The sequence below is a fragment of the Dysidea avara genome, chromosome 2 (genome assembly GCF_963678975.1).
Source record: "Dysidea avara chromosome 2, odDysAvar1.4, whole genome shotgun sequence".
NCBI lineage: Eukaryota > Metazoa > Porifera > Demospongiae > Dictyoceratida > Dysideidae > Dysidea > Dysidea avara.
Window position 1 is genome coordinate 28,095,527 of NC_089273.1, and position 144,179 is coordinate 28,239,705.

Here is a 144,179-nt window from a genome sequence, read left to right on the forward strand (position 1 = left end):
TTCTCATCCTTGGCCAACTCTCCAGCTGCAGTGCCACCCCAGCACAAGAAGCAGAAGAGGAAATATAAGCAGGCTGAGTAGTATGGTGGGGTCTATTCTACAGAACGGAATGGAATGATAGACTAAACTATGGAACGGAATGCTTTCTCAAATTGAAGCTTGCAGCTTTCCATTGCTTACAAGTTATCGGTGGCACTTCCAGCAGGTAATCAAACGTACCCCAAGAAAGATAAAATGAATTAAGGATCGATTGTGGGTTCTTAATGAAGTACTAATTGTGGGAATAGCTGACTCAATGTGTTCATCTTCAGATGTATCAAGTAGGTAACTTAATGCATGACTTGTTTTTACTAGTATGTGAGTTGATTTTGCATACTTTGACTTTAGAATGTACAATCTGGGGCTCAGCCTTTCTAATCGGCATAAATCAGTATGTAGCTACACTACAAAAGAAACAAGTATGGGGACAAGCTGAATCAACTCTGTCTAAGCAGAATCTAAATGAATTTTGTGCATTGTGTGAGGAGTAAACATTCAGATACCTCAAGGAGACTATATTGTGTGAACATCAATGATTCATTAACAGAACAGTGGACTAATGCCAGATATCTCAGCCTGAGTATTGAGTTGAATCCAGGATGGGGTCTATTTTACAGAATGGAATGCTTTCTGAATCAAAACTTGCAACTTGGCTAGCCACTATCATTGCTGAAATTGCAATTTATCAGTGGAATCTCCAGGTAAATGGAATAGGATAATGACTAAAATATTAATAGCTGTCTCATGCAGTGATTGTTCTACTACCTGATATATCAAGCAGGTCTCTTCAATTCATTTATTACATGACCAAGGCAAGTTTTGTTACTACAATACAGTAGCTGATTGGATGTCAGTTGTTTCTGCTGATCTTGACAAGATAAATAGTTTAGAAGACCACTCAATTTCTTCAGTTTCAGAGCATAATATCCACAGAGAAATTAACTAGAAAGCTACCTCTTTTATGGCAATCATAAATGATCAGTGGGATTAGTTGATCGAGTATATTATGCTAAAATACATTTATGTCATATTTCACCACCAACTATACACTTGGCGGTAGCTATATGTTTGTAGGATCTGTAAACTGTAGACTTTACATGGTTCCCAACTTGAAAGTTACCGTTACATCTGGCTTTCAAGTGCGGAAGTGGCTCACGTGAACTTAATTAAGGTTGGTAATAATAATTAAGCGATCTGGGCAAGAGTTAACTGAACGTGTACATCCAGCTACAGTAGAGACATCTTTCTGATTGTGTCTCACTCGTGTCTCTGTTGTCTATTCGTCAGTTGGTGAGTTGGATTGTTTGTCATGTTAAGTCCTAAAGTTAAAATAAAACTGTGCTATAATACTGTATTAAATTTATAACTGATTGACTGGAAATAATGCTATTGTTCTTTAGGTAATGATGTGATTACCCCGTTTCGCTTTAGATGCCGGCCGCGGCGTGGGCAGTCTTTAGGTTTTTTTATTACTATTATTGTTTCCCACTGAGTACAGGTTCTGCCTTTCGCTGTGTACGCTCAGTCTAGCTCAAGTAGCTAGCTAGTTAGCTAAAACGTACGTACTTTATCTGGACAACGAAGAAGCAGCAAGCAACGATATCTGTACCTACTCTAGTATGGCGCTGCCCGCACCTTCAGAAAAAAATTAAGAGTCTGGTGAAATACTGATAGCTATACTAAGAGCTCGATACTAAATCATTTCTACCCTCAGATTCGGCGATAGCCAATTAATGCGTTCCAATGACATTCACACACAAATCGCCTTGGAAACGAAATGCTTTGTTCGACAAACATCTGGCGTTACCAGCAATTACGTACGCTGTCTTTGAAAATGATAATTGTGGCATCTGTTTTTCACATTACTTTTGCGAAGGGGCGAGACTAACCTGTACCCTACACTGGCACTGAGTGTAGGTGGCCTTAGCTATCAACTTTTATAGACCTTGTGCATTCCAAGACATGGTCTAACAAAACCTGGGGAAAATGCTATGGCTTCAAGTTTCATGATAGTTTACGAGAAAAGTAAGGGCAAAAGTATCGAGCGTTCTATTGCAAAAGCCAAGGGGTAGCTAACATCTTGGGACTCTCGTACACCTATCTGAGAAATCCAATTATAAATACATATAAATACATGAAATATTTATTGAAATAATACAGAAATACGTTTTGAAATACTTAAATATTGGGACTCTTGTACACCGTGTTGGGTTTTTGCGTGGGCGCTGGCTACCCCTTGGCAAAAGCCTCCCTAGGCGGAATATCCCACCATGCAGTAAATATGTTATACATTTTTACCCAGTAGCTTACTTTATGCCAGTGCTACTCTATCTTTTAGCACAATTCCTTCGAACTAATATTTAAAAAAAATTGTAGGCATAGAATGTGTATGTTTTTCACTCTCAAAAAATGGCGGATGCATTATTTTGATGATGTAATAAAGTGCCACGCCTTGGCGTGCACATGGTCTATACACGATAGCTACGTAGCTACCAATACAATCAAGTGCCAAACTGGTAAGGCAGATAAAAACAACATTCCCCCACTTATCTGGCCTCCCTGGTTTGATCAATGAGTGTGGCACTTGGGTGGCCTACGGATCAAAGTCAGGCTAGGGGTGCATTTTTTCAAACTCCTTCTAGGTGTTTATCTCATTTCACTTTAGTCAATGATTTTTGCTTAGGTTCCTTTGGCTCGTGGTAAGCACCAAGTACCGGATCTGCCTCCAGTGTTCACCCTTCAGTGCCAAAATGGTAGCTAAAGCAGATAAAAACAAATGAACAAAATATCAAACATTCATTTCTGGTGAAGTGACTACTTTAGCTAACATTGCTACAAACCACTCACATGCAGCCTATTGTACCTTTACACATGGGATGATAGGTAGATGGATGTTCATCATGAGAGATGACATTAGGGCGAGGATGGTATCCATAACACAGATGAAGTATGCTGATATTTCTAAATGAAGCACTGTAGCTATAGCATCAGCTGGATTGATATACTTGTATACTGATGCATCAGGTTATATTTTATTGTGTGCGCTGTGTAAAGCAACTAACCTGTCTATAGTGACTAACCTGTCTACACAGTCTGTACGTCTACACTGTCTAACCTGTCTATGACTGACCTGTCTACACTGTCTATAGCAGCCAAACTTTCTACACTGTCTAACCTGTTGATAGTGTCTATACTGTCTAGCTACTAACCTGTCTTTTGTGTCTAACCTGTCTTTTGTGTCTAACCTGTCTTTTGTGTCTAACCTGTCTTTTGTGTCTAACCTGTCTACACTGTCTAACCTGTCTAGAGTGCCAAACCTGTTTACACCGTTTATAGCAAAACTGTCTACACTGTCTAACCTGACTATAGCTACTAACCTGTCTACACTGTCTAACTTGTCGCTAACCTATCTACACTGTATAACCTGTCTATAGCGACTAACCTGTCTACAGCATCTAACCTGTCTACACTGTCTAACCTGTCTATAGTGTCTAGCCTGTATGTATTGTGTAACCTGTCTAACCTACACATTATAGACAGTGTAGACAGGTTATGTAGACACTATAGATGGGTTATACAGTGTAGACAGGTTAGAGAGTGTAGACAGGTTAGAGAGTGTAGACAGGTTAGTTGCTAATTGCTATAGGCAGGTTAGACAGTGTAGACAGGTTAGTCACTAAGACAGGTTAGACACAAAGACAGTGTAGACATGTTAAACAGGTTAGTTGTTATAGACACGTTAGACAATCTAGACAAATTAGGCACTATAGATGGGTTAGACAGTATAGAGAGGTCAGACATGTTAGAGAGTGTAGACAGGTTATTTGCTAATCGTTACAGCCAGGTTAGACAACGTAGGCGGGTTAGACACTATAGACAGGTTAGTCGCTATAGACAGTGTAGACAGGTTAGACAATATAGACCGGTTAGACCCTATAGACTGGTTAGACTCTATATACAGGTTAGACCCTATAGACAGGTTAGACCCTATAGACATTGTACACAGGTTACAGATTAGTTGCTATAGACATGTTAGACAGGTTAGACACAGTAGACAGTATAGACAGGTTAGACAGTGTAGACAGAGTAGACACTACAGAAAGGTTTGTCATTATAGACAGGTTAGAAAGTACAGCCAGGTTAGACACTAAGAGAGGTTAGACGGTGTAGACAGGTTAGAAACTGTAGACAAGTTAGTCACTATAGACAGGTTACACGGGTTAAACACTATAGACAGGTTAGACAGCATAGATAGGATAGTCGCTATAGACAGTTTAGTTGCGCTAGTCAGAGTTGTTCCTGGTGAAGTATTTAGAGTGTGTAGTATACTAGTGAAAACCTGTTTCCGTGTAATGGATAACATAATTTCCCTAATGGCTAGTCATCAAGAGAACCATTCCTGATGCTGGTCCTTTGTTCCAACCACTTTAAGATACCATCCATCTAAAGTTGATTCCTTCATTGACAGGCAATAGTGCCTGTTCTGCTCTGGTTCTTTCCTTACCCCGTCATCTAGGTGGCCTTGGCATAGTAAACTCTGTACATATAGCAGATTTCCAGTTTATTGCTTCTACCAAGAATATACCAATCTCTAATCTCTCATTAGAGGTTCATCAAGACCATTGCTGTGCTTCTAAGGCATGAGCATTAGATATTCAATTTATTCTTTCTGCCCAATTCAGCGGGTGATGGATTTGAACAGGGAACCAGATGCTTCTTCATGGTTAACAGCACTATGTTTAGCTGAGCAGGGGTTCTATCTCTCTAAACAAGAATTTTGGGATGCTCTCCATTGGTGATGTGACTGGAAGCTTGTGCTCTTGCCATCACCCCCAGGAACAGTTGGCATATGCTGGACAACTAAGAGACAAATGGTTGGACTTAGTAGTTTCTGCACCCATGAAAGCGGCCCACCTCTTGAGAGATGTTGGCAGATTGAAGCGAGATGGACCTGCTACCACGGATGCAAACTATCGCCGAGCGCAACAGAGAGAAGGACAGTGTTGCCTCATCCAGGCCAGAGTACAGCTGTGAGCAGTGAACCCTCGGTGGGACAATAGGTCTATAGAATACTATGGCTTCTTTCCTAGTGGTTGTATAGACAAGGGATTAAAAGAAGCCTGCTCTACCTCTCTAATGCGATCTCCATATTCCCTGTAGTTTGTGGTGCCGGTGAACCTGGGTTGAATGCGGGTTATTCAACCCGAGTTGATCCACTTTTGGGTGTCCATTTGAAAATGTGTAAGTCAAGTACGCAGTAGTAGCAACAACATTGCTGCTCTGGTATGAACTTAATTAATACACTGATGTGATCGCAATAAGTCAAGTACACAGTGGTACACAGCAATATTGTTGCTCTGGTGTGAACTTAATATACTGTGGTTAAATGTATAAGGTTTCTAAATGAAAGTGTTAACATGAATAGATTGGATACTTATTAACACATATTAACATGTTGGTTACCCTTGCAGAGACTGAGTCAGAAGATCAATGGCAAAGTGAGCCTATATACAAGAAGCAGGTTTGCTTGAAAGCGGATGTTAACATTGCAATATGCATTTAAAAATAGGTCTTATACGTGAAGAAAGACATAGGAAGGAAAGAAAGTTAAGTAGTTTTTATCCACAAAAAGTACTTACATTTTGCTCTATATAGCAGTGTGGAAAAGATAACAATAAGAAGATGATGATGACCAAAATGGCATATTTCAGTTAGTATAAAAGCAATTTTGGTGGGTCCTTTTGACTTCATATTTTCCAGTTCTTCCAAATTAACTTATAAGGCTTCTTTTGTGATTCCTAAGGTAGTGTTTAGGTGTGTGTTTTATTAAGATTTTGGCAAAAAAACATAGGCAATCTCTATTATGAACCACTACCGTGGTTCATGATACTGTGACTGCTTATTAGAGTGATTGACTGTTCTATTAGAGTATCTCGATCTGAATGTCTTGTGCCTTTGCAAATCAATGCAAAGATGTTTTTAACTGTTTAAATACACTCGGTTAGTTTCTGGAAACCTGAGAAACTCCCCTGGAGCTCCCTCTGATAAAGGACCAAATTTTTGCAAACTATAGTTGCTGTAGTTGCCAGTATTAACATTCATTTCTTGGCCTCACCAAATATTCCTCCTTTAGTCATCAGTTACTTTTAGTTTCATGGACACATCTTTTTTGTACAACAAGCTTTTTTTTACATAGGGATATTATTGTATCATAAAACTAGGCATGTGGCACACAATCTATTATGATACACTCTAAAACAACAAGATAACTGAAATTTAGACATTAAAGTTAAATGGTCTTTATAAAGCAGAGATCTTTGTTAGGAAGTGGTCTTTATAAAGAGGTGACCACCAGACAATTTTATCAAATTATTGTTCTATTCCTCCAGACACTCAATGAATAGCTATCTTGTGAATGTATAGCCATCACATGAATGAAAATATATTTTGTCATAGGAATTTTATGGAGTTATACAGTTAAAATTCATTGGAGTAACTAACATGGGTACTTCACAACAAATCACACCATGATTTCATTACCAATTCATTAACAAACCTAATATTTCACAGATACATATGTTCATGGCAAATTCATGATAAGATATAGTCTATAAGTTACTAGTGTATGAAATATAAGTGAATATTTTTATATTATATTCAACCCCAGATGCCTAGTGGTACAACGTTACACACGAAACTGTGTGGTCATAGATAACTGATATAATATATTATCTATGCTGTAGTGTACACCTTTCCATGTCTTTGAAGGCATAACTGTAAAACATGGTATCGTATTGAATGTGAGACAATTTTAATGGTTTGTGTCACGCGTTGGTACTGTTCAACATCTTCACCAGAGCTTTCCAGTAATAGCTAATCAGGTGCGCAGTCACTTAGTTTGTATAGCTACCAGTTTTAGGGATTTCTAAGAATCCTCCTGACATCTGTTGTAATTATGTTGAAGATATGTGATTCTAGAGTGGCTCAGTATAGCAATTACAGATCTTGGCATCATGTGGATGAATCTACAGCTTCTGAAATATGTGCCAATGACTGTCTTGTGATAACAGAGCATAGCAACCATGATGGCAAAGCAACCAATGTATATGACATGACAATTACTGAGGGAACAGTTAGGAATGCGAATGGAACTTGTGTTATTAGTGTAGTTGTTACGTATGCCTTAAATAGTAGTTAAATCCTTGCAATGAGTGCTATACGGAAAATATAGCATGAGAGAGACAAACGCAGCACAAGGCAAAGCCAAGTGTTGTACATTGTATTTTGACACACCTGATCTTATATTTAACATGGTGTACAAGTGTACGTAAATGGTGCTTTAACTGGTTTAAGGTGGCAATCAATTGGCTAAAGTGCCGTAGGTAAAGCACATGCCCTCCATATAATAATGAATGGAAACAATTCTTCACGTGTAGCTCAACAAGTCGGCTTGAAAGGTAAGTGAACAAAAAAAGTGGTTGTCTTGTGCACTAAGAAACACAGTTAGTTATGGCAGCTAATTTAAATAATACTTCTATAATGGGTACTATGTCTCGAAGGCAAAAGTAAATGAAGCAACGAGTTATTACAGCTAGCAGGAATGCTATAGATGCGAGGTGGAGCAAAAACGAAGTGTTGCACAAGCGGAGCTTCAGGTGAGAATTCTTCCTTGCCTATCATACTAGAATTTCTTTTAAATAATGTATTTTAAAAATAATAATTTAATTTCTTACATACACTTTAAATATATTTCAAAATATTCATTCTTGTAGTGACAAGTGCCACCCCAACCGAAGACCACAGTTCACACAGCCATTATGCACCAACTAGCTCTAAACATAACATTGCCAAAAGCACAATTTCAGAGGTGCTGTAGGTCAACCACCAGTTTCTACTTCAAGTACATCACACCTGGCTGGTAATAGAATTATCAACCTGAAAAAGTTACATGATGCCATTCATACCATCACACAACACACCCTCTCCTATCAATCTCCAGTTGAACTCATCAGAGAGGTATATAGGAGAGGGCTTGGTAGTACATTGCTCGCCAGGTGCAACAAGTGTAACAAGGAAATCGTGTTCAAGACCTGCAACAAAGTAGAGTTACAAACACCAGAAGGGACTATCAAATCTACTTACGAAGCTAATGCAGCTGTTGTGATGGGACAGCTGTCCGTAGGTGGTGGTTATAGTAACCTTGAGAATGTTATGTGTACCATTGGAGTTCCTTCAATATCCAAGCCAACATTCATTGACATTGAGAGGCTCTTGGGGTCAGCTTTTGAGGACTACTTGAATGAACTCATGTTGAAAGCTGGAAGAGAGGAGAGAGAATTAGCAGTACAAAACAATCAATACCACCATGACGTACCAGCTATTACTGTAATAGTTGATGGAGGATGGTCCAAAAAGTCCCATGGGTATTCCTACAATGTGAATTCTGGAGTAGAAGTCATATTTGGTGCTGCTTCCAAAAAGCTTCTGTAAATAGGTGCAAAAAACAAGTATTGTGCAGTATGCTCTACAGCACACAAGAATCATACCGAACCACCTGATCACAAATGCTTTAAAAACTTATCAGGATCATCTACATCTATGGAATCAGATATTATTGCCACAGGATTTAAACAATCTGAGAGCATGCATGGTCTTTGATATACAGAAGTAATTGGAAATGGAGACAGTTCCGTTCTTCACACCATACAAACAACAGTTAAGTCATATGACAAAGATGTTGAGAAGGTGGAGTGTGCAAATCACACTGTTAAGTGTTTTTGGAGCCGACTAGAGCAGCTAGCAAAGAATTTTCCATTTTACCGTGGCGAGGTCGTCTAACCAAATCTGTCATAACTCCAAAACCAACAACATCACAAAGCTACAAAATGATCTTCAAGCAGATCCAAAGCACTATAATTCAGGATACCACAAAGATTGTGGTGTTCAGAGACTGCAAAAGAAACACCAGTCAGAGTTCATCTGCATGACTTGCCACCTAACCTTCTCTTTGAGATAGATCGAGCTGGTGACTGTCTGGTAAACAAAGCAGCTCAGATCACCAGCAACAGCACAACCAACTTGAGTGAATGTTAAATGTCGATCAGAGCCAAGGTGGATGGTGGAAAGTAAGTTAATAGGATTTAGACAGGATCATTCCAACATCGTTGCATGACAGCAAGATTGTCTATGATTAGGTCCAGGATGGATTGAGACCACTTGGAAATATCTGTTTGGATCCTGCTCAAATATCACTGAGACATTTTCAAATCGTCGTAAACATGAATGTGACACTCAGAGAATATCTTCACATGCATACAAGAAAGCCAGAATTGAAAAGTGACACCATCTCACACCAGCCATTACTGATAAAGATTATGGGCCAGAAACAATCACTCCAACCAACTCCAGTCAAGACGAGCTGTGGCGTATCTGCAATGAATACCTAATATCTTTAAAAGTCACAGTGGAACAGGCTGCTGAACTAAACTGTGGACCAAGATCCATCCCTCAACAGTCTATGGCAGCAACTCAGAAGACCACTCCTGACTGCATCTGTGTTTGGCACTGTAATAAAACATTGTAAAAACTTTGAAAAATTAGTACAAACCATCTTGTACAAACCACCACCAGGTACAATTCCAGCACTAGAATGGGGATGACCACATGAGGACACTGCAAAGCAGTGGTACATAATTCACATGACCAAACAGTTTGGTCCATCATACCAAGTCAGTAGAACTGGTATCCATATAAGTACAACGTATCCATGGTTGGCTGCTTCACCTGATGGTGTTGTTGAAGATCCTACCCAGGCTGAAGGAAGGTGATTTGGTTTATTAGAAATAAAATGTCCATATCTGGGAGAACAATCACACCCGAAGTCGCATGCCAGGAAGTTAACCAGTGGTCTTTAACAGATGGTCAAGCTGTGCTAAAGAAAACACACAACTACTATTACCAAGTGCAAGGCCAATTAGAAATTACACGGTTACCCTGGTGTGACTTTCTTATCTGGACACCACATGGAACATCTTTACAGCGAAGTAAACGTTATGAAAAACTCTGGACAACAGGGTATCCCAAGCTAAGATCCTTCTACAGGGAATATCTACTTCCAGAGATAGCTGATCTGGTGTTTAGTAGTTGCCAACCAATTCGACGGCTTGAGTCACCTCGAACAGTGTAATAATATGTATAATCAACATAAATTATATTTTTGTATACAACCTTAACCACAACTATTCATTATATTATTACTGTGTAAAACCATACTTATATATACTGTAACTCGTACCTGATTTATTGGCAAGCATCACATAAACCTTTTGTTTAGAATAGTTTCCAGATACATTGATGCAAGTCATGAGATGCATTGTCAGATAAATTTTCTTATTAATGCTAGCTAAAGACCTGTACAGAATTAGCATGTATACTTCCAGTTGCAGCGAGACACAACTAACACATTTCAGTGGTGTATTGCCTATAATAATAACAGTGAAGTTCACCAACATTGTTCAGCGGCTCCAGCCTCAGTAACAGAGACAACAAATAGAAGAACCGGAATTAACCATCCTTTATCTCATGATCAAAGGTAAGGGTTGTTCACAAAGTAAATCAGGCCATTAAATGATACACCATTTTCAAGTCATAAACATCATAGTTAATCATCGAACACAAGGTTGTGAATTTACGTAATAGAAACATGTGTGTTGGTGACAAAATATACTATGTAATTCCGCGCAATGCATTCTTGAAACTTCTTTGATTTTCCAATCAACTTTGTTGCCAAAGCAATTGTCAAAATTGGTTATAAAGTTTTACTGTAAAAGATTTAAGGTATGTAAATGTGCACGCGTATCGTCGTAGTGATCTGAACTTGTTAGTGTAGTGATCTTCAGTCCAAGTTTCCAAGCTCTCCTTTCAATTCCACCTTTAGCTGATTCACAATCAAACTCTGAATACGCAGAAACATACACACTATGAAATGTAAGTCAGTACTAGAATATGGATCCCGTAATAGTTGGTGTGATGGAATAAAGTTGCACCATTCATCCTACTATAAAGTCATTCTTGAACCTTTGCCGTTTATGATGTGCTATAACAAAAATGAAGAACAGCCCATTTTCTTAATGCTTATTTCAGTAGCAAAACTAAATTTGATAATAACATGGAAATCACAGGATATTTTAAATTTAATTAATTAAGTGGGCAGACACTTGACTGCCACCTTAATGTATGAATCCAAAGTTGCAAACAAAAAGAAGTTGTAACTGTTGATGCAGTTTATCACAACCTAGAACACCATAATGGCAGTTAGGAAACTAGACTTGTGATTAGCAGAACCTTAATTTGTAGCCATTAATGCCGACCACAATTTGTGATCCACCAGATCCAGAATTCACTTAGTAGCGAGACAAGAGAATGAGGAGAACAACTGAAGATAGCTAGCTATGGTGTAAGTGAGTAATGGACAGTTTGTACAGCTATCTAATCATTGTTCACAAGTGTGGCCATCCATGCGACAAAGTTGAAGTCATCAATATGAAGAGGTCACTGAATCTAACCAAGAATTACAATAATGGACAGTTTAGTGAACAATTTAAGACTAAATGGTATAATTATTGTAGTGGAATTACAAATATTTGTGTGTGTAGCCATTATTTATTGTTACTTGCTACTGTAATTTTGTTGGCAGTTTTGTTAGTGGGGATAATTGTGGTTGTTCCAGTGTCTCTGTGGGTCATGTATTTGGTTGTGACACATTAACACAAAGCGTGCTATATTCACAAAAGAAAAAAGAGCAGACTTTGATTGAAAATTAAGTGCGTTTTAACACACTATGGAATGTGCTGTAAGTACACTTCCCTTTTTAACTTAGATGGTATACATTAAACAATGTCACTGTGGTAATGTTACAACAACAGTGCGGGCAGCATTGTATAGAACAGTTCATTGTTATTATTATTACCAATTTTAATAAAGTTTAAGTTATTAAATGCAGTTAATGTTGTGAAGCGTAGGCTGTGCAAGTACCCAAAATATTAGTATGCAACAGTGCGCTCTAATAAGAACAATGCATGCACAACATAGTGAGCAGAACACGTTGGCAGTAATTCATATCTGTTGTAAGAAATCTTCCCACCCTGTCCCTACCCACTGAACTGCTCACAAACTTCATGATATGCAGGTGTTCTATGTTAATTGGCATGGTATGCCAGCAGACAACAATTCTAGTCAGCATTCCATTGTCAATAGTAATACTTATGTACATCTGTAGTGTAAGCAGTGGAGCAAGTAGACACATAATGTTGTTGTACTCTGTACTATACTGTGCCTGCATTCAATTACTCAGAAACATTTACATGAAAGGCTATTTGCTATTATATGTATTTTGTTGTGAGTTCTTCAGCTGCAGGTCTGACTGGATTCCTTCACTGTGCCAGCTGCTACCACAAGTAGAGATTGCTATTGAGGGATACTCGCAGTTTATATCTTTGTCAGGAGAGATGCTCTTTTATCCTGCCTGCAGTCACCTACAGGCCCTCCAGTTCAGAGTGCCATCAGGAAATCGGGTTGCTAACAGCTGCTTGCCTCTCTCATCCAGATCAGTATCAGGAGATGCTCCCCCATCCAAATTGCTAAATAGAGATGCTCTCCCAACCAGATCACTAGCTGAAGACTCTCCCATCCAGATCAGTATCAGGAGACGCTCTCCCATTCAAATTGCTAACTAGAGATGCTCTCCCAACCACATTGCTAGCCGGAGACGCTCTCCCATCCAGATCACTACACCTATATCAGGAGACACTCTCCCATCTACCAGAAGATACTCTTTGTCATGAGCACTATCAAACATGACCCAGCTATAGAGTACCAACTAGCTAACCACGACTACAGTGCTACTATCAAGTGTTCATGCTATTTCACACAGTGCCACTCTCAACAGTGGATATTGACAACTCTGAGAACAACGGTCATGCCCTGGCCATTGTATTACCTGCACACAGATGTTGATACTGTCACAATCTGGCTAAAGCCATGTGACACAAATTAGTAGTGACCTGCTGGTCAACACATCACCTACTGCTGCTATAAGCAGTTCGTCCATTCTCCTTAGAGGAGTCTGAGACAGCGAGGGGCCTCACTTAGGATATCTGCCTTATCCACAAGGTTATCCTGTTTGCCTCTATTGCAAAGAGTTTAGGACAGAGACGCTTCTCTGCTCTAAACTCTTTCATTACCCAAGCATCAATAAACCAAAAGTACTTCCTACTTTGGCCCCGCTGGAATTACATAACCTTGCCTAGGCCATATTATACCATGGTAGATGAGGCCCCTAGCACTTACCAAACCCCCTCCTCAATCAATGGATTGCTGGAGGTGAAGAATGAAGATCCGAGGAACAGAGCACGTAAGTAGGTGAGTGGTAGCGTAACTCTGAAGAAAGACTACACAATAGGCCTGCAACCTGTACAAAGCACAGTAGTTATCCCAAAAAAGTGCAAAAAACAATACCATAAATTTGCTAGCTACAAAGTAAAGATACAAAAACAAAAAAATTAACAAAAAAAAAAAAACGAAACAAAAATATGATAAAAAATCAATGAGTAAGATGCGGCAGTTAAACAGATATACTGTTTACACCATATTCCAGGCACATAGCCTTTTTTGCATTTAATTACCGGACTATAATAACAGACATGATCTAAATTAGGTCAAGGGCGTATAATGTGGTATTTTTCATGAAAATTAATCTTGCTTATTTCTCTAACTAAAATCATCACACTATCTGCTCAAACATCACTGTAGTAAGATAAACATTCTGGAATGGTAAAAATATTGCTGTAAGATAAGTTCATTGGGAATTTGGTAGCTCGACAGTTGAATGTTAGTTCAATGTCTAGCTATAATGTTAAGTAAATGACTTGTTCACTTGTTTTTCGAAACAGCATCATCATGAAACCATTTTGTTTGGGCTGCCCTACCATTAACAGTGAGAGGGATAGTGTATGGGGAATGCCAAGATACTTCAACAAAATAATTATGTTTTTTTATGACTGAATCACATGCAGAAAAACGTGTCTCACCCATGTCAATTGTAGCAGTAGATGGTGAGATTTACTTTTATAGCTTGAAGCAAACTAATGTACTACCCTCAAAGTAATGTGTAACATACAAGTTGTCACTTACTTCTTGGGTGTAATAACACATCACCATATGGCTAGAAATTGTGCCCAAAAATGTGTAAAATATGATTTCACATAAATTTTATGACCAGACCTGCAACAATAGGGCATGTGGAACAGACTATGCCCCACCAAATAACAGGCCATATCAAATGGTACGGTTGTACCATTTAAGTAGGAATCCAGGTGAAATTTTTGCGCGCCGCCAAAATTCCACTTTTAAAAATCATCCTACAGATATTTTACGAGACAAAAATCACCTTTACGGAATAGTACTAGTCCATATAGTACATAAAACAGCATTAAATACAGTACAACAAAACGCTTACAGGTGGCCGGATATAAATTTTTTAAAAATTGCCAAAACCCAAATTTTAGCCTCACTGCCTCACTCACTGACCACAGTCGCAAGCCTAGAGCCCAAACGAAGCAGCACACGGCCGCCATTTTACGCCACAATAACAAACTCACCAGTGGGATGTGCCTTTTGGGGTTCCGACGAGTGTGTTCTCTCTGTGCCTTGTCTTTTCTTTTATCTTCAATCAGGCTACTTGTCTTCTTCTTCATCCAACGAAACTATATTGAGGTGTTAATTTTCCGTATCAACACTTTGTTTAATCAGCATAATAGGCGCCACAAGGTTATTTAAGACGCTTAGACTACGCTACTGTACAGAGGAATAGATTACCGTATAGCGGGTTTTTTTTGCAGGATTGTAATTTTCGCGCAAGGAAGAAAACGCGAAAATATCAATCTCAAAAATTACTGCAGTTTATAATAAAATATCAAACAAATTATTGCTGACGTGTTAAGGCATACGCATGCTGTGTGTTGCCATAGATGGTGTCAGGTGCCAGTTCACAAAGACAAGTGACCAATGTCCATTCTAAACTATTTTGCAAGGGCTGCATACTCTTCTACTCTGATGGAGATCTTTCTGAGAGAGTTTCGAGATGAGCAATATTATCCGCTAACCGACAGGTGGAAAAGGTTTTGGAAGTGAAGAGGCGTACCAAACGGCGTGGCAAGTATAATACCTATTCCAAAGAACTGAGAGCAGAGATAGGTTGGAAAGCTAGCAGAATTGGTGTGAAATCCACAGCTGCATGATTTACCAAGCGACTGGGTAAAAAGGTGAATGAAAGTACAGTCCGAAGTATATTGAAGGCCTACAAGCAGAAAGAAGCACGCCTGACAAGAAAGCGAAAAGCGCAAAACAAACCACTTAAATTGCTTCCACCAAAGAAACGAGGAAAGCCTTTACTGTTGGGTGAGAAAATAGATATGGCAGTGCAACAGTATATTCGTAATCTTCATGAACGAGGTACTGCTGTAGCTGCATTGGTTGTACAAGCAGCTGCTGAAGGCATTCTTTTGGCTTTGGATAGTACCAGACTTGCAGAAAATGGCGGCCATGTAAAGCTGACAAACACTTGGGCAAAGTCTTTGTTGTCCAGAATGAATTTTACTAAGAGGAAAGGATCAACCAAGCAGAAAGTAACCATCAAAGATTTTGAAGTGGTGAAAAAGCAATTTTTACAAGATGTCGTGGATATTGCAACAATGGAAAATATTCCGTCTCGTTTGATTTTCAACTAGGACCAGACGGGCCTAAATCTTGTGCCATGCCCTACCTGGACTATGGAAGAGAAGGGGAAGAAGAGGGTGGAAATTGCTGGGTTAAATGACAAGCGGCAAATCACAGCCGTATTGTGTGGTAACCTAGATGGGGAGGTGTTACCTGTACAATTAATTTATGGTGGTAAAACAAAAAGGTGTCATGCTGTATACAACTTTCCAGATGATTGGAACATTACACACAGTGCTAATCACTGGTCTAATGAGAATACTATAATAGAGGATATCGAAGAGGTGATTGTCCCTTATGGTGAGTCTGTTCGTCAGGAGTTACAGGTATCACAGCAAGCAGCCATGGCCATTTTTGATAATTTCAAAGGCCAAATCACTAAGAAGGTACTAGATGAGCTAGAGCAAAACAACATTCAATCAGTACTAATCCCAGCCAACTGCACAGATTGGCTTCAGCCGATGGATCTATCTGTGAACAAATCTATCAAGGCCTTTTTAAGAAAGTAGTTCACAACATGGTATGCCAAGCAAGTCTCACAACAAGTACAGGATGGTAATGAAGCTGTACAGGCTCCTTCACAAACTCAGCAACAGAAAGAAATGCACACCTCCAAAAATACTGAGAGCAGCAGTGAAGAAAGTGATGAGACTTGGAGGAGTGATTCTTCTGATGATGATGTTTCTTGTGAAGAAAGCAAATCAAGTGACAATGAGAGAGATGACGAGGATAGTACTGGGTCTAGCAGTGATTCCAGTGATGAAGACACAAGAGCAGAGTTTGAGCCAGTAGATACATCAGCAGCTAGAATGAAATCCCTAGGAGGTAAATGGCTGGTAGATGCAATTAATTACCTGGAAAGTCACCCAGCCATTTTGACCAATGGCTTTAAGGCTGCTGGTATCACTGACGCACTAGGCATCACAGTAGATTGGACCAATGAGATAGAAAACTACACAGAGTCAGAGTCTGATGATGAGTATGAAGAGCTGCTACATGTAAACAGATGTTGTGGTACACTAAATGTATGAGATGTGTACAGTGATGAAGATGAGAACACAGATGATACGGTTACCAGTGATGATGAAGAAAGCCCTGATACTGTGATCATTTCAGATGATGAATGACTACAAACTTGTCCACTGTTTTTTTTATTACTAAACTTGTATTCACCATAAATGTCATAAAAGAAGTTTTCACAATGTCACAGCAAATAGATGATGTTGGTTGTAGCAAGCGACCTAGCAGGTTGAAATTATCAGCTGAAAATGACCATCTTTTTATAAAGTGTAATGTGACTGCTCTATTACTGTATTTCAGTGCTTACATGTAGAATATATCCGTGAAACATGTATACATGTGATTAATTCGTCGTGGTAAATTTCATTGAGGTACATACATTACACATAATATATATGGTGTCCACATCAATAACCATAATACCGTAGGTTTTTAGGTTCTTTGTTTCTTCCTTCTAGCTGCCAACATTTTGAATTTCTTTACTTCTTTATATGTACTGTGCAAGGTTAACTTGCATGGTATTTCCATTCCTCCCTGCACAAGATCTCTAGAATATCTTCGCCTCCCTGTTATTTTACAAGTAATAATGCCCCCACGCCTTATAAATAAAGAAAAAATCTTAGAGTACTTCCTTGGTAAATGTCCAACAATAGTACCACTATCCAATACGGCTACAGCATAACGGTCAGTTACATTAGTTGGTTCCCTCCTACAAGATAATACTTCTCCAATTGTTGGATTCCAAACCACAGAATATACATGGAAACCGCGCACACACGATTGGTGGCAAGTTTCATCCATCACGAGGACTGATGTAGATCACCATGGAATCCAGTAATCACGTGATCAGATGATTCAAATGCCATTATAACTACGGTGTAGGATTCGTGTAGCACTGTATAACAAGCTTGATAAATATTATAAATTCGATATAATTAATTGATACAAACAGATTGTTTATACACTTTCTCCGTATCATCCTCAGGTTTACACCTCACGTGGTACAGTTACGTGATTGGAACGCGTAGACATGTGCAGTTAGCGTCTAAAAGGCCATTATCTGTATCCTTTATAGTTCTTCAACCTATTAAAAGTAAGATACAGTAGTTAAACAACGAACAATCAAAATTTTCGAATATTGATATTTTCGCGTCGCTATGCGTTCGCGAAAATTTCAATCCGCAATAATATAAAAAGTGAAATAAAGTTACCTCGAAAGAAACCCGCTATACGGTATATTCCTTACTGATATAATCTATGATGGAGGGTACTGTACGGAGATACTGGTACTAAATAGCTTCACGATAGGTCACAAGATCATGCCCATTCTTCATTCTACGCATTATCGATCAATTGAAACCATGATGACACACCCTTTTACACTAGCTGTATTTCAGTGACCACACACCTTCAATTTGGAAGGCTGACTCGACATACTCTATAATCGATTGAAACCATGCTCCTTTTTGGCAAGTGCATATCTTGCAGGCTGCCTCGAGATACTCTAATACAGCAGTCACCCTAATAGAACAGTCACATGTTTATAGCTAACTGTATGCCTTAACAAAAAACTAAACAAACTAGTATATTAAAAATTATAAATTTAAAAATAAAATAGGAATCCAAACGATAAAAAGTAGTGAAACAAAAGAAGAACAATGGTAGCTATTACATTATAGCTCGGTGGGAAATTCCTATTTTGGCATTGAACACAAAATAATGGCTATATCATGCCAAAGTAGGGATTTCCCACCGAGCTATGCTGTAATTGTTTTTCTCTTGTTTCACTACTTTTTATCGTTTGGATTCCTACTTTATTTTTAAATTTATAATTTTTAATATACTATATGTAATAGTTATACCATGGGAAAGAGTGCTTTGCCTGATATATATGCACAAGCCCGAGGGCCGCAGGCCCAAGGGCGAGTGCGTATACACAGGCAAAGCACAAGTGCCCATGGTATAACTAATATGTTCTACTTTAGCATGTAAACTCACCTAATTGGCAAAATCTTTAGTTGCTATACCCTTCTCTTATATAGGGAACCAAGTAAGCTGTGATTGTGGGATTAAATTTTGCCAAACAAACTGTGATTGTGGGGTTCAATTTTAATACATCTAACAGTAGTTTGATTCTATTATTGCTAATATAGCAATTTTTAAGAGACTAGTGTTAATTATGTTACTTTAATTGCTACATTTACAAAAGTAAAACAACAAACTACTGCTAATGTATTAAAATTGAATCCCACAATCACAGGTTGTTTGGCAGAATTCAAACCCACAATCGCAGCTTGCTTGATTCCCTATATAATGGAATAGGATAACAGTAAAACATCAAAGAAATCTGATGATTTCTGGATATAGTGTGCACACCTATTAGGTATGCAATGTCTCAAGTGAACGAGATATACGCACTGCCTTAATGAGATATACGCACTGGTAGCAGTGCGTATATCTCGTTAACATTTTGAGTCAGTGCAATATGTGATATATATGCACTGGCTTTCCTTTGATCTGAGGTGTGAAAGTGGTACATATATATATATCAATACTGGAATTTAGAATATTTGCATTCTGTAACTTGTACTTAATTATTTAATAAGCACTGAAAACTGCTTGTTAATAGCATAATTCTATAAAACGTTACGAGTCATGATATTTGGTGCTCACATGCCCTATTTTTTTGCAGGGCCAGTTACATTTTTAGTTCAGAAAATGTTCGTAAAATTTTTTACATTGTTTTGCTAAATTATTAGCTAATTTAAGCATTTTATAAGTACATTTTCGTGAAACTGACATAACTCTCAAAAGTCGCTAAAGTTTTGTCATCCCTAAAAACATTCCGAAGGTAGTGAGTAATATGTAATGTTACATTTTTAGAGTAACAACCCTAACTTCGGACATTACGTTGAATTTCATAATACAGCACATCATGCTGTACATAGAGTGTTAATATACTCTGTAATGTTTTTATGTGTATATTTTAGCTTACTAATAATATACAACCTGCTGCTGTTTCATGATACAGATACGATACACTTCTATTTTTGCACAGCAATGGATAAGTCAAAGTATTATGGAGCTGATGTTTTTTGAAAAGTACTATCAGGCAATCATATCATCCTTGCCAATGAAAGATGTCACATTTCTGGCAGAACTACAAAGACGGTATTTGCTATTTGATCACATAAGAACTGTCCTGCAATCTTTAAGCACATCTAAAGAAATGGCATCATATTTGGTGGATAATGTCATCAAACCTGGACTAAATAACGATATTATGAACACCTTTGACAAGCTTCTTCTAGTAATGGAAGGAAGCTCTTTTGACAATGTAAGCAAACTGGGTACAGTGGTTAACAAAGAGCTAACAGCAGGTAAGAATACTTGTCAAGTTACTACACATGTCAAATTAGCATTAATTAATTATGAGTTAAATAAATTTAATTCAAATTCTCAGCTAAAATAGAATACACTGTGAAATGTACATGGATAAAACCAATAAAAGTAACTGTTACCAATAAAAATTTGATGAAGAAAGTTTCATGGAATTTTGCGAACGTGGCTAAATGGCAAATTCAATGGGTGCCCAAAAAACTTAATATTTCACAAGGTATGACAGAACTTTTATCTATTGGAATTTATGTGTATTCACATAGTACGTCGTTACTTCTTGTGCTCCATCACTGTTTGGGTCTGGCCATCTTCTTACATGCTAAAAAATTATCTAAATGTATAAGTATTATCCCATACTGTAAACTGTCAATTTCTTTAGAGCTGACACCACATTCATGATCAGTTTGTTGTGTTGAATTACCTTAATATGCATCACCCTAGATTATCACATTTTCCTTTGGTACCTAAGTATGTTTCCTATTAGCTGGTTTCCTTTCCAGCTATTTAGCTAACCAAAGCAATAGCATGAAAGAATTAATCTGTCCACAGTGGGTGGGACTAGATCTGTATAATGATGTTTCGTATATCAAGATCAATTATCAGAAAAATTGTATACACACAGTTGATAGCAATAAAACCATAGGAATTTATCATAGTGCCAATGTACACCTGTCCATCATACTGTAATTGGAAACTTTATGCCAGGTCTGAAAACACTGGACATGTATGTGTGCACATAAAAATATTAATTTTGCCTATTATTCGTCATAACTCATCGGGGGGTGTGGGAAATTTCATCTGTAGATTGTATGCTCTAATTGGAAAATTGAATTAATTTTGAGACTTTTAACTTCCATTATCAGGGAACCACAGTGGATGCATGGGACAGATCCTTAATGGTTTCTCAGCATTATCCACACATAAACAACCAAGCTGTAAAGAAATGGTGTGTCTTCATAAGCTTGGGTGAAAAATGTCGTAAAGTCAAAAGTGGAGGCTAAGAAACGATTATGTTATTGCTAAAAATAATAATTTTAAATATGGCTCTATGGAGTCTTAAAATATATTAGCATTAACATCATTGTAGCCATTTCTTGGCATCCACCTTCAATTTTGCAACTTTTTCACCCAAGGCTATGAAGCATTTGCAGCTTCGCTGTTTTTGTGTGGATTTCACTTCTTTTTGTACTTACTGTATATACAGTATGATAGTACTGTATAGTAGGGACCACAAAGGAGTAGGCGTGGCACACAAAATAACATTACCCAAAAACCAGCCTCACTTTTCCCAGACGACGATGAGGCAGTATTGGTTAGGTATAACTAAGCCCAAACAAGCTTTCAGATTGATCCAAAATGCTTTAAACAAGGTGCTACATAATTTAAAAAATTTAACAAATCTACTGAATGACTGACTGCCTGAATGACTGACTGCCTGACTGCCTGACTGACTGCCTGACTGCCTGACTGACTGCCTGACTGCCTGACTGACTGCCTGTCTGCCTGCCTCACTGATTGATTCCTTCAGACAAGCGTAACTAGATAACGGCTAAGGCTACGGGCTTGATTATTTCACTGTTTGACATCAAGAGGTGCCTTTTTGCATACCAGATTAAGTACAATGTGTTCTTCATGGAATTACCAGTGTCCTCCTTTGTGTCCCATTCATCTTTGCTAATGGCGTAAAGTGTCGATTTGGCGGTAGCATGTGATGGCTTCCCTTTGAAATGGGAATCGTCCGTATTTTTCGTAGTGGCTATTTTGATTGCAGAGGTGCTTTTTGAACAATTATTGAATCGTACTACTGTGTAACGGGTTGAACATAGCTCGTAATGGATACTTCACTTTTCAGATGTTAATCATACAGTACAATAGTAACTGTATAGTAGGGACCACAAAGGAGTAGGTGTGACCCACAAAATAATATCACCCAAAAACCAGCCTCGATTTTCCCTTACGATGATGAGGCAGTATTGGTGAGGTAAAACTAAGCCCAAACAAGCTTTCAGATCGACCTGAAACGCTTTCAACAAGTTGCTACGGAATTTAAAAAAAAATTTTATTCAACAGAATTTTCTACTGACTGACTGAGTAACTGACTGACTGACTGATACCTTCAGACAAGCATAACTCGATAACGGCTAAGACTATGGGCTTGATTTTTTCACTGTTGATGTTGCTTCTGCCTGACAGGTGCCTTTTGGCATACCGCAGTACGTGTAATGCATTCTTCATGGGCTTACCAGTGTCCTCCTTTGTGTCCCATTCATCTTTGCTGACAGAGAAAGGTGTCGATTTGGCGCGAGCACGTGATGGCTTCCCTTCAAAACGGAAATAGTCCGTATTTTTCATCGTGGCTATTTCGATTGCAGAGGTGTTTTTCAAACAGTTCTTGATTCGTACTGCTGTGTAACGGGTTGAACATAGCCTACAGTGAAGCGTAATGGATACTTCACTTTTCAGACAATGATTAATATGATTGGGGCGTGCGGCACGATTTCTTTTAGTATGCGTGGATTGTAGAGGTGCTTTTCGAACAGTTCTTGATTCGAAATGCTGTGTAACGGGTTGAACATAGCTAACAACGAAGCGTAATGGATACTTCACTTTTCAGACGATAATTGATATAGCTGGGGCGCGCAGTGCCTTTTCAGATGCGGTATGTGTGGGTTCACCAGTCATAATAAAATTATTTACAAAAAAAGTTAACAAACAAGTACACAAAAAATTGGAATTTTCAACTAGAGTATGGACCATAGCACATCGATAAAAAGTACTGAAACAAGTTGGAGTAGTCCATGATATTAAATCACTGTAAAACAATAAGAAGTCTTATATCCCTACTGTGCTCAAGAATGGTAATGCATAGTAGGGATATAACACTTCGTATTGTTTTACAGTGATTTAATATCATGGACTACTCCAACTTGTTTCAGTACTTTTTATCGATGTGTTATGGTCCCTACTCTAGTTGAAAATTCCAAATTTTTTCGTGTACTTGTTGATATAACTGGAGTGTGCAGCACCATTTCTTTCTTTTGGTATGCGTGAATTGGAGAGGTGCTTTTCAAACAGTTGCTGATTCATAATGCTGTGTAATGGGTCGAACATAGCTGACAATGAAGCATAATGGATACTTCACTTTTCAGGCAATAATTGATATAGCTGGGGCTCATGGCGCCATTTCAGATTAGTCTCATCCCCGGCCACCCACGTGCTTGATCAGCACATGGGCGGCTGGGGACGAGACTAATTTTAGATGTGGTATGCGTGGGTTCACCAATCACAATCTTTATTTACAAAAAAAGTTAATAAACAATTACACACAAAAATTTGGAATTTTCAACTAGAGTAGGGACCATAGCACATCGATAAAAAGTACTGAAACAAGCTGGAGTAGTGCACGATATTAAATCACAGTAAAACAGTAAGAAGTGTTATATCCCTACTGTGCTTTTTTATTATGGTATCTTGACCTGTTGCGTGATATAGTGTAGTTTGTTCCCATATGCCCTGTTTTTGCAGGCCCAATCACATGCAAAGCTGAAAAGCTGTCTGTCTGTCTGTCTGTGTACATTCTTTTGATGTCAGACGATTACCTCGCTACCTGATATATGTGTTGAAGCAGTTGCTGTGTCAAACAAAGTACTCATCATCAAAGAATTGCATTGCTTTAAAATAAAGCTTTTAACTGCCTTTGTTCATCATTGACATTGCAATTAGTGCAAGAATATATGGTACTGCTCAAATCTAACGTCGCACTTACTCGAGCGAGTTGATTGCGAGCAATCGAAAATTCGCTAATTAAAGGGGTGTGGCACTTGTTTTACTCGCGATATTCACCGTGCAAGATAGGGGATAAATACTCGCAAGCGAAACAAGTGCCACGCCCCTTTAATTAGCAAATTTTCGATCGCTCGCAATTGACTCGCTCGAGCAAGTGCGACGTTACATTTGAGCAGTACCATAGATAAAATTTTCCTTGAATTCTTTCTGTAAACGGCATGCAAATTGCAAGTAAACGCCTATACCAGTCAACACATACATGCTTTTATAAACAACTTCTAATGTTGGCAATATTTTTTTTCAAATTAATATTAAAACAGGGCATATGGACACAAACTACACCCTGTCAGGTCATATCTCAGTACTGGAACAGAATTATTTGTATTCTGTTACTTGCATCATATAGCCAATTAACTACAGGCTCAAAAGTGCATTGCCATAGCATGCTGGTACAAAAAATTATCAGTGATGAAAGTTTGAAAAAGTAGGCAAAAATCATGTGCCCACATGCCCTGTTTTCACAGGCCCAGTCACATATCTTGTTGGAGGTTTAATTAAGTGGTTAAGAAACATGCCATATAAATAAAAGGTTATGGGTTTGATTCCAGTTGGTGACCTTTCTCTTTTTTTGCTTTGGCAGCAATCTTTTCTACGCCAAAAGAACTCATCATTTAATGTTTTTCTCTAAATTCTTAACCTTATTTGTGTAACATTCTTTTCTGAATGTGTGCGATTTTATTTTCACTCTCTGTGTAATTACTTTGGCATCAATTTATAATGCTTTTAGAAGAAGAAACACGTACACGAGACTATCCTGTATCTATCTATACAGTAGATACTGTTTCAGCATTATAAGTTTAGAATAAGTATCCTCACCATTGTCAGTCATTTGTCACAATAATTTTATGTAGTTGTCTTAGTACTACTGCTATGGTCACAACTTAATTGCTTTCAGGTTTAAAAGGGATGTTGTGTGAATGCATTTAATGCTTATGACTTTTAGTTAGATGTGGACATGGTCCTGCACGTAGAGCAGGTACCAATGCTAGTTATAGTATATTCTGAACCAGTATGAGTGAAAAGGACCGAGATACTTACTGCAATAATATTAAGCAGTCCACATGCTGTAGAAATCTCATTTCAAAATTTCTGTGTGCACTTCTGTTCACATTTTAAACATCATTATGATAATGCAATTCAACCTTTATTTAACATTTAAATATATATATTTTTTAAATACAAGTTACAGAATGCAAATATTCTGTTGCGGTACTAGGGACGCCGATTTTTCTGGCAATATTTTTGAAAAATTATGTTGGTAAAAGCAAAGGTAAAATGCTGGAAAAAATGGGTGGAAAATTGAAAAATGGGCACCAAGGAATGGAAACTTAAGATGAAAAAGATCAAGATACTCTAATAGAACAGTCACGCATAGTGTTAGACAACATATGTTTGATCCTCTAATAGAGCAGTCACACATACCTGTAAGCTTGAGATATTGCAATTAATTTTGATTGATGGTCAGCAAAATAGAGAAAAAATTTGAGCAAATATTGAGCAAAATAAGTAGCTGGAAAGAAAAAAATAGGTGGGAAAAAAAGCTAAATAGGCTCAACCCTATCCAGTGCTGAGAGAGAGAGAGAGAGAGTGTGTGTGTGTGTGTGTGTGTGTGTGTGTGTGTGTGTGTGTGTGTGTGTGTGTGTGTGTGTGTGTGTGTGTGTGTGGGTGCGTGCGTGCGTGCGTGCGTGCGTGCGTGTGTGATATCCAGTGTTTGCAAGCACATGCAGTCACACTGTAGTGATAATGAAGTGCAGTATTACAATGTGTATAACAATGCGTATAATATGTTTATACATAATTATTAATTTTTATGATGTTTGATTTATTAAATTTATTGCAAAGCTCAATCACAGCATCCAAAACACCCATTGTTTTAGCCATTATTTATTAAAAAGGAAATTTCTTTCATTTCATGAACTGCTTCTTATTAGATTACTACACAAATATTTCTCTCTCTCTGACTTTTCCATAGTTTCTCTGTTTAAAATACGCCAACTTGTTTTTTTTAGTAGCCAATTTTTACAATTTTTGGTGGTTATAAATGCTCAATATTTTAAACAGTATTTTGCTGCATGTCCAAGCATTCAGCAACACTGGATAACACTGTCATATGTACCATGTAGATGATGAGGTATGTACTGAAAAAATCAATGCAGGTAGAGTATGCTAATTAATGGAACATATGAATGTATCAAGTTGCAAATGACGTAGCCAGACTTGTAGTGATATATATACTTGCGCATTTATTCATACCTGCATGATTTTCCATACATGTGTGAGACATATAAATGGTAATCAAATTGCATGGCTGTATTTAACTTACTAAAAGGGTACACAATCTGTAACTATATTTACATTTTTGTACTTTTCCTTGAAGAACTTGCAAAGAAACATGGCTGGAGTATAGATGCTGCCAACACTACGAGAAAATTCAGCTTTGCCACCAATTTTTATTATCCTCCTGCACCAGAAACACTTAGAGAATTTGAAAACAGGCTTATGCAAACATTACCAGTGGATGATGTAGTTTTCCTAGGCAATCTGAGTTTTAAAGAGATCATTACTGATGATGAACTTGATGCTTTACAATCAGATCCAACACCATCAGAACAAACAGCAATATTACACCAATTTCTTGATAAGATGATCAGTTGTGAAAATTTTCATCAACGTTTAGAACGTCTTCTTGTAGTAATGGAAGAGTATAGTAGTGGATATGATGATGAAATTAAAAAACTGTCCAATCAAATCAGAAAGAGGATGCATATCAGTAAGTAAGATGTTATATGTACAAGGGTGAATAAATATACTTAAATCCCAGTGTATGGGAGTGTCAAAGTGCCATGCTGGGTGATAACTACCATACAGCTAGACAGAGTGGCTCTGCTGCTGTACGATAGGTAGGTTATCACCCAGTGATAACTAATTTATCACGCTATGGTGGAGCCACTAAGATGTTCATGACATCATAATAACTGCAAATAGTATTGTTTACCAATGAAGCAAAGCACCAAATATGGTAATATTAATACAAAAACTCACCAGTACAGCGCTTAAACCTTTTAAATCTTAAAGAAAACAAGTACTTCTTTACACAGAGTTATAAGACTAGTATAAGTTACCAATGCGATCAACGAAATTAGTGTCAAGGACAGTCTTGTGATGATTTTTGCTTCCCAGCGGTCACTACAGTGAAGAACTACTTTCAAAAATATCTAGCTTAGTCGTTCTCTCTCGCTCACACCGATGGTAACCACTTGCTGGTCTTTTTATCCCTTGCACACCACTACATGTACACCAAGTTCTGACGAAGGCGAATTGTACCTGGAACTGCTGCTTCGTAAAATTGCCCTTCGCTACAGTTTATAGCCAGTATGTAGTGTCTACGAAGTTGAATCTCTATGCGATTCAAATAAAACCTTGAGCACAGCAACAGGAACTTGGTCAACTATTGCAGGAACTCAAACCAGAACTTAGTTTTCTCTCCGTAAACTCCTGTGCACTCCCGCACATTCAGATTTAAAATGGTTATATCTCGTATGCGTGAATGTATCATTGTACTCATCCTCGGCATCGCCTCAGACTCGTGCAATAACAATGATATCACCCTCATAATGGGATATGACTATAACATACGTAGTACTCCTTTTGCTAAGTATAACCACCTTGGCCCATGATTGGATGTACTAGCCTTATAAGCAGGCGACTGCATATTTACATATTTCAAGTCACTTTGGCTATTTTTAGGCATAAGTGCTGTACAAGACTGAATCATAATTATACAGTACCTTTAAAGCCCTTTGTTTACAAAATTGCACATTTACATGTAAGTTATTTCAATGTTTGTAGGGAATTCTAACATTAAGGTATTCAACTACAAGTTGATGTGTTCAGTAATAGACAAATTCCATAATAAGGCTTTTATAGCATATAGGAATAATAGGAATAACCATTGCCCCTATCAGCCTGAATCCCGATCTTTTAGGTGGTAACGTCCAAAGTAACTTCTCCAAATTTTGAAAGGATAGCATATATATGTCATAAGATATGACATTTTGAAATTTGTGGTTATCCCATACATATCTATGTGAGAGGGGTACAGTTGCTCCTTCTGGGAAATCACAAAAATGAGGTATTTCAACGTATGCAAAAACCAAAAATTCATAAGTACATATATCTCAATTTTATACAATTTGTAGATGTGAATGTCAACAATAACCTCTCCAAGTTTTAAATGGATAGTGTATATACTGTAGGTCATAAGATATGACATTCCCATAATTTGTGTGAATACCGAGAAGGGGCAACTGGTGCCCCTCTCACTGACAATGTATGGGAAAATTGCTACTTCAAAATATCATATCTCATGACTTATATGCTATCATTTTAAAGCTTGGAGAGGTGACTTAATACAATGACACCTACAAATAGTGTAATATTTAGGTTGCTAGGAGCAACAGTCGATTTTTTCATTATTATGAAATTTGTCCATTCAAATAAACCAGGGGTCCAGTTTTGTAGCTATTAAGCTACCGTGTCCCTTACTACATGAAAATTAATTAACTATGTACAAAACTGTTATTGTATAAATTATTCATTCATTTTTTGTTTTGTAGTAGCACTTGCTACCTTTATTAATTTAGTTATAATGTGTTTTAAATTCACAAAGAATAGTGCTGGATTTTGAATTTCAATATATACAATATTAATGCAAAAAAAATAATATCAAGATTTCAATTTTTCAATTTGATGTATCACAGTAATTGAATGAACACATAAAGTGTGCCAGTGGCTGATATTTCTATGTAATAGTTATACCACAGCTACAAGGGATTTGCTTACACCCAAGCCCCAATGGCTGCAGGCCCAAGGACTATAAGGGTGTACATATATACTACACCCTAAGGCGCCATGCTGTGATATATAACTAGGCAATGGCAAACTGTGGTATATAAGCAATAAGTATACCCTGCTTTGTGGCTATGCCTACCATGTGAAAGAAAACCACCAATCTATGAGTACACATGGAAAGGGAATTTGGACGTGTAAAAGAGTTGAATTTTAAAGAACACAATTCCAGCCACCATGTGGGATTCAATCAATGAAGTTGTTTATGTTTGCTGCATGATAACCAACTTCAGCCCTCCCTTAGTTAGTTAACATTATTTTTATGTGTTAAGTTTAAAATAAATTGTTGTATGTAATTTGTCTAGTGAATCATAAATTATTACATTGTAACTTTAACATGAAAATATCTTTTTCTATTATTATTAATCACAGACTGTAGAATTGTAATGGTTCTGTCCATTGTATATAATTAAAAGTAGTCTTGGGTTCACGGTGATCCATTGGCTACACTATTCATCTGTTGTCAGTACTCAATTTAGGCATTACTAGTGGAGGTGTACAGACAAACTTTCGTGCAAAGGTACAGTTCTGGTCACTTGTAGCAGTTAAAACAGCTATGTCTCTCTGCATGCCAATGGAAAGTAAGCGAAGTTCAATATCACCTCCCCAAGTTGTAGTTAGAGGAATCCCTTGATATTTTTGCAACCACTGAATGACATTTAGTCTGCTTTCTTTGTGAACATCAGGGTGCTTCTACATAATAGACTGAGCCACCTTTCTATGGCGTTGGCAAATACCTTTATCACCATCACTAACTTGGGGTATCAGCCCAGCCTGGTGAGCAATTGAATGGTACAGGCAGTTTCCGTCACCTTTTACCACATGTTGTTTGACATTCATGCGCTGCAAAGCAGCCTGTAATGAAAGTGAGTTGGTCTTGGTTGATCCTACAATTTGCACATCACCAGTTGTACTACACTTTCCTGGGTCTGATGTGGCATTCTGTGATGAAAGTTTACTGGGACAAGGTAAGAGTTTACATAGTGGCAACACAATTTTGCTAGGTGCTGGTTTATCTGTATTTATTGCATCTTGTATCATCACTTGACAAGCTTGCTTTACTGAAGGCTTGCTGATCATATGAGGTATAGCAGCTGGCTTCAAAATAAAATAGTTTAGCAATCTGTAAAGCTTTCATCATAAATGCAGCATTGCACCAAATCTGCTGAACAAAAACCTGCTTAAGGCACTGGACAACAAAATCACTCCACGTAAAGTTTCCAACATGCATCTGTGTTTGGATTTGATAAAAATAAGTATGCAAATCAGATAAGCACATCACTCCTTTCTGCTCCACTGAGCGAAATGCTGGAATATTTCTGCAAGCATCTGTTATTGTCATCTTGCCACAAACATAGGGGCATTTGACTTCTAAACAGCCTGTTTTGTGTTCATCCTGATTGGGATCAGTCACTATGCCATTTGGGCTTGTTTCAAGCCAGGATTCAAACTCATCAACGATCAAGCCACACTTGGTTGCCTGGACATTCACTCCTTGACTATGCTGGTACTGCACATAGATAACATCTCTTTCATGTTGCTTTCCGTAAGAAATTGCTGCAGTGTTAATTTGTGATGGGTAAAGGTTTTTTTCGTATAAATGCTTCACATGTGGTAGTGCTTTTTCTATGGTACACTTCTTTCATAATTGAAGCAGTGATTCATAATTTTCTTGCATTAAACCAGAGTTCTGAATCTGACTGCAATGTAGTAGCAACTTCAAGGTCTTTCCTTTGCTCTAAATTTAAAACAACATGGTTTCTGTATAGCACATTGGTGAGATGTGGCAGAACCACTGATTCTTCCTCCTCTGTGTCATTCGCACCACTCCTTGCATGGGTATAACAGTGATCATGCTTCACGTGAACCACTTTGGCTGCTAAATCATCTTGAAACTTCTTTTTTGCAGCATCCCGTGCAACTCTCTCTCTTTTTACTTGATCAAAATGAATTTCCAGTGGAGGTGGTGGTGGTTTATCATCAAAAAGTTGTAAGAAACAAGAAGACCCATATTTCATTAGGAGAGACCTTGCTTGAGTTGCCGTTTTTCTTTCAGCTAGTATCTTTGCCACTTGAACTGCATTATTAACAGATAGAATCTTACTTTGTCTAATGGCAAATATTAGAATCCTTACTTTTTTTGGGTCAATAATCCCTCTAGACAGTGGTCGACAATCTCACTTATTTATGTGATGTATCTTGAGTCACTTTTGTACTCCATATTCCTCTTTTTAAGGACAAACATCATCTATTGGCCAGGGTTCAGCGTTCCTTTTTCTTGGCTGGTTCCACACTTGTAGCTGCTCTGTACAATCTCTCTGTTCATCCTCTCCGAGACCATAGTTTGTATAGTCCTATAAACAGTACTGAGTAGCTGTCACATGTTTGCAACATCCTGAGAGATTTGCTGGGCAAGCACAGCAAGCAGTAACAACACGAGCAAAGGACTCATCAATAACAAAAGCCACATGATACGTATATCCGGTCTTTCTTCATTGATGGCAATACTGCTGCTGCAATACAAACATAACCAGAAACACTTGGCATTGGGTGGTACTTGATGTTCTGTACTTGGTCATCTTTGTAAAATCGATATGCCTTGTCCAGAGTTCTGGGAACGTAAAAATAATCATATTGCACTGCTGGTTGCTCATCGGGATTTGAATTTAATTTTGGTTTACCTTGTTCATAGTTTGTTGATTTAATTTGTGCCTGTTTGTCTGCAATTCCCTCTAAATAGCTGACTCATCTAAGCAACACATTATGATCAACTAAGAAATCATAAAAGTGCTGAAGGTAATATTCGGAACTTTGTATAATCTACTTGTCCACAAAGAATCATCTGCAGCTGGTACAGAATGAAGCAACCTTGATGGCAATGACTGAGGATCAGCAGCAGCCAGCTTTTTTCAACAGTTTTTCCCTTTTTCAGGATCCAACCAAATGCTGATCCCATCCATAGTTGATATCATACAGTACGATGGTACTGTATTATCGTACTGTATGGTAGGGACGACGAAGATGTGGGCGTGGTCTACGAAGATAAATCAAGCCAAAATCATCTTTGCAAACCCTTCACGGCCACTTGACAGTATTGGTCAGGTATAACCAAGCCCAAACATGCCTTCAGAACGACCAGAAGCATTTTCGATTAGGTGCTACGAAATTTAAACAAAAAATTATTTTCACGAATTTTCTACTGCCTGCCTGCCTGCCTGCCTGCCTGCCTGCCTGCCTGCCTGCCTGCCTGCCTGCCTGCCTGCCTGCCTGCCTGCCTGCCTGCCTGCCTGCCTGCCTGCCTGCCTGCCTGCCTGCCTGCCTGCCTGCCTGCCTGCCTGCCTGCCTGCCTGCCTGCCTGCCTGCCTGCCTGCCTGCCTGCCTGCCTGCCTGCCTGCCTGCCTGCCTGCCTGCCTGCCTGCCTGCCTGCCTGCCTGCCTGCCTGCCTGCCTGCCTGCCTGCCTGCCTGCCTGCCTGCCTGCCTGATGCGTTCAGTCAAGCGTAGCGGAAAATTGGTTACAGCTACAGCCTTACTTCTTTGGCGGAAATGCTTCGAATTTCATGGAGACGAAACTTTTAGTATTTTAAATATCCTACAATGTATACGCTATTGCTTACTGATTTTCCTTTGTTCCTTCTTTATCGTGGCCATTGATCATCAGTAGGGCTTCCATATCAATAGGGCTTCAATAATCATTGTGAATACACGTGTTATTGCACCAAACTTTTAGAATACATTTGTGATTTGATGTTTGGACCTATCGTACGTCGTTGACAAGATACACGCGTAAGACGTCTTGTTTGGTATTAGTGTGTTTGTTGTTTAGCAGCTAGGTTTAACTGCTTGCATTTCTAAACGCATTTCTTTGCGACTAACACACTCTTCGCTATTACAGTATTAACACTTCTTTATGTATCCTTGCATGTGCTTACTTTTGTCTACACAAGTCAGCAAAACCATATACATACATGATTGGAATAGTCAAATAACTATCTAAAGCTGTTAACACTAGTAAGTGTAAAATTTATATACAAAACTTCTAATTCAATGCATGAATAATAATGTATTAAGTGCATGATCTCATAGAAACCTTGCATATTATGTTTTGTCACAATTCCTTGTCAGTTGTCAGTCGCTCCAGCAGCATCGTCCTTATGTGCAACAATTACTTATTGTGTTCCACCATATTCCCACTAAAATGATCAATGTGTACTGTATAGCTAACCTATGACAGGTACAAAGAAAGCATAGCTTATTTGGTAACATCATTGTTAACAAAGTTATAGCTAACGAATGTGTAAAAGGTAGAGTAGGGCTTATCATACAGTACGATAGTAACTGCATAGTAGGGACCACAAAGGAGTAGGCGTGGTCCACAAAATAATATCACCCAAAAACCAGCCTCAATTTTCCCTTACAACGATGAAGCAGTATTGCTGAGGTAAAACTAAACCCAAACAAGCTTTCAGATCGACCAAAAATGCTTTCAACAAGTTCTTGATTAAAATGCTGTGTAACGAGTTGAACATAGCTGACAACGAAGCGTAATGGTAACTTCACTTTTAACACGATAATTGATATAGCTGGGGTACGTGGTGCCTTTTCAGATGCGGTATGCGTGGGGTCACCAGCTATAATAAAATTATTTACAAAAAAGTTAACAAACAAGTACACGAAATAATTTGGAATTTTCAACTAGAGTAGGGACGACAGTACATTGATAAAAAGTACTGAAACAAGTGCATAGGGGTAGTGAACAATACTAAAATACAGTTAAATAATAAGACGTGTTATATCCCTACTGTGCTTAAGATGCCATAATGGAAATGCACAGTAGGGATATAACACGTCTTATTATTTAACTGTATTTTAGTATTGTTCACTACCCCTATGCACTTGTTTCAGTACTTTTTATCAATGTACTGTCGTCCCTACTCTAGTTGAAAATTCCAAATTTTTTCGTGTACTTGTAGTATTGCAACCCTAGTAAAATAGAAAGAGATACATAATACAATATTTGTAAAGGAAATATTGGGAACTATGCAATGTTTTTGCCTGGAGTATATTTTCTAAAGAACTGGCCTGAGGTTGCATATGTACAGTCTAGACACTGATCCAGGAAAAAGCATTTGTTATTTGCTACTGACCTTTCAATCAGATCTGATTTCTTCCCTGAAACTGGAGCACCACAGCAAATCAGCCACCTTTTCAGCTGCTCCACAGTCAGTTGGTTTGGTGACTTTCCATTGAGTGAAGCACCAGGAATATCAGTCTCAATCAACATCAAAATATCACCATCTGGAGGTTTGTTACAATCATTTGGTGCCTTCTTGGTGGGTGGTCTATGCTTCACTTCTTCATTGCAATTCGCCATCATTGTCTTCGGCATCATCATAATCACCAACATCAACTGAGCAGCCTCTTATCTCTTGCATTGTATAGTATGTGTAAATTAATTCGCTATACCATGGTGCTGTTTTACCTGTAGAAAGACTCTTATTATCTTCCACTGCTATGGGGATATTCTCCAAATCGCTCAAATCTCCCATTGAATCAATGCACATGTCCCACTACTAAAGATGCCATTTTTATTTGTGATGTAATTTTGGATAAGGATCATTCAGAAAGATTGCATAATTCAAGGTTAATATTGCAAAACCATCCCTACATGTAAATAACTCACAGTAGTGGCCGTGTGTTTTAATTGTGGCGTGCGCTTTGTAACTTCTTGGCTGTGTGATTCACTACCATGAGTCTTGATACCACAGCTACAAGGGATTTTGCTTACACTCAAACCCCAATGGCTGCAGGCCTGCGGGCTATAAGGGTGTACATATATGCTACACCCTAAAGCGCCATGCTGTGATATATAATTAGGCCATGTGGTATATAAGCAATAATTATACCATGCTTGTGGCTAGGTCTAGTTATCGCGCCTCCATCTCGTCGTGTATTTCATTGGTCAAATGCTCCATGGAAAAAACTCTCATGACATTTTCGTTCTATCAAATGGAATTTTCAAGGAACTATTGACGATACTACTCAATTTGTTAACACTATTTATTCATCCACCCTGAAGTTTGTTCCATCATGTATTCCGAAAGGCCCACGACCAACACCATGGTGGAATTGTTTTTGTGAGGCAGCATCGCAGCACAAGGTGAGATGTTGGGAAAGTAATGATATGGTTGGATTTAGACAGGCCTCTCTTTCTGCCCATTCAATATACAATCAAGCTATCCAGGATTATAGGGATAAGATACGAAAGGAGCTTCAACGAAACTCAGCTAGTAAGCGTTGGTGGTCATTAACTAAGAGCTTGACTGGATCCCCACCTCTGTTAGCCGACCTATGGCTCCATCTGCATACCAACTTGCTGCTCATTTTTCCTCCAAACTGTCTCATCCAACTAACTCTTTACCACTTCCTACACTTGACGATTGTCATACTTCATTATTATTGCAATTTCGCATTAAAGTTTCCCATGTGAAATGTATTCTATCCTCTCTGGATACAGCCAAATCCATTGGTGATGATAACGTCAGTCCGTATGTTTTGAAATTATGTTCTTCCGCATTATGTGGACCTTTGACAGCTCTTTTTCAAAGAATATGTTACAACTCTACATTACCTACTTCATGGAAAATCAGTAGAGTAACCCCTATTTACAAGAAAGGAGCTTGCTCCGACCCTGCTAATTACTGTCCAATTGCTGTCTTGCCTACTCTGTCACGTGTTTTTGAACAGTTATTGATGACCCAGTTACAGCGCCAGATCCTCCTTCATATACCACCTGAGCAGTTCAGTTTCCTGAAAGGATCCAGTACTTCAGACGCTGGTGTCTCTTTGGCCTCCACTATTACTACTGCGATTAACCACCGAGCAGAGGTTAAACTGGTTGCTCTGGACATCAAGGGAGCTTTTGATCATGTGCGGTGGGATGGCCTATTGGAACACCTTTGGAGCATCGGCTGTCGTGGTAGAGTTTTCCACCTATTTAAGTCCTATTTATCTGATCGATACATTAGGGTTGTTACTCCAATGGATTCATCTGCTATTTCTGCAGGTGTACCGCAAGGAGCCATTTGGTCACCATTGTTGTTTAACCTCTATATTCGCCTGCTTCCAGGAATACCAAAACATTGCTTAGTAATTGGTTATGCAGATGACCATACTCTTGTTATCACCATCCCTCGTAAAGAAAATCGTGCTATTGCTGCTGCTCATCTCAATGCTGATCTAGCAGCATTACATGAATATGGCACTTGCTGGAACATTGAATTTGCTCCATCAAAGACCTTTTCATTAGTGATTTCTTTAAAATCAGACACCTCTGATCACCCTCCATTATTTAAATGCTGTTCGTATCCCTGAAGTGTCCTCAGTCAAGGTCCTTGGATTTATTTTTGATTCTTCCCTTATCTGGCAGAAATATATTGACAGTGTCATAAGTCGTGGGAAACAACGTTTGGGCCAGTTGTATCGTTGTCGATCTTTATTTGGAAGTCAGAGCATTGCCACCCTTTATAAATCCTGGATCCGCCCTGTACAGGAATATGGTTGTATTGTCTATTCCGGAGCAGCATTGACTCATCTGAATCGTTTGGATCAGTTCCAAGCTAGTGTTGAGAACATGTGTGGTTTTACATTTCAATCTCTAACTGATCACCGGAATGCTTCAATTCTGGGTCTTACTTGTCGCCTTCTGGCTGGAGAGGGTCGTGGTAATCTGCAATCCTTCTGTTCTAAGTTTAAGATTCCACTTAGATCATCTCAGAGGTAGCGTGGTTTTGATCCAGCCAGCCATCTACGTTTCCAGAACCCATGCAACTTTCATACTTCAGACCGTTTTCGTTGCAGTGGCAGGCTGCAGTTGTTGACCTATGGGATTCAATTCCACCAAATATTCTATTAGAAAGTCACACAAATGGATGGCGGACTGTTTTACAGAACATACAAAGATATATTATGACTCTATAATAACTGTGTATATAGCTATGTACTGTACTTTTCTACAGCAAGGTTTACAAAACATAAAAATTAAAAAAAACGCCTACCATATGCAACATTACACAATCCTTACCATTGTAAACAACTTTGCAATAACAAGTGCCTAAATTAACCAACGATTATTTACCTGAGCCACTGCTGAGTGTATAGCCAATGTTTCTTTGGTGAATAACTCATTAATCACAAGCAGATGGGTGTGGCATTACTAAAGGCTCTGAAACGTCTGATTTATCAATGATTTCTACCTGTATCAATCTCTAACAGGTACTGTTTCACTATAATTTCTATCTATAATCGTTTCATCTACTGGGTGTAGGTATAGCACGATTACTCAAGATATGACTAAAATATATGCACTCTCCCTTGAGTGATGTGTGCTCTCAGGAATCATTTGTATAATTCAGTCATATACCTCACAAAAGTGTTATATCAGTGAATCCCAAGCAGTGATGGTATAAGTTATATATAATGTAATGCTCCCCTGGTAGGTAAAATAACTAATGAGTGCTCACCCCAATTGCACTATAGTCAGTACACATTCACCTGAGCCCCCACGAAATATAGTATCATCAAAGAGGCGAACATGTGTTCACTCCCAATGGCTTTGTACTGGAACAAGCATGTTTTCATGTTGTAAACATGTTTGCGCACCTGAATCGTCCATACTAAATGTATGGGATATTTTTAAAACCCCATAACTCACTTGTTCTTGCCGGTATCAAAGCGCTTTTTTGATTAATGTTTCCGGCAGTTAAAGGGCTTCACAGCGCTACTAAATGTTTGGGCAGCTGGCCCATGTAACATGAGTTATTAACAAGAAACGAGGGCTCAGGTGAACGCAAACAGACTCAAGTATCTGATGATCGATGGGTGTGGCCATCAGAACATTAGTCATATGTCATTATGCTTCAACACACAATGTTAGTAAGCCTACAATTGTGGGATTGAGATTTTCAGTTTACCATTTTGTACTGTATTAAGCCTACTACATTATTGGGATAATAATTATTAAGTCAAGTACTTAGGACTATAGATTACTAAATAATTTAAATGCAGCAGTCTTAGTTCAGTCATTTTTGGTATGTTAGGTGGCTGACATGTGGTAGGTATAAATATGCATCCACACATCACCCAAACAATTATGTTAGTGATCACTCACCATAGAATGCTCTAGTCAAATTTTGCTCAACCTAGGAGGGGTAGGACATGATGTCATATCCCATATTATTATTTTTTAATATAATTGAATTCCAATGATAATTACATGATGAAAAAGCCACTTAATTCATTGAAGATGCCAATGTTAATTGCATTTACTGCTAGTGACCTGGTATGAACAATATAATTTTATGTATTTTGTGGTGGTTGAACGCAGTGAATTAGACAGAAAATAGGCTCTCACATGAATACCGTATGTGGTTGTGTCACATCCCCACATAACGCATGGTATATAAGGGTGGGATAGTGTGCATTAATTCATTCTATGCCACGTGTGTAATACAGGTTGGCTGATAGTGTGTATTGAGCGACACAATGTCTCTAGAAGAGAAGGTTGACCTGCTTATGCAAGATATCTGCCAGTCCAGGCAGGAAGTGGAGCAAAAATTTGCAGCCTCAATAGCTGAAGTGAAGCATGAGGTGAATGCCGCTCAGGAGAAAACTTCCCAAGAAGTGGCAAGAAAGATCGGCAATACCAGCTATCCATTTTGCAAGAAGGGGCACGAGCACCAATATAAATTCAACTGCGGTGTGGAGGAGGCAATTAGTTGTGCCTGCACCGAGTTGGCAAAAGTCAACTTGTCCGTTCCTGAGGAGAAGAAGCCCTGACGAAAGCAGCATCAAGCCTGGAAGAGGATATGGAACAATTGGTTACCAGGAAAAAGCATATTAAGATCGCCAATCGGTCCGATTTTGGATGGGGCACTGTTGCCCATTATCAAGAGGACTCTTTGGCGTCTGGCCCAGATGATGAGAAAGAGACAGATAAAGCTGAATCCCGTTCCAAGAAAGATGCCAAGAAAGATGTTGAAAACAGTTCCAACAAGCAGACCACCCATAAAATTCGAAACAAGTCTATTTGTGGAACGTGGCACCGTTTTCAATCCCTATTAGGAGTCATACTGTATATCTATGGTCAAACCATATCATACTGTAATTTGGAGCTGGCTGAGCACCAAAGCCATGAGCAAATTGCTTTCCCATGATATTTCCAACCCAGTATCTCGATATTTCCTGAGTATCTAAGTGCCCTCAGTATCCTAGCCTAATATATAGCTATACAAAATATAATAACTTAACAGTAAAGATTACACTGCATGCAGATAGTGTAAAACTAATTCTCTTTTAACTACTTAAGACCAGAAGCTGAATTATCTAATTGAATGACTAGCTGTATATCTTACTGACCAGCTCAGCATTTTATTGAGTAGGCACAGTTTACTAACATATATAGTATATAGCCAAAGTGTATGATTTTGTTGCCTTTTTAATAAACAAATTTGGAACTATAGCTACAATTCAAACTATTAATATTGTATAAGACAAAGCCAAGTGCTATATTAGCATCAAGGTCAAGATAAATTACAACTATATGGACACAGTGTGGAGTCTATGAAATTTGTAAACCTGAACCCCTAAATCTGTAGTGCACGAGCACTACAAAGGGGCTAGGGGGTTATAAATATTATGGACTCCATATTGTGCTCGTATAACTGATTTAGACACTATTTTACTTTTCACTCAGATTACTTACCTCGCACATGGCTGTTTCTACTGTACACTCAGCAAAAGCGGCTGGTTTTCTCATATTAACACTAGCACCATGGCAACTATACATGCTCATATGGCTAAATAAGCACCCTCATTACATCACTGCACATTAATAATGAGGACTTTCGGTTGCACTGGGTTGCTCTGACATTGCCAAGAGACTGAAGAAAGCTGCCATGCAGGCCACTCCAAAGGATGAAGGTGATTGAAAGATTCAGTGAGAATTTTGACAGTCCTGTATAACACATAAGGCAACAAAGCTTACCATAGGCAAACTTTATATAGTCTTTGTTTCTCACAAACTGGCTGGTTTGTCTAGGTCTGGGAAAATTGGTCTTATCACCCATGTCAGCTGGTTGGATTATTTACATTGAACACAAAGCTACATGAATACATTATCATGTCAAAATCACCCAGGTTTGAGTGGTCTGCTCTTTTCCCAAGCACAGTGGCAAGACATATGAGCAGTCTGGTGCATTGATACAGTTCTGGCAAACCTGGGGATAGTTGTATGTGTATGGGTGTATAGCTCATGGTGTTGAAAATAGACCTATGCTTTACATTTTAGCCTGTCAGTTTTGAACCATAAATGGCCTACGAGTGTTGTGTATTAGGCACATGTATATTGTACGCATGCGTGTACATTGGATTCAGGGCACATTTATTAGAATCGTGACATGAGGCATTGTTATGGTAGTCATCAATATACAACAGATTGGTGACGAGGATGGCTCATGGTAACATTCGCGAATTTGATCCAGCCAAAGGGTCAGTTGAAGATTTTAAGCAACGCTTTGAATTCTATTGTTTAGCAAACAATATTAAAGCTGAAGACAACACACAGATAGCTTGAAAGAAAGCCGTCTTCGTCACAATGTTAGGGCAAGTAACCTTTGCCAAACTCAGAGACTTAGCTAACTCTCGTGAAATCATAGATCTCACCCTCGCTGACATAGTGGGTGTGCTGACAGCACACTATCGCCCTCACACAACTGAGATTGCTGAACATTATAACTTTTTCAAATGCGTGCAAGACGATGGTGAGAGGGTAGCAGACTTTGTGGCAAACCTGAGGCATCTAGCAAAGACCTGTAATTTTGGGCAGTATCTGAACACATCCCTGCATGATCAGTTAGTGTGTGGACTACGTGATCATAAATGTCAATGGGATCTCTTGAGTATAAGTGACCTGACACTTGATGTAGCACTGCAGAAAGCCACAGCAGCAGAAACTGCAGACAAAGGCAGCAAACACATTCATGCAGATATGACAAGTGACCAACCTCTTAGCCAGGAGCTTCGGCAGCCCAGAGTAAGCCTTGCTATTGCTGCGTCAGATCAGGCCACCAGCCAGCCCATTGTAAGTTTCGAAATGCTTCATGTCAGAAAGTGGGACATTTGACAAGTGTCTGTAGAGGGAAGAAACCTAGGAAGGCTGACGGATCCTCAAGCAAAGCAGTTAAGGCAGTGCAAGAATAAAATGATGGGTCCAGCAGTGACAACTCAGGATGTATGCATACGATCCTACAGCTGGGAACCAAGGCTGGTAAGTTTTTGCTCACAGTTTTAATCAACTCAGTGCCCATTGAAATGGAGGTAGATTCTGGAGCGGAGTGATCTACGGTACCACTATCAACATTTAACCGCAAGTTAAAGGCTGTTTGTAAACTGAAGTCCTCCACTGTGTCCTTTTACCAGTATGACAAGTCACCTCTTACAGTTTCGAGTGAATGCCAAGCACAAGTTAAAATCAATGAGCAGGCTATCCCAGCGACGTTTGTGGTGGTTGATGTCAAGAAGCAGTTTCCCTTGCTAGGTAGGAACTGAATGTCACTGCTACACTATGATGTAGTCCAATTGATGGATCAAGCCCCACAAGTCCACCATACTTCCTCTGACAGTTCAAGTACAGCATTAGTTGAAGAATTTTCTGATGTATTCAAGGATGAACTTGGAGTTCTGAAGGGAATCGAGGTGACCATTATTGTTGAAGAGTCCACGGTTCCTCGCTTTCACAAACCATGACTGGTACCTTTTGCGCTCAAGGAGAAAGTTGAACAGCAACTACTGAAGCAGGTAGATGAAGTGGAACTTGTTCCAATAGAGAGAAGTGATTGGGACACCCCTATCATGGTTGTCCACAAAAAAGATGGTGGAATCAGAATTTGAGGAGAATTCAAAGTCTCAGTCAACCCAGTTTTGCAAGCCCAGACATGCCCCTTGCCGACCCCAGAAGAAATCTTTAGTACATTAGTGAATGGAGAGTCATACACCAAACTTGATCTGGCAAGAGCATACAAACAGATGAAGGTGAAACAGGAGTGCCAATCATTGTTGACTATTAATATGCATCGTGGACTATTCTAGTATACACGGCTCCCATTTGGCATTACAACAGCACCGTCATTGTGGCAAAGGGCTATCTCACAAGTGTTAGCTGACTTAACTGGAGTGGTCTACTACATAGATGACATATTGGTTACAGGCCGTACCAGAGATGACCACATCTCCAACATACGTGCATTTCTAGAACAGATACAAGAATATGGCATCAAATTGATGAAGTCAAAGGGTCAATTTTTTTCCACGGAGCTGGAGTTTTGGGATCACAGATTGTCCCCTGATGGTATCAAACCTACTGAAGACTGTGTCAAGAGCCTACAAGAGGCACCTGCCCCTACCAACAAACAGGAGCTGCAGTCATTCTTAGGTATGTTAACATACAATGCCAAGTTTTTACCTAATATGTCACACACCTTGTATCCCCTTTACCAACTGTTACATAAGAATGCTCCTTGGGTATGGAGGAGTAAACAACAGAAAGCTTTTGAGGCAAGTCAAATCACAGCCCTAGCACATTATGATGTTAAGAGACCCCTCAAGTTGTACTGTGATGCTTCGGCGTATGGGGTAGGAGCTTGCCTAGTACATGTAATGGACGATAATAGTCAGAAACCAATTGCTTATGCATCACGCACACTTACGAAAGCAGAAATGGCTTATGCTCAAATAGATCGTGAAGGCTTAGCCTTAGTGTTTGGTGTTCGCTGCTTTCACAAATATTTTTATGGACGTTCCTTCACATTGGTGACCAATCACTGGCCTCTCTGCAAGATATTTAGCAGTAAAGTGGGAATCCCAACTATGGCAGCTGCTAGAAAGCAGAGATGGTCTCTCATACCAAGTGCATATCAATACTCCATTGAGCATGTCAATGGGATTGCCAACCAGTGTGCTGATTGTATGTCCAGGCTACCCTTATCTGAGAAATCCAGAGACAACACAGAGAAGGTACACATTGTTATTCAGGGGAATGACTTGCCAGTCACTGCATCACAGATTGCTAAAGAATCAGAATGTGATAGTGAACAGTCCATTGTGATTAAGTCCATTCAGTATGGTCATTGGCCAGGTAATAATTTGGTTGAATTGGGGGCCATTTCACAAACGGCATCACGAATTGACATTTATAGATGGTTGCATTTTGTGGGGGTTGTGGGTTATCATTCCCAATGTTTTTCGTAAACCTTTGTTGCAAGAGCTGCACACCAGCCACTTGGGCATGAACCGTATAAAGTCTCTAGCACACAGTTATTACTGGTGGCCAGATCTAGACGCAGAAATAGAAGAGCTTGCTTGTAACTGTGTAGAGTGTAGTCTAACTAGTAGAAACCCTCTGAAAGCCCCAGCCCACCCATGGCTAGTACCACAATACCCATGGCAGAGAGTCCATGTAGATTATGTTCAATTTAAAGACCGCTTACTGTTAGTTGCTATTGATGCTTACTCTAAATGGCCAGAGGTGCATGTGGTATCCTCCACATCTGCACAACAGACAACTGATAAACTCCGCAACATGTTTGCATGTTATGGGCTCCCAACCACATTGGTTTCTGATAATGGATCACCATTTCAGTCAGCAAAGTTTCACATGTTTATGATAGCTAATGGTATTCTCCATCGTCGGGTACCTCCCTATCATCCGGCATCTAACGGCCTAGCAGAAAATATGGTGAAAACAATCATACACGCTCTGAGCAAAGTGAAGATCACTAAGGATGCCACAATTGTGACCCATATTGCTCGTTTCTTAGCTACATACCGCAATACTCATCGTGCAACCACCTCACGGACACCAGCAGAACTCCTGTTTAACCGGTCGCCAAGAACTTGCCTGTCATTAGTTCATCCATGTACCCCACACTGTGTGGGACAGTCAGTGGAACTCAAAGTAGGAGACCACCAACCTAGAGCTTTTATTGCCAATGATGAGGTAATGGTTCGTGACCTTTCGGCTAAATGCTACTGACAAATGGAGCACAGGTACAGTGTCTAGAGTCCTGGGCCCACTTAACTATGAAGTGCTGGTGGATGGCCATACTCGCCAAGCTCATATTGACCATCTATTGCCTTGTCAGGGCAGGATTGAGCAGCCCACAGTGCCTATACCTGCCACAGCACCTCCTAACCAACCTGTCACTTCACCAGAAATAGAGTCAGACAGTACAATAGTGCCACTGAGCCCCCTGGAAGTTGATAGGAGTAATGCTGCTGACACTCCCCGCCAGGAATTAGTTACCTTACAGCCCATCAGGAATCGCCACCCTCCTCAACGTCTCATTGAGGAAATGTCTTGACTTTATCTGAACTGAACTACATGCATACAATTTATTGCCCTTGATTGTAATCATTTTCTGTATTAATTATAGATTTTCCTTTTTACAGTGATTGAAATTGTGCATTGTACATTTTTTTTCTTGTAACCATGCACTCTTCCCCTTTTTAGGAGGGAGGAAGTGTTGTGTATTAGACACATGTATATTGTACGCATGCGTGTACATTGGATTCAGAGCACATTTATTAGAATCGTGACACAAGGCATTGTTATAGTAGTTGTGAGTATACAACTATAAGTGGATCCCTATGTATTCCATAATTTGAAGGGATTACTGGGGCACTATGCTCAAATTTTAGTATACATTCTGTGTAAACTGTCATTGGTACAAGCTTACTCTCTAGGAAGGTACGTATGAAACACAATGCTATATATGTATGCACGAAAATATCATATTAATATTCTTCCTGTTTGTAACACACTGGTACCACCTGATAAAATAATGCTTGTCTTGATGTACTAGTGTACACCATCTTTATATCTTTTGTAGATAAAATCGTGTATGCATCTGTTGCATCTGCACGAAACGTAGGGAATGACTATGTTGGTGAAGCAGCAAGAAAAGGTGTTCAAAAAGCTCTTTGCTGGATCAAAAAACCGTAAGTTTACTTATATTATACAAATTCTGCACTTTCTTCATGTGTATTATATAGCACAAAGAAGACTTTAGCAATTGGTTTTATTGGATATGTAAAGTTGCATGGGAAGCCTTCATATGTTCTGGTGACCAACTGTTATGTACTTGACAGTGAAGAAGTTGCTGTAGACAGTGTGATTGGATTTGATGGTAGTGATGAGCAATTGAATATAAAAGATCTTATGGTGACAAACTCATATTCATCTAGTGGAAAGAAAATGGTATGTAATTGACGTGGGACAATAGAAATGATACAATACAAAATAGTATACATTTTCAAAATTTTGTTAATATCAAGACACGCGATAGTGTGTCATACTGCCCAAGAAGCTGGTACGCCACACTGTGGGTTTTATGTATCCGCCCAAAATCAGCCAAGCTGTGAAAAAATGGTGCGGCCTTTAAAATCCTTGTGAATTTCTTGGCCACCACCTTTGATTGTGCAACTTGTTTCACCCAGGCTTTAAAGGCCACAACATTTTTCACAGCTTGGCTGTTTATATGTGGATTTCACTTCTTTTTTACTTTATAAGACCAGCTTATGGCTGACTTTCAGGTTTATTTTTACTCACATTCCTTCTTATCTATACTAACACAATGTTATCTATACTAACACAATGTTATCTATACTAACACAATGATGATTATTGAAGACAGACTTATAAATGTATCAAGACACACGGTAGTGTGTCGTACAGCCAAGAAGCTGGCACGCAACACCGTGAGAGGAAGAAAGAAAACACGATTTTCACACTTCGTAGCTCTGTGTTGCCTTTGCGAAACAAGACAATGTTTGCTGTGGACATGCCCACCAATGTCAGTACTTCACATACGTACCAAATTTGAGCGAAATCGTTTGAAGCATTCCTGAGATATGCAACTTCAAAAATTGGCTTAATTAGTTTTTTTGTATTTTTCTTCCTCTTTTTGCACACTTACAAAAACTTCCATACAGTGTGACTGCCATATCTGATTGTGGTGAAATTTGGTACACAGAAGGGAGATATAAAGGTGCACCTTGGTACCAAAGTTTGGCTGGAATATGATAAACAGTCAAGGTGTTATTAGCAATTATTCACGAAAAATAACACCAATATGTTGTCACGCCTACAGGGTAAATCTTTTATGGGAAGAAGCTGAAAATCGGTACATGAATAAGTTACCTGTTGAACCTCAAACCTTTTGCAGTTTGAAAGTAATTGAGTTAAAGACCAGGAAGATACAACAAAAAAACCAACAGTGTGTAACAATTACACGATCGAGATTGGCTAACAAATAAACGATCACTTGCCACGCCTACTAGAAAAACCGTTCTGGAGAACTATTTGAAAACTGGTGTACAGGTGGAATAATCATCTTAAAAATGCCCTTCAACGGTGTCGAAGAATCAGATTTAAAGCAACATAGTTACAGCATGAAATCCAACTCAGTGTAGCAAGTGAGAGATTGAGATACTCTATTAGAGCAGTCACCCTAATAAAGCAGTCAGCTAAGAAATAAATTACTCTATTTAAGTGTTCATCCATATCTTGTAGAGAATTAACTCAGTTATAAGCCACTCAGTATAGAACTCAACTGCAATAAAGTCATCCTGTAGAGAGATCAGCTAGAAACAAGTCACCCTGCAAAGATACGTATGCGAAGATATATTCAGCTAGAGTCAACCTGTAGAGAAATCAGCTAGAAACAAGTCATGCTGTAAAGAGATAAGATAGAAACCAGTCACTCTAAAGAGAATTCAACTATAGTTCTGTAGAGAGTTCGGCGGTAAACAAATTACCTTGTAGAGAGATCAGCTAGAAACAAGTCACCCTGTAGAGAGATCAGCTACTTGATAATTCTGTAGAGAGATCAGCTGGACACGAATCACCTTGTAGAAAGTCACCCTGTGGAAAGATCAGCTGGAAACAAAGATAGCAAGAAATAAATCACTCTGTAGAATGATCAGCTAGAAACAAGTCACCCTGCTGAGAAGTTCAGTAGAAACAAGCTGCCCTGTAGAGAGATCAGCTATAAACAAGTCACACAGTAGAGATATCAGCTAGAAGCAAATCTCTAAGTAGAGAGATCAGCTAGAAACATATTACCCTGTATAGAAATCAGCTAGAAACAAGTCACCCTGTAGAGAGATCAGCTAGCTAGAAACAAGTCACCCTGTAGCGAGATCAACTACATTTCAAGTCACCCTGTAGAAGTATCAGCTTGGAACAAATCACCCCATAGAAGGATCAGTTAGAAACAATTAAGTTACCCTGGAGAAAGATCAGCTAGAAACAAATTATGCTGTAGAGAGATCAGATGGAAACATCACGTACCCTGTAGAGAGATCTGGAAACCAGGCACCCTGTAGAGGATCAATCTGTAGAGAGTCCAACCTCATTTCAAGTCACCCTGTGGAGAATTTAGCTACAAACAAATCTCTCAGCAGTCTGAAACAAATCACCCTGTACAGTATTCAGTTAGAAACAAATCACTCTGTGCAAAAATCAGCTAGCTAGAAATAAGTTACCCTGCAAAGAGTTCAACTGTTTTTCAAGTCACCCTGTAGACAGATCAGCTAGAAACAGGAAACCCTCTAGAAATCAGCTCAAAAGAAATCACTCTGTATAGAGATCAGGTAGAAACCAGTCATGCTGTAGAGAGTTCAGTTAGAAAGAAGTCACCCGGTGGAGAAATGAGCTATATAGAAACAAGTCATCCTGTACAGGGATCAGCTAGAAACAAGTCACCCTGTAGAGAGATCAGCTACATTCTAAATCACCCTGTAGAAAGATCAGCTTGAAACAAATCACCCCGTAGAGAGATCAGTTAGAAATGTATAGAATATAATTATTTAACTGCAAACAATTCAGCCTGTATTGATTAATTAATGATTAATACACACAATTGTAATAATTACTGAATAATATTGTTAAATGTATACATGTATAGTTAAGTAAACAAATAAAATATTTCTCTGTCATGTCCATAGCTAATCCTCATTTCTATTGAAAAGAAAACAATGAGTTTAAAGTAATACCCAAAGCGGCCATAGGCTGGCTTTAGGTATGAAATTAACAGAAGAAGTGATATCTAATCAAAAACAGCCAAGCTGTAAAAAAGGGTGCAGCCCCCCAAAAAGTCATGAAAAAAGATGTGAAATCCGAGGTGGTGGCCAAGAAATGGCTGTGATGGTAGGGCTGGGCAGTATTGAAATTTTGCTACCACGATATATCATGGGGAAAATATCACGATATTACTAATTATCATGATATTGTTTCATATTTGACAGATGCTCTACTATGAAACTACACCTACCCACACAAGTGATATAACCTGCAGCAACATGAATGGATGTACAAAAATACATGTACATGGAATTAACCAATTATTGAACTATACATGGATATAATGGACATTAGCTAGACCTACAATTAAGCATGGAGAGGATGTGTCTTACACACACAAGTGCATGACATAAATTCATGAGTTTTACGGATTCCCATGCATGACTAAAAGACTGCTAACTATAGCAACAAAAGCTCATTCACCTATGCACATTTTATTAGCTATAATGCCACAGTGTGCAGCAATATTCTTTCCTCAATAAAAATCCAAAATAATAAATTCTCTTTAGTAGCTACTTCATATTCGTTACTTGACTGCTCTATTAGAGTATATAGGTGACTGCTCTATTAGAGCATCTCGATCTTTCCTGGAGCTAAACAGCAGCACTATGTTTACAGTAGTTAGTTAATACGAATATTATTGGAGAACACCATGATAATCACGATATTGTTATAATGTCGTTTCCAAGAAGTTGTGATGATACTGGTATCGTTACATCAGAATATTGTGGTTTTATGATATAACCGAGATACTGCCCACCCCTAGGTAATGGCAAAAGGTTTAAAAATGACAATTCATGTGAATTTTGTGCTGAATCCTAGTGAAACTTGGGAGATTGAGGCAATGCAGATTCACCTGAATTGTTGTTATTAATTTTTTTTGCCATTAAGCTACCATCACAGCCATTTCTTGGCCACCACCTTGGATTTCATGTCTTTTTCACCCTTACTATTTTGGAGGCTGCACCCTTTTTTACAGCTTGGCTGTTTTTGATTACATTACAGTAGCAGACAAAAAAATGGTCCCTTTCTGTTGGTGTTCCATTTCCATTGCATGCAGTAGAAGACTAAGAAAATACTGTCAGCACAGAATAAAAATGCTAGCACCAGTCTTACCGTTTTTGGAGTATTTGTGAAATTTGTGAACAGTTGTACCAGCCATTGCAAAATTATTCGAGACGATGAATAATACTGTGCACCATTGGGAAGCAAAATTGTTGCTAAGATGCTCCAAGGAGTCTAGGATGGAAGCTTGTTGGCAGTTAAACATTCGCATCAGATTTAAACAAACCAATATAATGTTAAGCAGAATAACAGAACTGTGATATCACCTACAGAAGGTTAATACAATTGTTAGCAATTAGTTTTATCATTTTTTCATCACAGGTTTGTTGCTATGAAGCTAGTTACCACATGCCAGAAAACCAGCCACTAGCTCTACTAATGTCTCCTTTTTATTTTAATGTATGATATATTTTTATGTAGATTAATTCACTTTTATCGATGGAACACTATTAATTAAGTAACCAAATTTCCTTCTGTTCAGATAAATAGGTAGTGAGCATTAATTAGGGAGAAAGTGTATGAGTGCAGGTGCTAGTATTTTTAGGAAAAGTTCACTTAATACTTGTTGCTATACACAAATATGATTTAATAAACAATAGAACAGTCACAGTCAGCTACTATTAGGAACCTCGTCTCTTGTAACAGTAAGCAGTAGTGTTCTACGTAGAGAAATACATGCAGTACACATAGCTACATTAGTGTGTTAGCATTAGTTAGTGTTCACTTATACTTTTCATTCACTCCACTTCCTCTGCAAATAAAATACGCATTCTCACCTCTCACCAATAATTAAAAATGCTAACAAAATGGAAATGTCTCACGAAAGACATAAAATGCAACAGAATGGGATTTTTTTTGTCCGCCACTGTATTGTACACTTTAGTTCAATATTTGGCTAATGTATACTCTAATAGAGTACATTTGAGGGCTTCTAATAGAACATACATAAAATGTCTAATAGAACATACACAGAATGTTATAGAACAATCTAGAACTTCCATTGGCAGATAATATATTTGGTTATATTATTGTACTACTCTAATAGAGTGCATATTTTTGAAGGACTTCTAAGTAACAGTTAGACTTCAGACCACAGGGATCTAAGTAGTTTAGTAACCCTATGGCCCTGTGTCATAGCGTCTAAATGAAGCAAACTGTGGTCTGGAGTCTAGCTTATTCAGACCCTTTATGTAGTTGTTGTACCTTAACACATTTGACAGCTGCTTTTAACATCTGCTTTTGACAGAGAAATATAGTGTTAATTAGTAGAAACAAGCCATCACTCCACCTGTAACTGTTGTTACAGGTTTTTAAAATCAGTTTTCAAGTGGCAATGCATTGCCAGTGCTACCAGTGCAGGTACACGTAACAAACATGAAAAGGGTCTAAGTAACTTAGACTTACCAGACAATAGTCTAATAGAGAAGTGGTAGATTGATGAAAATTGTAAACATTTACTGTACGCAAGAATTTTCATTTATAAAGCATAGATTAAGTGAGGTGATCAACCAAGACAACAGCAATTCAATGGTTAAGGGTGCGGGTGTTAGGTATGGAGTTCCCTGGTCCAAACTCTGGTATGTTTTTTTGGCACCTTTTTACCCCACACTGACTGCTCTATTAGATTATCCCAATCCTGCTATTTTGCACTTGTTTGGTTTTTGCTTTATAGCTTCATAACTATTGCTTTTCTAACCATCAAAAGGCACTACTATGATGATAGATGATCAGCCTATGTACACAATTTATGCCCTCACTTGGTTTACCCTGTAGCTGTGACATAAGTTTGATGTTGTCTTGAATAAACACTCATAACTCCTTGGATATTCAACAGATTCACAGCAAACTTGGTACATGAATTCATCTTTATACACTCTTCATTTGCGCCTCAGATTGAGGCGATGTTTGCATTCTATAGCAATTTTTTTGTAGTTTGCGAAATAAATCGATGTCCCTGTAGCCCCCTATGGCTTAAGAAGAAAAAATGAAGAAATTCTAAACTAAATTTAAACTAAATTTTCACCCAAAATAACAGTCTCATTTTTCTTCATGACAGCTTGGCAGTAATGGTTAGGCATAGCCAACCAAATGCCTGACTGACTAATTAACTGATGCCTCCAGCCAAGCATTACTCATGATCAGCTGTGGAAAATATGAGCTTGTTTGCTTCACTATTCAACACCCTGACATGTGTCCTTTCTCCAACTGTGGGAGCTACAGTGCATGCATGATGGACTTATTGTATATACCTTTATCCTTCTTTGTGTTCCATTACATTCTCTGCTACAACGTACATACATAGGTTTTGATTCGTGGTAATGCATTGTGACTTCAGTGCTTTAATTTTCATGAATTGCAGGTGTAAGAAACACTTTTTGTATTGTTAATACTGTATAACAGGTGGAACATATCTGAAACTAAGGTCACTCTGCATTTCAGTGATCATTAGTCATGATTTCTTCACTGGATTGATTGTAGAACTGCTTCTTGAACTGTTCTTCACTTTTAATGCTGTATAGCAGCTGGAGCATACAGTAGCTGAAAACAAGGTGAAATGACCACTTCCTATTTTAGTAATTAATAGTCGGGGTGTACATTTAGTCGTGCAATTTTATAACAGGTCTAGCACCATTCTTTCCTTTGATGCGGTATGTGATTGTTCAATATATTATTACAAAAAGTAAAATAACAATTGTAAGGAAAAATAGAAATTTTATACATCATACATACAGTACAACTAGATATTAAAAGTTTTAAAGGAGGTATAGGGATTGATATAATACATGCTACAAAAAGTAAGGAAACAAGCTCAAAATGTTACAGCTGAAATGAGAAATGATCCACGCAATAAAAAGTAAGGAAACAAGATTAGATGACTGCTTGCTAAAACACACTTAAAGGTCAACTGCAGTGGAATATTAACATTCACTTATATAACAATGCATACATAGTAGAAACAGACAACAACTTTAATTTTGTTATTAACCCTTTAAAGACCAAGAATTGTGTGCATAGTCTACCCTGAAAGCCCACACGTTTTATGATTATTGCGCATTTAGTGTTTTAAAAAAATATAATAAGTTTATAGCATTGACAAAGTCCCTACAAGTGCTCAATTGTATAACAAATTATACTAAAAGACTCGCCTGACAATAATAAACAACATTATCTAACTTACCAAAGTGTAGAACCAATGTCTTAAAAGCACTAAGGTGAGTTTCAAACACCTACACGCGATCGATTTCTTCGTGACACAATCAATAAAAACAGTCTGCCATTTAATTTTTTTTAAACCGCATCACATGATCGTGTATATCAAATTATTCGCCTCTAAATAGTGAGCACTCTGAGCTTGATTTGAAGTTAATACGATGAACACAGCCAAAGTTATGGAGCGATTTCTACAAGGTTAGTTTTATTGTTGTGTAAATATTAAATGTTTGTACTTTGTTAGGAATTTTACACGGGCTTAGTTTTGCGTGATAAGTTGGCCTTATATATCAAAAGAATCGCCTATGAATGGCGAATACAATGGCCCCTGTTTCGATCTAATAGCTTCATTTGTTGCGGAGTTATAGCTCTTTGTTTACTGTCAATAATCTTGGACGTAATATTACGGCACTGGTCTTTCGAGCAATACCTACTTTGGATGTAATATTACTGCAGCGGTCCTTTTTTTTATTAGTTTAGTTTTGTAGATATTCAATTTTAAAAATGTTTCAACGAAAGTTGCGGTTTCTTTCCGGAAGTAGCATCATGACACATCATCTATGGCAGGGGTATGCACATATCGATAGTGTGTCGTGCGGCCCAAGAAGCGGGCGGGCCACACTGTGGGTATATTGACAGGAAGAAAGAAAACGTCATTTTCACACCTTTGTATCTCGGTGATCCCTTATCCGATTGGAACCACATTTGCTACAGAGTCGCCCGCCAGCCAGGGGAGTCTACATACCATATTTGAAGGAAATAGCTCTAGCCATTTCCTAGATACGAGCTGCCAAAGTTTCAATTTTTTCTTCGTTTTTTTCTTCGTGTTTTCGCACACTTGCAAAAATTGCTATAAAATGCGAACACATGCTCCGATCGCCTTGAAAATTGGCACACAAAAAGGGAGTCCAAAGGCGAATCCTAGCATCAAATTTGGTGCAAATCCGTTGAATGGTTTGGGAGTTATGACCGATTATTCGCGTAAAACAAGATCGATTTGTTGTCACACCTACAGGGCAAACCGCTTCATGGAATGAGTTGAAAATTGCTGTGTAGATGGAGTAACCATCGTAGGAGTGCCTTTTGGTGGTTTTAAAAGAATCGAGGTAAAGACCACGGAGATATGACACAAAACCCAACCTGTGTCACAATTACGTGATCGATTATTATGAATAAGAATAGTATTAGTTTTCACACCTACTAGGCAAACCGCTTAGAGCAATGAGTTGAAAATCGGTGTATAGCTGGAATAATCTTCATAGAAAGTCCTTGCAGTAGTACAGAAGAATTGGATTACAAACCACTGAGTTATGATTTGAAAGCCAACTCCGTGTAGCAAATGCGAGATCGAGATACTCTCTAATAGAACAGTCACCCTAATAGAGCATTCAGCTAATTTATTAACTCCATTATAAAATTCTATTACATTATAAGTTATTCTGTAGGGAGTTCAGCTGCAAAAAGTTAATCTTATATACAGTTCAGCAAGGAGCAAGTCACCCTATAGAGAGTTCAGCTACAAATATATTGCTGTAGTGATTCAGAACATTACAAGTCACACTGAAGATAGTTCAGCTATAAACAAGCCATGCACCCTGTAGAAGTTCTGTTACAAACAAGTCTTCGTGCAGAGAGTTTAACAACCAAAATCCACCATGTAAAGACTTCAGCTTTGCTAGCAAGTTACTCTGTAGAGAGATCAACTAGAAACAAGAGAGAGCTCAGCTAGAAAACGTCACCTTGTAGAGAGTTCAGCTACAAACAAATCACACTGTAGAGAGATCAGATAGAAAAAGCCACCTTGTAGAGGGTTCAGCTGTGAAGTGATCACCCTAGAGAGAGTTCAGCTAGAAAAAATCACCCTGTAGAGAGTTCAGCTACAAAGAAACAATCCTGTAGAGAGATCAGCTAGAAACAAGTCACCTGTAGAGACATCAGCTACAAAGAAACCATCCTGTAGAGAGTTCAGCTACAAACAAATCACCCTGCAGAGTATTCAGCTACAAACAAATCACCTTGTAGAGTGTACAACTAGACACAAGTCACCCAGTAGAGACATCAGCTACAAGAAGTTACATTGTAGAGAGATCAGCTAGAAGAAGTTACCTTGTAGAGAGTTCAGCTACAAAGAAATCATCATGTAGAATATTCGACTGCAATCAAGTCACCCTGTAGAGAGATCAGTTACAAACAAGTCACCCTGTGGAGATATCAGCTAGATACAAGTCACCTTATAGGGATCAGCTTCAAACAAATCACCCTGTAGAAATATGTGTTGGAAACAAATCACTGTGTAGAGGGTTCAGCTAGAAACAAGGGGAGTTTCAGCTACAGTTCAGTTATGTATAAGAAGTCACCTTATTACCTGCAGTATGATTATCTTTCATTGTTACAGATACAAATATTTTTAGTCAGATAAAAAACTGTACACAACATTTCTTCCTTTGTTCCACAATTCCTGCAGAAAAGAAAGAAAAAAACAAGTTAGAATGAAGCACCAAATCCAGTTAATGGCTGGCTTTGTGGCTTGCAATACAAAAAGAAGTGATATCTAAACCAAAACAGCCAAGCTGTAAAAAAAGATTATGGCCCCCAAAATGGCCAGGATGAAAAAAGATGTGAAATCCAAGGTGGCAGCCAAGAAATGGCTGTGATGGTAGGTTAATGACAAAAATTTTAATTATGACAATTCAGGTGAATTTGGTGCCGAATCCTAGTGGAGGAGGCAACGCAAATTCACCTAAATTGTCGTAATTAAAATTTTTGCTACCATCACAGCCATTTCTTGGCTGCCACCTTGGATTTCACATCTTTTTTCATCCTGGCCATTTTGGGGGCAGCACTCTTTTTTTACAGCTTGGCTGTTTTGGTTTAGATAGCTATTACTATAAGTAATAAAATGATTATTTAGCTATCATTTCCTTTTTGTATCTGTGGATCTATACCTACTACTGTATCATGCCTACACATTGCGTTGCTGCTGATTGCAACTCTGTCAGTGGAATGGGCTATAGCCTTCATGGATTTCCTAATGATGAAGCTATTCGAAAGCAATAGGTTAGGGCAGTCAAACGGTAGCAGTTCAACTGGAAAGGCCCTTCTTCCTCCTCAGCTTTGGCTCTAAGCACTTCTCAGCTGACTGCTTTATAACAGAAGGTGTCCTCTATCATGACAAAGTTGGGATTCCATCGCTAAAGCGTCTTAAGCCAGACTCTGTTTCAACAATATTTCTGAACTCTGTGGACTACTTAAATGCCAGCAGCACCTCAAGCCTTTTTATCAGCCAAACAGCAGCAGTAAAATGATAACAACAATCAGTAAACACGAATTGTGCATACAAAGTTTAGCTATGCATAGCTAATTATATTTTTATTATACAGATAGTAAATGACATCCTATCAAGCATCCCTCAACTAAAAACAGGAGGAGTTAATGTGGACATGGACACTAGCTTGGACACATATCCTGCAGGAACAGCAACCCCACTGGTAACAAATGTACCTCTGACACCTTGTCCAACACCTAAGAAAATAATGAAAATGGAAGTGCATGTCACTGCTAGGATAAAAGCAAAAATAAAGGTATAAACACATATGCATGCAATTATCACCACAGTTAGTATAGACAAATACTATGTGGGGACATCTAAGTCTGTGGGAATCCAGTGTAATCTCTTAAATGCTCCTCCACTACAAAAGCTCTGTTCTGGGGGATCACTGTATGACTTTCGTGAAACTGAACTGATTGACACAGATCTTGAGACTCAATTTGACTTGGAGTCATCCTTTCATTGTAGCCAAGAAGAAGACAGCCAAGATGAACATACAACTAAGTAAGCCTGAAATCACAAAAAAAATGTTTATTTCATAGACATCAATCTCATAGGGAAGACACTCAACCCACCCAAGCAGAAAATGAGATCAAATACTTAGTATTTGAAGCTCACCTTTACATGCTGCAGATCATGCCAACATCACTGCACTGGTAGGATTTCCAGACAGAAAGGGACTTTGGTTTCTGTCAAACAAGAATGTTTTCACTGTGGTTTTATCTGGGCTTGGAACAGCCAACCCTTTATTAAGGATACTCCAGTAGGAAATGTTCTGCTATTGGCAGCTACTGTATATTATTCAGTGGATCTACTCCAACCAGAGTGTTCCGTTTGTTAAGCTACTTGAATGTAGCTTGTATCAGGGAACATACATTTTATGACCACCAAAATAAATACCTTGAGCCAGCTATCATAGTAATATGGAACATTGAACAGCCTACACTGTTGTCTGAGTGCAAAAGCCCTTTATCGATTGGTGGTGATGGCCGAGTTGTCAGTCCTGGGCATTCAGCTAAGTATGGCTCCTATGGAATAATTGATCTGAACACAAACAAAGTTCTTCATATTGAACTAGTACATTAGAATAGAATAATGAGAATAATGCATCTAGTTCTAGTAATTTAAAATATTTAGTGCATATCAAGACACACGATAGTGTGTCGTGCGGCCCAAGAAGCCGGTGCGCCACACTGTGAGTATATTGACAGGAAGAAAGAAAACGTCATTTTCACACTTTTGTATCTCGGTGATGGCTTATCCGATTGAAATCAAATTTGCTGCAGAGTTGCCCGCCAGCTAGGGGAGTCTACATTCCAAATTTGAAGGAAATCACTCAAGCCATTTCCGAGATATGAGCGGCCAAAGTTTCGTTTTTTTTTCTTCGTTTTTTTCTTCTTCGTCTTTTCGCACACTTGCAAAAATTGCTATAAAACGCAAACGCGTGCTCCGATCGCCATGAAATTTGGCACACAGAAAGGGAGTCCAAAGGCGCATCCTAGCATCAAATTTGGTGCAAATCCGATGAATGGTTCAGGAGTTATGACCGATTATTCGCGTAAAACAAGATCGATTTGTTGTCACGCCTACAGGGTAAACAGCTTCATGGAATGAGCTTAAAATTGCTATGTAGATGGAGTAACCATCGTAGGAGTGCCTTTTGGTAGTTTGAAAGGAATCGAGATTAAGACCACGGAGATATGACACAAAACCCAACCTGTGTCATAAATACGCGATCGATTTTTAGTAATAAAAAAGTATTCGTTTTTACGCCTACTAGGCAAACCTCTAAGAGCAATGAGCTGAAAATTGGTGTATAGCTGGAATAATCTTCATAGAAAGTCCTTGCAGTAGTATAAAAGAATTGGATTACAAACCACTGAGTTATGATTCGAAAGCCAACTCCGTGTAGCAAATGCGAGATCGAGATACTCTAATAGAACAGTCACCCTAATAGAGCATTCAGCTAATTTATTTACTCCATTATAGAATTCTATTACATTACAAGTTAATCTGTAGAGACTTCAGCTGCAAAAAGTTAATCTTATAGACAGTTCAGCAAGAAGCAAGTCACCCTGTGGAGAGCTAAGCTACAATTATATCGCTGTAGAGATTCAGAACATTACAAGTCACACTGAAGAGAGTTCAGCTATAAACAAGTCATGCACCCTGTAGAGAGTTCACCTACAATTAAATTGCTCTCTAGAGAATTCAGCTACACACAAATCACTGTGCAGAGAGTTCAGCTACAAACAAATTACCCTGTAGAGAGATCAGCTACAAACAAAACACTTTGCAGAGAGTTCAGCTACAAACAAATCAATCTTTAGAGTGATCAGCAACAAACAAATCAACTTGTAGAGAGATCAGCTAGAAACAAATCAACCTGCAGAGAGATCAGCTACAAACAAATCAGCTTGTAGAGAGATCAGTTACACACAAATCAACCTGTAGAGAGATAAGCTAGAAAAAAATCACCCTGTAGAGAGTTCAGCTAAAACAAATCAACCTGCAGAGAGATCAGCTACAAACATATCACCTTATAGACAGTTCAGCTACAAACAAGTTACCCTGTAGAGAGATCGACTACAAACAAATCAACTTGCAGAGAGATCAGCTACACACAGATCAACTTGTAGAGAGATCAGCTACAAACAAATCACCCTGTAGAGAGTTCAGCTAAAACAAATCAACCTGCAGAGAGATCAGCTACAAACAAATCACCTTATAGACAGTTCAGCTACAAACAAATTACCCTGTAGAGAGATCGACTACAAACAAATCAACTTGCAGAGAGATCAGCTACACACAAATCAACTTGTAGAGAGATCAGCTAGAAACAAATCACCTTGTAGAGAGTTCAGCTACAAACAAATCAATGTGCAGAGAGATCAACTACAAACAAATCACCCTGTAGAGAGATCATCTAGGAACTAGACACAATGTAAGGAGTTCAGCTACAAGCAAATCACCCTTTAGAGAGTTCAGCTACAAACAAATCAACCTGCAGAGAGATCAAATCACCTTATAGAGAGTTCAGCTACAAACAAATTGCCCTGTAGAGAGATCAGTTACAAACAAATCAACCTGCAGAGAGATCAGCTACACACAAATCAACTTGTAGAGAGATCAGCTACAAACAAATCACACTGTGGAGATCAGCTAGAAACTAGACACAATGTAAGAAGTTCAGCTACAAGCAAATCACCCTGTAGAGATTTCAGCTGCAAACAAATCACCCTGTAGAGAGATCAGGTAGAAACTAGACACCATGTAAAGAGTTCACCTATAGAAGAGGTCACCTTATAGAGAGTTCAGCTACAAAGAAACTGCCATGTAGAGAGTTCAGCCTCAAACAAATTACCGTGTAGAGAATTCAACATCAAGCAAATCGCCCTGTAGAGGGATCAGCTAGAAGAAGTTACCTTGTAGAGAGTTCAGCTACAAAGAAACCATCATGTAGAGAGTTCAGCTACAAAGAAAGCACCATGTAGAGAGTTTAGCTGCAAACAAATCACCTGTAGAGAGTTCAGCTAGAAACAAATCACGCTGTAGAGAGATCAGCTAGAAGAGGTCACCTTGGAGAGAGTTCAGCTACAAAGAAATCACCACCTAAAGAGTTCAGCTACAAAGAAATCACCCTGTAGAGAGTTCAGCTAGAAGAAGTCACCTTGTATAGAGAGTTCAGCTACAAAGAAACCATCATGTAGAGAGTTCAGCTACAAAGAAAGCACCATGTAGAGAGTTTAGCTGCAAACAAATCACCTGTAGAGAGTTCAGCTAGAAACAAACCACCCTGTAGAGAGATCAGTTAGAAGAGGTCACCTTGTAGAGAGTTCAGCTACAAAGAAATCACCCTGTAGGGATCAGCAAGAAGAAGTCACCTTGTAGAGAGATCAGCTACAAAGAAATCACCCTGTAGAGAGTTCAGCTAGAAGAAGTCACCTTGTAGAGAGTTCAGCAACAAAGAAACCATCATGTAGAGAGTTCAGTTACAAAGAAACCACCATGGATGTAGAGAGTTTAGTTGCAAACAAATAACCTGTAGAGAGTTCAGCTAGAAACAAATCACCCTGTAGAGAAATCAGCTAGAAGAGGTCACCTTGTAGAGAGTTCAGCTACAAAGAAACTGTTATGTAGAGAGTTCAGCTACAAAGAAAGCACCATGTAGAGAGTTTAGCTACAAACAAATCACCTGTAGAGAGTTCAGCTAGAAGAAGTCACCTTGTAGAGAGTTCAGCTACAAAGAAACCATCATGTAGAGAGTTCAGCTACAACGAAATCACCATGTAGAGAGTTTAGCTGCAAACAAATAACCTGTAGAGAGTTCAGCTAGAAACAAATAACCTGTAGAGAGTTCAGCTAGAAACAAATCACCCTGTAGAGAGATCAGCTAGAAGAGGTCACCTTGTAGAGAGTTCAGCTACAAAGAAACCGCCATGTAGAGAGTTCAGCCTCAAACAAATCACTGTGTAGAGAATTCAACTACAAACAAATCGCCCTGTAGAAGGATCAGCTAGAAGAGGTCACCTTGTAGAGAGTTCAGCTACAAAGAAACCATCATGTAGAGAGTTCAGCTACAACAAAATCACCATGTAGAGAGTTTAGCTGCAAACAAATCACCTGTAGAGAGTTCAGCTAGAATCAAAGCACCCTGTAGAGAGATCAGTTAGAAGAGGTCACCTTGTAGAGAGTTCAGCTACAAAGAAATCACCCTGTAGGGATCAGCAAGAAGAAGTCACCTTGTAGAGAGTTCAGCTACAAAGAAACCATCATGTGGAGAGTTCAGCTACAAAGAAATCACCCTGTAGAGAGTTCAGCTAGAAGAAGTCACCTTGTAGAGAGTTCAGCTACAAAGAAACCATCATGTAGAGAGTTCAGTTACAAAGAAACCACCATGGATGTAGAGAGTTTAGTTGCAAACAAATAACTGTAGAGAGTTCAGCTAGAAACAAATCACCCTGTAGAGAAATCAGCTAGAAGAGGTCACCTTGTAGAGAGTTCAGCTACAAAGAAACTGTTATGTAGAGAGTTCAGCTACAAAGAAAGCACCATGTAGAGAGTTTAGCTACAAACAAATCACCTGTAGAGAGTTCAGCTAGAAGAAGTCACCTTGTAGAGAGTTCAACTACTAAGAAACCATCATGTAGAGAGTTCAGCTACAACGAAATCACCATGTAGAGAGTTTAGCTGCAAACAAATAACCTGTAGAGAGTTCAGCTAGAAACAAATCACCCTGTAGAGAGATCAGCTAGAAGAGGTCACCTTGTAGAGAGTTCAGCTACAAAGAAACCGCCATGTAGAGAGTTCAGCCTCAAACAAATCACTGTGTAGAGAATTCAACTACAAACAAATTGCCCTGTAGAGGGATCAGCTAGAAGAAGTTACCTTGTAGAGAGTTCAGCTACAAAGAAACCGCCATGTACTGTAGAGAGTTCAGCCTCAAACAAATCACCATGTAGAGAATTCAACTACAAACAAATCGCCCTGTAGAAGGATCAGCTAGAAGAGGTCACCTTGTAGAGAGTTCAGCTACAAAGAAACCATCATGTAGAGAGTTCAGCTACAAAGAAATCACCTTGTAGAGAGTTCAGCTAGAAGAAGTCACCTTGTAAAGAGTTCAGCTACAAAGAAACCACTATGTAGAGAGTTTAACTGCAACAAATCACCAGTAGAGAGTTCAGCTAGAAACACATCACCCAGGAGAGAGATCAGCTAGAAGAGGTCATCTTATAGTGAGTTCAGCTAGAAGAGGTCACCTTGTAGAGAGTTCAGCTACAAGGAAACCATCACATAAAGAGTTCAGCTGCAAATAAATCACTTGTAGAAAGTTCAGCTACAAATAAATCCTCCTGTAGAGGGATCAGCTAGAAGAAGTCACCTTGTAGAGAGTTCAGCTACAAAGAAACCATCATGTAGAGAGTTCAGTTACAAACAAATCACCCTGTAGAGAGATCAGCTAGAAGAAGTTACCTTGTAGAAAGATCAGCTAGAAGAATTCACCTTGTAGAGTGTTCAGTTACAAAGAAACCATCATGTAGACAGTTCAGCTGCAAACAAATCACTCTGTAGAGAGTTCAGCTACAAAGAAACCGCCATGTAGAGAGTTCAGCCTCAAACAAAACACCTTGCAGAGAATTCAACCACAACAAATCACCCTGTAGAGAAGAAGTTACCTTGTAGAGAGTTCAGCTACAAAGAAACCACCATGTAGGGAGTTCAGCTACAAAGAAACCACCATGTAGAGAGTTTAGCTGCAAACAAATCACCTGTAGAGAGTTCAGCTACAAACAAATCACCCCGTAGAGAGATCAGCTGGACGAAGTCACCTTGTAGAGAGTTCAGCTACAAAGAAACCATCATGTAGAGAGTTCAGCTGCAAACAAATCACCCTGTGGAGAGTTCAGCTGCAAAAAATCGCCCTGTAGAAAGTTCAGCTAGACGAAGTCACCTTATAGAGAGTTCAGCTACAAAGAAACCATCATGTAGAGAGTTCAGCTACAAAGAAACCACAATGTAGAGAGTTTAGCTGCAAACAAATCACCCTGTAGAGAGAACAGCTAGAAGAGGTCACCTTGTAAAGAGTTCAGCTACAAAGAAACCATCCTGTATATAGTTCAGCTACATTTCAAGTCACCCAGTAGAGAGATCAGCTGCAAAAAATATCCTGTGGGGAATAATGGGCATGTAATAAATATATGTATATAATTTGTATAATTACTAATAAAATCAAAAGTAATTGAACTATTACAAATCTTCTTTAAGTTCTTTTCTTCTTCCTGTGGTAAAGAAAAAAACACATGGGTTAAAAAAGCCCCAAAGCCAGCCATAGGCCGGCTTTGCAGTATACAAATACAAAAAGAAGTGATATCTAATCAAAAACAGCCAAGCTGTAAAAAAAGGTGCGGCCCCCCCAAAAGGCCATGGTGAAAAAAGATGTGAAATCCAAGGTGGCGGCCAAGAAATGGCTGTGATGGTAGGTTAATGGTTACATTTTAATAACAACAATTCAGGTGAATTTTGTGCCACTTGGTCTTGGCACCAAATTCACTTGAATTGTCGTTATTAAAATTTAACCATTAACCTACCATCACAGCCATTTCTTGGCCGCCACCTTGGATTTCACATCTTTTTTCACCATGGCCTTTTTGGGGGGCCGCTCCTTTTTTTACAGCTTGGCTGTTTTTGATTAGATATAAATAAACTTGCTCAACTTAGAGCAATGAGGTAAGATTAAGTTACCACAAGAAGCATGAGGGTATAGTCAAAGCCTTCGCATTTTTGTCACACAAATCAGTGAATGTTGACACCTTGGTTACAGACAGACACAAAGAGATTTGTAGGTATATGCAGAAAATGCACTCTAAGATTGATCATCGCTATGATGTCTGGTATGTTGCCAAAGGTAACAGTTATATTTGGACCTGCATGCATGCAGTATGCCTGTACATATGAGCTGTTTGCATTCTCATTGTAGGAATCAAGAAAAAATTAGCACGGTTATTTAATAACAATGACTGTGAGATAGTTGGGGAATGGATCAAGAGTATCAGTAACCATATGTATTGGTGTGCTGCATTTGCTCCTGGAGGTGAAATTTTGAAGTGGTGGTTATCGCTAATGGAGCACATCTGCGATAGCCATGACAACTGCTATCATCCCAATCTAGGCGAAAGCTGAAAAAAGTGTCTTACACCAGGTGAAGGAGTTCTTGATGAAAATAAACATATAAGTGATTGTCCAACTGCAGTCAGCAAAGCAAGTGAAAAGTTGAGTGACATTATACTCAACAAACGGTTAACATCTGAAATTCAGAGATTATCGCCGACTTACCAAACCAGTAGCTTAGAAGCTTACCACAGTGTTGTGAATCACTTTGCCCCTAAGCTACTGGCATTTTCATACACAGGAATGTACTGCAGGTATGCAATACAGACCAGTCATTGTTACAAACTGCTGTGTACAATAGACTGTTACTGGCAGCACTACATTTTAATTAGAATTATGGACGTGCACAAGCAAAAACAGCACAGAGACAAAAATGCATTCGGATTGTATTTCCAAAGGCAAAACATGGAGAGTTCTCAACTAAGTCTGTACCTGTTCCTAAAACATACAGTAAGTTGTTTAGAATAACTACCAACATAAATCACTTTCTATTACAGGCTATGTAGATGTACTGATATGGAAAACATTGCACTATTGCATCACTGATGAAGACAAGCCAGCACTACCTACTCCCTTAATTGTCTAGTGCTTATGATGCATGAACACCCTAATAAAGATCACAATCCACTGTTCTTATGATATAATAAATAATATAAACCTGTATGAACACTCTAATAAAGGTCAATTCCACTGTTTTCATGATATGTGACCAGATTTTACAGAACCGAACCAAATCGCATATCAGGCAAAATCAAACTAACACCACCAGTGGATAGCTACACCATCGTACTACAAGTTTTGACCCTCAGCACTACTCAAACTACACAAGGCTGGTTTTAATAGACGTCTTTTCTGGGTGGTGTGGAGTGCCCAAATGGCGGTTTCAGGCCTTGTGAAGGACCTGGCTTGGCAAGAATCAGTGGTTTACTGGTGGACAGCCTTATAATGTTGGCCAGACGTGTTCTCTGTAGATTTTGCTACATATCAGCCACTAAGGAGCCAGCACAGCCCTGTAATCTCGTGTCTGGACTCCAATCGTGGTCTGCCTCCATTTTGAGGCCTATCTTTTGCCCTCCCCGCCACCCCCCAGCCTCCACTCCTTTGTGAGCACTCGTGATACTACTTCGCTCGTCCAACTGCTCAGATTTTCTATCTTATTTGGCGGGAAACTGTACAAGCAGCTACAAGTACTGGAAGTGGCTTGAAAGGTAACAGATTGATGCATCTTTTGTGTAAATTTCATACACGTGCTTGCTATCCTTGGAGAGTTATGCTGGCTTCAATTTTTTAAAACCGTTTATCTCGAAACTTCTAATGTGCGATTTGGATCATTTTTCCAAAATCCAGTCACATATAATAAATAAAGATAATATAAACATGTAGATGCAAGAGTTTTTCATTTTTGTGCATGCACATATATACATATACGTACCCTATATAATTATGTTAGCTATGGCGTGGATGGTGGATATTGGTGACCATTGTATTCATCAAAGAAAAATTCATCTCTAATGCTAGCAACTGCATAGGGAGGTAGAACCACATGCCGGTGCCTACCAAGGTAGTTCCGCCCCCACTCTGTTAACTGACAATAAGCCATGCAGGTAGCGATACCTTCTGCAAATAAAATATATATAATTATGTGGAATACAAAACTGCTGAGCTATAGCTTTGCTTTACCTATGTTCATCAGTTGGCACATCACTCTCCCCATAACGATGCCGGTGGCTATGAAAGGCTATGATTAGAACTATCCTACATAAACAAGCACTGTGAAATTCTGGATGCTGTGTTATACAAGTAGGAGGTGGATCACCAAGTAGCAATACAGCCAGTTCTTCAATTTCTTTACAACAAATAGATTCACGTGCAGTACTCATCGAGCGGCTATGTCCATACGTGCACCTATATAATATAGTAAGAGTAGTCTGTAGCTACCGTGATTCAGTTGCACTTAGAATGAAAGTAGACTGAACTTACCAATCAGTGTTTCCCACACAAATAACTGAAGGGCTCTCTTCATCTATAAACGAGCCACTTGGAGTCTCACTAGGTGAAAGCTCAGGTTTGAAAAGATAGGGATAAACATCACTGTACGTGAAAATGTCCAAATCAGATGAGGACAATTCGTCTTCATCAAGATCTTCACCGTTGCTGTCACTAGAATCGTCATTCATGCTGCTGGAGTCATCATTACTATTGCTAGAGTAGTACGTAGAATCACTCTGCACTGAATTGTCATTGGAATCAACGCTTAAGCTCCCCTCAACAATCCCTGCCATTAGTAGACTCTACACAGTAACACTGTTAACTTATCAACCACGGTGCCATAGATGATGCCAGGACTTAAATTGAACTTGCGGTTGCATATAGGAAGTGACGTTTTATCACCTTGTGGTTATATCTTAATGTAAACACATAATTTAGTTATTAAAAATGTTGTCATGCATACTGCATGATTATATAATGCTATTTATCTACAAAAATGTAAATGTCAATATGTGCATGACTAGGCCTGCAATAATAGGACATGTGGGCACATGATTTTTGCCTACTTTTTCAAAATTTCATTGTACATAACATTTTGCACCATTGTGCTATGGCAATGCAATTTTCAGCTCTTAGTAAGTATTTTAACTGGCTTTATGATGCAAGTCACAGAATGCAAATATTCTGTTCCAATACTGAGATATGACTTGTAGAGTGACTGGGTGTAGTTTGTGCCCACATGCCCTATTTTCGCAGGCGCAGTCACATATTGCTCTGCAGTTGCCCTTTAGATGCCTACTTTTAGCTAACATTTTGAAATGAGACCATCAAATTAGCCAAAACTAGGGATTAAAGAGTGTTTCATTTTAGCAAGTAGTCATCTAATCTTGTTTCCTTACTTATTATTGCGTGGATCATTTCTCGTTTCAGCTGTAACATATCAATCCCTATTATTTCCTTTTAACTTTTTAATTTTATTTGTAATACGTAGCTAGTTTGTTTATTTTATGCCTAGCTAGCTAGCTATATTATACTCTTTGTTTTCCACATAGTATACAGCTATCTTTTACCTTGGTACGCAATAAGAGCCTCTAAAAATAATGTTATTTTTGTCTTTTAAAACTATTACAGCAACTGTTAAAGGCTTCAGCTGCATTTCTAATGGCCTAAATGTTGATGATTTAAGAACAAAACATCACTGGAGAGTCCACCATTAAGAGTGGAACCCTCGCTTTTAGAAGTCTGGATCCCAACACCCCTCAAAGGTATTATTAGCTAGCTACCTCACAAAAAAAAACAAAAAAACACTAAACTGGTAAGACTATAAAAAAGCTACCCAGTGTTAATAAATGCTAGAGACAACTGCTTGGCTACTACACCCGTTCACCCTCATCTTACGCACATGTACTTACACTTGAGTTGTGGCATGCACCACAACTATTAAGTGCCTCAACTATTAATTGTTTTTCAAGAAGAACAAAGAAGCGAATGAATGACAAAAGTAAACAGCATGGTGCAGTGGACAGAATGTTATCGGAACAACAGATTTGTGAATTCGCTGTCATTACCTTGGCCGTCTGAATTTGAGGAGCTGTAGCACAACCACTGGTCTTACGGCAGGCAGGAAGTGAGATGAAATTCAGATGAATTTTGAAATTTTAAAACTCACTGTACATTGAAACATTTGACTTTTAGCTTTATTTAACCAAGGCACAGCATCACTACAGCAGTACCCTAATGCAATCTAGGTGGTTTTTTTGGGTAAAACTTATTGCAAGGTTGTTTTTAAAGTGCAAAATAATATGAAGCCACATGATTTCTTACCAATCTGTAATACAATATGAACTGATGTTAATTTTTTTGAATAATTATAACTACTAATTTGTTTATTGTTAGTTGCACATGGTGCAGTAACCTTGACCTTAGTGTGTGATTGTATAAATAAGTTGGAGCTGAATTTCAGCTTTCTCTTCTTCAGTTGTTAAGTTATATTGATCATTAAGCTATTACAATTGATGTTGGTTACATTTGGGGGCTTGTCCAGGGCAATCCCTACTTATTTAGTACTATCGTACTTAATAATAATAGTGTATAATTTAAGATTTGATGTAATTTAATTTAAGGTATTTTCACACACACACACACACACACACACACACACACACACACACACACACACACACACACACACACACACACACAATACCTTCATGATGCCTTGGTTTTATTGGCTAGGTTTAACCAAGTACAAAAGTGCCCTTAGTATAATCCAAAATGCTACCAATAGGTTGCTACAAATTTATTCATTTATTATTGCCTGCCTTCCAGCCCGCCCGCCTGCCTGCTCACCTACTATAGTATGTTCACGTTGAGCTGAATCCTGAAAAACAGCTAAAAATTAAAAGTGGATTTTTTCTCAATAGAGTTAACATTTCAGCCAACCAGATGATTATTGCTAACAGCAAAGGGGTCAACAATGGACACGTACGGTTTGGCTCCATTACAAGTTTGGGAAAGGCTGTAATGGATGTTGTACTTATATTCCTTCCCCTTAGGAAATGTATTGTGAACTTTTTGATTGGCCGTAAATATTATGTCAAACATTTGAACAAAAAGATTTTGAAATATTCTTAGCGGTTCAAACAGTACTACAAATGAGCTAAATTTCAAGATCGTGTGTAATTGCATCCATGAGTTATTAAATGTTTTTGAGGATTCAGCTCAATATCAACATACTATACCATACTGTAAGATAAAAGCATCCAAGCTGTGAAATAGAGTGCCAACCTCCAACAAAAAGTCAAGGTGAAAAAATTGTACAATCAAGGACCAAGAAATTTCTGCAAGACACCAATATTTTTTGCTTCCTTTTTTTCATAGATGGCTGTTTTGGTATTGGCAGTACTTGCAACCCCCCATGGCTGGTTTTTGGGAATTTACTTGTCTTTCTACAGGAATAGTAGAGTGGTGGTAAATGTTGTACTGTTCATATCTAATTTATAATTATTTATCTGTCTCCAATGCTGTTCTATTATGGTGACTACATTATTAGGAAGTGTTGTTTACAATTTTAATATATATTTGGCTTTTACATTAAAATTGATACACCTGAACCACAAAAGGCTTAAGCTGAGATGTGTAGAAGATCTATGCAACAAATTTGAAAACAGTCTTATTAGTAAGTGGTAAATGTGGCAAACATTTGATCTTGTTTTATGATTTTAAAGGTTTTTGAAGTTGAATTCATCAACTTTGCAATTGACTTTGTCCTGTTTGCAGTGGAGTTCCTAGTTTTGCAGTAGAATTCATCCTGTTTGCAATTGAATTTGTTGGTTTTGTGATTAAATTTGTTGCTTTTGCATTAGAATTTGTCATGTTTGCACAAGAATTCATTATAATTACATTGACTGCAATAAACCAGCTGCTCATCACAAGGTGGATCATTTTTGCCAAGGAGAACACCACTTGAGATACTACAGGGTAGCTGGAGCTGGTTATACACAAAGCCATTCGAGTTAATTAGCTTGTTTAATTGGCTTGTTCACAAGTGACCACACCCATTGCCAATTGTGAATCACAATTATGAATGCTGTTGAAGAAGCTGTAGCAGAAGAATTATTGCATTTTAAAGAACTGTTCACAACAGTTGTACTTCAAGAAGATCATGAAGCAGCTGCTATGTGTGACTGTCTCTGGGAAAACCAGTCTTATCGCCCACTTAAAAGTATCGAGAAACGTCGGTTTTAAATATTCAGAGTGTTGTAGCTGGCCAATGGTGGTAGCTACACATACCAAATTTTCACATGTTTCACAGCAATTTCTTACCTTCCTGATCATCCACTGAAGAAGTAGCCAACAACTAAGTTTCCTACCATTTTAGATAGTTTTTAAACCGATGTTGTCTGTATCAGGCGAGCTCCAGAGGCGGGGGCCCTGGAAAGCCGGCAATATGGTGTTCAAAAATTGAAAAGAAATGTGTTGGGATGAATTAGGCCAAGTTATGGGCCATTCAGACCTCAGAACTTGCTAAAATGAAAGGAAATTTACAGCACAGGTCATTGTGCAGCACCACTGAGCTGTACAACTACACACAGCCATCTCCTGGTTGGCCAGGGTTCCATCAAGACCCCAGACCACTTGTACGGCTCGACACTGTGCTTTAAAAAGCAGCCAGCAAAAGCAGACCACTTTACTCTGGTCGACTGTGGCAGTGAAACTTGATAGTGCATTCATTAAACTTTGTGTTTGTGAGAAAGAAATCAAACTTCCTGTCTTGGGTGATAAGAACGGTTTTCGTAGATCCAGTCACATATCTTGTTATCAGGTTTACTGCAGCTACCAATTTTGTTACAGACGAATTGTTGTGAAAAAGTGACAAATTCTAATGTAAAAGTGACGAATTCATTTGCAAAACCTATGAATTCAATTGCAAAATGGATGACTTCTACTTCTCTCTCTCTTAGACAAACTCTTAGACTACTTCAAATGGGATGAAGCCAATTGCAAAGATGATGAATTCAATTGCAAAATTATGTAGGTTACATGTTTGTTACCAATGATTAGTTTTCACATCATAACTCTATAGCTAGCTGTTACACTCCAATTTGTTTCAAACCACAAAAGCTTGGAGCTATGATGGTTAACATATTCACATACCAATTTCCAACCTACAGTATTCACACATCACATATGTGATTTACCCTGTATGTAGGCATGACAACAAATCAGTTCTTCTCTTACATGAATAATCATTATTACTATGATACACGACAATTTATTGCTATCAATCCAAAATTGGTACTGCAATTCATTTTTAAACCCTCCTACGTGTACAAAATTTCAAGGCAATTGGACAATGCATTTGCTTTTTGAATTATTTGTAGTAGTTTTTGTAAACTAGAAAAAAACTAAAAAGAATGAGATCATGAGAGTTCATATCTTTGAAATGCTGGAAAGATTAGGGTCAATGTTTATGTGTTGACTATTGAAGATAGAGGGAATTTCCACAGCAAAATAATCTTGCATGACTGTAGAATGGAGTTACATATACGTTGAATTCATGTTATTATTCTTCATGTTAATAATATCTAATCAAAAACAGCCAAGCTGTAAAAAAAGGTGCGGCCCCCAGAAAGGCCATGGTGAAAAAAGATGTGAAATCCAAGGTGGCGACCAAGAAATGGCTGTGATGGTAGGTTAATGGTTAAAATTTAATAACGACATTTCAAGTGAATTTGGTGCCAAGACCAAGTGGCACTAAATTCATCTGAATTGTCGTTATTAAAATTTAACCATTAACCTACCATCATAGCCATTTCTTGGCCGCCACCTTGGATTTCACATCTTTTTTCACCATGGCCTTTCTGGGGGCCACACCTTTTTTTACAGCTTGGCTGTTTTTAATTAGATATCACTTCTTTTTGTTTTTGATTATACTGCAAAGCCAGCCTATGCCTGGCTTTGGGGCTTTTTTAACCCATGTGTTTTTTTTTCTTTACCACAGGAAGAAGAGAAGAACTTAAAGAAGATTTTTAATACTTCAATTATTTTTGATTTTATTAGTAATTATACAAATTATATACATATATTTATTACATGCCCATTATTCCCCACAGGATATTTTTTTGCAGCTGATCTCTCTACTGGGTGACTTGAAATGTAGCTGAACTATATACAGGATGGTTTCTTTTTGTAGCTGAACTCTCTACAAGGTGACCTCTTCTAGCTGGTCTCTCTACAGGGTGATTTGTTTCTAGCTGAACTCTCTACAGGTGACTTGTTTGTAGCTAAACTCTCTACATGGTGGTTTCTTTGTACCTGAACTCTCTACATGAAGGTTTCTCTGTAGCTGAACTCTCTATAAGGTGACTTTGTCTAGCTGAACTCTCTACAGGGCGATTTTTTTGTAGCTGAACTCTCTGCAGGGTGATTTGTTTGCAGTTGAACTCTCTACATGATGGTTTCTTTGTAGCTGAACTCTCTATAAGGTGACTTTGTCTAGCTGAACTCGCTACAGGGTGAATTTTTTGTAGCTGAACTCTCTACAGGGTGATTTGTTTGCAGTTGAACTCTCTACATGATGGTTTCTTTGTAGCTGAACTCTCTACAAGGTGACTTCTTCCAGCTGATCTCTCTACTGGGTGATTTGTTTCTAACTGAACTCTATACAGGTGATTTGTTTGCAGCTAAACTCTCTACATGGTGGTTTCTTTGTAGCTGAACTCTCTACATGATGGTTTCTTTGTAGCTGAACTCTCTACAAGGTAACTTCTTCTCTACAGGGTGATTTGTTTGTAGCATTCTCTCTCTACAAGTTGATTTGTGTGTAGCTGATCTTTCCACAGGTTGATTTTTTAGCCGATCTCACTACAGGGTAATTTGTTTGTAGCTGAACTCTCTATAAGGTGATTTGTTTGTAGCTGATCTCTCTGCAGGTTGATTTGTTTTAGCTGAACTCTCTACAGGGTGATTTGCTTGTAGCTGAACTCCTTACATTGTGTCTAGTTTCTAGCTGATGTCTCTACAGGGTGATTTTTTTGTAGCTGAACTCTCTACAGGGTGATTTGTTTCTAGCTTATCTCTCTACAGGTTGATTTGTTTGTAGCTGATGTCTCTTCAGGGTGCTTTATTTGTAGCTGATCTCTCTACAGGGTAATTTGTTTACAGCTGACCTCTCTTCAGGGTGATTTGTTTCTAGCTGATCGCTCTACAGGGTGATTTTCTTGTAGCTGAACTCCTTACGTTGTGTCTAGTTTCTATCTGATCTCTCTACAGGGTGATTTGTTCGTAGCTGATCTCTCTACAAGTTGATTTGTGTGTAGCTGATCTCTCTGCAGGTTGATGTGTTTGCGATCTCTCTACAGGGTAATTTGTTTGTAGCTGAACTCTCTGTAAGGTGATTTGTTTGTAGCTGAACTCCTTACATTGTGTCTAGTTTCTAGCTGATGTCTCTACATGGTGATTTTTTTGTAGCTGAACTCTCTACAGGGTGATTTGTTTCTAGCTTATCTCTCTACAGGTTGATTTGTTTGTAGCTGATGTCTCTTCAGGGTGATTTGTTTGTAGCTGATGTCTCTACAGGGTAATTTGTTTATAGCTGACCTCTCTACAAGTTGATTTGTGTGTAGCTGATCTCTCTGCAAGTTGATGTGTTTGTAGCCGATCTCTCTACAGGGTAATTTGTTTGTAGCTGAACTCTCTATAAGGTGATTTGTTTGTAGCTGATCTCTCTGCAGGTTGATTTGTTTTAGCTGAACTTTCTACAGGGTGATTGCTTGTAGCTGAACTCCTTGCATTGTGTCTAGTTTCTAGCTGATATCTCTACAGGGTGATTTGCTTGTAGCTGAACTCTCTACAGGCTGATTTGTTTCTAGCTTATCTCTCTACAGGTTGATTTGTGTGTAACTGATCTCTCTACAAGCTGATTTGTTTGTAGCTGATCTCTCTACAGGGTGATTTGTTTCTAGCTGATCTCTCTACAAGTTGATTTGTGTGTAGCTGATCTCTCTGTAAGTTGATTTGTTTGTAGTCGATCTCTCTACAGGGTAATTTGTTTGTAGCTGACCTCTCTACAAGTTGATTTGTGTGTAGCTGATCTCTCTGCAAGTTGATGTGTTTGTAGCCGATCTCTCTACAGGGTAATTTGTTTGTAGCTGAACTCTCTATAAGGTGATTTGTTTGTAGCTGATCTCTCTGCAGGTTGATTTGTTTTAGCTGAACTTTCTACAGGGTGATTGCTTGTAGCTGAACTCCTTGCATTGTGTCTAGTTTCTAGCTGATATCTCTACAGGGTGATTTGCTTGTAGCTGAACTCTCTACAGGGTGATTTGTTTCTAGCTTATCTCTCTACAGGTTGATTTGTGTGTAACTGATCTCTCTACAAGCTGATTTGTTTGTAGCTGATCTCTCTGCAGGTTGAATTGTTTCTAGCTGATCTCTCTACAAGTTGATTTGTTTATTGCTGATTGCTCTAAAGGTTGATTTGTTTGTAACTGAACTCTCTGCAAAGTGTTTTGTTTGTAGTTGATCTCTCTACAATGTGATTTTTTGTAACTGACCTCTCTTCAGAGTGATTTGTTTCTAGCTGATCTCTCTACAGGGTGATTTTTTTGTAGCTGACCTCTCTTCAGGGTGATTTGTTTCTAGCTGATCTCTCTACAGGTTGATTTGTTTGTAGCTGAACTCTCTACAGGGTGATTTGCTTGTAGCTGAATTCCTTACATTGTGTCTAGTTTCTAGCTGATCTCTCTACAGGGTGATTTGTTTGTAGCTGATCTCTCTACAAGTTGATTTGTGTGTAGCTGATCTCTCTGCAGGTTGATGTGGTTGTAGCCGATCTCTCTACAGGGTAATTTGTTTGTAGCTGAACTCTCTATAAGGTGATTTGTTTGTAGCTGATCTCTCTGCAGGTTGATTTGTTATAGCTGAACTCTCTACAGGGTGATTTCTTGTAGCTGAACTCCTTACATTGTGTCTAGTTTCTAGCTGATGTCTCTACAGGGTGATGTTTTGTAGCTGAACTCTCTACAGGGTTATTTGTTTCTAGCTTATCTCTCTACACGTTGATTTGTGTGTAACTGATCTCTCTACAAGCTGATTTGTTTGTAGCTGATCTCTCTGCAGGTTGATTTGTTTCTAGCTGATCTCTCTACAAGTTGATTTGTTTGTTGCTGAACTCTCTGCAAAGTGTTTTGTTTGTAGCTGATCTCTCTACAGGGTAATTTGTTTGTAGCTGAACTCTCTCCACAGTGACTTGTGTGTAGCTGAATTCTCTAGAGAGAGGCTTAATTGTAGCTGAATTCTCTACATGGTGCATGACTTGTTTATAGCTGAGCTCTCTTCGGTGTGACTGTAATGTTCTGAATCTCTACAGTGATATATTTGTAGCTTAACTCTCCACAGCGTGACTTGTTTCTTGCTGAACTGTCTATAAGATTAACTGTTTGCAGCTGAACTCCCTACAGAATAACTTGTAATGTAATAGAATTCTATAATGGAGTAAATAAATTAGCTGAATGCTCTATTAGGGTGACTGTTCTATTGTTCTATTAGAGTATCTCGATCTCGCATTTGCTACACGGAGTTGGCTTTCGAATCATAACTCAGTGGTTTGTAATCCAATTCTTCTATACTACTGCAAGGACTTTCTATGAAGATTATTCCAGCTATACACCGATTTTCAACTCATTGCTCTAAGCGGTTTGCCTAGTAGGCGTAAAAACTAATACTTTTTATTCATAAAAACTGATCGCGTAATTGTGACACAGGTTGGGTTTTGTGTCATATCTCCGTGGTCTTTATCTCGATTCCTTTCAAACCACAAAACAGCACTCCTACAATGGTTACTCCATCTGCATATCCCCTCATTCCTCCAAGGGGTTTACCCTGTAGGCATGACAGACCTTCGACCTTATTTTATGCAAATAATTGGTCATAGCTCCGTGAATGTTCATCGGATTGCTACCAAAGTTGGTGAGGAGATTTGCCATAATGAGCCCTTTAAAGTTACGGAATAGTTTAAAATGCGTGGGCGGAACAAATTACAAAACCTGCTTTAAACCAAGCAGGGATAAATAATTTCAACAACTGTGTTGTGTTAGCAATACAACTAATTGTGCTTGTTTGTTTTTACTACAGAACAACAACTGTTCTTGGGTGTGTGGTCCACAATAGAGCGATGTTTTATAAAAACGCGCCGCCAAAAACCAGACTAACAGATTGCTGAATCCTTATAATTTCAACACAAGTGACTAAACAACTAAAATATCTAGGTCCTGTGGAAGCGATTTTTTAAAGTTACTGATAGTATAGACGTTTTATTGAACTTTTAGTAGTTTTTTCGAGTGAAACAAGCTCTTTGAAGGCTTGTATCTGAGTCACTGGGAAGAAACACGCCAAAAACGCTTCCACAGGACCTAATAAATTTAATATACAGTATCACTATACCCCAGAAATGCCAATAGAGCCTACAGCTTTTGCTGTATTTGGCGGCGGAAAAACATGGTAGTGACAGCCGGAGCTGAGCAATGTACGGGCTGGCTTACTTGTGTTACTACAACAAATTGTAGTGTTCCACCTGTCTCAAACTATACTGTAGCTACATAAAAACATTAAATATAAAGGGCTTCACCTTCATTTAAAACTTTTCACGCTGCTTAGATTGGTTTCATGGGCTTCTCAAAAAGTATCGATAGGCATTCGAGATTTTGAATGATTGCCCGTGACTATACCGTAACTTTAAGTGTGTCGAACTTCAGCCTGATTCGAGCACGCATTCGTGTTTTAAGGCGGATTTTGTGAAGTGTGCAAAATGAAGATGAAGAAGAAAAAAACAAAGAAATTAAAATGAAACTTTGTTCACTCGTATTTTGAAAATGGCTGGAGTGGTTTTCTTCAAATTTGACATGTTGACTCCCCTAACTGGTTGGCACTTCTGTAGCAAATTTGGTTCCAATCGGATTAGGGATCACAGAGCTACATAGGTGTGAAAATTGTGTTTTCTTTCTCCCTATTAATATACTCCCGGTGTGGCGTGCCGGCTTCTTGGTCCACACAACACACTACTGTGTGTCTTGATCTAAACCAAAACAGCCAAGCTGTAATAAAAAGAGTGTGGCCCTCAAAAAGGCCTGGGTGAAAAAAGATGTGAAATCAAAGGCCAAGAAATGACTGTGATGGTAAGTTAATGGCAAAAAAATTAATTACAACAATTCAGGTGAATTTTCATTGCCTCCTTCAAGTTTCAGCACCAAATTCACCTAATTTTTTTTTTTATTCTGCCATTAACCTACCATCAACCTACCATCACTGCCATTTCTTGGCCACCACCTTTGATTGCACATCTTTTGTCACCCTGGCCTTTTTGGGGGCCACACTCTTTTTTTACAGCTTGGCTGTTATAGTTTAGATATCACTTCTTTTTGTATTGCAAGCCACAAAGTTGGCCATAAACTGGCTTTGATGTTCCCTTTTCACTTGTATTTTTTTCTTAACTGCAGGAATTGTGGAACAAAAGAAGCAATTGTGCATATGGCTTTTTGTCTTATTAAATATTTGTATATTTAACAGAATGATTATCACATACTGTAGGTACGTAATAAGGTGACTTCTTACATAACTGAACTATAGCTGAAACTCTCATTGTTTGTATGATAGATGAACTCTTTTCAGGGTGATTTGTTTCTAGCTGAACTCTCTACATGGTGATTGGTTTCCTGCACATATTTCTACAGGGTGATTTGTTTGTAGCTAATTCTCTATAGGGTAAATTTTTTCTAGTTGATATCTCTACAGGGTGTCTTGCTTCCAGTTGATCTTTCTACCAGGTGATTTGGTTTGTAGCTGATCTCTCTACAGGGTGACTTGTTTCTAGCTGAACTTTCTACTGGGTGACTTGTTCCTAACTGATCTCCGTAGATGGTGATTTATTTCCAGCACATATACTGGGTGATTTGTTTGTAGCTGATCTCTATCAATGCCCCCCATCATCTAGTGGTGTTTTTTTAACTTCCGTCACAAGCTTATCAGTAACTGATGCGCATCCCAAATTACTTATTGTTGCTACTACATGAGTGCACGCAACATTCAACTCATTTGTGAATCATGATAATAATACAGTGATTTCTTGTGTTACAAACAATGAATAAAATGATGCACTAAAAAGGGTATGCCTGAATTCCCAGGGGTTTCCCCCTATAGACACTATGCCTTGACCAAACGAAAATATTAGACACACAATTCTATATTTAGCCTACACTACTCACGTGATGGTGCATTTTTCGAACATAAAAAGACAACTGACTTGCTCAAAGTGACTTAGAAAGAGTCCAACTCAGAAGTGACAAGTGATATATATATATATGAAGACGCTACAAACCTGCTGCGTACGAGGTGGTAAAGAGTTAGACCTTTATTTTCCCGAGTTAATCACACTGGATCTTAGTACAGTGCAGTGACAAGCCAGTTTACTTTGTCAGTCAGTCAGACGATCTGCCACAAGCTTACAAATTCTACTAACGGGAGCTGTAGAGCTGGGATTTCATGCCAATACATGGCGTTTGAATTTTGTGTGCTGAAGTGAATGAGCTAGTCATACTATGCCAGTGTGCTAGGACTGCTGCACAGACTGTGGCTGACATAAGTAACTGTGACACATTATATTTGTACTAAAATATTCACAATATAGTTCTACTGGGTTGTGGGTGAATTTGTTGGAGTACAGTTGTGGCATGTGCGATGGTGCTCAATGAAAATACTTCCATTGATAAGTGTTAACTAGATGCCAGACTCAATCATGATACACATATGGATCCTGAAATGTATCCGTGAAAGCTATACATTATATAGGATGGGATTATGGGCCTGATATTGTGCTCTGTAAATAGATTCAACTGACACCTGAGCCTGCAGGACATTACCCTTGAGCAATTGTCTACCTGCATATTAGCAAGCATGTCTGTCCTTTTATTGTTGCAGGCTCTAGTGCTTCCTAAAAATCACACATCAGTTAGTTTTCCTCTGCATTTTGGGGATAACCCACCCAACAAAGATGGGTTAATAACCCGTCAGTTATATCCCCAAAATGTCTTGGAGCACCCATCTAAGCCCATAATTAACCCACATAAGCACATAATAATCCATTATTATGAGCATTTATGCAGAGAAGCAATAGTACCAGTGTTGATTAGAAGGTGTTAATATTCTTGATATATTAGGCAACTAAACATTGGGTGGCCCTGCAGATGCTATTCACTGATGGTCAGGATTTAGCTCTTCTAATGAATTAATGGACCATGGCACACAAGGAGTGACCATAACCGTTGGCAGCATAGATGAGGCCCCATGCCATATCACAGTATGTACTCTCAAACAAAGAGTGGCAGCCAACTTACCAGCTCACAAGTTTGCAGGGCACAGTTTAAGGAGGCCAGGGGTACCAGAACTGCCACAGCAGTTGCAGGCATGCAAGATTCTATACCATCTAAATTCTACTGAAGTTGTTGGCAGAGCCCAGGTTATCTGCCAGACATCAAGTGACAGCCTCATCAGCTAACTCAGATCTTCTGTTGTTTCAAAGTGCTTGTTGGGTGCCACACTCAACCTCCTCAGTGAGGGACAGATGTGGTAGTCACGGACTTCACCATCTCAATGAAAGACTTCTCAAATACTCCTGACTTGGTTGTATGTACATTCAACAGTGTCACAAATTTTCCACACTAATCTAAGACTCATAAACTAGGCAGATGCTACCATAATTTCTCCTTTTAGTGACACTCAAAGTATCACGGCTTACGTATGTATGTATACTGTTAAGAGTAAAACTATAATTGTGAATACTCAAGTAGCTATTGTCACAAGAATGGCTAGGGAGGGTATTGTTGAATCTAATGCTGGAACTTTGTTTTATGCTGTCGCAGCACATGGTATGGTGATTAGACATGTGTGTGGCATGTTTGTAGAGTAGTGCACCTTCTCCTGTTATGTCTATAGACATGTGTACCATTTCCTATTTTGTTTCTAGAATTAATAGTACTTTTAATTTGACATGATAATCTCCATAGTAGTGTACCAATGGCACATTTTACCTACATAGACAAGAACTCCGATTGGTCCATGTAAATGTAGCACCAGATACTTTCAACTGCAGGGAGGACGGATATGGAGAAGTCCTTACTGTGATTGGTGATCTCCTTTGTGTGCAGTCAGAGCTGTTCCAGAGTAGTGGTGAGTTGCCTTATTCCATGGGTATACAGGAGATGATTTGAAATGCAATTCCTATAGTGGGGACTTCAGACTCATTAGTGGAACATGCCTTAGCCAGTGTCTTATCTTGTCTGTCAAAATAGATGAAAGGTATAAGGCCGGAATTGTGGTCTATAAACCAATAGCCTCACCAAATGCTTCACATAAACAAAGTAGCATTTGCTACCTGCACTCACCGCTTGAAGTGACTTCCAGTATTTTGGGATGGCTACTGCCACCATTGATGAATTGTTTCTTTATGGTGATACAGATAGTGATAGGTCTGCCCCTAACCAGCAATAAGTACTCCCTATATTTGGATTAGCTGTTTCTGGTTATGCTACATTAAACTGGTGACTATGTATATATTGTAGCCCAGGTCCAGGTTTACAGAAAGGAACCCACAATTAGGTCACACCTAAAAAGGTAGAGATGTGGGCTCCTTGGTATGGAAGTCTTACCCTTGGGGTCCATATCTTATGCATAAAAAGAAAATGATTAGCCTAGTCATGGACCCTGAGGGAAGACCCCATTATGGACCTGTTTGGATTTCTATTGCACAAGTGCAGATAGAGCAGTGTGTTTTGTGATGAGATTCAATGTTCCAGTAGCCACAAAGGAAAATTTATTTATGGAGACAAGCTAATTTTGATGACATCAGAAATGATTTTGAACAATTTCCTCCTCCTTTGTGTCTAACAATACCACTGATACTGACATTGAAAGTCGTTGGTCATCTTTCAAAGAGAAATTTAATTTAGTTTTAATGACTAAAATACCTTTCTAACTTACCTCTACTAAACTTCACCAGCCCTGGATAAACAAATCCATAAACCAGCTAACTCGCCATAAACAACGTCTCTACAATAAAGCTCGCCATTCTGGTTCCACAACTCACTGGAATACATACAAAGAGTTCAAACGATACACACAGCAACAGTGTAAAAATGCCTATGAAAGTTACATTCGGATTATTGTTTCAATAGAGCCTGGTAACAACCGTAAATTCTTTTGGTCTTTTATCAAGAGCAAGAGACTAGATCATTGTGGTGTTGGCACACTAAAAAGTGGAGACCAAGTATACAGTGATAATACTTTTAAAAGCCGCCTGTTGAATGCCTATTTTGCTTCTGTCTTCACTAAAGATACTTTCAAAACAGTACCAAATTTACCTGATAGTCCTTACCCAACTATTTCTAACATTTCTGTTACTTTTAATGGACTTGCAAACTTATTGAAGAATATTAAAGAGTACAAAGCACATGGCCCTGACAAAATTCCTAATCGCTTTCTTAAGGAATGCGTAACTGAGATTGCTCCTTCCTTAGTGCTACTGTTTCAGGTATCCATCAAGCAGAGTAAGGTTCCCTCTGAATAGAAGCATGCACTAGTTTTACCTATTTTTAAGAAGGTAACAAGTCTTTACCATCAAATTACAGGCCTGTCTCCCTAGTATGTGTTTGTTGTAAAATTTTAGATCATATTATCTACTCTGAGATAATGGAACATCTAAACTCACATAACATTTTATGACATGCGCAACACGGTTTCCACCAGAATCACTCTTGTGAATCCCAGTTACTACTTACTGTTAATGACTTTACAAAGGGACTTGATGATGGGAAGCAAATTGATGCAATAGCCCTAGATTTCTCAAAGGCATTCAATACGGTGTCTCACAAACATCTATTTACCAAGCTAGGCTATTATGGTATTCGAGGGTCAACACTAAGTTGGATCCAAGATTTTCTTACAAACAGATTACAGCAAGTCATCTTGGATGGATATTCTAGTGTCTCACAGGCTGTAACATCGGGTGTACCCATGGGACGGTTCTTGGCCCACTATTGTTTTTATGTTTTGTGAATGACATTCCTGGAATTGTCTCCAGTACACTACGCCTATATGCTGATGACGTCTTAATATACAGTGTAGTTAACTCCACAGAAGATTGTGATGGACTCCAACATGACTTGAGTACATTATACAAATGGGCTGCAACTTGGAAAATGACATTCAACGTCACAAAATGTTACTATGTAAGATTTACAAACAAACGACACATCACTAAACACCTTTACCACCATGAACTTGAGGAACATGATGTTATGAAGTATCTTGGAGTTCTCATTGATAACAAGCTTACTTGGCCTGCACACACTGACTACACAGTTAATAAAGTTAATGGAACCCTGAGTTTCTTAGTTTGTAATTTTAAACATTGTTCACTTGACATTAAACTCAAATGCCATTTATCTTTAGTTTGCCAAATCCTTGAGTATGCATCTATCGTATGGTCACCTTACCAAACAACCCTCGTCAACAGGATTGAGTCAGTTCAACGTCGTTCGGCCCACTTTATTTTGAATAACTATGAAAGATTCAGTAGTGTAACAACCATGCTAAGACAACTTAATCTGCCATCTCTTGCTGTAAGAATAATTTGCAATCGTATTATTATGATGTTTCAGATATTCAAGAATGCAGTACATATCCCAGTTGTACCACCTATTCTCACTTTTAACACATTAGGTACTAGAGGACACAGTTTGAAGTTTTATCAGTTACCAACAAGAGTTAACTCCTATACCAACTCCTTCTTTCCTGATACCATCAAACTCCGGAATAACCTTCCCAATCAATTGTGAACACTGACAGTATTGAGAACTTTAAATCCACAATAATATTTATCAACACTATCTATGTAATTAACTTTTATCACTATACTTTTGTACTATATAGGTTCTGCAGTGTAACTACTGCAATAAATTCATGTGCAGTCCCTTTGCTACGTTATTCTGCTGGTTTGGTTCAGTGGACTCAAGCTGAGCTATATAAGGTAGATGTTACAACAAGGAAACTCATGTCTCTGCATCATGCTTTTAATGTGAATAGTGATGTAGACAGGCTATATGTCCGAAGGTCTCGAGGTGGTAGGGGGTTGATGTCTGTTGCTGATTTTATACACAGGGAATGTAATAGCCTGGGGCATTATCTAGCTCAGTCATCAGAGTCTTTTCTACAGCTTATTTCTAACCAGAGATGGTTTTCAAGGGAAGATACTAAGGTTTGTAAGTCTCTCATTGAAGACAAACATTTGGCTGCATGGATGGAGAAGGCTTTGCATGGCCACTTGTGTAAAGATGTTTTCCCTTAGTTGATCTTAAGTGGCAGTGGCATTGCATTAACCATGCAAAGTTTACTAAGGAAACAGAAGGGTTTATTTTTGCAGCACAAGAGCAAGCATTAACTACAAATGTAATGAAGAGAAAGATATTCCATCTAGATACTTCTCCTCTATGTAGGCTGTGTGGATCAACTGATGAAACTATTAACCATCTTATCAGCTCATGTCCCTTCATAGCTCAGACAGCATACATAAAGCATCATGATCAAGTTGCCAAGTTCATCCACTGGAAGTTAGCTCAGTGTTATGGCTTTGAGGTGGTTTGTCAGTGGTGGCTTTATAAACCTGTTTGTCTTATGACTAATGCTGCTGGTACTTTGATGTGGGATTTTACAATCGTTACTGATGATCCAGGGACTCACAATCACCCGGACATTACAGTGATTGATAAAACTTCAGAGACTGTTAAGTTTGTTGATATTGTCATCCCTGGTGATTGTCATCTTAGGAACAAGATTGTTGAAAAGAAGGAAAAATATACTGATCTGAGTATTAGAGTCCAGATGATGTGGAAATCACCTACTTTAGTTATACCAGTGGTTATATTATAGGGGCACTTGGCTCTGTTCCAAGTGATCTTGAAGAGACTTTACTCCTAATAGGTTTAGACAAGTGGATCTTACCTGTGTTGCAAAAGGCTGTATTGTTGGGTACTTGTCAAATATTAAGACATTATTTAACTCATTCCGCCATTAAGTGACTCACACATGTTGTGTTCATGTTGTGTTCATGTTGTAGTAGTAGGTTTTTGTTTTTCCTTGCCCATCTACCTGGTTGGTATTGGGATTATGTATCACATTGCCACTGTATCTGTGTTATTAATTAAATAATAATAATAATAACCTTTCTTTGTAGCCATGTGTGGTCACAACCAAAAACGGAGTCGCAGTGTGAGCAGTCCAGTTGTTTACCTTTTCCCACCCATGCTGAAATAAATAACATCAATAAATCAGTCAGGGCAATTATAAGTTGTCAAAGGAAAACAAAATTACCACAAACAAGGCTAGCCTTTAAGTCCTATTTGCTCCTCTTTGATGTGAGGAGAAATGGTGGCAGCTCCCTTGCACAACTGATAGTTGTGAGAAAATGAGTATGGTTAATCCAGTCCTGATGTGAAATCGCTTCCCTGGTTTGATGCTTTGTGAAGAAGGATTGCCCTGTTTTGGCCAGATGAAAGAGGCTGTTGTGAAAAAGTAGCAGTCACACAGAAAGTTAGAGCTTTGATGTGAGAACTTGAAAACCTTCATCCATGTGAAAATGTTGGACATCTGTTTGCTAAGCCACTGGGTCTTGATTGTTTCCCCTTACAGGAAGATAGCTGGTATTCTGGTGGTCTAGCTGTCCCACGGTCCAAGAGTGGAGTTGACTCAGATGTAGACCTATTTGTGGCTGTTCCCTGGGATTTGTTGGTAGAGACCTAGGGAATTCCTTTGACAGAAAGACCTCTAGTTGCTGATGTAGATGTGTCATCATCACTGGGGGTGGTCATTGAGTACTTGGAAGGTGATAGCAGGGATCATTTGCTAAAGGGAAGCTAGCTGCTTCTCCATTATTAAGACAGGCTCCCTGACAATGGTTGCATTGACAGCCAAACTGCTGCACAACAATAGCATTGGCAGCCAACCATTACATGGAATCATAGACAAAAGCATTGGCAGCCAACCACTGCATGGAACCGTAGACAAAAGCATTGGCAGCCGCAGCCACTGCATGGAACAGTGCATCACTTTAATGCATGGCGCCATCTGTGCCATGCAGTTGATGGGCGTAAAGGGCTATGAATAGTGGCAATACATCCTGCCAGCCAGCTGGAAGTTCCTAACGATAGTTTGCAGCACGTGAGGTTGAGCGATATACTGTAGTACTGTTGATCCAGTGGACTGAAGGCGAGATGAATCCGCAGACTAATGAACTAATCTCAGGATTTCCGGTAGCTACGTGGCTCCACTACTAGTGGTGGGGTTGTTTACTTTCAACTTCTGGTGATGGAGGTTAGACTGTGGAGTAGCTACCACGGGGAAGGGTGGAGGCGCAGGAGCGCCTACTGAGCTGCTACTGGAGGTGCTGACTCTTCTGAAGAGGAAGACGACGACGAATTTATGACGCTAAACTGAAACACTCGACTCCAGAAAAGATAACAACAACTTGCTAACCGTTTATAACCTGCTGTTAAACTTGTAATAACTGGTAATGAAGTAGTTATGTAGCTAGTTACATAAGCTGTAGTAATACAACACCGTATGTTGGCTAGCCCATCATTGGATCATTAGCCTTTTGTGCAATTATAGTTCGAATCCTGGGGTTGGAGGGATTTTTTTCCTTACCTTGGCCCCTTTTCTGTTACACCTTTTCAGTCAGTCAGTAAGTCAAGTCATTAGGTTTAAGTCCCTGAAATTAGGTTAGGTAATCCTAAGGCTGCAGCACATGTTGCTGTCAGACCTTCAGTGCTGATCACTGTAAAGTGCTAATAATAATAATAATAATAATAATAAACAATGTTGAGTGTTTTGTGGGGGATGTCTACCACCACCCCCCCACCTTCTGGCTAGCTACACCCCTGATATCTATAGGGTATTATAACTTGTATTTAGCTGATATCTTTACAGAGTGACTCGTTTTTAGCTAATGTCTCTACAGGGTGGTTTGTTTGTAGCTGATCTCTATACAGGTTACTTGTTTCTGGCTGATCTCTCTTGAGGGTGACTGCTCTATTAGGATGACTACTCTATTAGAATATCTCGCACTTGCTACACCAAGTTGGATTTCGTGTTATATCTCTGGCTTTGAGTCAGATTCCTACACCATTGAAGAGCTTTTCTAAGATAATTACTCCATCTGTACAGCGATTTTCAAAGCATCACTCTGGGCGATTTTTCTGGTAGGCATTGCAAGTAGTTTTTATTAGCTAATCTTGATTGCATAATTGTTACACACTTATACATTTTCATTGTATCTTCATGGTTTTTAACTTAATGCCTTTCAAACCACAAAAGGCTTGTGGTTCAATAGTTAACCTATTCATCCACCAATTTTCAGCTTCTTCCCATAACCAGTTTACCCTGTAAGTATGACAACATGTTGGTATTATTTTTTGTGAGTAATTGCTAATACATGTAACTCCTTGACTGTTAATTGTATCTAATCCAAAACAGCCAAACTGTAAAAAAAGAGTGCAGCCCTCAAAAAGGCTATGGTGAAAAAAGATGTGAAATCCAAGGTGGCGGCCAAGAAATGGCTGTGATGGTAGGTTAATGGCAAAAATTTTAATTACGACAATTCAGGTGAATTTGTGTTGCCTCCTCCACTAGGATTCTGCACCAAATTTCCCTGAATTGTCGTAATTAAAATTTTGCCATTAACCTATCATCACAGCCATTTCTTGGCCGCCATCTTGGATTTCACATCTTTTTTCACTAGAGGGCCGCACTCTTTTTTTACAGCTTGGCTGTTTTGGATTAGATTTCACTTCTTTTTGTATTTGTATACCCCCAAGTCGGCCTATGGCCAGCTTTTTTTAACCTATCTTTTTTTTTCTTTTCCACAGGAAGAAGAAAAGATGAAGCAGATGATTACTTCAAATATTTCTGATTTTATCAATAAATGTACAAATTATATATATATATATATATATATATATATATATATATATAATACATATATTTATTACAGAACTCTACATGGTGGTTTCTTTGTAACTGAACACTCTACAAGGTGAGTCCTTCTAGCTGATCTCTCTACAGGGTGAATTGTTTGTAGCTGAACTATCTACAAGGTAACTTCTTCTAGCTGATCTCTCTACAGGATGATTTGTTTGTAGCTGAACTCTCTACAGGATGGTTTCTTTGTAGCTGAACTCTCTACAGGGTGATTTTTTCTAGCTGAACTCTCTCTCTAGGGTGATTACTTCACAGCTGGACCCTCTACAAGGTAGCTTCTTCTGTCTGATCTCTCTACAGTGTGATTTGTTTGTAACTGAACTCTCTACAAGGTGACGTTTTCTAGCTGAGCTCTCTCTTATTTCTAGCTGATCTCTCTACAGAGTAACTTGTTAGTCTAGCTGAAGTCTTTACATGGTGGATTTTGGTTGTTAAACTCTCTGAATGAAGACTTGTTTGTAGCAGAACCTCTACAGAGTAAATTGTTTGTAGCTGAACTCTCTACAGGGTGCATGACTTGTTTATAGCTGAACTCTCTTCAGTGTGACTTGTAATGTTCCGAATCACTACAGCAATATAATTGTAGCTGAACGCTCTATAGGGTGACTTGCTTCTTGTTGAACTGTCTATACGATTAACTGTTTGCAGCTGAACTCCCAACAGAATAACTTGTAATGTAATAGAATTCTATAATGGAGTAAATAAATTAGCTGAATGTTCTATTAGGGTGACTGTTCTATTAGAGTATCTGGATCTCGCATTTGCTACACGGAGTTTGCTTTCGAATCACAACTCAGTGGTTTGTAAACCAATTCTTCTGTACTACTTCAAGGATTTTCTATGAAGATTATTCCAGCTATACACCGATTTTCAACTCATTGCTCTAAGCAGTTTGCCTAGTAGGCGTAAAAACTAATACTTTTTTTATTCATAAAAATCGATCGCGTAATTGTGACACAGGTTGGGTTTTGTGTCATATCTCCATGATCTTTATCTCCATTCCTTTCAAACCACCAAAAGGCACTCCTATGATGGTTACTCCATCTACATAGCAATTTTCAACTCATTCCATGGAGCGGTTTACCCTGTAGGCGTGACAACAAATTGATCTTGTTTTACGCGAATAATCGGTCATAACTCCCAAACCATTCATCGGTAGGCACCAGCCTATTATGCTTTTAATTTTTCCTATTATGCTATGCTGCAGTGCTCAAAATTTTTGCCTATTATGCTCATAATTATACTAAATTCTTTTTGCAGTTCCCATGTTTTGTTACTTTCTAATGGATTATGATAAACTTTGGCTTATGAATAACTGGTTAAATGTAAAAGTTAATGCTCATTGTGCATTAAGAATTTGGCTGCATTGTAAACTATAATAATAGTCGTGTCAAATAACTATGCTTCACTGCGGCATCAACTGTTTTGTCCACCTTTTTCAGTGACATGCATTACAGTATGACATAATTATTCTGCCTATTATGCTAGCATTATGCATTATGCTTGATGCTTTCAGGCATCTATTGTACTCAAAATTATGCCAGCATAATAGGCTGGTGCCTATTCATCGGATGTGTACCAAATTTGATGCTAGGATTCGCCTTTGGACTCCCTTTCTGTGTGTCAAATTTCAAGGCAATTGGAGCACGCGTTTGCATTTTATAGCAATTTTTGCAAGTGTGCGAAAACACGAAGAAGTAGAAAAAACGAAGAAAAAAACTCGAAAGTTTGGAAGCTTGTATCTCGGAAATGGCTGGAGCGATTTCCTTCAAATTTGGTATGTAGACTTACCTAGCTAGCGGGCAAGTCTGAAGCAAATTTAATTCCAATCGGATAAGGGATCACCGAGATACAAAAGTGTGAAAATGACATTTTCTTTCTTCCTGTCAATATACCCACGGTGTGGCGTGCCAGTTTCTTGGGCCGCATGAAACACTATCATGTGTCTTGATTCCAGCCACACTTGATATCATGATATGCTTTTATACCCCCCTTCTGTGTGCCAAATGTCAAAGCAATCGAAAGTGGCATTCGCGTTTTATGGCAGTTTTTGTAAGTGTGTGAAAAGAGAAAAAAATTAAGAAAAAAACAAAGAAAACTAAGCCAATTTTTGAAGTAACATGCTAATGAGATTTGTCAAAATTTAATGAAGCCGTAAACAAAACTGTTCACATCACTGAATTTCACCCTTAGTTCTTAGGAATTATACATCAAAACAGCCTAAAACATAATCTATATTATTTTAACAGCCTTAGCTTGGCTGAACTGGCCAATTGAAAAACTTCATCGCAGTCCCTAGACAAAATACATGTATTTTATACAATAATGCAAAAGTACAAGTATTAGCACTCATAATGTCTACAGCACAATATACAACAAAAGAAAGCCCATGAGTTACTCTATAAATGCCACCCGAACTTTTGTTGTAATGTTACAATAGTAACATTATTCACTGTTGATTGCAACATAATAATGCGCTCCATACAAAACAAGTTGTACTTTCTGGGTTTTCCACCCAAGCAATTAAATTCTCCATTGAAGTGTTTAATTACTCAAGTGGAGAAATCCCAAGAGTACAACTTGTTACCCTTAAACAAATTAGCCAAACTTGGTATCATACTACATATGTGTTGGAGTTCACTGATTAAGAATCCACCCGAACTGAGAGATTAAATGGTTATTTTACAAATATGCATTACAAAAAGTACGAAAAAAACAGAGTTTTTTAGTGCATTAGTATGCACCTCAATTTTGCTATACAAGACTCCCTCCTGCTATTTTCCTTTGTCCCAGCATACTCTACACATATCACCTGTTATCAAGGAGTACGATGAACCATATCCCATCTCCGTAAACCATAGTATGCGGAGGTTATGGCACCATGTTTAAAAGGTGGTTTTATAACCACAAAACCATACAAATGCAAGATATGGAAAATTTGAAAAATGTTTGATATGGCTTGAAGCGATTTCACTCAAAATTTGGTATGGGGAGTACTGACATTGGCAGGCGTGTCCATAGCAAAAATTGTTTTGTTTCATAAAGGCAGCATAGGGCTACAGAGGTGCAAAAATCATGTTTTCTTTCTGTCAATATACTCATAGCCTTGTGTGCTGGCTTCTTGGCTGCATGACACACTTCTGTGTGTCTTGCAATTGATATTGATGTGGCAAGCCAACTTCTTAGGCTGCATGACACTCTGGTATGTGTCTTGGTTATGAAAATTCAATAAGTACAGTACATAACATTAAAGCTTTAATAGAATTTGTTATGTTTCATATTGTTACTATGTAGATTCCTGCTTTGGTAAGAAATTCTCTACTGTAAATCATATCATATAATTATTACAAATTTAACAACATGTTAAACAGGGTTAATTGGGAGGTCAACAGCACTAGACATCCATCCCTACTAAGGTGCTTCCAACACAGCACATTCCTTTATGAGGTGTCTATCTGGTTGCTATGACAGCATTCAACATTGCACATTCCTTAAAGTATTTGTCCCAGAGAGGACCGCTTGGTTGGGAAGGTAAACAAGTTATAGGCCGGGTTTGGACCCCAGAGGAGGTGTCTGGTTGCTAAGGTAAACACAATCCTAGACAGGATATAAAGGGACTTGCCTTCATCTCTCACTCCATTGTGTTACTTGGAAAGTGCAAAAAGTTTCGGGTAAGTAGAATTCTAGGAAAATGGGAATGAAAGCGGAAACAGAAACGACCAACGGAAAATGCCTGATGAAGGTTATCATGTCAACATACGGGTTAGATTTTACAGCATGATACTTCTTTGTCACATTGTTGGACCCTTTCGCACTGCTACGCTAAAGCGATCGAAACTCTCTAATAGAGCAGTCACCGTGCATTAAAATACTCTACAAGAATGTTTTGTAAACTATGCGGACCTTTAAACCTGTGAATGATGGAGCAACTATGGCTGGAAAAGATTAGGTATGTAGACTAGCTAATTCATCAACACTGACTGTTAACTGTTCCTTTAAAACTATAAACATCTTAAAAGATTAACACTGAAACATGCTTGAAGAAGTTTGTGAACTATTCTAATTATATAGACTGAAGACAGTGTCTATATAGGCTATGCACTTACATGCAGTTTCCCGATAAGAGTTATGTATGATAAGGTATGCTGTTACCTTGCTTGTCAGCTCCAAGACGTGCATGGTTGGTCTCATATGACACACAATAGCTATTTCATCAACATTATTTAAAAACTGAAATAACTATACTCCTTGAAACCATATGAAAGATTCAACAATTAAGAATGAAGAGATTTACAAAGTATTCTGATTAATTGACAGTGTTTATATAAAGATGTGAGAAGGTGTATGGCTGCAACCTTGTCAAGATAAAAGGTATGTGGTAGATACAGTATGTGTCAGGCTGAGGTGACTCCAATGAAGAGGCTGAGGGTTGCCAGCTATAGTACAATGGTTCACAAACTGTCAATACTAAAAGGCCCGACACATGGTTTGCAAAACATTCTGTGACTGCTCTATTAGAGTATTTTAATGGACGGTGACTGCTCTATTAGAGAGTTTCGATCGCTTTAGCGAAACAGTACGAAGGGTCCAACAATGTTACAAAGAAGCATCATGCTGTAAAATCTAACCCGTATTATATTGACACGATAACCTTCATCAGACATTTTCCATTGGTCGTTTCCGTTCCCGCTTTCCGTTTCCGTTCCCATTTTCCTAGAATTCTGCTTACCCAGAAGTTTCAGGAGTTTGTGTCTCTCCCATATCCCACCTCCCTCTAAAGACTCCCTTAGCTCTAGGACATGTCACTCCCTCAGTCCAGCTAAGGTGACATGGGAAGTCATTGCCTTTTAGTTTGTTGTTTTTGTTGTTTTTTTTCCATTACAGCATCTGCACTGGTATCCCTGTTTAAGGTTTCTGTGGTATCACATGACCTGTCAAGAGGTATGACATCAATGCAGTCTATATTGAAAGCCAATCAGCAAAGTCATGTGATTAAACACGTCTCCAAACCTATGGCAATAACACCAAAACTTCCCATATACCCATCATACTTACAACTGTTATAGAGACCGATAACCAGTTAATGTATCATTTTCTCTATAAACATTTGAATTTTATAAACTGATTTTCTTATTTATAGCTTGATTTTGCAATGATAGAGATTGACTGGAACAAATTGAAAGGACATGCACAATTCATAGATCTGACAAAACCAGTATCAGTTAAGAAAGGGGATTTTATCACAGTCATCCAATATGACTCAGAAGAGTTGAAATATTCATCCTCAGAGTGCTTTTTAGCTGGTGAGTAATGTTGCAACAATTGTTACCTTTTTATCTATAGCTACAGTAAATGAGTAATCTACCATGACTCGCTTTGGTAAACTTGGCTGTATGCAGCTGTATAGCTTTGTGGTGTTAGTTAATGACCTGCATGTGCTGTTTCATTTTAGCCAGTTTTGAGCTCTGATGGCTGGTAACTCAGCCTAATTCACATCTAAACATTTCTTTTACATTTTGAATATAACCCACTTGCCCTCCCCACCACCCCACTTTCACTACCCCTATTGGAGTTGCCTGGTACAGATGCTCTAAGGAATTGTTGTAAAATGTGTGAAAATTTGGTACTCGTAACTTCAACTACTGGTGAGCTAAACCACTCTCAATACATAACACCAACATTTTTCAATACTTGCAAGATCAATTTTCTCAGAAATAGCAGGAATGCATGAATCAGAAAGTGAATTGTCAATCTGAACCAGTAAACCTGTTGCTATAAATGTCCAAGAGTATAGCCATAGATAACCATACATGTATACGGTACTGCCCAAGCGTAATGTCTCACTCGATCGCACACACAATTTTGCTTGAGATTTTAAAAATCGCTAATTAAGGGGCATGTCAACTGTTTCACTTGCGATTCTCATGAGGAAAACAGCTGCCATGCTGTCTTATGAGTGAAACAGTTACCATGCTCCTTAGTTAGCAATTTTTAAATCTCAAGCAAAGTTGTGCATGCAAGCGAATGCGACATTGCACTTGGGAAGTACCACATGTTCATAGCTGCAACAAAATGGAGTTTTACATTTATCACACATTTTAGCCCTATTGCAGTCTTTTAGTTGAATGAATGAAGTATAGGGATTAAATTTGTATTTGTTCAGGTATGTAAACGATATCCTAGTTTCAGTGTTTTGAGTAAACTTACTATACACAAATTCCAGCATGGTCTGCAGCAGTACAAAAGCACTGAAACAATAATGTGACCGGATTTGTGAAAAGCGGTCTTCCACACATATCCAATTTACCAACTTTTACGATTAATAACTTAAGATTAAAAAATATATAATATAGACTTGCAATTTGGTCAGTAGTGAGTACTGCCATTGCTGAATGGATGGAGAAATTTTCAGGTTTACATGTTAACCAAACACCAAGTTATGGTCTCCCAAGTTTAGAGAATTTGATGTGTGTGGAAGGCCCCTTTTCGCTAATCTAGTCACCATCGTATGGTGATCTTATTAAAATTTAAAACCATAGTAGAGTGATGTACATTTAATTCACTCTTTAATGATATGGTTAATATTGTAGTGGTGTAGCCAGACCTTCAGAGGTGGTTGGGCATGCCTATCCTCCTCATGCAACTAGCTAGTATAAAACAAAACTGTTTTAAATATGCATAAATATACTGTATGTAAATAGTTAATTGTATACTACAGGGCTGTTTCTTCAGTTTATTTCACTAGTCTAATGCAATGCATGAATACTATAAAAGCTAGAAAGAGACATTACGTTACATCAAAACTGACTTATCTTTATCAGCCCTTTTTGATCCCTATTACTCATCTGGCACATCTTCTGTTTTATTCCGCGAGTCTGACTCATTTACCAACAAAAGGCTTGGCACTGTTGCTGACACAAAACTCAGTATTTCTGTAGAACAACAGACTCCAAAACATGTTCCCCCTCATGCATCCTGTTTTAATTTGATAATGTGATACCATCATTAAACTACTATAAACGACAAAGTTTGGATTGGCAAATTTAAATACTATTTGGATCAGGTGATGTACTTGTTGAGCTTCTCTTAATGAATTTTGATCACAGATGATGTTTCTTAAAAACATGAAATTAATGTTACCACCAAGTGATGCATTATTCCATCTCTTGTACATCACAGTGTGCCACCACAAAGTTTGGAGACATATGCCCATCCAGACACGCCCTTGGCTGCACCACTGGTACTCTGAAGAAATTTTTATGATTTTCTTTATGTGCAAATTTGTGAAAGCTGTCAATTAATGTATGTACATAAATAGATTAAGAGATATGTGATTTTAAAGATTAATTTTGGGAAGGCCAATTGCTATAGGTTTATTAACTCACTTTAGCTTACAACCCACATAGCCAAATTTTTGAACAACATTTTTGATTGACATATCAACAGAAAATAGCTGATAAGGTCATGTGGATTCTCCAGCGTTTATATAGACCTGTCAAGACCATCGGTGACACTCAAAGGAAAAGAAATACATATATAAAACATCTAGGCAAATGTCCATGTTTCTAGCATCATGTTATGGCATTCCAAGATGCCAAAGTGCTTCCAGTGACTAGCACATGTCTATAAAATACCACTCATCAAAAGCAGCCCAAGAAACTTAGTGGCATGGCCATGGAGCAAATGGGTAGTGCACTGGTGTAGCTATCCATTCATGGTGAAAAATCAATTCCAATGGTTGTGGGAAGATCAACCATTTTCAAAAATTTATTCACAAAATAATATTAAGCATTCAAAATTGTTAATGCTTCCTCATTAATTAACCCATGCTATGTACATATGCACTTACAACCTCATTTAAAGCAGAAATTATTATGATGAAAGATTTATATTTGTAATGAATTAGCTATTTATGTAACAAATACACAGTTTAGAATAGTTGTTTTTGTATGCAGGCTGCCTGTTGATTTATAAGTGTGGATTAAGACAGTCAACTTCTGGTGGTCTTGTGGTAAAGGCAGTTGATGGTAATTTTGAAGTTGTTGGCCTTCATCGAGGCAAATTTGACAAAGGATTCAACTGTGGAACAACATTTAAAGATATAACAAAATGCATTTCTGGGAAAGTTTATAATGCAGGTATATATGTAAGTTATATTAATGCAGTAGTAATGTGGCATTTGTAGTCATATTTTGAGGTGTACAGATAACAATACCAGTTCGGTATCGATGCCAATACCGGTGGAATTGGTATCAGATCAGTATTGGTAATACAAAGCTACAGACCACTAGTAGACACCCACCATGTTTATTATATTATATAATCAACCATCTCTAGCTAAGTTTCCAGTAGCAAATAAGTTAGAAAGCAGTGAATACAAAGCCTTTGTTACTCTTTTCCAAGTATTGCTACACTTGCTCTGTGTATTCTAATATATTAGAGCTTATGAATTTATTGTGATTAAATGACATTGCAGTTGTTCCTCAAAAAGAAGTAAGTTTATGACTATACCTGGCTTTTTTCATGAAAAAGTTTTGTTGCAAGGCTGTAACAAATGCTGTAGAATTATCCACTACCCACACAATTAATGAAAAAGCTCACAAGAACACTACCAGCAATTAATAATCCACAATGGTGTTTAGCATACTTTTGAAACTTGACTGAACTGAGATCAACATGTACCTCTCAATCAATGTGCGCAATAATAATATTTGTGACCGGATCTGCAAAAACGCGACATAATGGCGCAAGCCTAAATTTTCAGTATGGCTATTGATTGCAATGGGTAAAATATTTGCATAAATGAAAAAGAAATTCGTAAAATTTTTAAGCGGTTTGTTCTTTGTGAAGCAAGGGTGTAATTTTAAAAACTTGGATATCATCTTATTTGCCTACTCAAGGGGAGTTCAAAAGTCTTTGTTTCGTAGCAGTAGCTTAAAGGATACGTGAGTTATGGGCGTTTGTTTACGTCATGTCGAAGCATTCGTATGCAATCGATTTTTCTTCACTAATTTCGTCTCTGTATGTAGTGAAGAAAGATGGTAGGTGGAAAAACCTACCACGTAATGGACTCCCATATTCATGGCGAACACGATGGCACAAGTTGCAACTCTGTACTGCATTGCGTTTGTAAGGTACAGTCGTTTTTGTAAGCAGCTGTAATATATTTTCCCAATACTTGCTGTACAAATCGATCTTTCTGTTGCTGCTACTTTGTAGGGCTGTAACTCTAAAAGTTGTTGGCATACAAGGCTGAAACGTGGCCAGAGCATACACTCGGCTAAGTAGATTATAAATATTCAAAAATAAGGATTTGAAAAATGCGCCATTATGTCGGGTTTTCGCAGATCCGGTCACATCAAGACACACGATAGTGTGTCGTGCGGCCCAAGAAGCCGGCGCGTCACACCGTGAGTATATTAACAGGAAGAAAGAAAACGCAATTTTTCAAGACACACGATAGTGTGTCGTGCGGCCCAAGAAGCCGGTGCGCCACACCGTGAGTATATTAACAGGAAGAAAGAAAACGCAATTTTCACACCTATGTAGCTCTGTGATCCCTTATCCGATTGGAACAAAATTTGCTAGAGACGTTCCGCCCAGTTAGGGGAGTCTACATACCAAATTTGTAGAAAATCGGTCCAGCCATTTCCGAGATACGAGCGAACAAAATTTCGTTTTAATTTCTTCGTTTTTTTCTTCTTCATCTTCATTTCGCACACTTGGCAAAATTCGCCATAAAACACGAATGCGTGCTCGGATTTGGCTGAAATTTGGCACACTTAAAGGGCTCATTAAGGCGGATTTCCGTACCAACTTTGGTAGGAATCCGATGAACATTCACGGAGTTATTACCGATTATTTGCGTAAAATAAGGTCGAAGGTCTGTCACGCCTACAGGGTAAACCCCTTGGAGGAATCAGTTGAAAATTGATATGTAGATGGAGCAACCATCGTAGGAGTGCCTTTTTGTCGTTTGAAAGGAATCGGGATAAAGACCATGGAGATATGACACAAAACCCAACCTGTGTCAAAATTACGCGATCGATTTTTATGAATAAAAAAACTATTAGTTTTCGTGTCTACCAGGCAAACCGCTTAGAGCAATGAACTGAAAATCAGTATGTAGCTGGGATAATCATCATAGAAAGTTCTTGCAGTAGTACAGAAGAATCGGATTACAAATCACTGAGTTATGATTCGAAAGGCAACTACGTGCAGCAAATACGAGATCGAGATACTCTAATAGAACAGTCACCCTAATAAAGCATTCAGCTGCATGTATAATTTACACAGTTATATTACATTGCAAGTTATTCTGTAGGGAATTCAGCTACAAACAAGTCACCCTGTAGTCAGATCAGCTAGAAGAAGGTACCTAATAGAGAGTTCAGCTACAAAGAAGCCATCATGTAGAGAGTTCAGCTCAAATAAATCACCCTGTAGAGAATTCAGCTACAAACACATTGTCCTGTAGAGAGATCAGCTAGAAGAAGTTACCTTGTAGAGAGTTCAGTTACAAAGAAACAATCATGCAAAGAGTTTAGCTGCAAACAAATCACCCAGTAGAAAGTTCCGCTATGAACAGATCACACTATAGAGAGTTCAGTTAGAAACAAGTCATCCTGTAGAGAGATCAGCTAGAAGAAGTCACATTGTAGAGAGTTCAGTTACAAAGAAGCAATCATGCAAAGAGTTCAGCTACAAACAAATCACCCTGTAGAGAGTTCAGCTAGAAACAAGTCACCCTGTAGAGAGATCAGCTAGAAACAAGTCACCCTGTAGAGAGATCAGCTAGAAACAAGTCACCCTGTAGAGAGTTCAGCTAGAAGAAGTTACCTTGTAGAGAGTTCAGCTACAAATAAATCACCCGTAGAGAGTTCAGCTAGAAACAAGTTACCCTGTAGAGAGTTCAGCTAGAAGAAGTTACATAGTAGAGAGTTCAGCTATAAAGAAACTACCATGTACAGAGTTCAGCTGCAAACAAATTGCCCTATAGAGAATTCAGCTACAAACAAATCACCCTGTAGAAAGATCAGCTAGAAGAAGTTACCTTGTAGAGAGTTCAGCTACAAATAAATCACCCTGTAGAGGATTCAGCTACAAACAAGTCACCCTGTAGAGAGTTCAGCTAGAAGAAGTTACATTGTAGAGAGTTCAGCTACAAAGAAACTACCATGTACAGAGTTCAGCTGCAAACAAATTGCCCTGTAGAGAATTCAGCTACAAACAAATCACCCTGTAGAAAGATCATCTAGAAGAAGTTACCTTGTAGAGAGTTCAGCTACAAACAAATCACCCTGTAGAGAGTTCAGCTAGAAACAAGTTACCCTGTAGAGAGTTCAGCTAGAAGAAGTTACATTGTAGAGAGTTCAGCTACAAAGAAACTACCATGTACAGAATTCAGCTGCAAACAAATTTCCCTGTAGAGAATTCAGCTACAAACAAATCACCCTGTAGAAAGATCATCTAGAAGAAGTTACCTTGTAGAGAGTTCAGCTACAAACAAATCACCCGCAGAGAGTTCAGCTAGAAACAAGTTACCCTGTAGAGAGTTCAGCTAGAAGAAGTTACATTGTAGAGAGTTCAGCTACAAAGAAACTACCATGTAGAGAATTCAGCTACAAACAAATCACCCTGTAGAAAGATCATCTAGAAGAAGTTACCTTGTAGAGAGTTCAGCTACAAACAAATCACCCTGTAGAGAGTTCAGCTAGAAACAAGTTACCCTGTAGAGAGTTCAGCTAGAAGAAGTTACATTGTAGAGAGTTCACCCTGTTGAGACAAACAAATCACCCTGTAGAAAGATCAGCTAGAAGAAGTTACCTTGTAGAGAGTTCAGCTACAAACAAATCACCCTGTAGAGGGTTCAACTACAAACAAGTCACCCTGTAGAGAGTTCAGCTAGAAGAAGGTACATTGTAGAGAGCTCAGCTACAAAGAAACTACCGTGTAGAGAGTTCAGCTGCAAACAAATTGCCCTGTAGAGAATTCAGCTACAAACAAATCACCCTGTAGAAAGATCAGCTAGAAGAAGTTACCTTGTAGAGAATTCAGCTACAAACAAATCAACCTGTAGAGAGTTCAGCTAGAAACAAGTTACACTGTAGAGGGATCAGCTAGAAACAAGTCACCCTGTAGAGAGTTCAGCTAGAAGAAGTCACATTGTAGAGAGTTTAGCTACAAAGAAACTACCATGTAGAGAGTTCAGCTGCAAACAAATTGCCCTGTAGAGACAAACAAATCACCCTGTAGAGAGTTTAGCTAGAAACAAGTTACACTGTAGAGAGATCAGCTAGAAACAAGTCACCCTGTAGAGAGTTCAGCTAGAAGAAGTTACATTGTAGAGAGTCAGCTACAAAGAAACTACCATGTACAGAGTTCAGCTGCAAACAAATTGCCCTGTAGAGAATTCAGCTACAAACAAATCATCCTGTAGAAAGATCATCTAGAAGAAGTTACCTTGTAGAGAGTTCAGCTACAAACAAATCACCCTGTAGAGGGTTCAGCTACAAACAAGTCACCCTGTAGAGAGTTCAGCTAGAAGAAGTTACATTGTAGAGAGTTCAGCTACAAAGAAACTACCATGTAGAGAGTTCAGCTGCAAACAAATTGCCCTGTAGAGAATTCAGCTACAAACAAATCACCCTGTAGAAAGATCATCTAGAAGAAGTTACCTTGTAGAGAGTTTAGCTACAAACAAATCACCCTGTAGAGAGTTCAGCAGTTACCCTGTAAAGAGTTCAGCTAGAAGAAGTTACATTGTAGAGAGTTCAGCTACAAAGAAACTACCATGTACAGAGTTCAGCTGCAAACAAATTGCCCTGTAGAGACAAACAAATCACCCTGTAGAAAGATCAGCTAGAAGAAGTTACCTTGTAGAGAGTTCAGCTACAAACAAATCACCCTGTAGAGAGTTCAGCTACAAGCAAGTCATCCGGTAGAGAGATCAGCTAGAAGAATCACCTTGCAGAGAGGTCAGCTACAAAGAAATCATCCTGCTTCATCTTTTCTTCTTCCTGTAGTAAAGAAATAATGACAGGTTAAAAAGCCCTAAAGCCAGCCATAGGCCGGCTTTGGGGTATACAAATACAAAAAGAAGTGAAATCTAATCCAAAACAGCCAAGCTGTAAAAAAAGAGTGCGGCCCTGAAAAAGGCTATGGTGAAAAAAGATGTGAAATCCAAGGTGGCGGCCAAGAAATAGCTGTGATGGTAGGTTAATAGTAAAAATTTTAATAACAACAATTCAGGTGAATTTGGTGCCGCTTGGTCTTGGCACAAAATTCACCTGAATTGTCGTTATTAAAATTTTTACCATTAACCTACCATCACAGCCATTTCTTGGCCGCCACCTTGGATTTCACATCTTTTTTCACCATAGCCTTTCTCAGGGCCGCACTCTTTTTTTACAGCTTGGCTGATTTGGATTAGATTTATATTACTCTTATATTTTGACAACTACTGTAACAGTATCTATGTATCATTTTATAGTTGTAACATGGGCACGAGTGGTCTGCCTGACACGTTCACCTGATATGTTCACCTGAAGTACAAGGGCCACAGGTCCAAAGACTGAGGGTGGACATATTAAGAAGACCACGATCGAGTTCCCATGTTACAACTATTATGTAACACTTCCATTGTTAGCCTGCCAGGTGATTAACCGCTCATTCCAATACGAGTGTAACCACTGGATTCATTTTATATACATACTTGAAAGAGTCGATTGTGGCTAGGCAGCAGGTAACATTGCAGCTACATTTTGTTATTAATGGATGAGTCCTAACGATATCACTAAGTTTTAGCGAATCACAGGAAATTTACAAGTGTTTTAATGCTATCAAGTTGTTTTAATGTTTAGTTACGCTACCACTCACCTACTTATGTGGTCTGTTCCTCGGATCTTCATTCTTCACCTCCAGCAATCCATTGATTGAGGAGGGGGTTCGGTAAGTGCTAGGGGCCTCATCTGCCATGGTATATGGCCTAGGCAAGGTTATGTAATTCCAGAGGAGCCAAAGTAGGAAGTACTTTTGGTTTATTGATGCTTGGGTAATGAAAGAATTTAGAGCAGAGAAGCATCTCTGTCCTAAACTCTTTACAATAGAGGCAAACGGGAGAACCTAGTGGATAAGGCAGATATCCTAAGTGAGGCCCCTTGCTGTCTCAGACTCCTCTAAGGAGAATGGACGAACTGCTTATAGCAGCAGTAGGTGATGTGTTGACCTGCGGGTCACCACTAATTTGTGTCACATGGCTTTAGCCAGATTGTGACAGCATCAACACCTGTGCGCAGGTGATATAATGGTCAGGGCGTGACCGTTGTTCTCAGAGTTGTCAATATCCACTGTTGAGAGTGGCACTGTCTTAAATAGCATCAACACTTGATAATAGCACTGTGGTCCCTCTATGGTGGTTAGCTGGTTGGTAGTCTATAGCTGGGTGATGTTTGATAGTGTTCATGATAGCAAGTGTCTTCTGGTAGATGAGAGGGTGTCTCCTGATAGTGATCTGGATGGGAGAGCGTCTCCGGCTAGTGATCTGGTTGAGAGAGCATCTCTAGTTAGCAATTTGGATGGGGAGGCATCTCCTGATACTGATCTGGATGGGAGAGGCAAGCAGCTGTTAGCAACACTAATTTGTGTCACGTGGCTTTAGCCATATTGTGACAGCATCAACACCTGTGCGCAGGTGATACAATGGTCAGAGCGTGACCGTTGTTCTCAGAGTTGACACAATCCACTGTTGAGAATGGTACTGTCTGAAATAGCATCAACACTTGATAGTAGCACTGTGGTCCCTCTATGGTGGTTAGCTATTTGGTACTCTATAGCAGGGTCATGTTTGATAGTGTTCATGACAGCAAGTGTCTTCTGGTAGATGGGAGAGTGTCTCCTGATAGTGATCTGGATGGGAGAGCGTCTCGGGCTAGCAATCTGGTTGGGAGAGTGTCTCTAATTAGTGATTTGAATGGGAGAGCATCTCCTAATACTGATTTGGATGGGAGAGCATCTTCAGCTAGTGATCTGGTTGAGAGAACGTCTCTAGTTAGCAATTTGGATGGGAAGACATCTCCTGATACTGATCTGGGTGGGAGAGGCAAGCAGCTGTTAGCAACCCAATTTCCTGATGACACTCTGAACTAGAGGGCCTGTCTGTGACTGCAGGCAGGATAAAAGAGCATCTCTCCTGACAAAAATTTAAACTGTGAGCATCCCTCAATAACAATCTCTACTTGTGGTAGCAGCTGGCACAGTGAAGGAATCCAGTCAGACCTGCAGCTGAAGAACTCACAACAAAATGCATATAATAGCAAATAGTCTTTCATGTAAATGTTTCTGAGTAATTGAATGCAGGCACAGTGAAGTACAGAGTACAACAACATTATGTGTCTACTTGCTCCACTGCTTACACTACAAATGTACATAAGTACCACTATTGACAGTGGAATACTAATTAGAATTGCTATCTGCTGGCATACAATGCCAATTAACAAAGAGCACCTGCTTATAGTGGAGTTTGTGAACTGTTCAGTGGGTAGGGACAGGGTGGGGAGATTTCTTACAACAGGTATGAATTACTGCCAACGTGTCCTGCTCACGATGCTGCGCATGCGTTGTTCTTATTAGAGCCCACTGTTGCATGCTAATTATTTTGGATACTTGCATGGCCTACGCTTCACAACATTAACTGTGTTTAATAACTTAAACTTTATTTAATGTTTAGTTACGCTACCACTCACCTACTTATGTGGTCTGTTCCTCGGATCTTCATTCTTCACCTCCAGCAATCCATTGATTGAGGAGGGGGTTTGGTAAGTGCTAGGGGCCTCATCTGCCATGGTATATGGCCTAGGCAAGGTTATGTAATTCCAGCAGAGCCAAAGTAGGAAGTACTTTTGGTTTATTGATGCTTGTGTAATGAAAGAGTTTAGAGCAGAGAAGCGTCTCTGTCCTAAACTCTTTACAATAGAGGCCATAGGTAGGTCATAATATATTATATATATATATTGTGATCTACCCCCCCAAGCATCAAGGTTATTTATTTAATTTAGACCATGTAATGTGTAGAAATTTGATGGTGACAACATCTAATAATATGCACGATAAGCTATGCTTGCAACATACAGAAGATGATGTGCAAACCGAGCCATGGTAACATACGAAACAAGCAGTGGAAGCGACATACGTTGGTATACAAACAAGCAATGGTGACAACATACATATCAAGCAAATGTGGCAATGTAAATATTAGGAAGACATAACACACAAGCAAACTAACATGCAACTAACAACACAATGGTGTGTCCCATGCAATTGCCTAGCAAAATTGTGGAGCACATCCTAACCATAGAACTACAGATATATAACGAAGACACTGTATCATGTACACATTAGAGCAAGCACCGTGTTTTGAAATGATTCCTATTGCAGTTATATAGGTTGAAGTTTCCTTTAATGACAATAAAATGGACTTTTCTTTGTGACTATTATAAGACTCAAGGGTATGGTATGCAAGAAGCTGACACAACACCGTGAGACTGCTATGCAAAGTTCTAACATGCACCTGGCTGCTTTTCTGCATACAGTTTATGATTACCATGTTTTTTTTGTTTTTAATTTTTATTATTTTTATTTTTTAAATTTAATTACTGAATTACTGCCAACGTGTTCTGCTCACAATGCTGCGCATGCATTGTTCTTATTAGAGCCCACCGTTGCATGCTAATTATTTTGGATGCTTGAATGGCCTACGCTTCACAACATTAACTGTGTTTAATAACTTAAACTTTATTAAACTTAAGGCCTAAAGGGGTAAGCTTCATGGTAAGATGGTTAATTTGTGTTACGTATGTGTAATGTGGGTATAGACCGTATTCTAAATCGTGCCGAAACACTTATACGTGTGCAGTAAGACTAGTTCTAAATGTTTCCCAACTTGTAGTTATAGAATGGCAAGAATACTAGAGATCAGCTAGAAGAAATTACATTGTAGAGAGTTCAGCTACAAAGAAACCATCATGTAGAGAGTCCAGTTACAAATAAATCGCCCTGTAGAAAGATCAGCTAGAAGAAGTTATCTTGTACGGAGTTCAGCTACAAAGAAACCAAAGTTCAGCTACAAACAAGTCACTCTGTAGAGCGATCAGCTAGAAGAAATAACCTTGTGGAGATTTCAGTTACAAAGAAGCCATCATGTTCCTTTATCAAATTGGAATCATTTTTGTATTGCAAACACCCTCCACCTTCACCACCGCACATACCAAATTTGTGTAAAATTGCTTAATGCAATCATGAAATAAAAGTCCTCAAAGTTTGGCTTAATTTCTTCATTGTTTCTTCATTTAGTGGGCCTTAGCATTCCACACTGAACATCCAATCCTTAACCACTAACCCACTGCTATCACAGCTGCTCATCACACTTAATTTATTCTTTATAAATGAAATTTCTAGCTAAAATATGCTCATTAGTAAAAGTTCATAATTTCATAGATCTACAGATGGAAAACACTCTATGCATGTTCTATGTGTGTGTTCCCAAAAAAAATTGTGCAGTCTATTAGAGTATTACAAAAGTAATCAAATGAACTATGCAATACAATACTTTAACATTCTATCAAATTGAAGCCAATATTATATCTGTACAGAATATGAATACCAAAAGAGCTCTGTAACATTTGTTGTAAAGAGGTACCAATGTTGAAACAAAGACATTGCAGCCTCGATCTGTTTACACAAGAAGATGACAACCAAAGATTGAAGATAAAAGGCGAGGCAAGGCACGGAGACTACAAATTATCAATACTTTTTAAAAACACACATCACATGTTTGTTTGTTAATGTCACATAAAGTGAAATGTTACACCATATTTACTCATTTTGAGCCGCACTGTTGAATAATACTGCAGCACAGTACTATTCAAAGTGTTTTTATTTTTAAGTGTACCACACCCTCGAATAGTACTGCACTACACTATTGTAAATACTCATTATCAGTGCTCACATACTTATAGTATTCATCTCCATCTCAATTTGAAGAAGACATTGTCCTGGTTAACTTAAGTGGCTGTCACACGGGCTATCACAGAATCAAAATTCTGGATAGTAGTAAGTAAAATGAAGTGACATGGTTGTGCTAGAACGTCTTGAGTGAAAGAAAGGGCTTGTATAGAAAAATCAATGTGGTGTGATTGTTAAAAAACTATAATGTTATAGAACAGCTAGTAGTGGCAGGTTTAAAACATTAGTAGTGTACCCTTGAATAATACCTCAGTGTGGCACTATTTGACAGGTTTTATCCTAAAATAATAGAGTCCCTATGGCAAAAATTGATTAAATACGGTATGTGATTTAGCCTTTATAGGCTTGCTATTGTGGTCAGGTAGGCTGGCTGACAGACCAAAACTCAAAATTTACAAATATTTATTCATTATAAGAGTGCTATTTTTGTCATTTAAACATTACGTTTGATGCTAGTCACATTAAACCACTTTGTGAAGGACTTCAGTACAGTCATCAAGAATTTCTGTAATGATTATCAACTTCAAGGATGCCATTTTATTTTGAGGCAATCCTTACTATACACCACTACTATAATAGCTGAAAATCCATCTGTCTGTTTGTCTGTCTACATTCCTTTGATGTCAGATGATTGTCTTGCTAACCAATGCATGTGTTGAAGCAGTTGCTTTGTTAAACAAAGCAGTAATCATCTAAGAATTACATTGTTTTTTAACTGCGTCATTCATCATTTATAGCGCAATGAGTAAGTGCAAGGGTGTAGACAAAAAATTCACTTAAATTCTTTCTGTAAACCTCATGCAAACCACAATGCCATTCAACTTATGCATGCCTCTTATAAGCAGGTTTTACTCATCACACAGCCATGTATGACATGTAGTACAGTGGTTAGGGCAAATGTTTTACAAGTATGTAGTAGTGGGTTCGGTTCTCCAATTGTGTATAGTTTTTTCATTTCATTTTGATGACAACTTTTTTTCTTTTTTACCAATGTACTTTTTGGTGCTCCTTTTTTACTGTTAGCTAAGTAGTGTAACTATGAGGTCCTGTACATAGGGCAGGTACCAATGCTAAATGTAGTATTCTTCTGTTTGTATTATGTATGTGTGATCATGTGCAGATGTGAACTCACTTGCAAAAACAAAAATTGCTGGCATGAAGGACATTAAGTCTATGAAGAAAGGTCAAGGACACATTCCAGTAAGTGAATCAGCTAGAAGACAAGTTATAAGGGCTGTTTGCGTGATAAGAGCACAGTAAGTTATATAGTGTTTCAGTAACTCCTTGCCATTATTTCCTGATGACAGTGGAAAGGATGGAAAAGAAATGATGGGTACTGGATTTTTTGGCTCCATGCAACTTTCTGACAAGTTTTCAGTTGTTCTTGTGACCAATTATCATGTGATTGGTGACGAAGAGGTTGCTGGAAGAAGCATACTTGAATTTGAAGGTGTCGATGTTCAATTAGAGCTGAAAGAATTGATGGTGGAGACTACTTTTGTATGTAGTGATATGAAAAAGGTAGCTACTTATTCCTTTATCCCTGTATTTCTGTGTATGCCAGTGTTCATGTATGTACGTAATTACTACGTATGTACTGAGATTTTCTAGTATAAGCATGTGAGTGCAAGTCTAAGTTTGCATTCAGTTCAATAGGTACGCACATGCATGAAAACCTTACATATGTGTCGTACCTGTTACAAAACATCTCAATCAAATTTTTTGGTTATAAAGTATGGAGCTGACAAATTAAAGTGCCATCTAGGTGAAGAACTTTCTAAAACATTGGTAGTGATGTCAAAGTGCTAAATTTTTCTTACTAGTTCCTTAGCCACATTGTCCACTCAGTTATCATATTCAGCAGATTCCACATCATCATCAACTCAAGAGGTGCTTGGTCATACTACATCATGCAATATCTTGTGATCTCAAAGAAAAGTAAATACCCATTCAACCCTCACACCTCTTATTAAGTATTCTGACACATTACAGTTCCCAGAGCCCTTCTTCTTTCAGAGTCACCCAACACCTTGTGTGGCTTAAGAAACAAATGCTAAATGTGACAATTTAAAACATTGTGTTAGTTGTGTAATCATACATCATAGGACTATGATACATGGCTAACCTCTTCTTCATCAAAGTCATCAGCTATAGAAGAGACTGCTTTGCAAGTAACTGCTTTGCCCATGTGCTATTACAGCATAATAAGAGTAATCAGTGGCCTGTAATAACAAAATTTAAGTATGTTTTGCATCGTTGTATGTAATTCATACACATTGACAGTAGAAGTGTATCTACATAATTATGTGCTAGTACAGTAGAACCATTTACAAAAATAAGCATACATAAATGATGATAATTATATTGGAGTAGAGTGGAACATGTTTAAACTAGTCACCTTTGGGTGAAATTTCTTGGCTGCAGTGGGGAAGTGACTGCTTGCATTAACTTTGGGGAATTTAATATTGTTGTTTTTTTAGAGTAGTAGCCTTTCCATACAAATGGCTATTCAGACAGGTTCCACTGTGTGTTTTTAATCAATAGCAAAATTTAATTATCAGTAGGATTAACTTTCAAAACTAGGTGTCCCCACAGTCGACCTAAATCCAGCTGTGGGCTTGCACCTTGTTTCCTAAAATTGGGAATACTATAAGTCTGTATAATTGCATTCCTCTACCCATGTTAACAAACAAGCTACACAGAATAAACCGTCATTCTATGTAGCAAATGATAACTGTTTATGTACTGTGTTGAAGATTATAAGCATTTTTATCATGTTTATAAGAGGTGTGTGGCCCACCAATGAAATCACTTACTGGGGTATAATATGTACATGCAAGCATTTATTGAACAAAAAACAGCATAACAGGCTTTTTAATAGGGACTTGCCAATTGTGCTATGCTGCACTACTCATTTTTTTTCCTATAATGCTTAAATTAATGCTCAATATTTATATCTCAGTTTTCTAGCAAATTTGCACTTTATGGGAAAACAGTAAGTTGCTGAAGTACAGACTCTAAATCCTTGCTTTGTGTGCCACAGAAAAGATTGATATACTCAAATAGAACAGTCAGCTGTCTGATTGTTCTCTGACTGTTTTATTAGAGTACATCAATCTCTTTCTGTGATATGTATTTTGATAAGCAAGAATTAATGGTAATGCACAAGTATTCTGCCTATTATGCTAGCATTATGCTCAATGCTTTCAGGCACCTATTATGCTTATTATTATGCCAGCATAATCGGAGGGTACCTACTTTGTAAGCTACCAGGAATGTGTATCCTATTTATTTTAATGGGTGAGTGGAGCAGTCAGAGGCATTTGGTGGTGGCTCTAGGAAGGAGGGGGGAGAAGGGCATAGGGCACTCTCCCCTAAAAATACAAACAAGCCAGATCAAGATACTCTAATAAAGCAGTCAGTGAAATACTCTAATAGAGCAATCACTGCGTGTAACACTATTAAGAATCCTCCACAGTGGCTGAGTACATTACAAAAGTGGTATCTACAGCACCATCTCATTAGTATAGTGGCACAATGCAAAGATTGTGCACTTATTTCATAAAAGCATGAAATTTTCCATATAAGTATATCATTCTTGTCTTTATCCCTGAGACATTGTAGCATATCAATTTATTATGGGTCTAGTACCTATGATCTTATATACATAAACATAACCATGATTTATTATGCATGCCTATACAGTATGAAATATGTATAATTATGCAGTCAAAAAACTGAAACCCACAATCAAAAAACTATGAAGGTAGCACATTGTATCAATATTTTACACTTACTATATTTTTGTTAAAGATCACTTTTGGAGACTTTGTACAGCCCAAAACCATTGGACTATATACGTAGTCGGGCGTTCTACCAATTCAACACTTTGTCCTTTAGCTATATGTACAGATAAAATAAATATAATGCACTTTGTCAGTTATTGCAGATCTGAAATTTAGAAGTACTTTACTGTCATGAGGAAACATGTCCAAATTATAATTATATTCTACTGTGTTGTTTTCAGCTTGATTATGCAATGATAGAGATTGATTGGAGTAAACTAAAGCAAAAACACCCTGTTGCTGAATACATTCATCTTAGTGAACCAGCAGCCATTGATAATCATGATTATATCACAATTATCCAACACCCTGGTGGCGGAGAACTGTCATTCTCATCTTCAACCTGTATTGCATATGGTAGGTAGTAAGTTGGTTACTTTACATCCATTAGGAGTAATGCTGCTCTTGTGTAGCTACATATATTATACCTTAGTGCGTATGTGTTTCATATTAATTATGCCCAGTTATAGTTTAATCTACTATGCAACTGTAATATGACTAGTTCTGGTATGTAGGTAATATCAAGACTCACGGTAGTGAGTCGCGAGGCCAAGAAGCACAAAGTGCGCACCCACAATAATAAACACGCGACCGCTACTGTGAGTCATTTACATGAGGGATCAATTATGCAATCTTTTAAAATCCGCATGGCGAAATCTCAGGCTTACTAAAAGATTCCACCTCGAAACCAGGGGCATGTAACCTTTGTATAATGAGTAACTACCACACGAAAAGTCAGGTGAATTGTTGGAGTAGTTTGTTCCATCGCCCACCCATTTACTATGCATTAATTAAATTATTTATTCACATCTATTCAAACAACTACAAGGAATAAGTCAAGAATTTTAAGCATAGAAAAAGTAGTGAAACAAGGCAGTACATATACCACATTAGACCAGAAAGAATAACACCAGGCTTATTGTTTTTTGTCTGAATGCGCACCGCAACTATCAATTATTGACATAGCCAAGTGGCCATTACACCTCACTTTCAGCTATATATGTTCAGCCCATTGCACAGTGTTACAAATGAAGAACACTAGGAGAAGGACCTCTGCAAGCAGTCCAGCCCAATGGAAAATTCGGACGATTCCTGTCTAACGTATGTAGGAAAGTCATCAAGTAATGCTACTGCAAATTGACACATTGTGTTGTCAGCAAAGATAAATGGGACACAAAGGAGGACACAGGTAGGTCTGTACATACTGTAGTATGCCGAAAGGCACCTGTTAAGCTGAAGCAGCGTCAAACAGTGAAAAATCGACCCCATATCCATAGCCATTTCGTGTTACGCTTACATTAAGTCAGTCAGTCAGTTAGGCAGTAGAAAATTCCACTAAACATTTTTTTTTTAAAAATTGTAGCACCTTTTTGGAAGTGTTTTACCGGCTGGTTGTACCACTTTTGGGTTTGGTTATGCCTAACCATTATTACCAAGGCATATTGTGAGGCTGGTTTTAGGGTGATATTTTCAGCCAGTAAAGCCCAGTTCTTTATGATCCCTTATACACAGTACTACTGTACTGTATCATTAGCACACTTGATTTGTGTGTACTTTAGAATTAGAATTAATTATGTTTCTTTGTGTTCACAGAATATTTGCTGCTGTATACAAGTGAGACAGCATGTGGGTCATCTGGTGGTCCTATACTGAAGGCTACTAAAGATGGTTTAGAGATTGTTGGTCTTCATCGAGGAGGACATGAGGATCATTACAATTATGGGAGTAAATTCAGTGAAATACTTCTGAGCATTTCTGAGAATAAAAATCATGAAGAAAAAAGTATGTGTGCGTTTGTATATTGACTAATGTACAGGCATTAGTTGTTGATGCATTTATGTCTGGAGACATATACATAGAAATTAGCATGTATCTATTGTGCCATAATAGCTTTAGGAATAAAGACAATGGAAAGGATTAGGAAGAATAATCAAATGAGTTCTAGGAGAGATAGCGAATAATTTTATTTTATAGTTTTTCAATAGAAAAATATTTGGACATGCTTGTTTCAGCTGCCATTTTTGCCATGTATGTACTACAACAGATTGACAAACATTAACACTGTACAGTTGTACATAATATTAATGGTTGCTATTGTATACCTGATTGTTTAGGTCCAAAAGATCATGCTGTCATAAAGTATTACAGACGAGTAAGCTCAGAGCAGGGAAAGTAACATACTACATGTACCTACAGCATCTAATTGTCAGATTATTTAATTAGTAACAATTTATATTAATTAGCTACTCTAGTGTGTGAAACTTTGTTGAATGTGTATCTTATAATTTTAAGTAGTAGTTGGGAGAGATTGTGTGTGTATATACACCAAATAGATTGTGTTCATATCCCATACTTGAAACAATAATGATCAGACAATTTAGATATTTTCTGACCAATAGTGAAGTTCAGCTGAACTTCAGTTTGGTTGGGCATGATGTATATCATTAAATGTGACCAGGCCTGCGAAAATAGGCCATGTGGGCACATAAAATTTGCCTACTTTTTCAAACTTTGATCGGTCATAACATTGTATGCCATTATGATATTCCTTTGAAATTTTCAGCAGGTGTTAGGCAATGAATTGACTTTAAAACAAAAGTTATAGAATGTAAATAATTTTATTCCGGTACTGAGATAAGTTCTGTTGTGCAACAGGGTGTAGTTTGTGCCCACATGCCCTATTTTTGCAGGCTCAGTCACAAATATCATTCACTCACTGTTGTGGTAGAACATTCATTCAGACAAAGTGCGTACATATTACAACTTAGCAGGTGAAGGTTTGACCATCCAACCAAAAGTTTAACACATAGGTAGTGGAGATGGAGGGGGTGGGGCATGTCCCCCCACTTTAATGGGACAATGTTTGCAAGAAAAGATCGAGATACTCTAATAGAACAGTCAAGATCTAGATACTCTAATAGAGCAGTCACAGTATTCAGAGAAGCAGTGTAGCAAGCTACTTAGCTACATATGTGTAGTTATAAATAAGGAGATATAGTTGGACCGCCCCTGGTGTAACACATTCATTTTCAAAATATTGTATCTTTATACTCAGCTGCAATTTGTGTTTTAAAGTACCATAGATTCTCTGCTCCACTATGTAAGTACCAAAATCATCTAAATGATTTACTCAATACTGTGAGAATATATAGAATTCTAATTTTATCATACAATTGCAGGTAGCCTGCTGTAACATATTGATTTGTAGACTTATTTGACCATGCCATTATTCACACTAGTGACACTACATTATTTACCACTATACTAACCAGATGTATGCTTACCTAAAATAATATCAGGGACCAGGAACATCATTACTGTTCTGTACCCTGTAGCTGCTGTGTAGTCGTCAGTCACAGAATCACATGCACTCTTAATTTTGAAATTAGTCTATTGCTCTATTCGAGGCTCTATTAGAGTATTTTGTGACTAATTTGTACAAATAAATTATGGTATGCTGGGTGGGCAAGGGGAAGTCACTACAGAACACTTCAACACTTGTAGCCATTCTCCATGCCATGGACTACAGTCTGCAAAACAGTATTGAGTCAGTAAGAAGATTAGAATGTATAGTATATTGATTTATAAACATGGTATCCACATGCTTGCATAAGCTGTACCAATTTTGTGGATGCCATAAGGCATATGCTTTGCTTGCTCCCATGTGTAGCAATGCTACTACTATACTCTCAATGCATTCAGGATAGTAGAATTGAATACTCTGTTGTTAGGGGCCCGCTGATTATGCTGGTATAATTTTGAGCATAATAGGTTCCTGAAAGCATTGAGCATAATGCTAGCATAACAAAGAATATTTGAGCCATACTACAAATCCTTAATGGTCAAAATGCAGATCACAGAAAAAGATCGATATACTCTAATAGAACAGTCAATACCTCTAATAGAACAATCAGTTAGCTGACTGTTCTATTAATAGAGTGTATCGATCTTTGCTGTCACATGCATTTTGAAGAGCAAGGATGTGCTTCAGCCATTTATTATGTGCCCATAACTGCAAATTTATTGGGAGTTGAGGCATAAAGCTTGAGCATAATTTGAGCATACAACTTTTGTCATTTTCTGAAATTGCATCAACAAGAGGACACAATATGAAATTATTCACAAATTGTTTATCAAGATCATCTTTTCTTTCAGTTAGAGTGATTAATGATTGGAATTCTCTACCCCAATCAGTGATTGGCTCCAACTCCCCTAATCAGTTTAAGAATCTGCTGGACAGACACTATAGTAATAAAATGGTGGATGAATTTTAATGGGTATAGTCACTTATTGTGAGTATGATTTGGATGTACAGGCTATGCCTCTATCCAAAATTTACAATTACATACAGTAATAGGTAAAAATTTTGAGCAGTGCAGCATAGCATAATAGGTAAAAATTTGAGCATAATAGGCGGATCCCTATCTGTTGTTCCTTGAGCTGAAAGAGGTTACTAACTGGCATGTACATGGCAAGGAAGACAGGCGATTGTTTGTCATAGATTATTATGTTGTATTATGTATGCGTGCTTCATGTGTACCTGAATGAAACAATTTTATTGAGCTAGCAAAATGAAGCATGGTGAAGGTATCTGTGTAACGATAATGTGGATAGAGTTTTCAAGGTGCACATTGTGCACTTTTCAAAATTTTGCCTATTAGCTATACTTAAATTAATGCTTAATATTTATATACATGTATTTTGCTCAAATTATGCACAATATTTATACCTCAGTTCCCTTGTTTTTCTGGTAAATTTGCACTTTATGGGAAACAGTAAGTTGCTGAAGCACAGACTCTAAATCCTTACTTGTTAAAGGCATGTCACAGAAAAAATCAATACACTCTAATAGCAAATCTTTGGATAATATCCCTGAGTTTCAAGACCATGACTTTGCAACTAGTCTCGATGGCATATTAATTGATGCAGGCATTGTAGGAGAAAAGTTGTGTGATTTAAATTCTAGCAAAGCTACTGGACCTGATGAGCTCCCCCCTAGAGTGTTGAAGGAAGCTACTGCTGAAATAAACTTACCCCTGTCTATAATTTTTAAGAAGTCATTAAGTGAGGGTAGACTACCTTTAGACTGGAAAATAGCAAACTATTATCCCAATCTTTAAGAAAGGAAACAAGTCATCACCTTGTAATTACCGTCCTGAAAGTTTAACATCTGTTGTTTCCAAAGTTTTTGAATCTATTATTCGTGAGGGCATGCTAGAGCATTCGTTTAACAACAATTTGATGTCACCATGTCAACACGGATTCCTCCCTTGCAAGTCTTGTATGACACAGTTACTGTGTGCACTTGATGATTGGACAGAGACTTTGGACAGTGGTAATTCAGTAGATGTTTTGTACCTTGACTTTAAGAAGGCTTTTGACTCTGTTCTTCATGAAAAATTGCTGAAAAAGATTTATGCATATGGTTTTAGAGGTGATCTGTTTAATTGGATACAAGACTTTTTGAAAGGACGCAGACAAAGAGTTTCTGTGAATGGTTCATTGTCTGGTTGGAGTGATATAATAAGTGGAATACCTCAAGGATTAGTCTTGGGTCCTCTCTTCTTTGCAATTTTCATCAATGATCTGCCATCATTACTAAGGAATAAAGTTCTTTTATTTGCAGACAACACAAAAATATATTCCAGCATTAGTGGCGCTAATCTAATATCCTCCACGCAAGATGATATTAATGCTTTCATTGAATGGTCAGCAATGTGGCAGTTGCCTTTCAACATTTCTAAATGTAAAATACTACATATAGGCCAGTTTAATCCAAGATATTGTTATAAGATGGATGGGACGGACATTGTTAAGATAAATGAGGAAAAGGATTTGGGGGTGTTGATTGATTGCAATCTCAAGTTTCATAATCAGTGTTCGGCAGTGGTCAACAAAGCTAATAGACTTCTTGGTCTTATTAAACAGACCTTTTCAAATATTTCTGCAGATTCATTTACATGTCTATACAAATCATTAGTACGTCCTATTTTAGAATACGGTAACTTGACCTTACTATAAAACTGACATCCAAAAATCCAGCGAAAAGCCACTAGAATGATCAAATGTATAAGAAATCTTGACTACGAGGAACGTTTGAAAGTACCTAACTTGCCTTCATTACATTATAGACATTACAGAAGTGACATGATTGCTGTCTACAATATGCTACATGATAAGTATGATATAGACTATTCTGACTTTTTATTTTTTCACCCATTACCCATACCAGAGGTCACACATTTAAGTTATTCAAATCTTTTTCAAGAACAGATGCCAGGAAATATTTTTTTAGAAGAAGAGTTGTTGAACCATGGAATAACTTATCCCAAGAAGCAGTCTGTACATCAGTTGATGATTTTAAGAAATTGATTGATCACTATTCATCTTAAACTATGTATATGTGTATGTAATTAGTTTTATTGTACTTTTTAACCTGTTGATTAGGTGTAACAGGTTGTTTTACCTTATAAATTAACCTGTAATAAATAATCTAATCCAAAACAGCCAAGCTGTAAAAAAGGGTGCGGCCCTCAAAAAGGCTATGGTAAAAAAAGATGTGAAATCCAAGGTGGCGGCCAAGAAATGGCTGTGATGGTAGGTTAAAGGTAAAAATTTTAATAACGACAATTCAGGTGAATTTTGTGCCAAGACCAAGCGGCACCAAATTCATCTGAATTGTCGTTATTAAAATTTTTACCATTAACCTACCATCACAGCCATTTCTTGGCCACCACCTCGGATTTCACATCTTTTTTCACCATAGCCTTTTTGAGGGCCGCACCCTTTTTTTACAGCTTGGCTGTTTTGGATTAGATTTCACTTCTTTTTGTATTTGTATACCCCAAAGCCGGCCTATGGCCGGCTTTGGGACTTTTTAAACCTATCTATTTTTCTTTACCACAGCAAGAAGAAAAGATGAAGCAGATGTACTTTAAATATTTCTGATTTTATCAGTAAATGTACAAATTATATATATAATACATATATTATTACAGAACTCTCCATGGTGGTTTCTTTGTAACTGAACACTCTACAAGGTGACATCTTCTAGCTGCTCTCTCTACAGGGTTAATTGTTTGTATCTGAACGATCTACAAGGTAACTTCTTCTAGCTGATCTTTCTACTGGGTGATTTGTTTGTAGTTGAACTATCTACAAGGTAACTTCTTCTAGCTGATCTTTGTACAGGGCAATTTGTTTGTGGCTGAATTTTCTACAGGGTGATTGCTTTGCAGCTGAACTCTCTACAAGGTAATTTCTTCTAACTGATCTCTCTACAGGGTGATTTGTTTGTACCTGAATTCTGTACAGGTGATTTGTTTGCAGCTGAGCTCTTTACAGAATGGTTTCTTTGTAGCTGAACTCTCTACAAGGTAACTTCTTCTAACTGATCTCTCTACAGGGTGATTTGTTTGTAGCTGAATTCTGTACAGGTGATTTATTTGCAGCTGAGCTCTTTACAGAATGGTTTCTTTGTAGCTGAACTCTCTACAAGGTAACTTCTTCTAGCTAAACTCTCTACATGGTGATTTGTTTGTAGCTGAACTATCTACAAGGTAACATCTTCTAGCTGATCTCTCTACAGGGCAATTTGCTTGCGGCTGAATTTTCTACAGGGTGATTTCTTTGCAGCTGAACTCTCTACATGGTGGTCTCTTTGTAGCTGAACTCTCTACAAGGTGATTTCTTCTAGCTGATCTCTCTACAGGGTGATTTGTTTGTAGCTGAATTCTCTACATGGTGGTTTCTTTGTAACTGAACTCTCTACAAAGTAACTTCTTCTAGCTGATCTTTCTACAGGGTGATTTGTTTGTAGCTGAATTCTGTACAGGTGATTTGTTTGCAGCTGAGTTCTTTACAGAATGGTTTCTTTGTAGCTGAACTCTCTACAAGGTAACTTCTTCTAGCTGATGTCTCTACAAGGTCACTAGTTTATAGCTGAACTCTCTACATGGTGGTTTCTTTGTAACTGAACTCTCTACAAGGTGACTTCTTCTAGCTGATCTTTCTACAGGGTGATTTGTTTGTAGCTGAACTCTCTACAAGGAAACTTCTTCTAGCTGATCTCTCTACAGGGAGATTTGTTTGTAGTTGAACTCTCTACAGGTGATTTGTTTGCAGCTGAACTCTCTACATGATCGTTTCTTTGTAGCTGAACTCTCTACAAGGTAACTTCTTCTAGCTGATCTCTCTCCAGGGTGATTTGTTTGTAGCTGAATTTTGTACAGGTGATCTGTTTGCAGCTGAACTCTCTACATGATGGTTTCTTTGTAGCTGAACTCTCTACAAGGTAACTTCTTCTAACTGATCTTTCTACAGGGCGATTTGTTTGTGGCTGAATTTTCTACAGGGTGATTGCTTTGCAGCTGAACTCTCTCTACATGGTGGTTTCTTTGTAGCTGAACTCTCTACAAGGTAATTTCTTCTAGCTGATCTCTCTACAGGGTGATTTGTTTGCACCTGAATTCTGTACAGGTGATTTGTTTGCAGCTGAGCTCTTTACAGAATGGTTTCTTTGTAGCTGAACTCTCTACAAGGTAACTTCTTCTAGCTGATCTCTGTACTGGGAGATTTGTTGTAGCTGAACTCTCTACAGGTGATTTGTTTGCAGCTGAATTCTCTACATGATGGTTTCTTTACAGCTGAACTCTCTACAAGGTAACTTCTTCTAGCTGATCTCTCTACAGGGTGATTTGTTTGTAGCTGAACTATCTACAAGATAACTTCTTCCAGCTGATCTCTTTACAGGGTGATTTGTTTGTAGCTGAATTCTGTATATAGGTGATTTGTTTGCAGCTGAGCTCTTTACAGAATGGTTTCTTGGTAGCTGAACTCTCTACAAGGTAACTTCTTCTAGCTGAATCCTCTACATGGTGGTTTCTTTGTGACTGAACTCTCTACAAGGTGACTCCTTCTAGCTGATCTTTCTACAGGGTGATATGTTTGTAGCTGAATTCTGTACATGTGATTTGTTTGCAGCTGAGCTCTTTACAGAATGGTTTCTTTGTAGCTGAACTCTCTACAAGGTGACTTCTTCTAGCTGAACTCTCTACATGGTGGTTTGTTTGTAGCTGAACTCTCTACAAGGTGACTTCTTCTAGCTGATCTTTCTACAGGGTGATTTGATTGTAGCTGAACTATCTACAAGGTAACATCTTCTAGCTGCTCTCTCTACAGGGTGATCCGTTCATAGCTGAATTTTCTACAGGGTGATTTGTTTGCAGCTGAACTATCTACAAGGTAACATCTTCTAGCTGCTCTCTCTACAGGGTGATCTGTTCATAGCTGAATTTTCTACAGGGTGATTTGTTTGCAGCTGAACTCTCTACAAGGTGATTTCTTCTAGCTGATCTCTCTACGGGGTGATCTGTTCATAGCTGAACTTTCTACAGGGTGATTGTTTGCAGCTGAACTCTTTATATGATGGTTTCTTTGTAGCTGAGCTCTGTACAAGGTAACTTCTTCTAGCTGATCTCTCTATAGGGTGACTTGTTTGTAGCTGAAATATCTGCAGGGTGATTTGTTTGTAGTTGAACTCTCTACAAGGTGATCCTTGTAGCTGATCTCTCTACAGGATGACTTTTTCTAGCTGAACTCTCTACAGGGTGATCTGTTCATAGCTGCACTCTCTACAGGGTGATATGTTTGCAGCTGAACTCTCTACATGGTGGTTCCTTTGTAACTAAACTCTCTATAAGGTGATGTCTTGTAGCTGATCTCTCTACTGGATGACTAATTGTTTCTAACTGATCTCTCTATAGAGTTATAACTTTCTCTATAGAGTTATAACATGTTTGTATAGCTGAACTCTTTACAGAGTGGTTTTTTTGATTGGTTGCTGAACTCTCCAGCTACACAGTGACTTGTTTGTACTACAGAGTGACTTATTTGTAGCTGAAGTCTCTACAGAGTGACTTATTTGTAGCTGATCTAGATGAACTCTCTACTGGGTAGCTATTTTGTAGCTGAACCCTTTACGCAGTGACTTGTTTGTAGCTGAATTCTCTACAGAGTGACTTGTTGTCTCTACAAGGTGACTTGTTTATAGCTGAATTCTCTTCAGTGTGACTTATAATGTTCTGAATCTCTACAGCAACATAATTGTAGCTGAACTCTCTACAGGGTGACTTGCTTGTAGCTGAATTGTCTATAAGATTAACTGTTTGTAGCTGAACTCCCTACAGAATAACTTGCAATGTCATATAATTCTGTAATGGAGTAAGTTATAAACGTAGCTGAATGCTCTATTAGGGTGACTGTTCTATTAGAGTATCTCGATCTCGCATATGCTATACGTAGTTGGCTTTGGAATCATAACTCAGTGGTTTGCAATCCGATTCTTCTGTACTACTGCAAGGAATCTCTACGATAATTATTCCAGCTACACACCGATTTTCAGCTCACTGCTCTAAGCGGTTTGCCTGGTAGGCGTGAAAACTAATAGTTTTTTATTCATAAAAATCGACCGCGTAATTGTGACACAGGTTGGGTTTTGTGTCATATCTCGATGGCCTTTAACTGGATTCCTTTCAAACCACAAAAAGGCACTCCTACGATAGTTACTCCATCTACATAGCAATTTTCAGCTCATTCCTTCAAGTGGTTTACCCTGTGGGCGTGACAGATCTTCGACCTTATTTTATGCAAATAATTGGTCATAACTCTGTGAATGTTCATCGGATCCCTACCAATCTTGGTACTGAGATTCGCCTTAATGAGCCCTTTGAGTATACCAAATTTCAGCCCGATTGGAGCACGAATTCGCGTTTTATGGCAGATTTTGCAAAGTGTGCGAAAAGAAGAAGTAGCAGAAGAAAAAACGAAGAAAAAAACCCAAATTTTGGCCACTCGTATCTCGGAAATGGCTGGAGCGATTTTTTTTCAAATTAGGAATGTGGACTCCCCTACCTAGCCGGCACTTCTGCAGCAACTTTGGTTTCAATCGGATAAGGAATCACGGAGCTACAAAGGTGTAAAATCGCGTTTACTTTCTTCCTGTAAATATACTCACGGTGTGGCGCGCCGGCTTCTTGGGCCGCACGACACACTACCATGTGTCTTGATAATAAAAAATTTATAATAATAGCACAGTCAGCTGTCTGATTATTCTCTGACTGTTCTATTAGAGTATATCGATCTTTTTTCTGTGATTTGTATTATGATAAGCAAGAATTTATGGGAATGTACAAGTGTTCTGTCTATTATGCTAGCATTATGCTCAACGCTTTCAGGAACCTATTATGCTCATTATTTTTCCAGCATCCCTATATGTGACCGTCTCTGGGAAAACCGGTCTTATCGCACATTTAAAAGTATCGAGAAACGTCGGTTTTAAATATTCAGAGTGTTGCCAATGGTGGTAGCTACGCATACCAAATTTTCACACGTTTCACAGCAATTTCTTACCTTCCTGATCTTCCGCTGAAGAAGTAGCCAACAGCTAAGTTTACCGCCATTTTAGATAGTTTTTAAACCGAGGTTGTCTGTATCAGGCGAGCTCCAGAAAGGTGGGAGGCGGGGGCCCTGGAAGGCGGGCAAGATGGTGTTCAAATAATTGAAAAAGAAACGTGTTGGGATGAATTAGGCCAGGTTATGGGCCATTCAGACCTCAGAACTGCCTAAAATGAAAGGAAATTTACAGCACAGGTCACTGTCCAGCACCACGGAGCTGTACAACCACACACAGCCGTCTCCTGGTTGGCCAGGGTTCCATACTTTAGGATACTAAACTCAACGATTTTCGCTTAGGTTCTCTGGGCTAGTGGTGAAGCACCTCGTACAGGCTCTGCCTTCTGTGCAAACCCTCCAGTGCCCAACTGGTAGACTTGATAATAAATAATAAAAAAATATCAAGACCCCAGACCACTCCGCGTACGGCTCGCCACTGTGCTTTTAAAAGGCAGCCAGCAAAAGCAGACCACTTTACTCTGGTCGACTGTGGCAGTGAAACTTGATAGTGCATTCAATAAATTTTGTGTTTGTGAGAAAAAAAATCAAACTTCCTGTCTTGGGCGATAAGAACGGTTTTCGTAGATCCAGTCACATATTGACCTCTACATACACAATGGCGGATCCAGGATGGGGCATTTGGGGCAAATCCCCCCCCCCCCCCTTCAAGAAATTGCATACAAGATCGAGATACTCTAATAGAGCAGTCAATTACTCTAATAAAGCAGTCACAATGTTCATGAGGCAGTGTAGCTTACCTATGAAGCTATAAATAGGATTTTATTTTACATAACAGACGTGATATAGTTGGTAAGGATAACTAGCTATTATTGTCGTGACCTTTTTTTTTTTTTTTTTTTTTTGGTCTTCAATTGGTTTTCAGCAAGTTTTTTTGGTCTTCAACTGTTTTTCAGAAGGGTGCCCCCCCTCTTTCCAAACTCTGGATCCGCCCCTGATACATGTATACATTAATTACATTTTTTTTTATTACTTCTAACAAGATGATTCATAAAGTTTGTTTTGCAGAACTTATCGATAACAAGTTTCTTCGTTGGTTATAGAAATTACCAATGTGGGGCCCCACTATTGGCTCCTAAATTCATGGGTACTACTGTGAAAGAGAATAGAAGACTGGCTGCCAGCCATCTAAGAGGTGTTTGGCAAACCACCATTTATACCACTGTGAACAAAGGGTGGCACAATATTGGGTCTCTTTAGTACCTTCTGAGGTTATGCCTCTAGTTACAGAAAAGATTGTTTGGGGACTATACCCAGGAATCTGTACATGTTTTCACTGTCAGTCTTATAAGCACCCAAATATGTATACCAGTAACACCAATTGCTGACTTTATTTCTTTATTAGGTAGCTAACTGGATCAACATCTTCCTCTCTCCATCACTGTACTTCGGTTATCAACTAAAAAGAATTGCTAAACTAATCGTTGTTGTGGCTCTCCTACACAAAGTTTTCTGAATAAACATGGTGGGTAAGTGAGAAATGCGAAATAATTGGGAAAGCAACAAGTGTGATCAAGGCAATACTGTGGAGTGAGAAACAAGAAATACTTTGGAAATAACCGAGACTAACTGTAGTGTAGCCTGAATTTCCTACATCAGTATTCATTGCAGTGTAATTCACCCCCAGCCACATGGTGCAAAGTTTCTGTGGCAGATTAACACTAAAGTTATTAGTTATGTTCATGATTTGTACTATATAGCTAGGTTAGGTATTAGTTTGTGTGTTACTATAGAAATTGTTCCCATCTTATGTGTACAACTCCCATCAGAATAGATTGCTATGAAGTAGGTTTGCTCCTAAACTCAAAGATGCTATAATTATAGTTGTCATGTCTTAAGAAATAGTGGGTGTGATCTACTGATTGGTGGTAAGCTACAAATTCCTTAAAGCCAACTCAGCTGCAAGTTTCTCAATTGATAAGTATTCCAGACAATAGGTAAACTCAGCATAGCTATGTAGCTACCATTTTCAAAGGCTAATAATATTTTGTAGATTTTCAACATGAAGTGCAAAGCCTTCTCTAATGTTGGCAGTACCATTATTGGCAATATTTGACTGAATGACTGACTAACTAACTACTATAGCTATACATTTGTATTCACCATCCACTCTGTTATTCCTTCCCCAATTCGCAAGATGATGGAAAAAGATGTGCTTTAATCACCATGCACTGTTAAGAAATTCAGCACTTTGAAATTTTCTCATACATTCAGGGGAAGCCATTGAATTAATCGCAACCATGCGACAGACAAATCAGTTTAATTTTACATTTGGTTGAAGCCCTACTGACATCAGTGGTAGCTCAATGGTGGATACAGGATGGAGCATTTGGAGCAAATGCTCCTCCCCCTCACCTTGTGGAGGAGCCAGCCACACTTCTGATTAAAATACTAAACTTTGTCAGGCCAAGACCAGTTTATAAAATTCATGAAAATATGCACATCTTACTAGCATTTATTACAGATTCACCTGAAACTAAAGCCAAGCTAGCTGTAAAATAGTGACTCAATCAGCACCTTCATGCATACTAAGTGCCTCTAAAAATAATTATCGTGTTGCTGTTGTTTAAGCCTTTAAAACAGCTTTAAAGATCTCACAACCATCTGCAAAGGCCAAAATGGCAAAAATCAACAGTTAGATGCTACTAAAGGGTGATAATTTGCTGCTTCAAAAATGCAGCAACTAACAAGAGAATCTGGCTCTCCCAAACCACCTACATCTTAACCTGTTTGTGCCCCTCCCCTTTCCAGCTCCTGGATCCGCCCCTGTAGCTATAGCTGCTATAGCAGTGTCTGCTACAGGAGTTATTATGATAATTCCTGTCAGTCTTTTCATATACAGTAAACACTCTGCACACCATGCAGAAGGTTGTGGTGAAGGCATTCTACAAAATGTCATTGTGACTCAGTTGTGGTACTTAGACCATCTCATCATGCAACAGCTTTGATGATTCCTGTGTGGCTTCTTATAAAAAGGGGTGACATACACAGGCGACTAGGGAGAGGATGTTTCCATAACCTAAAACTAGGATATTGTTGTATACTACTGTGTCTAAATAATTCCCACATCCGGCCTCAACTTTCATTCAGCATCCTGTCACCCGTGTCTTTCTTGTCTATGCTGTCTACCCAGTCATCCATGACTGCACTATTGTCTTCTCTGTCACCTGTGTCTACTGTCACCTGTCTCTTTCTTGTCTTCCTTGTCTATCCTGTCACCTGTGTCTTTCTCGTCTACCCTGTCACTCGTGGCACTCGGTGTAGGCAGATTTGCGACCGCGGTCTAAGTCAAAGGTCAAGGCCACCAAATTCGTTCCAAGTCAACGGTAAATGACAGTGTAGGGTAAAAATTTCCAACCAACAATCGAAAAACACTAAATTACCATCGATAAAGTCACCTGTCAAAGGTCGGAAAAGGCTCTAAGTTACAGGTCAAAGCGAAATTTCGGCCAGTCAAACAACCTACGTGAGTCTGTTCAGTTTTTGGCGTTTTGGTTGCGGATGCTCTAGAATATAGAATTTGCTTCTTGTACGTACTGTGACATTCCTTCTCCCTTTTGCAAAATTATTGAGGTAGACGCCAACCATCCCGCAAGTATTCCCGGGGTGCCAAATTGAATCCGTCGTAGATTTATCTACCCCGTATCATGTGACAAACAGGGTGGTTATTGAATATTAGCATTCAGGGTGGAGAGGACCGTTTCCCGCCAAATTCATCCGACTGGTTTTTCAGTCGTCTTCTGTTCCTGGTCAGTGGTTGCGCGTGGTAAACTGGCTCTGGTAAGTAGCTTATTGTGGCCACTTATGAAGGCCACTTCAACTTGATTAGCTGTTTCACGGGCGAAAATCTCAAGAGCCTGCGTATAGGGTGAAATATTTAGGATTAATTGTCGAAGTACAACAATAATAACAAACACAAGTAAAGGGTCTGTGGAATATCTATGAAACAGCCACTCGTTTGCAGCCATGGTGTGTTTCTTAGCTAGACACTGAGAAGGTAGTCTGTTTTATATTTATTACCAGGGGCGGATCCAGCAGTTGGCAAGGGGAGGGGCACAAACAAGCTAAGTTGTAGGCCGGTAATTTGGGAGAGCAGTTAGTTACTGTATTCTTGAAGCAGCAGATAATCACCTCTTAGTAGTGCCTTACTGTTGATTTTGGCCTTTGCAGATGGTTTTGAAATTTTAAAGGTTATGATTATCTTTAAAACAAACAACACGATAATTATTTTAGAGGCGCTTAGTATGCACGAAGGTGCTGGATGAGTTTCGAAAGCTGCTTTGAATTTGATTTCAGGTGAGTTTGGAATAAATATTCAATTGATTTTGGCCTGGCAAGGTTTGCTATTTCAATCAAAGAAGTTGGCTTTGGTTCCTTCACAAAGGAAGGGAGGGGTCATTTGTCCCAAATGCCCCATCCTGGATCTGCCATTGATTACTATGCAGAAATCAAAAGAGATTATAATGCACAGGTATATTAATTATATTGCAAAAACTGACTACTGGATTTACGGAAAACACTAGCTAAAATTGATGCATTGAAAGAGCTTGTACTCATAGTTTTTTCTATTGGTACAATTTTAGCTTCATTTCCACTTTTAATTTTTTCGTCTATTAGAAAGTCAGTCAGTCGGGCCTGTAAAACAGCTAATCAGGTTGACATGGCCTTACATGATAATACTGTGTGTTTGTATGAATGAATGAATGATAGTTGTGTGGAAGTTGACCAGAATGTGATGGGGGGAGTAGGCCTGCGCCTAATATGCCGGCATGATTTTAAGAATTATAGGTCTACAATTTTGTGAGAATAATTCCGGAATTATAGGATGTTTACAAGCATAATTTTAGAATAATTTGGCATTGACTAGAATAATTGGTGGAATGAGGCGTAACTTCTCCCATTAGCTATAAGAATGATATCTAATGGTACAGTAGTACTGTTTAAGTAGGGATTGCGGTGAAACTTTTGCATGTCGCTCAAAATTCCACCTTCAAAAATCATCCTAGAGACATTTTACACGACAAAAATCACCTTTACGGAGTAGTACTATTCTATATAATACATACTACAGCATTAAATATAACAAAACACTTACAGGTGGCCAGATACAGAATTTTTTTTTAAATCGCCAGAGCTCAGATTTCAGTCTCACTGACTGTCTCACTGACCACAGTCACAAGGCTAAAGACTAAATGAAGCAGCACACGGTCACCATTATACGTCACAATAACAAACTCACCAGTGGGATGTGCCTTTTGGGGTTCTGACGAGTGTAGATCCTCTGTGCCTTGTCTTTTCTTTTATCTTCAATCAGCCTGCTTGTCTTCTTCATCCAATGAAACCATATCAAGGTGTTTATTTTCTGTATCAACACTTTCTTTCAGCAGCACAATTATTTAGATGCCACAGAATTATTTCAGAGCTGGATTTCAGAAGCGCTTTAGTCCCTGCACTACTACGAGAGGTACACTTGCTAGATATTTGCAACTTCATGATCGGTATCCGGTTCGTGATATGTTTGCGACTGCACCCACCAAATAAAGATCTAGGTGGATTAAAAATGAAAGAGTGCTGAGACCCGACCTCCTTACAATCTAGCTAGCTATTTACTTAACAACTCACTTAACAATAAACACGATCACCTCAGATCTAGCTAGCTGCACACCCCTTGGCTGACTCGAGATATACTCTAAATGAGTCTAATACAACAGTCATCTATGATAGAACAGTTACAAGTTACATTGTTATGGTTGACATAGTTATTTTTATAAGAAAAAGAAGCAAGCACAATATAAAATAAGTATTGTTTTGTTCTAAAGGAGACAGGTACCCCTCAGCAAGGTTGAAGGTTGGAGGCACACAGGGACGCTTGGATCTAGAATGTGATCCCCTGATACACATTACTGAAGAGTGCAGCAAGGAGAACTCCAAACTACAGCAAAGTCTGCCCATAACCACAGAATATGGGGAACTCCACTTCTCACTGAGCAAATGGGCAAGGTGTTTATAAGTCACGGTATCTGCCTTTCTCATACCTACAGATGCGGAAAATACAAGGGACTAATACAAGTTATATTGTAGCTAGATGTGCCACAACAAAAAAAAACTAAACAAACTAGTATTTTTTAAAAATGTTAATTTAAAAATGAAGTAGGGATCTACACAATAAAAAGTAGTGAAACAAGAGACGAATGATGGTGTTACAGCATAGCTCAGTGGGAAGTCCCTACTTTGGCATTGAACAAAATAATAGCTAGCTAATGTGCCGAAGTAGGGACTTTCCCACTGAGCTATGCTGCAACACCATCATCCATCTCTTGTTTCACTACTTTTTATTGCATAGATCCCTACTTCATTTTTAAACTAGTCTATCTTTGTTTTAGCAGTGTGAGTTGAAAATTGCTGAAAAGATCGATATACTCTAATAGAGCAGTCAGCCTTTCATACTTGAAATGGCTTCAGTTTATTGCAGGGATTGAACTGCCCGTTACCTTTCATTAAGCATCTTGAGCATCTTCTTCATGTCTCTGGACACATGCACTGAGAAATGTATAAACCTTTAAGATATATATATATATATTTGTCATATCCCGAGTATTCGGGTTATAACTGTTATGTGTTACTTTCATTGGCATGTCTACTGCTCCCAGTAGTAATACAGTCGTAAGTAAAACATTGATTGTTAAAGACAACGTTGGATTGTTACCTGAAGATGAACTAGCACGCCATTATTGTTTACAAGTGCCTGGCTGGTGTCCCTGTGTTATTAAAATAACTTCCGCGACTTTTCACCACCAAGCGTTTCTCTGCTGGCTAAAGACAATGCTAAAGACGATTTGTGCGACATGAATCGTGAGTCATACCTCCTGATGTTGAAGCGAAAGGCAAGTGCTACAACTAGTGCTGTGAACACTGTTGGAGAATGTACAAAGGCTACTAAGCAGCAAGTCCAGGAAGTCCAAGCACGTGATACATCCCGATACGCACTCGTTGCCTTGGATCACCCCAAGGATCAACCAGGCAAGAAGTTTCAAATTGACTGTCACAGCGATGATTTACAGAAGTTTAAAGAAGGGGACTGTCCAGCTAACACCGCTAAAAGCAACGAGTGGGCACTTAGAAACTTTGAAATCTGGCGAAACGCTAGAAATGAGAAGTTCCCAGATGACCCATGCCCAGAAGACGTTTTTGCAAACAAGAAAACTGCTTGTGACTGGCTGTGTAAATTTGTGTGCGAAACAAGGAAAGGCGACGGGGAAGAATACACCCCAAGAAGTCTTTACTTACTGCTAAACGGACTGCAACGATACATTCGAAAGACGGAGGAGTTTAATATTTGGAAAGATCCGGTGTTTACACCACTCAAAAACGTCTGCAATTCATTATTCAAGCGCTTACATAACAGTGGTGTGAGTGTTGATATTAAATCTACGTCTGTGCTGACTCCTGATGATGAAGACAAGCTTTGGGCAACCGGAATTTTGAGTTTGGAGAATTCGACAGGGTTATTAAGAGCGGTTTTTTTCTATAACGGAAAAAAACTTTTGTCTTAGAGGACGCCAGGAACAAAGAGCACTGAAATTGTCACAGATACACAGGGAAACTACTATTGTTAATGGTAAAGAACTAACCTCATATGTGTATACTGAGTTTGGCTCAAAAAATCGACAGGGTGGGCTGGGTTCATTAAATCGTCAGAACAAAGTTGTCCGTCAGCACGAAATACTACAGGAAAGGGTGTGTGCCATGTTGCTATACTTGACAAATATCTACAGAAGATACCAGCTGAGGCAATAAACAAGATGTCTTTTATTTAACTCCACTTCAAAAGCTACCTATAGATCAAGCAAAGCCATGGTTTAAGGTTGTTCCTGTTTGTAAGAACCGTTTAAACGCTATGTTGAAAGAAATGAGTACAGAAGCTGGGCTTACATTAAACTATACTAATCACAGCTTAAGAGCTTTTGGCACAACGACGATGTTTCAGGCAAATGTACCTGATACGTTAATCAAAGAGCGAACTGGCCATAGATCACTGAAAGCTTTACATCAGTATGAGCGAAATTGTGATACACAACTGTTGGATGTTTCAAATATTTTATCTAACAATGAAGGATCCTCAACTTCTTGTGATCAGCTGTTTTCACCAAGAGAGAAAACACCAAATGCTCCTGCTGGAGTGATGAAGCCTCAAGTGCCCACAAATGACCAGCAATTTAGTGAAAATGGTAGTGGCACAGAATTGGTAGCATACGGTTCTTCTACCACAGCTGTAAGTCATAGAAGTTCATTGATTAGCCAAGATCAGTTTGTTACAAAGCAACACTTGCCACCCCCTGCTCCAACATTTATTTTTAACAGTTTGCATTTTTTCAAGCTGTCCAATATCTTTTTCTGGTGCATATCAAGACAGTACAGATGACATTGATGAGCTTTTAAAGATCTAGACATGTCAGTTGATCAGCTGTTTGACCCATAAAGGACATTATAGAGACAGTGAGAGACTCTGTATATGATTATATCTATGTGATTATATACAAAGTTTAAATGTACAATTATTGCTTAATAATCAATCAAAATATTTCAAAGTCTAATACAACCATAATTTCCATAGAAACAGGCCTCTTATAAGTATCACCTCCTGGGTTGAACAAGTTGCATAATGTTGTTTACTGGACTTTATGGAATGTAAATGTTGAGAGTTTGTTGACTGTTGAGACCTGCACATGGAATGCTGTGGGACACCACAAAGTGTGGTATATCAGTTATATACCACAGTTTGCTGTGGTATATCATTTATATACCACAGTCTGAACCTTTGATCTGAGGTGTGAAAGTGGTACATATATATATATAGCTACATCATCCATAGCTATATAATAGCTAAAATGTTAAATAGTTTGAATTTTTTGTGATGGTCTAATTGAAAAGGATATCCCTATATTTACCTACTTACTAAAGAGAATGCTGTACAGTAACTAACTTCATGAATTAAAATTACTACAGATGTATGCATATAGGTAAAGCAGAATAATAGGTTAGATATGAGAATAAAATAAGAATAATAGGTAATTTTTTTGAGAAGTGCTGGAAAGAATAATAGGTAAAATTTTGAGCACATTAGGCTCAGGCCTAGGGGAGAGCTGAACACTGATTACAAGGACAAACAGTGTGATACATAGCTACTGGTAAGTCAGAGTAAAATGAATTGAGTATTCTTCCAAGAAGTAATTGTGGCCATCTCAGTGCAAATTGTTCACACATCTTCCAAATTTTTTTTTTTTAATTCTCAGCATTATCTGCAGTGTCCAAGGGTCAAGTATTTTGGAATTACAGTGCTGGATAGTAAGAAGAGCAAGACAATCGATTTGTGCTGTTACTATACTGAAAATAAACTACAGGTGTTTGCATTTGCAGCCATAACTGCTGTTTGCGTTAGTCTACAACATTGCAATTTGGCTTAACATGATCACCATGGATTAGCAAATCAACCAAAGTATAGGTGTAGTGTTAGCCCTGTAGTTTGGCAGTTGAAGCAGTTGCTACAATACTGGCTCACCACTTAGGCTATGCTCACACAGTAAGCTGTCTGTGAGAGTCTATCATATGTTCTTTCTGCATGCTGATGCTCTACCTTATAAGATTGCTCCAGAAAGGATTATTGCAGGGACTGGGGAACAACAACAAGCATCTTCTCATTAACCATGGTTGGGGATTTTACCCAACATTATAATGCTTCATCTAAGAGCTTAAGCTGGGACCACAGTTGTTTATAGAGGTGGAGGGCAAAGTTTTGCCTATTGGGCGCCATTGGTACAACACCCAGATGATTTTTTAGCTGTACTCGAACTATTTACAGCACTGGATCCTTGTCCTGTGCTGTGGAAAGTTGTTGTAAGGTCATTGGTTTCTCTCAGGCCACAAGTGATTGTGGCAATCTAGACAGAGTGTCAGCACACAAGTTGTCCTTCCCTGGGCGGTAAGCTACTTTAATGTTGTATTCATGCAGTTCAAGGGACTACCACTCTAGGCTTTGGGAACAAACATGGCTCTGTTTATGGGATTCTATCCACTCCAGGGGTTTGAGGTCTATCTCTAGGGTGAATGAAGTACCTAGAAGATAGTGATGAAATTTGCGTGTGGCCCACACAATAGCCAGGCATTCCTTCTCTGTGGTGGTGTGGTTTTTCTCTGCTGAAGTTAATACCCTATTAGCAAACTCTATGACAGTGTGTCTTGAGGTGGAGAGTACTGCACCTAATCCCACATCAGAAGCATCTGTTGTCAGTGTGAAGTGGTCCGTCCTTCTTGGATAGTCCAGGTTTACAGGTGACATCAAAGTTCGTCGGAGAGTGTCAAATACTGTTTGATGACAGACTGTCCAGGTGAATGATGCCTTGTTGCTGGTGAGATCATTGAGTGGGGTGGAAATGTTGGCAAACCCCGGAACAAAGTTCTTGGAAAAGTTGGCAAGCCCGAAAAAGGACTGGTGCTTTTTAGTGGTTTTAGGTATTGGCCAATCTGCAATGGCTTTAGTCTTGTCAACAGATGGAGACACTCCTTGGGCAGAGTACTGAAAGCCTAGATGAGTGATTGGACTCTAACCCAGAAGGCATTTAGATCCCTTCAGTGTGAAACCTGCTGCTGTCACCTTCTCTAGCACTTGTTGTTAGTCAGCTGTGTGGGAGTCCATATCATCTGGAAATACAATAATGTTGTCTACATAATTGTCAACACAATCATGGTACTCACGGAATAATTCATCAAGGCCACACTGACAGATCTGAGTGGCTCCAGTTAATCTTTAAGGAATGACTACAAATTCCCACAAACCATACCCTGGCCCTGGACTGAAGGCTATCTTTTCTATGAATTCTGGGTCCATCGGAAACTGCCAGTAAGCACTCTTCAAGCCAATTTTGAGAATACTCGTTTGCCTGCCAGCCGTTGATAAGGTCTGTCTGCCCTTGGGAGTGGGTATGAGTCCTTCTTGATCATAGGGTCAAGTTAAACAAAGCCTACACAAATGCATATCTTGCCATTGAACTTGGGCACATAGACTGCTGGGGCACACCATGGACTACTACTGGATCAGATGACTCCTTCTAGCACCATGTCCTTAGGTTGAAAGGTCAACAAGGTGGAAGGGGATGGATCGGGGTGGGACCATGCATCATCTGTGTTGATGAAGTACCGTGTGATATTGGTTTGTCATAGCTGTTGTGAGAATAGCCTCTTGTTCTCATCTATGACTTCCTGTAGGGCTGGGTGAGCATACCAAGGCAGGTCAAAATGACAGTGACCAGTGCTTTTTGGTGGTAATGCCTGTGGCAGATCCTCATCCACAATCAGGGGATTGCAATTGTCAGTCCTCCAAGTGTCTAGGTGAAGCTTGTATGTTGGGTGCTCAGACTGGTGCACTGTTCCACCTTTAATATCTTGGATGATGCCGTGAAGTCACATCCCAGTATGACAGGTATAGATAGCTGGTTAACCACTATGAAATTGTGATCTGTCGACAGCTTCCCTAGAGTTACTGTCTTCAGTAATGTGCCTAGTGGTGTAAAAGATCTGCTGTGTGCATTAATAAGCTGAATGCTCTGCCCAGGTGACATGTCTGGGACACCAACGTGCTTCTTACTAACCACTGAACAGGAGGCCCCTGAGTCAAGAAGCATTTGTGTAGCCTTGTTATTTATACTACCTGTCATCCATGTAACTTTAACTTGGTTGAGTGGGTGCGTGATTGCTGGAATGTGTTTTGTTGTGCAAGCACTCACTTGCGTCCGGGAGCACTTCCTGCTTACTGAGTTGAGATACTCCCTCTGTCATTTCCCACTCCCAGCAGTTTCATGCTAGGTGTCCTCCCTTCCCACAATCAACACAGGTTAGCACTGTAGGTGGACACTGCATTCCACAGTTCCTGGTAAGATGACCTTGTTTCCCACAATTGTGATACAGAATGATTTCTGTTTGTTGTGTGCTAAGGGTCATTAGCTGTTCAGACAGATTCTGTAATGTAGCCTCCATTCAGTCCAATTTAGTGGTTTCCACTGTGTCCTGAACTTGGTTTACGACCTTGGCTTCATCCACTTGGCTATAAATGAGGCAGACCTCTCTAGCCTTGGCCATAGTTTCTGCAAAGGTGGCTTTAGGCAGGAGCATCAACTGAAACGCCACCTTTTCCAGAAGCAAATTAATTAGGTGAAACCTTAGCTTGGTATCTGTCACATTCGCAGGAATTTCTGGTGTTGCCCTGTCCAGCCATCTTTCTAAGTCACGAGCTAATTCATCCATACACTATCCCCCATCTCAAAACTTTCTCACAGATAATCTCTCACAAGCTGCCAGCCTGCCTTCTTCAGTGTCTGGACTTAAATGAACAAGGAACGCAGCCTTAAAGTGCTTGTAAGTGTCCATTTCAGTTTCTCTCAGAGAGTCAAAAACTATCCAGGCGTGGCCCCTAAGCAATATAGGAAGATGTAATAGTTTCTTTGCATCATCCCAGCCATTTGCCACTGCACAGACTTCAAACCTCTTGAATCATGAACGTGAATCTTCATCATGTAGGGGCTCAGGTAGGAGAAGTCCTCCTCTAATACCATTGGGTTTCAGCACCAATGTAAGAATATAAAGACACACGAGGCACAACAACTATTATCACGTGATTCTCAAGCATACACTAATTATATTCATTACATTACAAAAAGAATACATAACACTACATTTCGTTATTCTGTAATTACGTTGCTATGCGCTGCTAAAGAAGCATAACTTGACAAACCACTTTAACCCACTAATAATACACAGAAGTATTTTCTTAACTGTTTTATAGTTTGTCTATAGCATTTTCTTATGTAAATTCTCCAGGTAAAACCTCAAGTTAATATTCATTCACGTATATAAAGGCACATACCCCTTTTCAATTTGAAGGACTTCCGGTAGCCTAGAATGTCAGTTGTGTTGCTTTTGGGCTGTTTTACACCTGCAGAGCCAATTGGAAAAGGCCTTCAACTTCACAGCGTCATTATCAATTTGCTTCACCCATATTTCAAACTGGCACGTACTAACCACCTTAAACCAAAGCTTACCTGCCCGGAAGTTTAATACAGGCTCTATATGGCCTTTATTTTTCATAAAGGCTGGTTTCAGCAAACAAAATTTTGCTCATGTGAGTACGGAAAGACAAACAAATATACATACATACAAACACACACACACTTTTCCAAAGCAATTTCAGTAAGCCAAGTGTGCACACACACTTGGCCAAAGGCCGGCTGTGGGTGCACACCTGGTGTAAAAAGGCATAATGTTATAGTATGTAAATGTTGAGCTGAGCCATCAAAAGAATTAATTTTAATATGGCTAATGGAAGAAATTACGTATACTAGTACCTGATATTTTAGTACTACTTGACCTACTAAAAATTTTTATTCAGAACTATATTTAATATTTATGACCAATCAACATTTTCACCACCATTTCCAAGGGGAAAGCCATAAAACTGCATACTCTGTTATGCCTTTTTTTAATGGAGTTACACTGCACACGGTTGCACTTGAACTTTTGCTGTCACTACTAATCATCCAGTACTATTTCTGTTGAGAAAATTACACTTTTCTTGTTTTCTCAGGGCTCAGCTCAATGTGTACATACCTTAATGAATTATACTATAGAAAGTTTGATATTGAAATTTGATTGGCTAAAAACATTGTCTCTAAATCCCATAGTACCATGCTCATATCCAATAGAGACCATGTTCTGAGGCAATACAGAACACAGCAATTACATGCCTGTGACATTGTTTAAATACGTAAGTTAGACGTCAAGAACCAATGGGTTCTACGGAATTTAGAAAATTCTCAGGCCCTTAGTAAATCCTGTAGAACCCTGGTTCTTGACATCTACGTAAGAGTTAAAAGTGAATGTACACTGTAGCATGACTTAATGTAGAGCATCAGTCAAAGGAAAAATCCAATATTAAAACTATGTTTATTAGCTATGGTTAATTGTGTTAACATTAATATTCGTTCTTGGCCACTCAGCCATTTTGGTTGCCAATTTAATTTACCTTCATGGTCATGTTCTTTGTCACAGCCAAACTTTTTTATTTGAAGGATTTTACTTAATTTTGACCCAATACATTGATATAAATTGTATCATGAGTATGTGGTGCAGATTCTGTTATTGTGAGATACAACGGATGTGAAACATCTCGCAGTTGCAATGATGCACCAGCAATTTGAAATAAAGGTAATTTAATTTTTAAGTGCACAGAAATCCTGTATACCGTGTGAGTTAGTCACACTATATGTGGCCGAATCTGCAAAAACCCCACATAATTGTACATTTTTCAATTTCTTGTTATCATACGGTAGATAGTACTGTATAGTAGGGACCACAAAGGTGTGGGCGTGGCCCAAGAAAAAACATCACCCAAAAACCATCCTCCTGTTGACAATGAGGCAGTATTGGTTAGGTAAAAGTAAACCCAAACAAACCTACAGATCAACCCAAAACATTTACAACAAAAGTTGCTACAGATTTAAAAAAAAAAGAATTTTCTAATGACTGACTACCTGACTTGACTGACTGGCTGACTTTACTGACTGATGCTATCAGACAAGCGTAACGCAATAACAGCTAAGGCTACAGGCTTGATTTTTTCACTGTTTGATGTTGCTTTGGCCAGAGAGGTGCCTTTTGGCATACCGCAGTAAGTACAATGCTTTCTCCATGGACTTACCAGTGTCCTCCTTTGTGTCCCATCCATTTTTGCTGACAGCGAAAGGTGTCGATTTGGTGGCAGCACGTGATGACATCTCTTTGTAATGGTAATCATCTGTATTTTTATGGTGGCTGCTTTGATTGCAGAAGTGCTTTTTGAACAGTTCTTGATTCGTAATGCTGTGTAACAAGTTGAATATACGTAGCTGACAACGAAGCATAATGGATAATTCGCTTTTCAGATGATAAATGGTAGCTGGGGCGTGCAGCACCATTTCTTTCATTTGATGTGGTATGCATGTGTTCACCAGTCATAATAATTTTATTTTAAAGCAAACAAATACACAAAAATTTTGGAATTTTTAACTAGAGTAATCCAACTTGTTTCAGTACTTTTTATTGATGTGCTATGGTCCCTACTCTAGTAATTTTTTTTGTGCACTTATTAAATAAATATTTATAATCTGTAGTTGAACTCTCAACAGGATGACTTGACATAGCTGCACTCTCTACTGCATTATCTGTAACATAATGTATTGGAGTATCTCGATCACGTGCTAATTACAAATGGTTGGGTTTTGCATTATCACTCAATTGATTTCTTCTCAACAATTAAAAGACTCTTCTTCAGGTAGTAATCCATGTGCATTACAATTTTCAGCTCATTCCTTTTAGCAGTTTGTCTAGTAGAGGACTAAATAATTGTTCTTTTATTTATTTATGAAACTATATAGATCACATGCCTGTTACAAATGGTTGGCGATTTTGTCAGGACACATGATAGTGTGTCGTGTGGCCAAGTACAGCTAATGTGGATGCACAACAGACGAGTGTGTATTTCACATTAACCAAGAAAACGCTGTTTCATGCATTCATAGCTCAGTAGTGGCTGAACGTAAATTAACCAGTTTTGCTGTGCTAACTACCTTGGGGTACAGCACCTCCTATTGCAAATTTGAGTTGAATCCATCCAGCCATCACTGAGATATGCGCCTTCAAATTTTGTCTTATTTTCTTCATATTTTTCTTCTTTGTTCTTCTTTTTGCTTCACTCACTATAACTCGCATATGCTTTAGTCAATTGACTTCAAATTTGCTGGGCAGTAAGAGCATATTGCGGCACAATTACAGTCCAATTTTTGTATAAATCAAACCAAGAACAATGGAATTATGCTCAATTTTAAAAATTGCAAAAGCAATTTGTTGTCATACCTACAGAGTAATCCACTTGATGTAATAACTTGAAAGTCAGTCTGTACATGAAGTTAGTATTGTAGTGCAAACCTTTTGTGGTTTGAAAGTTATGAGAGTATTATCTAAGGAGATATAAATAAAAGCAAACATGTGAAAAAGCACGATTGAGATACTCTAATAGAACAATCACTGAGATGTAAAAAAAACCTACACAAGTTGGAAAAATTCTCCAGGTTTCAAACCAGGGACCTCCACACCTACACACCCAAGCTCTTACCACTCTGCCACTGCTGTCAGTTGCTCACCTTACTTAATTTCTACCTTATAAGTGAAAGTTGCGGTTTAGTACACTAGAATTATCTATCAGTGGAAATTCTAGAACATTCTATATAAGTTGTATTGAAGTGCTCAGAAACAATGTGTGCTCTATTAGAGCTCTACAAAAATTATGAAAACCAAGTGTGTTGTACGGCCAAGTACAGCCAGTGTAGGCAGGCAACATAACTTACTTGTTTTACAGAACCACGAAAATGCCATTTTCATGTATTGGTAGCTCAATAGCGAGCTTGATAGTGCTTGAACAGCAATTAATCATTTCTGCTGTGGAAACTAGGGATTTCCCATGAATTGAATCTGCCCAGCTATCTTCGCTCCTTCTAAAGTTGTCTTATTTCAGCTCATTGCTGGTAAATATATATAGCTACTGTAGTGATCTAGCTACGCAGTCTTCAACGATTCCTGTAGTAAATGGAAAAAAGTTCAAAGGTGAGTTAAAAGAAGTGTCAATTAAGGCCAACCATAGGCTGGCTTTGGAACTTGCAGTTACAAAGAGAAGTAATATCTGCACAAAACGGCTAAGCTGCAAAAAAAGGTGCAGCCTTAAAACCCTGCCGGGGTAAATAAGTTGTGAGATCAAAAGTGGCGGCCAAGAAATGGCTGCAATGATCTTAATACTGATAAATTTTAATAATGGCTGTATGCATTGTTAAAATTTATTAGCATTGTCATCATTGCAGTTATTTCTTGGCTGCGCGTGCCACTTTAGATTTCACAACTTTTTAACCCTGCAGCTGCACCTTTTTTCACAGCTTAGCTGCTTTTGTGCGAATTATAATTTCATGATGATTACGTATCTAGATTTCTTTCAAACCACAAAAGGTTTGCACTATTATAGATTACTTCATGTACAAACTGATTCTCAAGTTATTCTATGAAGTGGTTTATATCTTATAACCATGAAAACAAATCACTTGTGCATTTTTGAAAAATCGCATGTAATTCCACTGTTCTTTATCCGATCTGTACAAAAATTGGACTGTAAATGTGATCTATATACGTATGTGACCATCTCAGCAAAAACCTGACTTCAGGGGCATACCCGGAAACCCCAATGAATTTTATACACTATAGCATTAAGAAATTAAAACTTCAGGTTCCGGAATCTGTCATGGAACAGGACACATTTTAAACTTTTATCTTAGTTAAGTGATAGTTTCTCACATGATAGCAACAATTATAGGATTGTTTTGAATTATGATTTTGGTGACAAGATTGATAAAGAAGTCAGGCAATATTAAACTACTCTAATATAACAGTCACTTAGCTGTAGTGGAAACCCCATTTCAAAATTCCTGCATATGCCCCTGGACTTATTTGTACAAGCATATGTTTTGAGAAAAACAATCTTTTAAAAAAATAATTATGCGTGCTACAAAGAAAAATATGCTAGTTTTTATTGGGCCATTACTCTTAGAAAGAAGACTCAAATTGACTAAAACTATACAACATCTTATTCACCTGCTGATGGAGAGTTTGAAAATCTTTCTGTAGCCCCAATGGTATGCATGTCATGTGTATTTGTTCACAATGCGGCAACGTAAACAAGATTGTTGTCATTTCTTCAAATAAACTGCCTTATTCATATATATATACATAAGTAGTCTGGCAGTGCACGCCCGTTCGCATATAGAGGAAGGGTCTGGTCACTCTAGCATTATGGAGTTGTAACAATGGAATGTAATTAAACAGTGATGTCACAATAATGGCAGCAAGAATGGCACATCTAACAGCCACACAAAGTAGTTCATGAGATGGATTAATTAACGGCTGCTAATATAACCGAGATTCTTTCCATATTGATTTGGCAGCCTTACGAGTACATCAATTCTAACTACAAGGCTCTTTCACTACCTCCATCTTTTGTTCTTAAAGAACATTCTATTGGTCAGTTCTAATCATATTGCATCCTCACAAAACTTCCTTTCACACATTACATAATTCTTATAGTATCTATGGTAACTCCAAAACAAAGTCACAAATACTTAGTAATTATCAAGAGCGCAATCTAATTGGTGTTACCTGTTTTCAGTAACAAGCTACAAATTTTGAATGCTAGAGTGACCAGATCCTTACTCTATGCGAGTGCCACCAGACTGATGCATAAGTGACTACAAGGCTACACCTACAGTATACCTTGGATGATTTGCTAATCCATGGTTAACTTAAATTCCAACATTGTATATAGACTAATGCAAACAGAAGTTATAGTGCAAATATAAGTGGCTGTAGTTTATTTCAGTATAGTCACTGTATACATTAATTTTCTTGTTCTTCGTACTGTTTGTGTGTATGTTATAATAAGCTGCCTATAAATTTATACTTCTTCTTTTATAATGCTGTAGTATTGTACACTTTGTGTGCTGTATGTAATGCTATCCATTTTGAATACTGAAATTTGTATGCTAAACTTAGAGACCTGCAAAATATTAGCATTATTTTCAGTCAATATAATAGAAATTAGTAATAGCCAATATATAATAGATCTTGTTTATAATTCCAAAACTTCTCAGACTGAAACTTAGTTGATCCATTCCTTGGACACAGTAAATAATTTTTGAGAAAACAAAAAAATCTGAAGTTGTGCAACAAGCCTGGCTGAGATGGTATCACAGCAAAAATGATTGATGTTTGTACTATCGAACTATGAATACGTGAAAATGGCAATGTGTATCTTGGTTCCTGTACAATGCACACTTGTCTTTTTGTCATGTTCCTGGTACTGGCTGTACTTAGCTATGCAACACACTATTTATCTTGATGTTAATGCATTTTGTTAAAATGATATGTCACTCATCAAGTTCTGCACTTAGTATTAAAACTTTCTGGTGTCAAACTTTGTATAGCTATAAAGTATTCAATTTTATATTCTGCTTTCTTTATAATAGGGTTGTCAACAATAAGCAGAACCATAACTAATGAATCCTGCTGGTGAGGTATTGTGAAAGGTTGCAGCACTGTAGTATTATTGTAGTCATAATTATATCCATACATATTATGTGTGCTTGTATATATATCCGGCTTCCACACACAAACACACACACACACAAACATACACACACACACACATACACACACACACACACACACACACATGCATACATACAATGAAACTCATGTTTTCACCAGAAATGGATTCCTGGCCTGATGCACTATAATATTCCATACTCTTTTCTTCAGAACTGAAAGTCTGAACCAGTAGTCTTTCTCACGCTCTTTGAAAGCCACAAGTGAATGTTTGGTTACATTCAATGGCCAGGGCTTTGCAGGAATGGTGAGTAGTGAAGCTTTGGAGGGCTGGCCAGTATAGTATTTCTTCTCTTGGGAGTGATTTGAGTATCATTGAATGGCTCAAATTAAACCTTTGTATTTCTCACTCATCCTATTACTCAATTTTATGCCTCTATAAGTATCTCAACCACTGCCTAGTGGTGGATCCAAGGGGAGGCAAAAATAAACAAAAAAGAAGATTGAGATACTTACGCAAAAAAGAGCAGTCAGTCTGTCACATACTCTAATAGAACAGTCACCACATGTATGGAAGCTGGCATCTGCTGCACCATCCCATGGGAACATTTAGCCACTAAGAACCAGCTAGGAATTTTGCAAAAAAATGCACACGGCCATTTGCATGTCATTCTATATGACAATTAGCTCATATAAACTGACGTACAGTCATACTTATGACTATCACTGATTCCTACAACTCTTGATCAACCCAGACCACTTAGCACGCTATTTTTACATGTTTGTGCATAAAATTCATACCTGAAACATATAAAGTTGTGCCCCTGGACCCTCTGCTCTACAGTATATGCCCACTATCCTTGTGCACACCCTTTGCCATATCCTGGATCTGTCCCTGCTGCCCCTATTACTACCACCTGTGGTATCACTACCCACATGTAAAAAGTTTCCTGGATGTATTTGGGAATAAGAGACTCACACAGTAAGGGTTAATAAGTGGATAAATTTTGTACTTTTATTTGCACAGCTTAAACTCTATATATAATGGAGTTGATCACTTAAAATTGCTATATCTAGTATTGAAACTATATAAATATCAAATTTAGCTGAGTTTAAGTTTTGTCAAATTAATCTATCAAATTAATCTAATCTATTTATGTAATTGTGCTAATCATGCGGTATGATAGTACTGTATAGTAGGGACAGCAAAGGTGTGGGCATGTTCCGTGATATAATATAACCCAAAAACCTGCCTCGACTTTTCCTCACAACAACATCATGATGACAGTATTGGTTGGGTAAAGTCAAGCCCAAAAGTGTCTTCCAAAATGTTTCTGTCAAGTTGCTACAGAATTTTAAAAATAATTTATTCAATGAAATTTTCTAATGCCTACCAGCCTGATGCCTTCAGTCAAGCGTAGCGGAAACTGACTGCAGCACCAGTCCTAATTCTTTCACAGAAACATTTATAATTCAATGAAGAACAAACTTTTAGTATATTGATAAACATACAATGCTTAAATTACCATGACCATCAGTCAAAGTTCTCCGCTGATAGTGTTAATAGACTACAGTAGGGCTTCCATCTACAGGTGCATATTGGATCAAACTATTCGAATACGCCTAACATTGACACACGAGGCTCAGTGGTTTTTGAAGTTGGTAGTTGATATCTATCAGTGAGAGCAACTTGCGGCAAACTAGCTACATGTAAGTCAATAAATATAGTTTAGTAACAGCGTTTAAACCAAGCTGGGTCATCCAGGTCCTGCTTTACAGACTATCCAGGTCTGGATCATGTGCTAATTTAATTAGTGTAATGATGTGGACGTGTATAACATGTTACAGTGCAGCCCTGCTTCTTTCATGAGCCATGCCCACTTATGTAAATTATTGTCTGTATGCATATGGTAGCTATGCCCATTTATCAGTCTGTAGGTATGCATGAATCCACATCCGTTATTGTCTGCAGGCTTATGTAGAGCCACGTTCACTAATCAGTTAGTGTATGAGTCATAATCTAGTATGTAGCGCTGTGATTATAATATTGTGACTGGTTTTCTGAAAAGCAGGCTATTTAGTGGTCATGAGCTTGCAAAAAAAGTTCACAAACAAGTACAAGAAAAAAGTAGGAATTTTAAATTAGCGTAGGGACAGTGTATAGTGTTGTAATAAAAAGGACTGAAACAAGCTGGATCGGAGTAGTACATAATGTCCAAAATGCTGTAAAAAATATCCCTACTATGCTATACTCAAAGTGTACAGTAGGGATATTCACTTATTATTGCTTTACAGCATTTGGACATTACGTACTACTCTGATCTAGCTCGTTTCAGTACTTTTTATTGCAGCACTATACACTGTCCCTACTCTAATTTAAAATTCCAAACTTTTTCTTTTCTGTACTTGTTAATCTAACTTTTGTCAAATTCTGTTGCATATATAATTAATTAATTAACCCTTTAAGGACCATTGCCATAATATTACGTCCAAATATAAACTTACATGAAAGCCCAGCGCTGTAATATTACGTCAAAATGTATAGGATGTAAACAAAAGGTTGTAGCTCTACAGTAATTAAAGGTATGAGCTTGAAATAAAGGCCATTATATTTGCCATAAATATGCGATTATTTTGATATACAATGCCAATATATTATGTGAAACTACACTAGCCTTCTAATTTTAAGTATATTATATTTACACAACAACAAAACTAACCTAGTACAAATCCGTCCATAACCTTTGCCTTGTTGCTGGTATTGAGCTACAATAAATTTCATGATGCTCTTCATTTAGAGATGCATCTAATGATATACAAGATCATGCGATGGCATTCTTTAAAAGGAGTAAAGCGATGGCTTGTAACAGATTGCATCGCGAAGAAAACATATCGTCACTGGTGTTAACAAATCGCTTTGTTAGTTGAAAATGGTAAGCTCTACACACTTATAACTTAGATAGTTCTGCTTATTATTGATAGGCAAATCTGTACTACAGTTTGTATAAGCCCTTACTACTTCCTGGAGTTTTGGTGATGCTACAAACTTGCTAAGTAATAGAATACGCAAATTTCATAAAACTTGCAGGTTTTCAGGGTAGGCACTGCGTAAATTACTGTAGTCCTTAAAGTAGAGATTTCCAACCAAATTAAAAATTTCACATTCCTTAAAATTCGTTGGTATGGCAAATATTGTGCTATCTATTAGAATCATTTTAGTGCAAACCGCATCTCAATCGGTGGCTCCTGCCAAAAGATACATGCAACAGACGTCAGCAGAGAGGTGATTTTTGTGTACGACATTTTAGGACTTTTCTGTACAATAGCATGGCACTAAGCACAATATCCAAAGTGCCATAAATTTGAATATGAATCTCCTAATGACATGAAATTTTCACCACATACACCACTTAATGTAGTAAAATGCATGAGCTAGGTAAGACCTCTCAAGAGTGACCACTCTTTGTAGAATGACCACTTGTAATATTTAATATTTGAGTCAGTAATTTGCTAAGAATAGCACGAGTTCTGTAAATCAAATTACATACAGGTGTACCCCACACATATTTACAGATGATTAACTAGTGACATTGTATTACAGAGTGACCTTTGACATTACAGGGCACAATTAACAATTACTTTGCAAAATATAACATTGGATTCTGACATATATAACTACTACTCTTCAATATTATTGTAAGGCAGTAATTTTTGTGATACCACTTTACTTTATTTGCCACGCTAAAAGTACAGAAGATATTATTTATTATATATTATGATGACATCATTGTACAACAAAGAGAAACAATAAGCTGTCTCTGACTAGAATTACAGTCATGCAGCTGCAAAAAAATGGACGATAACAGCAGTGTGCATATCAGAACATCACAACACGTAGTTGTGAAGCCTTACAAGGTTGGTATCAATTACCAAACACTGCCTTTTCAAAAGTTATGCATCACCTTACATGCTATAAAGCAATTCCACGCAACACAACAAACTGCTCACTTTCAAACTATACTTGGATTGATGTGGATGGATATCTTGAACGCAAGGATGGTTGTAAAGAAGAAATCTGAAGTGTCTTAGTTGGTGCTATACCCTACTTTGCCTAGGGTCACTTCTTTCAGCCTTACAGGTCACAGAAACTCGCGGAAAACTTGACTACAAGTGGTGCCGTAAAATCCCGTGTTTTCCCATACATTACATCGTACAGAATTTTTGTATGGACTCCCATTGGGGAATTTTATTTCTCAAACTTTGATTTTGCGTATTTCAATAAATACTGGATGAAATTCAATTCGGTAAAGTACATTACGAAGTACGAAGCATTGGCTACTACATACTAGAACAGCAGCTCATGAAACACTTGTTGAAGGGATGTAATTTGATTAGCAAATATATATGTGAAAAATCGGTAGGTTGGAAATCTCTACTTAAAGGGTTAATTAATTAAATAGAGCAATTAATTTACTGTGAACTATTTTCCAGTGATAAAATGTGAAACAAGATAATATGAATGACAGAAAAAATCGTGCTACCGGGCGGTGCCCGTTCTACTGTATAGCAAGTGTTGCGAGGATGATTAAGCTGATATATTTGTGGAATCTGCCATGTATACGAGACTGACTCTGCCTGGCATACATTGTGAGACATCCTACATGGACTTATCTGCATCTACACCTGCCAAATTTACCGTGTCAGCTCCGCTCCATCAGCTTCCAACACCCGCTTATATGCCACTGTCGCAGGGTGCCTGTGTGGTCCACCGCTTGTATTCCCTTTTCCATTAATGCATATACACACGCTTATTAATTTGGTCTGGTAACTAATGTTTACAACTGACACAAAACATAAAACTGATCGCACATGCAAAATTCATCCAGTTAGCAATCCACAACAATGAAACCTTGTGATGACAAACTATGAAGACTGACAGTCTGAAGTCTTCAATTGCAGTTGTCACACCCCTGTAACAATTACTATTAAAATAGAACATGAAATACAGTTCATACTCACTCCATATGGCCAAGATTACTGACGATGTACAACAGTGAAGTCTCCTATTTCAACAAAGCTATCACACTCCTGTATAATGATCACTATTAAATAAAATGCAAAAATACAGTTCATACTCACTCCATGCTTCCAAGATGACCGAAGACATATGATAGTGAAAAGTTTCCTATTTGAACTGTCAAATTTATCAATCCCTGTATCATTATAAATTAGAACACAAAAATACAGTTCACACTCACTTCATGGTGTACATCTAAAGTCTCTAATTTCAGCAATCAAAAGTTATCACATGACTGTAACAACCATCATTAAAAATAGAACATAAAATTAATGCAGTTCATACTCACTTCATAGATGGAAGATGTACGGCAGTCAAAAGTCTTCAATTCCACCAATCAACTTGCCACATGCCTGTAACAATCACTATTAAAATAGCAAACAAAAATACAGTTCATACTCACTCCATGCTGCCAAGATGACGGAAGATGTGCGAAGTGAAAAGTCTCTTATTTCAACAATCAAAAGTTATCACACTCCTAAAACAATGACTATTAAAATAGAATACAAAAATACAGT

The 144,179-nt window shown here is 38.4% G+C and overlaps 1 protein-coding gene and 1 long non-coding RNA gene across 6 annotated transcripts; one reads left to right on the top strand and one right to left on the bottom strand.

The window, feature by feature from the left end:
* Nucleotides 1-1,194: 1,194 nt before the first annotated feature.
* Nucleotides 1,195-110,257, top strand: LOC136244156 (uncharacterized). 5 transcript variants are annotated; one of them, XM_066035686.1, is made up of 15 exons: nt 1,202-1,329; nt 5,511-5,560; nt 5,609-5,749; nt 19,892-20,213; nt 26,456-26,848; nt 44,929-45,037; nt 45,092-45,296; nt 68,323-68,412; nt 91,166-91,328; nt 93,981-94,163; nt 105,167-105,302; nt 105,354-105,567; nt 108,074-108,248; nt 109,485-109,673; nt 110,006-110,257. In XM_066035686.1, exons 4-15 carry the CDS (start codon nt 19,913-19,915, stop codon nt 110,065-110,067), a joined length of 2,220 nt encoding a protein of 739 aa, XP_065891758.1. In that variant the 5' UTR covers nt 1,202-1,329; nt 5,511-5,560; nt 5,609-5,749; nt 19,892-19,912; the 3' UTR covers nt 110,068-110,257. The 5 variants fall into 5 exon arrangements, with proteins under 5 accessions (XP_065891747.1, XP_065891776.1, XP_065891779.1 ...); XM_066035675.1 differs by lacking the exons at nt 5,511-5,560; nt 5,609-5,749 and having other exon boundaries at nt 1,195-1,329; XM_066035704.1 differs by lacking the exons at nt 5,511-5,560; nt 5,609-5,749 and having other exon boundaries at nt 1,195-1,329; nt 44,971-45,037.
* Nucleotides 110,258-143,393: 33,136 nt separating this feature from the next.
* LOC136247020 (uncharacterized) lies at nt 143,394-143,801 on the bottom strand. Its single transcript, XR_010697027.1, has 3 exons — nt 143,724-143,801; nt 143,604-143,672; nt 143,394-143,554 (listed from the first exon to the last, which is right to left on the bottom strand). It is a non-coding gene; the product is annotated as an uncharacterized lncRNA (long non-coding RNA).
* Nucleotides 143,802-144,179: the final 378 nt, after the last annotated feature.

Excerpts from the sequence above, each read along its gene's own strand:
- LOC136244156 (XM_066035675.1), top strand. The coding sequence starts at position 19,913 with ATGGAGCTGATGTTTTTTGAAAAGTACTATCAGGCAATCATATCATCC. Across the intron at positions 20,214-26,455 it reads TAACAAAGAGCTAACAGCAG|AACTTGCAAAGAAACATGGC; the intron begins GTAAGAATACTT and ends TTTTCCTTGAAG. Across the intron at positions 94,164-105,166 it reads TGGGAAAGTTTATAATGCAG|ATGTGAACTCACTTGCAAAA; the intron begins GTATATATGTAA and ends GATCATGTGCAG.